The sequence below is a fragment of the Piliocolobus tephrosceles genome, chromosome 1 (genome assembly GCF_002776525.5).
Source record: "Piliocolobus tephrosceles isolate RC106 chromosome 1, ASM277652v3, whole genome shotgun sequence".
NCBI lineage: Eukaryota > Metazoa > Chordata > Mammalia > Primates > Cercopithecidae > Piliocolobus > Piliocolobus tephrosceles.
Genome location: NC_045434.1, coordinates 14,059,235 through 14,203,413, shown reverse-complemented (window position 1 = coordinate 14,203,413; position 144,179 = coordinate 14,059,235). Strand labels below are relative to the sequence as shown.

The window sequence follows — 144,179 nt, the reverse complement described above, 5'->3', positions numbered from 1 at the left end:
CCTGTAGTCCCAGCTACTCAGGAGGCTGAGGCAGGAGAATCGTTTGAACCCGGGAGGTGGAGGTTGCAGTGAGCCAAGATCACACCATTGCACTCCAGCATGGGTGACAGAGTGAGACTCTATCTCAAAAAAAAAAAAAAAAAAAAAAAAAAAAAAAAAAAAAAAAGAAAAGAAAAAAGAAAGAAAGAAAAGAATGGAAAAGAAAAGAAAGAAAAGAGATTAGATTAAGATTTAAGTACCTACTTCCTCTCCCACTTCAAGTCCTGGAAATAGAGGATCCGAAATGTTGAGGAATTCTTTAGGATAGAAAGGAGATGGGATTTTACTTATGGGAAGATAGCAAATAAAAATTGCAACTTAACACATACACAGGTGAAAGTGTTAGCAAGAGTAGGAACAATTTGCTCTATATAACTCCAGAAAAAACTCATACTAAAATGAAAACATAAAGTAGGCAGTTCTGAGCAATTCCCATCCTTTCCCTACAAAAAGAGACAGGGTACTAAATAAAACATAATTTAGCAATGACAAGCATGAACAGATAGACAACAAAATTTACCGAGCATTTAAGCAAGATCAACACTATGAACGAAGACATTAAACCAAAAAGTTAGAGGTACTACCATCTAAGGAAAAGAAATAAATTATAAATTAAAAGAACATAAGAGAACTAAAATAAGGTGTGATTAATGTTTTCAAAAGATAGCATAAAACAAGAGCAAGAACAAATTCCATTATCATATGGGATCTAGACTTCAGCCCTGATATGAGATCCTATTACTGACAAAGTCTGTCTTTCCAAAATGGGGTCTTTCCCTGTTCAGTTCAGAAGCCAATACACAAAACCAAAAGTGAGCATCAAGCAGTTCAGGCTTTGTTCGATGGCCATAGAAATGAGAAGTGGGAGCTTGGCTCACAAATCAATTTCATAGGTCTTGCAAGTGAGTACGTCACAAACACAGGGCATCTTTAATGAAGGGGTTAAGCATTAAGAGAAAGAGGAGGAATATTCATGTCTTCTCTGGGAATGGGCCAGAGAACCTCTCAAAACCAGAGTGCACCTTCCTTTTTGTCCTTTGATGGTTTCCTCTGGCTGTTGTCATGGTAATCGTCAACTGTCATGGCACTGGTGGGAGAGTCATTTAGAATGGACATTAGACTGTAATGAAGTTAGAGGTTCTTCAGAGGTCAAGTGACCGCCGTCTTGGATCTCACCAGTCTTAGTAAGGTAAGTCAAAAGGGGGAAATTCTGACCTCAGGCATCCTGTTTCCTAAAGATAAGCAGGATTAAGACAGGGTAGAAATTCACCTAGGTCACGTAGGCATTACACAATCCTAGTAACAATCCTAGTATCAGCTCTCATGACTGGTCTAGTACCTTGAAACAACAGGAACTATGTCCAAATACCATGAAAGTTTCATGTAGTATCAGTGTTAATGTCAGAATGTAGATTCTTTGGCTTGCAGGGAGGACTTGCGTGATGAAAGTGCTTTGGTAACAGAAAAGAAAATTTAACTTGTGAGCTCTTTCTTCTCAGGTAGCATGAATGTTAACAGACTCCTGTATGGCAAAATATATTTTCCCAGGAATGGCAAGCACCCATTTGGGTCCAATTCATGGTTCTTGAGGTACTGACAAATTAGTGTGATGTTCATAACAGTTGCACTCAGAAATTGCAGAACATTTTGCTTTTTTTTTTCCAGACAGGGTCTTGCTCTCTTGCCCAGGGTGGAATGCAGTGGCGTGATCTCAGCTCACTGCAACCTCTGCCTCCCAAGCTCAAGAGATTCTCCCACTTCAGCCTCCTGAGTAGCTGAGACTACAGACATGCACCACCACACGCAGCTAATTTTTGTATTTTTTGGTAGAGACAGGGCTTCATCATATTGGCCAGGCTGGTCTCGAACTCCTGACCTCAAGTGCCCCACTCACCTGGATCTCTCAAAGTGCTGGGATTAGAGGCATGAGCCACAGTGCCCAACCACATTTTTATTATTAAACAATTCATAATACTCTCAAAGATGTACGCTTAAAGGTCTAGAGTGAGACATGATACCAATTTGTTACACTGGCAGCCAAACTTTGTACAGTAAACTTGTAAATATTTTTTACAAACATATTTTAGTAAGTATGTAATTAAATGTTCAGAAAATTAAATAAAAACTCAACTCATTATAATAATAAAGATTTATCGTTTCCTAGACCTTGATTATCACTGGTTTTGCCTTATAGATTTTAATAGATAAATTTGAATATTTTAGCAAACCACATCATGAAAATATGTAAAAATAACTTTTCAAAAATTCTTTACATTTACTTTAATTTACAGTTTTTATACATATATATTTGGTGTAATTAGAATACAATTATATTTACTTCTTAATTCTTTTAGATCTGTATACAAATTATGTGAAACTCCTTCTACTTTTCATATTTTATTTTTTGCCTAAGTTATACCTCAGGATCTGGAAACTCTATCTTTTAACAACATAATTAACAATTTTCCTGAAACAAAGGCAAGAAAAATACATTGTACAGAATAGATTATTTTGTTGCTCAATCAAATATTATTGACTCATCAACAGGACTCCCAGATAAGGGTAATAATAATTAAATTCATCCATCTTTGACATTTTGGAAACTTTATAGAAATCATACGTTTATACATCTTTTTCAATGTTGCTGTTATGAAGGTACACTTGTCAAGGTAAAGGAAAAAACATTTTATTTTCAGCTTGATTCATAATTTTTAAGTACCAAGCATATGAAACATGGGTTCTCATTTATACTCTTTTCCCACCTACCAGAAACAGGCCTGGTCAGACTGGAATAATTTTGGATGCATTCATAATCCTTGTAAATGAAATAGATTACAATCATCCACTAAGAACAGAGATTCTTGACTGGGCATGGTGGCTCACGAGTGTAATCCCAGCACTTTGGGAGGCTGAGGCAGGCGGATCACTAGGTCAGGAGATCAAGACCATTTTGGCCAACATGTTAAAACCCCATCTCTACTAAAATACAAAATAAAAATTAGCCAGGCATGGTGGCGCGTGCCTGCAGGCCTAGCTACTCCGGAGGCTGAGGCTGGGGAATCACTTGAACCCCGGAGGTGGAGGTTGCAGTAAGCCAAGATTGTGCCACTGCACTCCAGCCTGGCAACAGACCAAGACTGTCTCAGAAAAAAAAAAAAAAAGAACAGAAATTCTCACCTAAGAATTTTCAATGTCACTGTATGCTCTGTACAAGAGGTGAAACTAAAACAAAATGACCCAATAAAGGATTCAAATAAAGGATTTTTAAAAGATACACTGAGGAAATGCTATAAAAATGAGAAGAAATGAGGTAATATTAATATCAGTTAATAAAATTCAAGGCCAGAAATGTTAAATGAGTAAATAAGAAATTTGTGTTGATGGTGTATATAATAGTATATACCTAACAAGATAGCTGTGAGCTGTAACTGTTAGAAATATAAACAAAGAAACAGACAAATCTATAATCTTTGTGACATATTCTAATATACTTCTTTCAGTAATTAAGAAATAATTTAATAATAGCAACAGCAATACAAATGTGTGGGTTTTGAGTGAATACCACAATACAAGCTTAGCTGTATAGATGGATGATGGATGGATGGATGAATACATACATATGGTTGGGCGTGGTGGCTCATGTCTGTAATCCTAGCACTTTGGGAGGCTGAGGCAGGTGGATCATCTGAGGTCGGGAGTTCGAGACCAGCCTGACCAATATGGTGAAACCCCATCTCTACTAAAAATACGAAAAATTAGCCAGGCGTAGTGGTGCATGTCTGTAATCCCAGCTGCCTGGGAGGCTGAGATATGAGAATTGCTTGAACCCAGGAGGCAGAGATTGCAGTGAGTCAGGATGGCGCCACTACAGTCCAGTCTGGGTGACAGAACAAGACTCTGTCTCAAAAAACAAATATATATATATATACACATACATATAGGTTAATAGCTAACTAGGTAGATACATAGATACACAGATACATATATAGTTGATAAATAGATTTACTCAGCTATAATATTATAAACCATAAATATTATAAGCTGTCATGGATGAAATTGACATCTTAAATCAATGGGGAAAGAATGGAATATTCAAAACTGGTGTTGGGATATTAGACAATGGAGGTGGGAGCAGGTTTTAATTTAAATAGGGAGAATTGCTTAGGACTCGATGAGCCAAGACTTGGAGAAGAAGTGGTTGGAGAAACCACCCCATACAGGGGAACCCCAGGGGCCAGCCAACGCAAAGGCTCTAAATTAGGAAGTGCTCAGTGAGGCTGAGAACACTAAGGCACTAAGTTCTTTTAGGTTCTCAGGCCTTTGCACTTATCTCTGCTTCAAATGCCTCCTTTTCCCTTCCTATCTGGGAAACATTCACTCTTTCTTCAATGTAGCCTCCAAGTTCACTTGCTCAGTGAAGACCCCTCTGATTCTCCCAGAAAGGATGTGCTACCCCATCCTCCATGCTCACGGTCCTTGGCCCATAGCTCGTATTAGTTTTTACTACATTGTGACTTTAGATTTTCATGTCTGACTTCCCCACTAGACTATGAACAAATCAAAGGCAAAGATTGCATTTCATTGAGCTATGCTTCCCCGAACATCAGGCATAGTGCATAAGACACTCACTCCATAAACCTTTGTGTGTCAAATGAGAGATATTATGTATTAAGCAGTCCAATTCCTCTTTTCACTGTGTATTCTTCATGCAAATGGCAGCTGTGTCTTAGGTGTTTTCCATATGTAGTGACAAGGTATTATGTACTATAAGGAATAAATGGGAAATTACCAAACCCCTTCTCTACGCAGAACTGAGGGCAGGGGTTTCACATCAAACAGACCGTGAAATAAATTGAGAGGGTTAATTTGTATTTATTTATTTATTTATTTTTATTTTTTGAAACAAAGTCTCTCTCTGTCACCCAGGCTGGAGTGCAGTGGTGCAATCTCCGCTCACTGCAACCTCCACCTCCCGGGTTCAAACGATTCTCATGCCTCAGCCTCCCGAGTAGCTGAGATTACAGGTGTGCACCACCATACCCAGTTAATTTTTTGTATTTTTTAGTAGAGACAGGGTTTCACTATGTTGGCCAGGCTAGTCTTGAACTCCTGACCTCAAATGATCCACCTGCCTCGGCCTCCCAAAGTGCTGGGATTACAGGCGTGAGCCACCATGCCTAGCTGTGGAGAGGGCTTATTACAGAACGTATTATACTGGCTAGGAGTACAAAAGCCATCAGGAAAAGGCTCTCCTGTCATTGAAGGCTTCTGGAAGGATATGGGCCAGTGCATGCGATTTAGTTGCTGAGCGGGTAGGAGAAGCGCATCAAAGGTGAGAGCAGAGGTAAGAACCAGCATAGATGTGGGAATGAGTGGGTGGCTGCACCGGCCAGGAGGGGGCCTGACTCAAGGAGCAGGGAAGAATCAGCAGGCTATGGAAGGCTGGAGTCAGAATGCAGTGACTAGGGACTCCTAATGTCAGGCTGAGGAATCAAATAGCTGTTCATCATTTTTGCCTGAGGATGGATCAGAGCAACATGATGAAAGTGGCTCTTGTATGAGACTTGCCCAGAAGAGTTGGGCAAGGATGGATGCAAGGGAAAGAATATGGAGCCTCAGGCCAAGAAGAATCAGGATCTGTTATACACGGACCCAGGTATGGGAGGCTTGAAAGCAACTTGGGGGCCAGGACTGTGTCTGCACCACCATGTGGCCCTATATTGGTGGTAGGGACTGAATAAGTGTCTGTTGAATACGTGAATGATGTGAATTAAGAAGAAAAAAGTTGAGAGCTGTTTTTAATCAAGGAACAGTAGGCTCTAAAGATAGAGAGACCTCCTCACCTCTTTCCCACAAATCCCCATGCAGCATCCTATGTTCCAGGGATAGTAAGCTGTTCACAGTTCTCAAGAGACCGGTTCTGCCCTATCTCTGGACATTCGTGTTACTACTTGCTTTGCCTGAAAGGGAAGGGAATACATTTGTGACTCAATCAAAAAGTGATTTAGAGGACTAAATATAAAGAAGTTTTAGGAATACCTTAATCAATTTCTGCTTTTATGTTCATTTTAATGTATTTAAAAGTATAATACGATGAAAATAATCCATGCCTAAATATATCTAAATAGGTTTTAATGTTTAAGATAAAAATCCTAGGTAGGACTGGGCATGGTGCCTCACGTCTGTAATCCCAGCATTTTGGGAGGCTGGGGCAGGTGGATCACTTGAGGTCAGGAGTTCAAGATCAGCCTGGCCAACATGGAGAAACCCCATCTCTACTAAAAATACAAAAATTCGCCAAGTGTGGTAAGTGGGCGCCTGTAATCCCAGCTACCTGGGAGGCTGAGGCACAAGAATAGCTTGAATCTGGGAGGTGGAGGTTGCAGTGAGCCGAGATCATGCCACCGCACTCCAGCCTGGGCAACAGAGCAAGATTCTGTCTCAAAAACAAAAAGAAAAATCCTCGGTACTAAAAAGCATTGTGTTATACTCAATTGGCAATGTTTTTTCTTTTCTTAGTGTTATATAAAATAATGGTGCAGGCCGGGCACGGTGACTCACGTCTGTAAATCCCAGCACTTTGGGAAGCCGAGGCAGGCGGATCACAAGACAAGGTCAGGAGATGGAGACCATCCTGGCTAATACGGTGAAACCCCGTCTCTACTAAAAATACAAAAAATTAGCCAGGCGTGGTGGTATGTGCCTGTAGTCCCAGCTGCTCGGGAGGCTGAGGCAGGAGAATCACTTGAACCTCCTCCCAGAGGTTGCAGTGAGCCAAGATTGGGCCACTGCACTCCAGCCTGGGGGACAGAGTGAGACTTTGTCTCAAAGAGAAAAATAATAATAATGGTGCAACTTATGATGAATGCATCTTAGATGAGATGAAACATCATTCTGTTTATAAGGTTTCTCTTCCTTTAAGTCTAAGATGAAGTGACCTCTATAATACAGTAATATTAATAATTAACATTTTCTTTTGTCTTTTTCCTATAACACTTACCTAACATACTACATATACTTTATTTTTTACGTTTATTGCTTATTGTCTCCCTGTTAAAATGCACATTCCATGAGGGTGGGAATTTTTATCTATATGTTCTCTGATGTCACCCAAGCCCCTAAAACAGCACATAGTAAGTGCTCTCCTTCCCTCTCTCTCTCTCTATATGTGTGTGTGTGTGTGTGTGTTTTCAGTTGAGGAAACCAATGTATATAAAGATTCAGTAACCTGACCAAGATTGCACAGCTTGACACTGGAGGAGATAGAATTCAAGCCTAGTCTGCCTTTGAATGCAATACTCTTGTCCACTCCACTGTGCTGTTTCTAACACGGCCTGTGTTCCCCTTTTTGAGTTCTCTGGGCAAACTCCTGTTGTAGACACCCATTGCATTGGGTGCCTGCCTCTATGATAGCTCTCACTGCCCTTTATTAGAGGATAATATGGTCCATGTCCTCCACTAGACCGAGCTTCTCGAAGGCTGAGACCTACCTTATTTGTCTTTTTTTTTTTTTTTCTCGCTCTGTCACCCAGGCTGGAGTGCAGTGGCGCAGTCTCGGCTCACTGCAAGCTCTGCCTCCCGGGTTCAAGTGATTCTCCTGCCTCAGCCTCCGGAGTAACTGGGATTATAGGCGTCCGCCTCCACGCCTGGCTAATTTTTTGTATTTTTAGTAGAGACGGGGTTTCACCATGTTAGCCAGGATGGTCTCCATCCCCTGACCTCGTGATCCGCCAGCCTCGGCCTCCCAAAGTACTGGGATTACAGGCGTGAGCCACCAGCCTCTTGTCTTTATCCCCAAGGCCTAGCATGGCGGCTGGCACCGCACAGACGGGTAATGTCTGTGAAATGAATTGGCTGTGTAAATACAGAGCAGGGAGCATAAGAGAGAATTGGAAGGCTTCTAACGGGAAGACAAAGGACTTGTGGAACTGATGAAAAGGAACAGCTTAAGAAGAGCAGCGCTTCTAGAGAGAAAATACTGAGTCCAGGTCTGAACGTCTTGGAAGGATGGAAAGATAAGTGAAGATATCCAGTAGGGTTGTGGAACAAGAAAACTGTCACAAAGGTTCTTTTAAGGACCGAAACATAGTCTTTGTGACAGAAATGCTAACCGAAACTATCAGAGTGAATCGACTCAGCAACTAAAACAATGCAGAGAGAGAGAGAGAGAGAGAGAGAGAGGAGACGAGAGAAAGAAATGAAGAGACAGCATCTTGGCGCATACCTATAGTTAAGGGGGTTGGGGAAGGCAAGGAGACAGCACAGAGAGCTAGAAGAAATGCAGAAGATCGCTGTAGCAACACTGAAGTCAAGGGAATCGTTCTCCGGTTTGTGTCCGTGAGTGGGTGTCTGTGATAACTGCTTTGTAACAGTACAGATTATAAATAAAAGTCTGTGGGCAGCAACAGAAAAACAACACATACATTTTCAGTGCGACTGGGTCTGTCTGGCCCTGCCCACCAGTGGTTTGGGGATCTACTTCGTTCCGACTAGAGAGCACCCACTCGAAATTTCCTCTGGATGGCAACCCAGCACAACACGTCTTCCACCTCTTCACACTGACTCCTCCTCGCCTCCTCTCTCCTCCAAACATAGGCTGGGTGATTACACCCTCTTTGTGTCAAAACAGCACACTTGAAATCATTTTATGGCACCCACATTCTTCCATTTTAATCTTTAAGATTTTATAAGGTGAAATGGTCTTTGCGATTGTTATCCTGTGTTAATTTTCTTTTTCTTATCAACACCTCAAAATTCCTCTCTTCTAGTTTGTTTTTGCTCTGTTAGTGAAACCAGCGTTTCCCAATTGCTGAACTACAGACTTCTTCAGAGGTAAGGTGGGGGATGTTATTGCACCTCACTGCATCTCTCTGGTAATATGTTACCTTGTCTATCCCTTAGGCTTACCACAGACCAGTAGGAATTGCTTAGGTGCACAGTGGCATTTAGCACTAGAGACCACTAACTTTTGACCTCGAAGAGCACTTAAGATACTAAATTCATTAAAAATTTAGTAACCACACTACAAGTATTCTGTATGACCACTATTTTTACCTTTCTGTAAATCAAATTTATTAAAGATGACCTTCCTCAGGTCAACTACTCATTTTATTTGTTTAGAAATTGTGAGATATACATTCCTATGGAAAAGTGAATAAAACATATATGTACAGTTTATTTCAAGAATAATTATAAAGTGAACACTCAGGTCCGTATATAAAACAGGAGCCTCCCATCCCATGTGCCCCTCCCTGATCATGTTTCCTTTCTCACCCTAGAGAGGAACATTTGTGATAACCATTTCTTAGCTTTTCTTTGTAGTTTTACTACTTATGACTGTATTTTAAACAATATAGTAGAGTTCTGCCCGTTTTTGAACTTTATGTAAGTGGAAACTGTTTGGAGGAACGGAGGCAAGATGGCGCATTTCCGGGTTCTTCATCACCTGCTTTTCCCGTGTGCGGGAAAATGCAGCTGACGCCCAGGAAGGTGCAGATTAATCAGGCATGCACCAGGTGATGTCAATCCGAAGAGACCAAGATTTACCTGGTGGCACCTGCGGAGCGCCACCCCCCCCCCCCCCCCCGCCCCCCCATGCCTGTGCCCCGCCTATTGACCTTCCACTCCTAGAAAAGCCGCTCCGGGCAGCCACGCCCTGTGGGCTTGCTCAGCCCCCATTCTTGTGGGGACTGTATCAGGAACTCCGCCTGAGAGCTCCACCAGGTGACTCTCTCAGCCTCCTTTGCGGGAGGCTGACAGACCTCACCTTCTACACCTTTTTCCCTGGAGCTAGATGATCAAAGAATAAATTTGCAGTTTTGCTTTTAGCCTTGCCTACTCGCTGGTTCTTTTGTGCTCTCTCTGGTGGTCTTAGAAAAACAAATCAGAAACATTCTGTATTCCTTGGTTGTCTCAGTATGGCAATTCACCATGTTATTGTAATCGTTTGTTTCTCTTTGTTGCTCTATTGCATTTCACAGTACGACTACCATAATTTATCCATTCTATTGTTGATACAAGTTTGGGTTTTATAATGGTTTCAGCTATTACAAAAATGCATATGTACAGGAAATTCTGTAGAGTTGCTGAGTCACAGTGAATGTGTATCTTCAGTCTTACTAGATAATGTCACACTGTTTTCCCTGATTGTATCAATTTATGCTACCATAGTGTATGAGGATATTCGTTGCTTCTTCCTTAAAACTTGTTTCTGTCAGACTTTAAAAATTTTTTTGATCTGGTGTATGTCTAATAGTACTGCATTGTTATCTTCATGTTCCTTTCTATAGTTACTAATGACAATGTTGGTCCTTTCATATATTAGTCATTTGCATTTGGCGCTGTGCCTATTTAAGCTTTTTGCCCATTTTCAAAATGGGCAAGTCTATTTCTTATTGATTTGTGTTATTTGCATATTCTGGGTACTAATTCTTTTTCACTCGCTTCATGGTATTGTTTGGTAAACAAAAGTCCATTACTTTTATGTAGCCCAATATTTTTATGTATGTAATACATCTTTTTTTTTTTTTTGAGACAGAGTCTCGCCCTGTCACCCAGGCTGGAGTGCAATGTCATGATCTCGGCTCACTGCAACCTGTGCCTCCTGAGTTCAAGCAATTCTCCTGCATCAGCCTCCTGAGTAGCTGGGATTACAGGCACACACCACCATATCCGGCTAATTTTTTATATCTTTATTAGAGATGGGGTTTCACCATGTTGGCCAGGCTGGTCTCGAACCCCTCACCTCATGATCTGCCTGTCTCAGCCTCCCATAGTGCTGGGACTACAGGCGTGAGCCACCGCGCCCAGTCACATCATTTGATAATTACTGAGCTTTTCCTTTATGGCTAAAAATTCCTCTTAACCTACGTCATAAATATTTTCTCATATAGGTCCACATAACTTACCTGAAATCCCTGGAGCCAGATGTTTGAAATATAGACTATTTTAAATATTAGAAGGCTAGTTTGAAACATACAACATATATTGTATAATATTCTCAACAAGAACTGGGACAGTACCCATAATGAAATACATTAATATTTCTACAGAAAAACATATGCAGTCACCTAAGTGATAATATTAATAACAACTATAAAGAGTCTCATGTTACTTTAAGGCATATTTTTCATCAAATGAGTTCCAAAGTGGTGTTTCAGAGGTTCGGGGATTTTACAATTAGTACAAAAGTTATGGTAGCCTTATTCAGTAAGAATGGAATTATTTCAAAGCTTTTAGGAACTTACTGGTGGAGCCATGTACCTGGAATTTGTGTGTATGAAGATTCTTCACTCTCATTCAAATTACTTAATGGTTTCTCTACTTTTGAGTCAGTTACTTGTTTTTCTTGAAATTTGTACAGTCATCTAAATCTTATTTGCACTAAATTGTTTACAAGATTATCTAACTTTTTTGATGTCTATAGTATTTCTAGTTTCCATTCTTGATAAAGATTGTTGACATCCCTCCTTTTATAGCTATTAGATGTTTGCCAATTTTAATTAGTTTTTTTCCAAAAAAATCAGCTTTTGGTTTCTTTCAACCTATTCTATGCTGTGGTGTAGGTGACTTCAAGCTACTTATTTGATGTTATTGATCATGGAGTTGGCAAGAGGTGTGCACAATTGGCTCTCCCATGCCAGTACAGGCTGGCTCTGGTACACCACTGCTTTTATTTTCCATTTCATTAATTTCTGCTCTTAACATTATTTCTGTCCTTCTATTTTCTGTCTTATTTGGCTGTCCTTTTACTAACGTCTTGAAAAGGGATTTTCAGCTCAAGACTTTTCAGACTCTTCTAATATACTTAATTATGGCTATAAATGCCTCTCTAAGTGCTGCTTTAGTTTCATCCCACAGGTGTTGCTATTGTATTTTATGGTTCAGTTCAAAGTATTTTCTCAATAGCATCAACTCTCCCTGTGTTATTCGACTTGTTTTTACAGTTCTTTATTGATTTCTATCTTAAATGCACTGTAGTAAAAAATGAAAATTATTTCTATTTTCAAAATTTGTTGAGTTGCTTTATAACTAAGTATGTGGTTGACTGTGGTGATGTGTTGTGTCTGCTTTCAAAAAACTACATTCTGATTTTGGTCGTGTTGTTCTGTATATATTAATTGCGTCGTTTGTACATCATGTTATTCACGTTTCCTATATTCTTAATTTTTCTCTTGCTAGTCTTAACAATTAGTGAGAAAGGCCTGTTAAAATTACCCAATATGACCAGGCATTTTTTTCTTTGTACTTCTGTCGCTTCACTTTGTTTCATATGTATTTTTCATTAGGTACATATAAATTTTAAATTTAAAACACATTTCCTTTTTAGACTCAGAAGTCATCTAAGACTCTTTCATTCCTTTTATATCCCATCAGTCATATTTAAAAGACATCTATATGTAAACCGACGTCAATAGACATGATGTAAAAGAAGGGGGTGGCTCTGGTAAAGCTAAAGTAACTTCGCTATTAGAGTGCATTAACTATGGGGGAAATGCTTTCTATATTGCAGAACACATATTTGGTGGTACTTAGCCTCACATCGCCACCCTGAAGTCTGCATATATTGAATTTGGAATGGCTCAAACTGCACTGAGGGCAAAATTGTAAATTGCTTATCTTATATAAATGTTTTAGAACTAAATGGTGGAATAGATGGAATCTATTAAGAGAACGGGGTGCCAAATGACTGACTATAAACACGCTTTTTAATAAAGATTCTGCTGAGATGTTAACGCATATTTTCTAAAATTTTTATTTTTTCTTGTTCATTTTGTTTCTAAGATACTAACTCACGTATTAAAAATAATATCTCAAAACATTTGAAGCAACTCTCTTCATCCCTTTTAAAAATACCTTGTTGTTTCGGGGGTTAAAAAAAAGCCACAATACAAATAGGGAGATAACAATACAAATAATTTATTTTCCCAACTCCCCTGCCATGGGTTCTGGGACGTCACCGCCTCCTTCTGGGGCCCGTTTCATCCTTTTCTTTTAATCCAAGAAGCGATGGTGTTGCGCGCCTGTAGTCCCAACTACCTGGGAGGCAGGCTGAGGTGGGAGGATTTTTTGGGTCCAGGATTTTGAGGCTGCAGTAAACCGTGTTCTCCCCACTGCACTCAAGACTGGGAGGAAGAGCGAGACCCTGTATCAGAAACAAAACAAAACGAGAACGTATCGCGGCTCTGCAACACTCCGTCCAGTTCTCGCACTCTCAGGTGCAAATTTCCACACAAACCCCTCGGCTCGCCTTGTCCCGCGGGGCTAGCCCATTAAGCTTTCCGGGACACACTGTGTGACGACATATACGTATATACCCTTCTTGCCCTTGAAGGCCGGAAGTCAGTCCTACAGGAAAAGCGAAACAGGAAGTCCCGCCCCTCTTTGGAAAGTAAATGGTAGCCCGAAAGGGTCAAAAGCGTCCGCGATTTCGCCGAGTGAATTGCTTTCTGCGGTTGGGGAGATCTACTCTTCTAGAGCTCGAGCCAGCGGGGCGACCCTGCGGTGGCAGGACTCGGCACCGCGCCCTCCACCGCCGGTTGGTGGCCTGCGTGACCCTTTCCTCTCGTCGACATCGGAAGGAAGCCAGACGTGGGCGGACAGAGAGGTCGGCTCGCTGAGGGGTCCAGGTGGGGCGCGCATGGAGTATGGGCCCGGGAGGTCCCTTACTGTCCCCGAGCCACGGGTTCCTCTTGTGCAAAACGGCGTGGCACTCCAGTCGCCTGCTTGGTGATTGTGGCCCCTGCACACCTGTTTCTACAGCGCTTAGGTTCGAACAGTAACCCTGTAAACTAGGCACTGCTGTCCCCGCTTTACTGGTGGGAAACGGCCTCGGAGAGAATAAATGAACTGCCCTAAGCGACTGGGACAGAGCCACAGTTCTCAGCCAGGCTTTCTTAGCCCACGCTGCCGCCCCAGCAGGGATCAAATCACACAGTGTGAGATAAGCCTCAAGAGCGAGTGGTCTTATGCTGCCACCGAGAACTGATTGGGTTCAGTTGCATCATCAAAATCCCGAAGCATGGTCTTTTTTTTTTTTTTTTTAGTTTTAAAGGAAGAGGAGATTGACAGTTTTCCTCTTTCCTTACCTTCTCTTCAGATTACAAAGTTCCTTGTTAATCTCAAATGTTATTTTGGCCAACAGCTTCATCCCGGTAGGAATGGCAGCCCCATCTATGAAGGAAAGACAGGTCTGCTGGGGGGCCCGGGATGAGTACTGGAAGTGTTTAGATGAGAACTTAGAGGATGCTTCTCAATGCAAGAAGTTAAGAAGCTCTTTCGAATCAAGTTGTCCCCAACAGTGGGTAAGTCACAGATGTGTTTCTCTTCCCTGTTAAGATACTTCGAGCTTATACTGTGAGTGGTAGGTTGACATGAAGCACTCTCTGAGGCATGTCAATTAACAGTTTCTTTGAGGCACAGAGAAAACCTTGCCTGGTAATCCAGCCTTTTTTGATGCACGTACATCAGGTAGATCTTTGGAGAATGTCAACTGACACATTAAAGAGCATTGAAAAACACAACAAACGTATGAACAATAACCAAAAAAAGTCCAGTTCATTTCACGGGTAGACTTTTCCAGGATCTTCTGAAGGGGTAGTATTTAATCTTGGGCAGGAGTTGGCAAAATTAATTGGCCTAGAGCTACTATCAGAAATAAAACATTCCCAGTTGCTCACCCAAAATCCTTTAAGTCATCATATACCCAAAATACAAAGAAAGGAGTTTGGTAAGTAGAAGAAAAAAAAGGTTCATGTGGTAGATTCTGTCTCCCTGACAGGCATTCAAGCGCTGTATTCCCTGACCTTAGTATGAGGGGGGATTGGAAAGGGGACTGTTACTGAGGTTAGTAAGTGGTCATGTGTGCTAAGTGCTTGACATTTTCATCTTCACCAATACCTGTTAAGATAGGTACTGTTGGCTGGGCGTGGTGGCTTACGCCTGTCATCCCAGCACTTTGGGAGGCCGAGGCGGGCAGATCACGAGGTCAGGAGTTCAAGACCAGCCTGGCCAACGTAGTGAAATCCCATCTTTACTAAAAATACAAAGACAAAAAAAATAGCCGGGCATGGTGGTATGTGCCTCTAATCCCAGCTACTCAGGAGTCTGAGGCAGGAAAATTGCTTGAACCAGGACCCGGGAGGTGGAGGTTGCAGTGAGCCAAGATCACACCACTGCATTCCAGCGTGGGCCACAGAGCAAGACGTTGTTATTCTATGTCTCCAGAGGAGGCAACTGAAGCTCAGAGCATTGAAGTCACTCGCTTGTTATTACTCAGTGAATGGTAGAACTGTAATTTTAAGGCAGTCCTAACTGGCTGATGTGGGATTTGAACTTGGATTTGTCTGTGCTTTTTCACTGTCTTATGCTGCTCCAAAATATACTGTGTAGTTGGAAAACAGATAATTTTAGAGTTGGGGTGGTTTTAGGGGTTTTACCTTCTCATACCTCAAACCTTTAAGAGACTTTGAAGGAGGCCACAAGAAGGCTGTGATGCAGGGAGGGGTCGTATTGGTGGCTGAGCTGGGGATGAACACATTGAACAGAAATTACTTTATTTTTCTTTCTTTAATTTGTAGAGACAGGTTCTCAATCTGTCACCCTGGCTTGAGTGCAGTGGCGTGATCATAGCTCACTGCAGCCTTGACCTCCTGGCCTCAAGCAGTCCTCCCGCCTAAACCTCCTGAGAAGCTGGCACTATAGGCATCTGCCACCATGCCTGGCTAATGTTTTTTTTTTTTTTGAGACGGAGTCTTTCTCTGTTGCCCAGGCTGGAGTGCAGTGGCGTAATCTCAGCTCACTGCAAGCTCCACCTCCTGGGTTCACGCCATTCTCCTGCCTCAGCCTCCTGAGTAGCTGGGACTATAGGCGCCCGCCACCACGCCCAGCTAATTTTTTGTATTTTTAGTAGAGATGGGGTTTCACTGTGGTCTCAATCTGACCTCGTGATCCGCCCGCCTCGGCCTCCCAAAGTGCTGGGATTACAGGCATGAGCCACCACGCCTGGCCACCTGGCTAATTTTTAAAAATATTTTGTGAAGACAGGATCTTAGTATGTTGCCCAGGCTGGTCTCAAACTCCTGGGCCCAAGTGATCTTCCCACCTTAACCTCCCAAAGCACGGGGATTAACAGGTGTTGAGTCACCACATCTGGCCAGACATGGCTTTAGATGAACTCTTCATCTGTAAAACCAGCCTGATACAGCCTGTCGCATGGGATTGTTATGAAGACAAAATATATAACTTGACGTGTAAACTGAAAACTGATCAATATGGGACTCTGATTGAATTAGATAATGATTCCAGCAGAAAATGTTGTACATCTGTAGTTTTCCTATTAGACAGATGCATTGAGAGGAACTCCAGGTTAAAGCTGGAGTTCCCCTTTGATCCCACTTTTATCCTCTCTCTCATGAAACCCACTGCTTTTTCTCCAACCTGATGGCTCCCACTCTCACACTTCCAGGGCAGCTTCCAGTCTGTGTGTCAGAAAGGGTTTTTACAGCCAGCCATTTGGTTCTTGATGGTACATCTCTCCCACTCAAGCAGACTGGGTGCCATCCCCTGAGGCCCCAACCTCTCTCCGGGTCACTGCGTCATAGTCACCGCTAACATAAATTGAGTACATCCTCTCTACAGTCTACACACTTGAAATGTGTCATCTATCTTCTTTATCCTTCATGGAACTCTCTTAGCGGTTTTGTAGGTAAGGGCACGTTGACATGAAGTCACTTGTAGTTACAGAGCCTGCATTTGAAGTCAGTAGTCTGATTCCAGACCCCACATACTTCTCCCTGTGCCTACTGTGCAAGAACAGGATCCGTGAAAATAGCTTGCACAAGTCTCATGTTGTTCGAGAAACTGAGTTATAATTCAAGTCTACTTAAATACAAAAGCTCTGTCTCCTTGGGTCCCTTTACAGTTCTCTCACCCAGTTTCTTCATTCATGTCTAGCAGCCACCACTCTTTGGAATGCCTTCCTGTGAGTGTGTTAAATGCCCGTGTTCAGTAGAGCTCCTTTCTCTGCTACTCACTCGTCCAAGGCAATCCTGTTTACAGCCATGGCTTGAAGTTCCAGCTTGTGTGTTGATGCCTATGTTAGCCCAGGCTGTCATAACCAAATACCTTACAGAAATTTATTTCTCACAGTTTTGGAGGCTTGAGGTCTGAGATCAAGATGCCAGCATGGTCAGTTTCTAATGAGGGCCCTCCTCCTGGCTTGTAGATAGCCACCTTCTTGCTGTGTTCTCACCCAGCAGAGAGAGAGAGAGAGAGAGAGGTCCAGTCTCTTCCTCTTTTTTTTTTTTTTTTTTTTTTTTAAGACAGAGTCTCACTCTGTCGCCCAGGCTGGAGTACAGTGGCGTGATCTTAGCTCACTGCAACCTCTGCCACCCGGGTTCAAGCAGTTCTCCTGCCTCAGCCTCCTGAGTAGCTGGGATTACAGGTGTCCGCCACCACACCCAGTTAATTTTTGTAGTTTTAGTAGAGGTGGGGTTTCACCATCTTGGCCAGGCTGGTCTTGAACTCCTGACCTCTTACCCGCCTCGGCCTCGCAAAGTGCTGGGATTACAGGCGTGAGCCACTGCACCTGTCTCTTCCTCTTCTTATAAGGACATTAATCCCATCAGATTAGCAGGGCCCACACTCATGACCTCATCTAAACCTAATCACCTCCTATAGGCCCCACCTTCAAATGCCATCACATTGGGGTTAAGGCTTCAACATGGGAATTTGGGAGGGGCATGAGCCTTCAGGTCATATAGTGCCCAAAGGTGTGTCTCCAGCCTGGCCCTTTCTCCAGCTCCAAAACTGCCTTTCCAGCTACCTGTTAGCTTCCAGTTGGAGATGCATGAGGACCAACCTTGATGTCTGCATATACAAGAGTGAGCTCTTCCCCACCTTGCACCCAGTAGGCCTCCTCCCATGCTTCCAGCTTCAGTGAAAGACACCAGCATCAACTTAGGACCCGGGCCCTGGATGTCAACCTTGACTGAATTATTGGAGTGTTCTTGGGAGGGAGACTAGATAAGTCAGGGCTGTGAGCTCAGCTGCTGTCCAGCTTCAGTCTGATCCTTCTGGAAACTCTGGAGTGTGAATTGCACCATAATTAATGACTTTTGTGCCTGCCAGTCATTGGCGTTGGCTGAGGGGCAGGTCTCTGGAGAAGGGGGCAGCCATCTGGTGTTAGCAGCCACTGCCCAGCGCAGCAGGGAGTAGGTACATGGGCATCCACTGCTCAGCGCAGACATCAGGGAGTAGGTACATGGGCAGCAGGGAGTAGGTACGTGGGCATCCACTGCTCAGCGCAGCAGGGAGTAGGTACATGGGCATCCACTGCCCAGCACAGCAGGGAGTAGGTACATGGGCATCCACTGCCCAGCGCAGCAGGGAGTAGGTACGTGGGCATCCACTGCCCAGCGCAGCAGGGAGTAGGTACATGGGCATCCACTGCTCAGCGCAGCGGGGAGTAGGTACGTGGGTCTGCAGAGGGAATCTGGACAGAGACCCAGTAGTGGCCATAATCCCACCTGTCCAGTTGCAGGCAGCGTGAAGCCCCCACAGCACCCCCACATGGGGTCTGTACCTATAAACTGACCCGTAGAACTGCAGAGCTGAGTGCAAGCTCTCCACAGCGAGTGTTGCTGCCAGCGGGTGAAGGAGAGGAATGACTGTTCATCATCAGTTCAACTACTTGTCTTGTCCAGGTAAGGAGTATTATAGTTAATGGATCTAGAGTGGAGACTCATGTTCCCCTTCTGACAAGAAAAGTAACACATTCACATGTTTTATAAAAAGAGTATTTTTTAAAGAAAAGTTCAAGAACACAGCCTGCCCATTTCAATGAAATGATATAGGAAAAAATCTCCCAAATATAGATGATGGCCCTCCTTCAGCTCTACTGTCATTTTTTTTGGTCCATATCCTGTTCATTTAGTCATTCCACAAATATATTGAGCACCTCCTATGTGCCATAGGAAAATACAGCAAGGAAAAATAGACAAAGTGCTCAGCCCTCTTGTAACATACATTCTAGTATGGGGAGAGAGACAAGTAGTAGAATTAAAAGAATGTTATATGGTGATAAGTGATAGGATGAAAAATCAAACAAGGGTACAGGTTTAAGTAGGATGGTCAGAAAAGGTTTTATTTATACAGAAACTATTTCCACAAAGTTAGGAAAAGTCAGGGAACAGATAGGCAGATACCTGATGAAGAGGATTCCAGGCAGAGAGAGTGAAACAGCCAAAAACCTGCACTGATGGGCCAGCCGCAGAGGCTCATGCCTGTAATCCCAGCACTTTGGGAGACTGAGGTGGGCAGATCACCTGAGGTCAGGATTTGAGACCAGCCTGGCTAACATGGCAAAACCCAATCTCTACTAAAAATACAAAATTTGGCTGGGTGTGATGGTGGGCGCCTGTAATCCCAGCTATTTGGGAGGCTGAGGCAGGAGAATTGCTTGAACCCGGGAGGTGGAGGTTGCAGTAAGCTGAGATCATGCCACTACACTCCAGCCTGGGCAGCACAGCAAGACTCTGGTTTTGTTGTTTTTTTGGTTTAAAAAAAAAAAAAAAATGTTTAAGGGACAGGAAGAATAGTAAAAGTTAGAGCCAAGAGATAGGAGGCCAGGAGGTACTTTTTAAAATTTTTTTTTTTTTTTTCTTTTGAGACCGGTCTCACTCTGTTGCCCAGGCTGGAGTGCAGTGGTGTGATCTTTGCCATGTTGCCCAGGCTGGTCTTGAACTCCTGGACTCAAGCGATCTGCCCATCTCAGCCTCCCAAAGTGCTGGGATTATGATGTGAGCCACTGTGCCCGGCCATGGTTGGTGCTTTTACTCTTAGTAATACAGAAAGCCATTGGAGAGCTTTGGGTTTAAGAGTAAGGAGGGAAATGAGGCCATGAGAGGGATGACAATCAGTGGAAAGGTGGTGGGACTGATGGGCTGTTGGTATTAAGTCCAAGAGAGAATGTTCGTAGGGGTTGGAGAATGGGATTCTCACAATTGGAATTATGGAAGAGTTGTATTTGTTATGAGGACAAGATATAAGCTTTGATCCTGGGAGTAAGGTAGGTTGGAGGATGAGATCATTGAAGAGGTCAAGGAACTGAGAGGCCATGGTATTGAAAAGATCAGTATGCGGACATTGAAATTACCCACGAGTTGTGACCTGAGTATTGTTGGAGAAAATAATGGTGTTTTAGTCCGTTTTTTCACTGCTATAAAGAACTGCCTGACACTGGTTAATTTATAAAGGAAAGAGGTTTAATTGACTCACAGTTCAGCATAGCTGGGGAGGCCTCAGGAAACTTAGAATCATGGTGGAAGGTGAAGGGGAAGCAAGGCACCTTCTTCACAAGGCGGCAGGAAGGAGAAGTGCCAAACAAAGGGGGAAGAGCCACTTATAAAACCACCTGATCTTATGAGAACTCACTCACTTTCACGAGAACAGCATGGGAGAAACTACCCGGTGATTCAACCTTCACCTGGTCTCTCCCTTGACACGTGGCGATTATGGGGATTAAAATTCAAGATGAGATTTGGGTGGGGACACAAAGCCTAACCATATCAGATGGTGACCTGCAAAGTTGTAGACGACTGTAACAAAGAAGGGAAGCAGATAATATAGTAAATTATTCCCATTGACTTCTGCAGCATTTGACAGTGATAGCCCGTTTCCCATTTACACCCATTTTCTTCTGCAACACTGTTCTTTCTTAGTGCATAACTGAGTTATTTCTTTGCCTCCCCTTCACTGTCGGTTCTTTGCTCGCTGTTCACCTGTACTCTCTTTTCAAGTATTACCTTGTCAAAGTCCTACCCAATTGCCATAGAATAAAAGCTGAAAAGTTTTTCCAGAGATATGTATGCATAAGTGTGGGGAGGCACACGGGAGGGCAAGAAATTGAAATATCTTTTGAGTGCATTCTGAATGAGACGCTTTGTTTTTGTTGCCTTTAATTTTCATTCAGTCTTGTGAGGTACTGTTGGATCTGTTTTATACAATAGGAACTAAGGCTCAGAAAGGTAAAATAATGTCTTAGACCAGCCAACCAGTAAAGTAGTAGAGAGAGGATTTGAATGTCTATGATTTCAAAATTTGGATCTTTTATTTAGCTGATGTTACAGCCACGAAATAAAGATAAAAATAGTACCACTAAATTGGGATTTAGAATGAATAATTCTATCCCAAAACACCAAAAATACATGCTTATTACAAAATAAATATGCCATACAACTGATATGCTAGCTGTTACAAAAACAAATTAGTTCTCTCTAGTACTCACATATCTATTTTATAGCACTCATCAGTGTGACTTGTATAATGGTCCTATTGAAAGTCTTCTGGGATTACAGGCGTGAGCCACCACTCCCAAGGCAGGTGGATCACCTGAGGTCAGGAGTTCGAGACCAGCCTGGCCAACATGGCGAAACCCTTCTCTATTAAAAATGCAAAAATTAGCCCAGCGTGGTAGTGCGTGCCTATAGTCCCAGCTACTTGGGAGGCTGAAGCAGGAGAATCACTGGAACCCGGTAGGCAGAGGTTGCAGTGAGTTGAGATCACGCCACAGCACTCCAGCTTGGGTGACAGAGTGAGACTGTGTCTCAAAAAAAAAAAAAAAGTCTCCTATTCCTAAATTAGGAGCAGGGATCAGGCCTGTCATTCTAGCATCATCTAACAAAGTTCCACAAACAGAGCAACCAAATATCCAAGATCTGTGATCTTAATATCAAATTCACAGTCTTTTTTTCTATAAAACTTTGAAATGTCTCAGAGATCCCAGTATTTTGGCATTCACACTACTGTCCTGGGTCTTATTCAGTGGTTTAGAGCCCACTCGCTTATGTGTATACAGTATTTCTCAATGAATCCTTCTTGATTCATTAGCCTTTTAGAGAAAGGACCATGTGTTGAGGGTCTTAGGCTGTTTGAAAGAGAAGGTGAGGGCTAGGGAGGAGAGCTTTCCAGGCAGAATGTGATAATATGCAAAGGCATGGAATCAAGATGCACAGGAAATGAGCATGGGGTAGTTCTGTAGGACAGACAGTTCAGTGACTGCTGGTAAATTCAGAGAGGATGGACATGCGGCCTGGGATGAAGCCATCAGTGGCCTTGTTTGTCTTACAAACCTTAAAGGCAATATGAATACCTTGAAAGATCTTCAAACAAGCAAGTGACCTGATCAAATTTGGGTTTCAGAAAGATTATACTCTGGCAGCCTGGGACAGGTTTAAGATTAGGATTAAGGATGGTTGAGCCTGGAAATAGAGAAGCCAGTGAAAGAGCTGTTACAACAACCCAAGTGAGAAATGATGAGGGTTTGCGCTGGGGCAGTGAAGAGGAGAGAAGAGATCTAAGTGTCTAGGTGGATGTGATGTGTTCATTGAAATAGGTATTAGAGGAGAAACATGTTTGGAGAGGAGCAAAGTTCTGGACAAGTTGGGACTGCAGTGTCAGTAGGACCTCTAAATGGCGTTGTCTTAGGCAGTTGGAGATGTGACAGGAGAGGCAAACATCTATTAATTTGTCACAAAAATGTTAAGGGCATTGTCCACTTCTTCCTTTGGTATCCTTTATATAACGTCCATCCTAGCCCAATCAGCCGGAGACCACCAGGGATGAATCTGTAGTCTGATTTGTGAATGCTTATAACCAGGAAGACCACACACCAGAGGAACTGTGGGCATCTCACCAACAAAGAAAAAGAGAGTTGTTGGAAGTTTAGGGGAAGAATGGAGTTTAGGTAAAATTTAAATGAAATGGTGTTTTGACAACCTCAGTACAAAGCATAGGTGTCATCATCAGCTCTGGATTGAAAAATGGACCAGGGTTTTCTTCTTTGAAGTTAAAAGATTGAGTGTCATGTTCATGTTAAGAAATGTTATTTGACATTCTGAAGTTGAGTTGGGGATCAAGGCTGCGTCTGTGTCAGGGTGCCTTAGATCTTCTAGACAAAAGTGGGATGTTTCCTTCTTACAGATAAGACTTCAAACAGCAAATTTCTAGTAGTTGATGATTTTAGAGAACAAGATTTCTCAGTGAATAAGAAAGCAGTAGTCACTCAAATAACGGATCTATTAGCACACTCCGTGGCTGTAGTACGCCCTCGGGAGACATGTTTCCTTTCAGCTAACTTTGTGTGTCTGTTATCCCAGCTTGATTGATACAGGGCAGGGCAGATTTTTACATTTGCAGTCCAAGCTAATTTTTACTTACAAGCACCACTGAAATATTTAAGAATTAAATCCTAAGAAAGGCTTTTAACAAAAGAACTAGTGTTTTGTAGTCTGACAATGAAGATGAATTTAGAGTTGGTAAGAAAAATGGTCCAGGCACGGCATGGTGGCTCACACCTGTAAATCCCAGCACTTTGGGAGGCCTAGGCAGGTGGATCACTTGAGGTCAGGAGTTCGAGACCAGCCTGGCCAACATGGCAAAACCCCATCACTACTAAAAATACAAAAAAAAGTAGCCGGGCATGGTAGCAGGTGCCTGTAATTGCAGCTACTTAGGAGGCTGAGGCCAGAGAATAGCTTGAACCTGGGAGGCGGAGGTTGCAGTGAGCTGAGATTGTGCCACTGCACTCCAGCCTGGGTGACAGAGCAAGATTCTCTGTCTCAAAAAAAAAAAAAAAAAAAAAGAAAGAAAGAAAAAATGGTCCAACGTGTTCACATCTGAAGCCTTCTGACGTACCTGAGAGCTCTCTGTGGCCTCGGAACTTGCCTGCAAGCCTGACCTGTGTGCACATGGGTCCATTTCTTGAGAAGGTTCCTGAGTTATTCAAATTCTCAACATGGTCTAAAACCCAAAAAGGATTAGAAGTCACTGGTCTACACTGTCCTCAGAGACGTATTCATCAAATGCCTCAATTGAAAATGATTCTAGAATATAAATCACTTAAATTTATGTTGAATAATGTGTTACATTCAAATCTGTGCTTTTGCTTATCTAAGCTGCATAACTTGCCCTTATTTCAAATCCTTTTTTTTTTTCAACAGATAAAATATTTTGATAAAAGAAGAGACTACTTAAAATTCAAAGAAAAATTTGAAGCAGGACAATTTGAGCCTTCAAAAACAACTGCAAAATCCTAGGCTATTCATAAAGATTGAAAGTCTTCTTTCTGGACATTAAAAAAAGCTCCACTGACTATGGGACAGTAGTAGTTTAAATGATAGTGAACCTCAATACTTGTTCCCTGTATCCGACACTTGATAATTAAGATGATCAAGAACCAGATCTGTGAAGAATTGAAATAAAATGGTATTTAGTAAGAAATCTCTTTTTAAGAAAAGAAGTAAAACCTGTTATAAACACATGTGCTTTTTTCTTTTTTTTAAATTAGAGGATGGATAGTACGCAGATGAAATTTATAATATACACAGAAGTGAAATAAATGGGAGTTAGCATTTTAATACAGGCAAGAGCTATTACAACAGCCCAAGTGAGAAACGATGAGAGTTTGTGGAAGGTTTATAAGGAAGAAGGGTGAACTTAAAATATACAAGTAAAATAATAAAAGCCATCTATAAAAAAGCCCATAGCTAATATCACACTTAATGTTGGGACAGTAACTGGATGTCTAGCTAGTCCAGTGAGACAAAAAAGAAAAAGCATACACACTGGGAAGGAAGAACTAAAACTAGCTCTACTCACATATACTACTATCTTACAGAATGTACCAATGGATGCACAAAAAGAGCTCCTAGAACTACAAGACAATCATAGAAACGTTGCAGGAAACAAGGTCAATATACACAAGGAAAACTGTATTCCTATATACCAGCAATAAACAATTGGAATTTTAAAAATACCATTTGTGAATAGCACCAAAAAAAATTTAAAGGAATACTTAGGTATAAATATAATATATGGAGGCCTGTATGCTGAGAACTAGAAAACACTTGGAAGGAGACTACATCAAATTAAATGGAGAGGTATACAGTTGGCCCTCTGCAGGTTCTGCATCCATGGATTCAACCCTGAGCAAAAAATATTCAGGAAAAGGACAAACAAGAGTAAAAATAATAAAAATTTAAAAATCGAGTATAACACCTATTTACATAGCATTTACATTGTATTAGGTATTAGAAGTAATCGAGATGATTTAAAGTACAGGCATACCTCAAAGATATTGCAGATTTGGTTACAGACCACTGCATTAAAGTATCACAATAGAGTCGGTTACACAAATGTTTTGGTTTTCCAGTACACATAAAAGTTATGTTTATACTGTTGTCTAGTAAATGTGCAATAGCATTGTCTACTTAATGTATATACCTTAATTTTAAAATACTTTATTACTAAAAAATGTTAAAGATTCTCTGAGCCGTCAGCGAGTTGTCATCCTTTTGCTGGTAGAGGGTCTTGCCTCGAGGTTAATGGCTGCGGACTGATCAGGGTAGGGGTGTGGTTGCTGAAGTTTGGGGTGGCTGTGGCAATTTCTTAACAATGAAGTTTGCTGTATTGATTGACTCTTCATTTCACAAAAGATTTCTCTGTAGCGTGCAATACTGTTTGATAGTATTTTACCTGTAGTAGAACTACTTCCAAAATTTGAGTCAATTCTCTTTTTTTTTTTTTTTTTTTTTTTTTTGAGACGGAGTCTTACTCTGTCGCCCAGGCTGGAGTGCAGTGGCCGGATCTCAGCTCACTGCAAGCTCCGCCTCCTGGGTTCCCGCCATTCTCCTGCCTCAGCCTCCCGAGTAGCTGGGACTACAGGCGCCGCCACCTCGCCCGGCTAATTTTTTGTATTTTTTAGTAGAGACGGGGTTTCACCGGTTTAGCCAGGATGGTCTCGATCTCCTGACCTTGTGATCCGCCCGTCTCGGCCTCCCAAAGTGCTGGGATTACAGGCTTGAGCCACCGCGCCCGGCCGAGTCAATTCTCTTAAACCCTGCTTCTGCTTTATCACTTTATGTCATATTCTAAATGCTTTGTTATTTCAACAGTATTCACAGCATCTTCACCAGGAATAGGTTCCATCTCAAGAAATCATTTTCTTTGCTCATATTCATAAGAAGCAACTTCTCATCCACTGAAGATAATGAGATTGCAGCAATTGTCACATCAGGCTTTTTTTTTTTTTTTTTTTTTTTGAGACAGGGTCTCACTCTGTCACTCAGGCTAGAGTGCAATGGTGCGATCTCGGCTCACTGCAACCTCTGCTTCCCGGGTTCAAGCGATTCTTCCACGACAGCCTCCCGAGTAGCTGGGACTATAGAGGCGTACCACAGCTGGCTAATTTTTGTATTTTTTGGTAGAGACGGGGTTTTACCATGTTGGTCAGGCTGGTCTCAAACTCCTCACCTCAAGTGATCTGCCCACCTTGACCTCCTAGTGCTAGGATTACAGGCGTGAGCTACCGCACCTGGCCAGACTTCACTTCTAATTCTAGTTCTTTTGTTATTTCCACCACATCTGCAGTTCCTTCCTCTGACCTGAAGTCACCTGCTGCATTATTAGCCCCTAACAAGTTGCCTGTCCTTTAAAACTTTGAAGCCAGGCATTGACTTCTCTCCAGCTCTGAGAGTCCTAGATGGCATCCTCTTCCAAAAGAAGGCTGTTTCATCTACACTGAAAATCAGTGTAGTGTAGCCGCCTTCATCAGTGATCTTGGCTAGATCTGGATGATTTGCTGCAGCTTCTGCATGAGCACTTGCTTCTTCACCTTGCACTTTTTTGGAGATAGCTTCTTTCCTCACACTTCATTAACCAGTGTCTGGTAGCTTCGCAGTTTTCTGCTGTAGCTTCCTTACCTCTCAGCCTTTATAAAAATGAAGACAATTAGGGCTTTGGTCTGGATAAGGCTTTGGCTTAAGGGAATATTGTGGCTGGTTTGATCGTCTATCCAGAAAACTCAAACTTTCCCCATATCAGCGATAAGATTTTCACTTTCTTATGTGTTCACTGGAGTAGCACTTTTAATTTCAAGAACTTTTCCTTTTGCATTCACAACTTGGCTAAGCATTGGGTGCAAGAGGCCTAGCTTTTGGCCTGTGTCAGCTTTTGACATGGCTTCCTCACTAAGCTCTTTCATTTCTAGCTTTTGATTTAAAGCCAGAGACATGCCACTCTTCCTTTCACTTGAGCACTTTAGAGGCCATCAATAGTGTTATTAATTGGCCTAATTTCAATATTGTTGTCTCAGGGAATAGGGAGACCTGAGGAGAAAGAGAGATGGCAGTCAGTGAGAGGAGTGGTCAGAACACACACTTTTTTTTTTTTTTTTTTGAGACGGAGTCTTGCTCTGTCACCAGGCCGCAGTGCAGTGGCACAATCTCAGCTCACTGCAACCTCTGCCTCCTGGGTTCAAGTGATTCTTCTGCCTCAGCCTCCTGAGTAGCTAGGACTACAGGCACGTGCCACCATGCCCAGTTAATTTTTGTATTTTTAGTAGAGAGGGGTTTCACCATGTTGGCCAGGCTGGTCACAAACTCCTGGCCCCAAGGGATCCGCCCACCTCGGCCTCCCAAAGTGCTGGGATTACAGGCGTGAGCCACGGCACCCGGCCAGAACACACATTTATCAATTAAGTTCACCGTCTTATATGGGTGCAGTTTGTGGCACCCCAAAGCAATTATAAAAGTAACATCAAAGATCACTGATCACAGATCACCATAAGAGATAAAGCAATGAAAACATTTGAAATACTGTGAGAATTAGCAAAACCTAACAGACACACGCTGCTGAGAAAATGGCACAGATAGATTTGCTTGACACAGGGTTGCCACAAGCCTTCAATTTGTAAAAAATGCATTATCTTTGAAGCACAACAAAATGAGGTATGCCTGTATAAGGGAGGATATGTATAGATTATATGCAAATACTACACCATTTTATATAAGAAACCTGAACATCTGCAGATTTTAGTATCTGCAGAGACTCTTGGAGCCAATCCATCATGGATACTGAGGGACGAATGTACTGCGTTCATGAATTGGAAGACTCCCTATTGTTAAGATATGGTTGAATTCTCTCCAATCTGATCTATAGGTTCAGTACAACCCCAATCAAAATGTGAATAAGCTTTTTTGTAGATATTGACAAGCTGATTCTAAAATTTATATGGAAAAGTGAAGGAACTAAAATAGTCAATTCTAAAAAGAAGAACAAAGTTGGAGGATTCACATTACTTGATTTCGAGACTTATTTGAAAGGTATAGTAATCAACAATATGGTATGGGCAATATGAAAGATACAGTTCAGTGGAACAGTAGAGACCCATACAAATAGTCAACTGTGTTTGGACAGAAGTACAAAGGCATTTCAACACAGAAAGGATCATCTTTTCAACAAATAGTGCTAGAAAAATTGGGTTTCCAAACCCACCAAAAAATAAACTTTAACATCCTCACGCTTTGTACAAAAATTAACTCAAAATGGATCATAGATCTAAATGTAAAAAGTAAAGCTATAAAACTTGTAGAAGAAAATATGAAGAAGTACTGCATGATCTTGTGTTTGGAAATGAATTTTCAGATAAAGCATCAAAAGCACAACCCATACAAGTAAAAGCTAAGTTGGACTTTATCAAAATTAAAAACTTTTGCTCTGCAAAAGATACTCTTAAAATAATGAAGATAAATTACAGACTGAGAGACAATATTTGCAAATCATATGTTTTATGAGGAACTTGTATCCAGAATAAATCTTGTAATTCTCAAAGTAAGAAAATCCAGTTTAAAAGATAAGATTTTGTACATCTCAGAAGGTATACTCTAAAAAATATATGAAAAGATGCTCCACGTTATTAAACATTAGAGTAATGCACATTAGTACCACAATGATATAATCACTACACACCTATTAGAGTGGCTTAAATTAAAAAGTTGACAACACCAAGTGCTGCTGAGGATGCAGAGCAACAGTCATTCTCTGCTGCTGGAAATGCAAAAAAAGCCCCTTTGGAAAATAGTTTTTTACAGTTAAACATACACATACCTTATGACCCAGTAATCACACTCCTAGGTATTTCACCGAATAAACTGAAAATAAAACCTGTATATGAATATTTATTCAAAGCAGCTTTATTCATAATCACCAAAACCTTGAAACAACCAGATGCCTAAAACAGAGGAGTGGATAAACTGTGATACATCTATGCAATGGGATACCACTCAGCAATAAGGAAAAATGAACTTCTGATTCACACATCATAGATGAGCTTTAAATGCACTTTCCTATGTGAAGAAGCCATATCCAAAAGGCTACATATTATATGCTGCCATTCATAAGATTCTGGAATAGGTGAAACTAAAGAATAGAGAACAGATCAGTGGTTACCAATGGTTGGGATGATGAAAGGTGTTGACCATGAAGGGGTTACACAAGTAAAATTTGGGTGACAAAACTGTTCTCTATGGCACTGTGGTGACAGATCCATGAGTTCACACTTGTCAAAACCTAGACTGTGCACTACAAAGAGTGACCCTGAATGCACATTAAAATAAAATCAACCAGGATATTGGGGGAATTACAATATGGAATGCAGGTTGTGATGAGTCTAGGTGTATTATAAAAATACATGACATAACCCTTTTCAAAGAGGTGGGTAAGAAAGGGACTGACCTAAGTAACTGGAAAATGGTGTTTTGACCAGATACTGTAAGGCTTTGGGCAAAAAGAACTGTACACAGTTGCTAAATTTGCAATTCTGAAACTATGTTTATATTAGGATTGAACAAACAAGTAAATATAGATAATGAGAACCAGGTATATGTCAGAAAAAGCAGTTAAAAGCAAGAGGTGAATGTTAGAATGAATCCTGTGGTGCTGGATTGGTGTCAGAGATATCAGTACAAAGTCACGTTTATGTTCACCTGTCTAGACTGATAAAGGCAGAAACATCTGTAGGTATGTACCTACATGGGTTGGTAGACATACACAGATCCCCTAGCTCCATCCACTGACAGGGCTTGTAATTTGCATAGCGTCCAAGTATTCCCCCAAATATTAATTACCGTGGTAATTTTAACAAGTGCCCCTGAATTCTTTGATACTCCTCCCCAGCACAGTTTACATTCCTTACCCTTTAGTATAGACTGGGCTTAGTGACTCACTTTTTTTTTTTCTGAGATGGGAGTCTCGCTCTGTCGCCCCGGCTGGAGTGCAGTGGCGTGGTCTTGGCTTACTGCAAGCTCTGCCTCCTGGGTTCACACCATTCTCCTGCCTCAGCCTCCTGAGTAGCTGGGACTACAGGTGCCCACCACCACATCCGGCTAATTTTTTGTAGTTTTAGTAGAGATGGAGTTTCACCGTGTTAGCCAGGATGGTCTTGATCTCCTGACCTCATGATCCGCCCGCCTTGGCCTTCCAAAGTGCTGGGATTACAGGCGTGAGCCACTGCGCCCAGCCTAGTCACTCACTTTTAACAGACTGAGGAAGGGGACAGGTATAAGCTTCACAGAGAAGAATGTGGCAAGCGCAGCCTTCCCCCGATGATGGGGGTGGTCCATCCCGCTGGTGCCATGCGCCATCTAACACGATGCGATGGGAAGGCACCTGACCACTGGCATGTTCTTCCTTAAAACCCACAACCTCAGTCTAATGAGAAAACATCAGACACCCAAATTATGGGACATTCACAGAATACTTGGCCAGTACTCTTCAAAAGTGTCCGGGTCATGAAAGACAAGGAAAGACAGAAGATCTGTCAGAGATATGAGGAGACTAAGGGGACATGCAATGTGGTATCCTGGGTTGGCTCCTGGGGTAGAAAACAGTGGAAAATGGGATACCTGAATGAAGCCTACAGACGAGTGAAGAGAACCACTATCAATGGTTAATTTCTTAGTTTTGATGAAGGTTACCATGGTTATTAAGATCACATTCGAGGCATGTGGGTAAAGGGTGTAGGAAAATTTCGTGTACTGTCTTCGCAACCCTTCTGCAAAAGTTATTTCTAAAGAAAACTACAGAAGAGAATATTTACAGGTAATGGACTCAAATTTAAATATTATTAAAAAGGACCCAGATATAATTGAAGTTCATTGCTGGGGAGTGATAAATAGTTACTCATAAATAATTAAGTAATAAATGCCAGAGAAAAAAATCAAAAGAACAGAAACAGTCAATCAACACTTACAGGTTCCATTCCGTTTCGATAATGATATACACGAGTAATTCAACTCCTTTAGGTCCATGTTCATAGTCGTCAGAACCACTATGTGATCTCCGTGTGCAAAGGTGATATGAAAAACTTCATACAAACTTTTTTTTTTTGAGATGGAGTCCCATTCTCTCACTCAGGCTGGAGTGCACTGGCACCATCTCGGCTCACTGCAGCCTCTGTCTCCCAGGTTCAAGCAATTCTCCTGCCTCAGCCCCCCAGGTAGCTGGGATTACAGGTGCACGTCACCACACCCAGCTAATTTTTGTATTTTTAATAGAGACAGGGTTTCGCCACGTTGGCCAAGCTGGTCTCGAATTCCCAAGCTCAGGTGATCCACCCGCCTTGGCCTCCCAAAGTGTGGGGATTACAGGCGTGAGCCACCGCACCCGGCCATAAACTTACTGTGAATGATTATGGCCTAGTTCATGGCTTTAAAAATAAATTAAAGCCTATTGCCTGAGCATTCTGAGCCTCACAGGGACGCTGGCTCTGCATCCTGCCAAGCGTGCTTCCCGAGGGGAGTACCGAGACGGAAAGCGGCACAGAGGCTGATGACCCCTCTTCATTCGGAACCTTTGCCTCAACCTCCCTGGTCTCCTTATGACTCAAGGGTATGAGTGTTCACAGATGATCGCTGCTTTAACTCTGTATTATCATAGACCACATTTCTGAGAATAGGCGTTTCTAGGAAATAAATTATCTCTTAAAAAACTCATTCTTTTATTTCCACAACTGCTTATTTTATTAATGGAAGAATACAATTTAACAAAAAGTGTTTATTAAAGGGGAAAATATATAGTAATATGTTTAAGGCACATGGTAAACTTTTGGCATTAAATTGCAAGAAAAAATACAAATTATCACAGTAAATTTCAGAATCTGTTTCTTTAGTCCAAATAGTTTTTTTAAAAAAAGTCTGAACAGCACCAGCACTTCACTGAGGAAGGCACATCATGGCTTGGTGTCTCCCTGTGAGAGTAGCTGCTGCCTGGTGTACTCCCAGATCAGCAGGGCGCCACTCACGTGGACATTCAGGGAGCGGATAATGCCCTGTTGAGGAATTTCCACACAAACGTCCAACTGCTGGATCAGATTTGCTGGAATTCCCTCACGTTCATTTCTGAGGAAGAAAATGGAAGAAGGGTTAGTTTTCCTGTAACAAACAGTTTTTCTCTTTGATATTCTATTTTTTATTTACGTATTTATTTTTCTCTTTGATATTCTGAATGTTACTAAAAGAGACATTAACAAATGAAGTTAAGTCTGCAGCACTGGGAAATAAGTAAGAGTGTAAGAAAAAGACTGATGGGTCAATTCCATGTTCACCTGACGATGCCAGAGAGATGAAATAAAAGCAAAGTCCGGGGGGCTTCTTAAAAATGTTACAAATCAAAGAAAAGTGCAGGTATGAGCAGGAGTCAGGGTAAACTGTAAAACAGAAAGGTAACATCTTCCTAGCTAGGCACGGTGGCTCACGCCTATAATTCCACCACAGAGGCCAAGGTGGGAGGATCACTTGAGGTCAGGAGTTCGAGACCAGCCTGGCCAACATGGTGAAACCCCGGGTCTGGTGTAGCATGCCTGTAATCCCGTGTAGCATGCCTGTAATCCCAGCTACTTTGGAGGCTGAGGCCCGAGAACTGCTTGAGCCCATGAGGCAGAGGTTGCAGTGAGCCAAGATTGTGCCACTGCACTCCAACCTGGGCTACAGAGTGAGACTGTCTCAAAAAAAACACCTGAAAACCTAACATCTTCCAGTAGTTTGGGGCTCAGAGAACATACTATGCACAAGAGAAGATTCTTACCCCAACAAGAGTAGCGATTTCTCAGGAAAGCAATATTGGGTTAGGTCTAAACTTTTGGCAGTTTGTTCCACTCCAATGATGGTATAACCTTCTGTTTTCTTCTGCTGCAGATAATCAATTAGGTGAGGTGGTTTTACCTGAATATTAGTTTAAAAAGAACAGAATATTCATTCAGTTATATAGCCCTGCTTGGAGTAAATTAGAGTTAAAAAACATATTAACCTAAACTTAAGTCTTTTTAAAAGAAAAAGAACAGAATCATACATTATAAAAAAGAACTCTCCCAACATGATATATATATATATATTTTTGAGGCAGAGTCTCGCTCTGTCCCCCAGGCTGGAGTGCAGTGGCCCAGTCTCAGCTCACTGCAAGCTCCGCCTCCCGGGTTCACGCCATTCTCCTGCCTCAGCCTCTCAAGTAGCTGGGACTACAGGCGCCCGCCACCACGCCTGGCTAATTTTTTAAAAAATTTTTTAGTAGAGACGGGGTTTCACCGTGTTAGCCAGGATGGTCTCTATCTCCTGAGCTTGTGATCCGCCCGCCTCGGCCCCCAAAGTGCTGGGATTACAGGCTTGAGCCACTGCGCCCGGCCAACATGATATAAATTTCTAAGAATTATTCCTAAATCAAGAGTGGGCTGTAACAGGGTATATTTTACTGAACAGAATTCTACATTATTGATGATTTCTAAAAATGTGACCTATAAAAAAAAGTAGAAAAACAGAAGTGAACTGTATTTTAATTTAAATATTGTTCTTAGACGATTAAAGGCTGCACTGCTATAAATATGCAAAAGAACTAATAACACAAAGAGCACTACAAAATATTTTTACAAATACAAACTTTTTAAAAAAACTGTTAGGTTCACGGGTACATGTGTGGGCTTGTAATAAGAAGTTTAATAATAAATTCCTTTCCACCCACCTCCACTAGAGGAAGCCACTGTTCCGCGGAGACACTGAGGTGCTGGAACTGTTTGTCGCTGATACATTGAAGGCTGCCAACAACGAGCGCCGAAGCCCCAAATACCTCACAGGTCCTGCACAGTCCTGCACAGAACATCTGGAATCATTCAGATTGTTCCCAACACAATGCTAAGCTCATCATGTCCCATACATTCCTTTGAAGCTCCCGTGGCAGTGGATTAATTAAAAAATGTTTAAGACCAAAAGATTTTAGGCAAGCTCCTGGAAAACTGCCACTTTACCTCCTAAATTGGTTGGTTTGTCGATGAGCGAGGCCACGACGATGAGTCTACTAATTGACTTTCCAAGTCTGGCAGCACGATCCTGAAACAGGAGCTCCAGGTCTAAGTCGGGCACACGATTGTTCCACGGGATAATCTTCTTCTGAACGTCAGTCCACTCTGCTTGGTTATCTGCTTCGACCAAATTAGTACCTGGGAAGGAAAAAGAAAACAATCCCACATATAAATAAATCTGAATCTCTATATATTTATTTATACATGTATATGTATTTTTAAGAATTTGAAATACTTTAGAATGAGATTTATTTAACTAAACAACTTCAGTTGGACTCAGACACAATTCTCATTTTTAGTAGCAATTTTAAGTTTTCAAACTCAGCTCTACTAACCAATATACTGTGATACTTCATGAAAACATGGGATACACATTTTTTCACATTTTAGCATATCTGAAATTGAGACATATCTTAGAATCAGAGTATCATAGTTTGGTAACTTTTTTTTCCTTGGAGGTACATAAAATAATGATGTATCTTACAAACAATAGCATATTAGATTAGGATTTTCTGTGGAAAGACTGTATTTCTGAAAACAATATAATAAAATATGATCATTTTATAAGTGCTTGGGGTAACTTTTCTAAAATGAAGGATGTTGTATAAAGTAGTTATCTCTTGACAGAAGTGACGAGGACACAGAACGTTACCAGCCTATCTGACTGCAGTGTTTTCATCTCTGTAGCACAGGACTGAGACTCTACCTCTCAGGCTCTTCCTCAACTCTGTCCTACTCCAAACTGCTTTTTGAGCAATCAAGGAGCACTTAGTTCACTTAGGATAGGAGAGACATGCAAATAACTGTAACATAGTACAACAGCGAAGGTAATGCTCACACAGAAAGGAGTTACTAATGTCTAGGGGAGGGAGAGGCAAAGGGTAAGACCCCGGAAGGCTCATGGGAAGGAAGGTAAAAGTTTGCAATGCAGACAATAGATAGAGCGCGTGCACATACATGGGATGTGCGAGCAACATGGTTCAGGCAGCAGCAAGTACCTTGGTTTAGTGCACAGCCTGCAATGGAGTGGAGGGAGATGGCTCAGACCAAAGGGCTTTGCATATAATGATAAAGTATTTATTCTACTGGCTGGGCACAGTGGCTCACACCTGTAATCCCAGCACTTTGGGAGGCCAAGGTGGGAGGATCACCTGAGGTCACGAGTTTGAGACCAGCCTGGCCAACATGGCAAAACACTGTCTCTACTAAAAATACAAAAAAATTAGCCGGGCGTGGGGCTGGCGCCTGTAGTCCCAGCTACTCGGGAGGCTGAGGCAGGAGAGTGGCGTGAACCCAGGAGGCGGAGCTTGCAGTGACCTGGTGTGCCACTGCACTCCAGCCTGGGCAACAGAGTGAGACTCCATCTCAAAAAACAAAACAAAGCAAAACAAAAATACAAAAATTAGCCAGGCATGGTGGTGGATGCCTATAATCCCAGCACTTTGGGAGGCCAAGGCGGGAGGATCACCTGAGGTCAGGAGTTTGAGGCCAGCCTGGCCAACATGGCAAAACCCTGTCTCTACTAAAAATACAAACATTAGCCAGACGTGGTGGTGGACGCTTGTAATCCCAGCTACACGGGAGGCTGAGGCACGAGAATCGCTTGAACCCAGGAGGCAGAGGTTGCAGTGAGCTGAGATCGTGCCACTGCACTCCAGCCTGCAGCCTGAGAGACAGAGCGACACTCCGTCTCAAAGAAAAAAAAAATTATTCCACAGATAAAAGCCATTAAAAAATGTTAAGGAGAGTAACAGTACTGCTACGCGTTTTACAAAAATCTCTTTTAATAGCTATGTGGAGGCTAGAAAACCAAAGGGACTTTTGTACTAGTCCAGGTAAAGACAATGCCAGTCTAAATTAAGACAAAGCAGGAGGGGCTAAAGAAGAGGAGGAGGATGCAACTTTGAGAAGTGAAATCGCCAAGACTGGGTAACAGATGGATGTGGCAAGAGCAAAAACAGGACAAGAATGACTTCCATGATGACTGAGTGACACCATTAATAGGGCATACAGAGCAGGCAATTTTGGGCAGAAAGGCAAACTGAATTTGGATATGGTGATATTTCAAGAGCTTAAGGAATATCCCAGTGCTAAGGTCCAGTCTGTTCAGGACAGAGGCTGGGCAGCAGATAAGGACTTGAAGGTTATAGGTGCACAAGCGGTGGGTTCAAGTTGGGGACATTAATAAATGTGTTCTGGGAGCGCATGAAGAGTGAGAAGAAGGCCGGGCCAGTGAAACCCTTCAGTGGCAGGAGGAGAGGTTGGTCAGAGGGTACAAAGTTAGTTAGTCAAGAATAAGCTCTTGTGTTCTAGTGTACAGTAAGATGACTATAGGCGACAATAATGTATTGTATCCTTCCAAATAGCTAGAAGAGAGGATTTTCCATGTTCCCACCACAAACGTGAGAGGTGACGGGTATGCTAATTACCCTGATTTGACCATTACACAATGTATATATGTATCAAACCATCACTGTACCCCATAGATATGTACAATTATTATTTGTCCATTAAAAATGAAGTAAAACTTTTATAAAAAAAAAAAAAATTAGGGGGGATGCTAACATTTAAGCCTCAGCATGGAAAGCCTATTACAACATGCCCCTCTTTACCAAAAACAGGCGGAACAAACAGACCTCGTTAGCCATTCTGCCCGTCCAGTAACGCTGTATTTCCCTGCTCCGCTTTACACAGAACTCGACAGTTGTCTCTAATGACACCCCTCTTCCCTCTCCTCCCCGGCTCCTCCCAGCCACACTGGGAAGTGCCTCCTGTCACTGTCTTTTGCTCCAGAATCTTCACAGTTGCTCTTCCTTTTCCAGTAAAGCTCTCCCCGGGACAGACCTTGCCTTGCCTGGCCCGTACTCCCTTGGGGTCTCTGCTCAATGTCAACTCCTTAGAAAGGTCTGTCCCTGTCTTTACCCCGCTTTGTTTTTTCACGGTACTTCTACTACCAGACGCTACGTTAGGTGCGTGTCCCCTGTTGTCTCCTCTGTAAGAATGTGGGCTCTGTGAGGCAGGACTGGGTCCACATCTAGCGTGTGGAAGACAATCAATCTTTGTTGAATGAATAAATTTAAGACAGTACGTCTTAAAACACATTAGTGAACCATCCAGAGGCCTGAAAAAATTTGCATTTTCCCAGAACTCTCCCCCAGAGATACTGAATTAATCTAAGGGTGGTTCCAGACCCATAATTGGCCTTTAAAAAAAAAAAAAAAGAAAAACAAAATCTAAGGATGGGACATAGAATCTGAATTTTCAACAAGTCACATGTAAGTCCTGAAGACATGAAAAGTCTGAGGAAGCACCAGTATCAGGGGAATGTGGGGGACTCAGAGCGAGAAGGGTCAGAGTGAGGAGAACAGGCAGGATGGCGGGAGACCAGCAAACACGTGGCACAGAAAGGGCAGGTGCGATCCGAGGGCAGCGTCCATCTGTCCACTCGGACTGTGTAAAGGAAACTGAAAGAAAAGGGAGGAGGAGGGGGGGGAGGAGGGGAAGGGGGAGGAGGGGGAGGAGGAGGGTTCCAGAGGAAGCTGATGGAAAGCAGTCTGTGTACAGGGAAGGGTGAGACAGAGGAGAAGGGATAACAAGAAGCAGCGCCCAACCAACCAAGAGGGAACTACGATCAAGAGCTTTGCTTTATTCCTAAGAAGGACAAAAAAAGAGATTTCATCATTTGGTCCTTTGGGAAATGTTTATTTTTATAGAAATATACAGTAGAAAAGCAATGAGTGTTAATGAACGATACTACTTAAAAGGGAGGCCACTGGCCATCAGCTTTATAGAAAGCAGATCAGGCTTTCTTTGGCTTTTTTTTTTTTTTTAAATAGCAAAGCTAAATTTCACTAAAAGTGTTAGTCAAAGTTATACCACACTTTTCACTGTCTTTTCCCTAAGTGGAAAGGCAGAGTTCACCATGTCAATGAAAGTGATATTATTAACTACCTGTCCTTAGTAACTTAAAAAAGTCTAACCAGATCAACAAGGGGAAAAAAATAAAATGAAAATGATTTTTTACCTATGTCCTGCTGAGACCAGTCACCTGGTTTTAGTTTACTAAGTTGAGTTTGAGAAAGGTACCACTGAAATCCCGCATCTAAAGGAACATCAGTGAATCTGGTAAATTTATCAATGGTGATCCACTCATCTTCAATAAGGCCTGAAAGGCGTGGAAGGATGTAAAATATGGTCTGAAAAGAGAATTATAAAATCTAAATTTCTTCCCTTAAAAATAACAAAGAAATATATAACATATTTAAAATACAACTTAATTATTAATGATATATTCTTCAAACTATTACATCTGATCAAACTATATACTTTCATTTATATCTTATAGCAACTGTCTATATATATTTCTCATCTTCTCTGAGAAATTAGGGGATTAATTTAGGGAATCCCTGAGAGGAGAAAGAACTTGTACTCCGGTACTTCTAACTGTGTGTAATAAACCAGTATGTGCCTAATAAAAACAGTGTTTCAGAAGTAATCAGTTCTAATGATGGACAGTATTTGGATAAGTGCAATTTACTGATAACTAAATACCTCCAAAGGCAATCAAGTTCAAGCTCTTTTCATGACAAGTCTTTTACTCCCGTACCCATTGATCAATTCACAATCTGAATTCTGGTTTGACTAATATAATTAGTTGTGTGACATTAGGCAAGTGATTCAGCCTTTCTTGGCTTCAACTTCCTCACTTGTAAGATGAGGATAAAATCAGATTACAACAGCATATTAAAGTGTCCGTGAAAACGGCATAGTCTGACAGCACTCTAAGCAGTCATCGCATAAGCAATCCTCCTTTACTTTTCTTACCTACTAAAAGAACTGAACCAGAAAAATAACCAACAGTGAAAAAAGTACACAGGAAGCAGGGGTCCAAGTAACAGGCAACTTAAAAATGAAACAATACTCTTAGCAGCAATGCACATGTCTTCATGAAAGGCTTTAGAATGAATATGGTTTTCTTCATGCTAGCTGTATCTGTGCAAACTTAAACTGGCACAATGATCACGACGACATGTTGATTAAGGGGGCACTAAGTACAGCTCCAAATACATGAAGTGATAACAGTTCTTGTGAACAATTAAGCCCCATTATTTTATTTACACATATAGTTTTCATTCATTTCATGACTGGAGAATACATCATAAAACATATGAGAGTGAGGTGGCCAAAGGTAAGGATGAGGGAGGGCAGGAGGGAGGCAAAGGACTTACTCCTGTTGGAGGACTGAATAGAAAAAGGTTGACTTAACACTAGAGAGTGACTAGAGGAGTCCTGCAGAAAGATGCCGGACAAAGCATTCTGGGTGCTAAAGAACACAGAGCAGAGCATATTAAAATCTTTGAAAAATCCTAAATGATATTTGCAGTGAAGCAGCAGAAAATATACATTAGTGTTCTAGGATGCATATCTCACAATATATAGATCTATACTTTTTTAAAGATCAGTTTATCAATAATCTTAGTAATCTACCAAAAAAATTGCTTATGCACAGCAGCTTAAGTTACCAATAACTTATACGTTCTTCAGAGGAAAAGCCCTAGGTCAGTGATTTAAATTCAAGGGCGGCACATCCTAATTACAGATGAAAAAGGGAGAAGGCAATGTCTAATGATTTACATATTGAATTAATTTACATGTTAATCATAAGGAGCATGTTTATGGTTCTTACAATTATATAAGCACATTTTGTTACAGTCAATGAGGGGATGTATCATTTGCTATACAATTTTCATTACCCAGAACCTAAAAACTGCCATTAACAAGAGTATATCTTTTTGTTCTTTCATTAACAATGGGCTTCAGTACAATGAAATCTCACCTGCACAAATGTTCTCACTCATTTCCTTTTAATGTCAGAACAGATTTCTGTTTAGTTAAATATTCCCTTCCATGTTTACAAGCCAGACACTGCCTGAGAAATAGAAAGTGAAAATGACTAGCCAATTTTCACTGCTTAAGAGTGAAATGAAAGCAAGTCATCTGCATAAAGTGACAAAGTTAAACTCAGAGCTTTAAAATGTTAAGGTGATGTTTGTAAGCAAGAAAAAAACTTTACCCTAATCATAACCCTTCAACAAAAGCAGAAAGGAAGCATCAGGATTAAACACACAGTAGAGAATTTACAAATGATATTCTCTACTCACCTCTAGACAATAATCCTTGAGTGGGTGAAATGTTGCAAAAAAGAAATGCTCTTGAATGCGCTGCCAATTCTTCTTGGCATTCCTAAGGATTAAAAATATGGTATGAGCCACAGACAAATCAAACAACTCTGGTGAGGGGAGAATCAATCAGATATCTTAAAAAGGGGCTGCAGAGTTGAGAAGGAACAGAAAATTTTATGAACTTTATCCTAAGATTTATACATACCTCGCCAAGATCAATACATACTTTAAAAACTGACACTTACTAAATTTCACATTTTGAAGTGGAACCTTAAACCTGTGTCTGGCAGAAAACTCTTTTTTCCAGGAGAGAAAACCATTACATAAAAGCCACTTTTTCTACTCCAAAGACTCATATCACACAGCCAAGCTGTACCCACTTTCACAAACCAAACAAATTTACTATGAGTAGGGTTTAAATTTTTAAAACATCTGTTGTCAAGTTTATGTTTTAAAAGGCAAAAAAGGTAAGGATAAAAGTTATATGACAGGCAGGTTTCAGATGAAATTCATGATCATCAACCCATAAACTAAGCAGCAATTTCAAGATATTTTTCTCGCAAGATCATGCTCCTGCTCCGGCCAATGTATCTTCTTCACTCCCTGGAGTTCCTACGGCTTCCCCGACCGTCTCACTGTCAGCAGACGGCCATGCCTCACACATCACAGGAGACAGGAGCGAGAGATCCTTCTTCCTGCCACCTCCTTACCCCCCTGTCCTCTTTTCTCCTTCACTTTCAAGAGTCTCTTTTCAAAGGGCAATCCCGCTGCCCCCCAACAGATCCCATTCCCCTGGGTGTTGCCGTATCTCCCCCAACTTCTGCATCTCCCCTGTTCTCTATTCTAGCCTTTCCTTCAGCCTTTTCAAAAGGGCTTTTATATCTAGTCTTAAAAAACAAAACCAAACCTTATCAAAGTGTCCATCAGTAGTAGACTCAAGCGATAACCTAAGGCATAGCCATACGATGGAAAATATTAGGTAGCTGTTAAAAGAAAAGCCAGTTAACTGGGGTTTCACCTTTGGTGGCAGGAGGGAGGAAGGAGACGGTCTTGTTTTTATTTGATGGCTTTCTGCAATGTTCAACTTCCTAACTATGAATATCACTTAAAAACAACTAATGTTACCAAAAATGAGACAGAAGCCCTCTTTTGACAGCACCTCCACCACTAGCTGTGGAACTTCCTAATATACTATTTTTTGAGAGAATTTTCTAAATAAGTTGACTGTGTCTCACCTTCCTCATTACCCATTTTTTGAAAAATTAAAGACATGAAATATTTTAAACATCCCAAATATTCAGGTAAACAAAATTATAGACACCAATAAACCTACCACTCTGATGTAATATATGTTAATGTATCATCCTATCCACATTTGGACTGGGTTTTTTTGTATTTGTTTTTGTTTTTTGAGACCGGGTCTCACTCGGTTGCCAGGTTAGAGTGCAGTAGTGCAATCTCAGCTCACTGCAGCCTCAACTTCTTGGGCTCAGGTGATTCTCTCACCTCAGCCTCCCGAGTTGCTGGGACTACAAAAGTGCATGCCACCATACCCGGCTTTTTTTTTTTTTTTTTTTTGTATTTTTATGGAGAACAGAGTTTTCCCATGTTGCCCAGACTGATCTTGAACTCCTGGGCTCAAGCAATTCACTCACCTCAGCCTCAAAGTGCTGGGATTACAGGTAAGAGCCACTGAACCTGGCCCCATCTTGGACCTATTTTAATTTGGTTTCAATCCCCTAACTATGCTATCGAATTGGCTCTTGATAATCCAGCAAATACTTTAGGCTCTTATTTACCTCACCTCAAAGCCTGTCCATTTCTCTGGCCCTCTACTAATCTCATACTAATCTAAACCACAATTTTCCTCCCACTCTCTCTTGCTCACCTCTGATCTGCTCTTCACACTTTAAATAATGCAAAAGAAAACCGGATGATGTCATTCTCAAGTTTAATTTTTTGCTGACTTCCCAATTCACTCAACATCAACCCAAACCCAGTCCTGGCCCCCTCCATCTTGTGGCTGCTCGGTTCCCTCCCTCAGCCAGACCGGGCTTGCTTTAGTTCAAGCTCTGGGCAAATCAAGTGGGACTGGGCATTCCCAAACACTGTCTTCTCCACAGAAATCTCTTTCCTTCACTCTTCATTGACCTAGTTCCTATTCACACTTTGGATTTTAATGTAAACATCGTGTTACTTAGAAAGGCTTTCCCTAAACCACCCAGACTGAATAGTCTGTACTTCCTCATCACCACATATACTTTTCTGTGATTTATTTTAAAACTTAAAAATTGCTCTGATTACGTGGTGTCTATTCCCATCTGACTGTGAGCCACACGAAGAAAGAGGCTTCACCTACCTGGCTAACCCCCAGCACACGGTCTTGTGCCTGTCATAAGCTGATCCCAAGGAGGTATGCTATCACAGAACAGAGGTGGCTTAATGCCTGGCGTGCCTTATTTATTTATTTATTTATTTATGAGACGGAGTCTCGCTCTGTTGCCAAGGCTGGTGTGCAGTGGCGCGATCTCGGCTCACTGCAACCTCTACCTCCTGGGTTCAAGAGATTCTCCTGCCTCAGCCTCCCTAGTAGCTGAGATTACAGGCACCTGCCACCAGGCCCAGCTAATTTTTGTATTTTTAGTAGAGACAGGGTTTCATCATGTTGGCCAGGCTGGTCTCAAACTCCTGACGTCAGGTGATCCACCTGCCTTGGCCTCCCAAAGTGCTGGGAATATAGGCATGAGCTGCTGCACCCAGCTGGATGCCTTATTTTGATTGGCTGTATCTCCTACCTGGTACTGAGATTTTTAAAGTTATGTTTAAAAATGGCATTTTATTGCTTAATAAAAAATATGAGTATAGCCAATTGCTTTTCGAAATCAAAACACAGCTATCAAGAAACTTAGAATAGGATCAGCAACCAGGATCAAAATGTCTCAATACCAAATAATCAATCACCATCTAAACATAGAGAAAACAAAAGCTGACAAATACCTACCTGCATGTTAAATTGTGGCAATTCCCTCAAACTCCCTTCCATTAAGGAAGGGCCGAAAGTCTATGGGGTAACTATACCCTCTGTCCCCTGGTTACCTATCTCTAACCATCAAACTGGTTACCTATCTCTAACCATCAAACTGGTTACCTATCTCTAACCATCAAACACAAGTAGCACGTAAGTTCATTCAATTAGGAGCAACTTTGGTAGCTTGAGTTTGGATTATTGCATGATAATGCAAATGCAATCCTGAGAAATATTAATGTGCAAATCTATACATGTAAACTCAGCCATGTATTCACTAAATAATAGGAAATACACCATACATCAAGGAGAAATAAGACATTTAAGGTTCCTTGAAAAGATCCAAGATTTCTAGTTTTCAGATGACAGTTGGGATTTTAGGGGTCCCTGGCAATGCTACAGTGAATGACTAATTTTCATGACCAGCCTTTGCTGGGCCAGGCACGGGGAGGTCATTCTCCAGTACACAGAGCTGTGCACACTGTACCAGGAGTCCATTCCCACCTCTGTGCCTCCTCTGGAACCCATCTCCCCACAGCTAACTCTCTTTTCCTCCTGCTATTCCCTTTCCCCTGTTTTATCTCAAGCTATTCACTTTTCTCTCTTCTCCATTTTAGTATTTATTTATACTTATCAAGTATCTTTCTCCCAAGCCCCCTAAAACCTCCCTTACCCACTTAATGCCCAAATGTCTCTTTTCAACAAATGCAACAAAAGTCAAGGAAGGTAGAAAGGTACGTCGTGGCCAGGGAGGTACTCTCGCCCTGCCCCCATATGAAGCTACACAATGACTCAGTCTTATTTGTACCATGTACAAATAACTTGATGGTCACGGCCCAGACCTCTACATGTTACTGGTTTTCCAAATGCTATTTCATTTGCCTATTATGCTGTTTCCAACACTTAACCATTTGTGTATATAAATTACAAATTGGGGGCCGGGCGTGGTGGCTCAAGCCTGTAATCCCAGCACTTTGGGAGGACGAGACGGGCGGATCACGAGGTCAGGAGATCGAGACCATCCTGGCTAATACGGTGAAACCCCGTCTCTAATAGAAAATACAAAAAAACTAGCCAGGCGAGGTGGCGGGCGCCTGTAGTCCCAGCTACTCGGGAGGCTGAGGCAGGAGAATGGCGTGAACCTGGGAGGCGGAGCTTGCAGTGAGCTGAGATCCGGCCACTGCACTCCAGCCTGGGCGACAGAGCAAGACTCTGTCTCAAAAAAAAAAAAAAAAAAATTACAAATTGGGTGTATAAATTATAAATTGGGTGCTTTTTCAGCTTTTAAGATGAAAAATCTTTTATGTTGGTTGATATTGCCTGTGTCTCTAAAATTAAAAAAAAAAAAAATCCAGAATTCCTGGATGGCAGTAATCTATGATAATAATAAAAAGGCAAAACAGCGTCACCTCAGAGATGAGGAAACAAGCGCAGAGACCCAGAGGTGCTTATGACACTGCAGCCTGATTCTGCGCCATGACGGGTGCGGAGAAAGAGAGGCAGACATGGGAACGACCGTGAGGGCCTCACAGACACTGGGTCCTGCATCGCTCTCTCACCCCATCCACGTCACTTGCTTGATACTGAGCTTCCATGTGTGATTTTGTTTGCGGAATAGCGGACTTCTCTTAGAAAAGAAAAAAGGCTTTAGCTATAACTAGTATAGCTGAGAGGTTAAGAGCATGTCTTTGAAGTCAGGTCGTGCCACTTCTAAGCAGTTCTCAAACGACAGAGGGTGACATTTAGCTATACTGAAGAGAAACATGTAAAAGTATGTAAAAGATTATTTATACAATAAAGGATTGAGGATAAAAGGGCGGTAAGAGGTCAAGGTGGAGCTGACAATGAACTGTCATCAACCACACCCCATAGTGAGCTGTTGACGCCTGGCCCAGTCTGAGCCCTCGATGCTCCAGCACGGCAGCATGAGGATGTGGAAGGAGAAGCTGACACGGCATGGGCACCGCCCCTCCCTGTGGGCCCTGCTGGAGGAGAGTGAGGGCAACGAGGGCGACGAGGGCTCCTTACCCTGCCCCGTGCATGCTTTCCACTTGATGGAGGCTGGATTCAATCACAGGAGCCAGGGCATCAAATTCTTCAACACTTAACACTTTACACACAGTCCAGAGTTTCTTAAGAGCGACTAAAGCATACAGTCGAACACTAAAATTGTGATTGAAGCACCACTGCAGCACAACAATAAGGGCTTGCTTCAGAATTAGTTTCTGAAAAGAAAGGCAAAAAATTCCTCAAAACACAGACACGGACCATTTTACTCTCACTTGTATGACACACAAAAAAGTATACGAATGATACAACTGCTCCTAGTAAAACTTCTTCCACTGGCTTTGCTACTAGGGCCCCTCACTCTTCCCTCCTGGACCAATTCGGTGCACTGGCATTTACAATTAACTCAAGGAAAAACACATTCTCCCAGCTCTAGTTTTCATTAATGCTGCAGTACATTCCCCCACCCCATACTTTAGTACCTGAGTTAACTTGAAAAAAGTATACTTTATGCTAACCATTATACAACCACAGTGTTTTTCAAATGGAGCCTCCATCACTTATTATCTTAATTTGTGCTGAAAAAGTCAGAAATAGTCTTCGAGTCCCACTTCTGAAGGCTTGAAAATGCTCCTAGAGCAAGATGCCACACAAAGTGCTGTCCTCCTCCTCGCCACTGATTTCTGAGCTACTCTGTCTTCCATAATGGTGATCCTGGACCCACACAGTACTGAGTAGTGGCAGAAAAATTAAGAAGTGAGGGGGAGGCTGGGCGCGGTGGCTCACTCCTGTAATCCCAGCACTTTGGGAGGCCAAGGCAGGTGGATCATGAGGTCAGGAGATCGAGACCATCCCGGCTAACTAAAATACAAAATACTCTACCAAAAATACAAAAAATAGCCGGGCGTGGTCGCGGGCACCTGTAGTCCCAGCTACTCCGGAGGCTGAGGCAGGAGAATGGCTTGAACCCGGGAGGCAGAGCTTGCAGTGAGCTGAGATCGCGCCACTGCACTCTAGCCTGGGTGACAGAAAGACTCCGTCTCAAAAAAAAAAAAAAAAAAAGGGAGGGGGAAAATAATAAAACTGTTTAAATTTCCCTGTAGTCTTTTCCTGTGAACTTTAGTCTTCACACATATACTAACGAAGGAACCAGAAGGACCCAAACGTTTAATGAAATATCAGAAGCTATTTTGATGCTCCTACCAAATGCACTTCTCCCCTAAGGCTCATGTGCTCACCGGCTGCACCTGGCAGCCCAGCTTCTACTGACCAATGAAAAACAACCATATTCACAGACTAGTTTACCAAAGGCATCAGCACGGCTGATAACACACTTCAGTTACCCAAAGTTTCTCTGAGAAGGATAAAAACAGATACAAATAATCCTCTTTCTCTCATTCCTTTACTCAACATGTCATCAACATTTATCAAAGGTCAGTGACTGTACTGCCAACATTACAAGGTATGATGTTATGATATACACTGGTTTTCGTCCACAATTGCTGGCTTCTAACTCCCACAGCCCTTGTTACTATCTTTTGTTATAACGATCCCATTTGGAAGGAAGTCACTTGTGCAGCCTACACTGAAGGAGTGAGAAGTCACACTCCCCCTCCTTCAGGGCAGAGCATCTATAAAAATTACTTACAATTTTTTTACAAGGGATTTGTCTTGTCCGTCCCGTGTTTTTTTTTTTTTCTTTTTGTCGCCCAGGCTGGAGTGCAGTCGCACGATTTCGGCTCATTACAATCTCTGCCTCATGAGATCAAGCGATTCTCTTGCCTCAGCCTCCCGAGTAGCTGGGATTATAGGCATGTGCCACCATGCCTGGCTAATTTTTGTGTTTTAGTAGAGACGGGGTTTCACTATGTTGGCCAGGCTGGTCTCGAACTCCTGACCTCAAGTGATCTGCCCACCTTGGCCTCCCAAAATGCGGGATTACAGGCGTGAGCCACCATGTCTGGATTCATTTATTGATTCAATCATTTATTTGTATCGGTGTGGGCTCGAGGATATTTATTTTATTCTTTGGGTTGTGATCCAATACTGCTTTATTTTGTCGCTCACACTGTTTCAGCTTTAGCCACTGGGAACACCTTCCCTCTGCACTCCCATCTCACATCACTGTGTGTACGTATGCCGTGCTTTCTGACTCTACAGGATGCTCCACCAGGCTCATCTTGTATACTTTCTGCCCTAGTTTTAGAATCAGCTATTTCTCCAGCGACCCCTGGTTCATTTTATTGGAGAATAGTGTTAGCAACCAAGATCTTGGAGCTAGGTATACATTACTTGTAAATGAAAAAAAAAAAAACCACTATAATTCTCAATAGGGAAAACAGTGCTTCCTATGGAGCCCACACTCAAAAATGTTGGTACTGCCAGTGATCGCTTGGCTGGGGCTTTCAGGACTTAAATGATGCTTTCATATACATCAGTATAAAAATGATGCTTTCATATACATCAGTGTAAAAGCCCTGCTCGTGAATTCTCACGTCCTGCTCATTTTATACAATGAGAAAGCTGAAGGACAATACACAACTACGAGCATAATTAAGAAAGGTTTTTTCTTTTTCTTTTTTACGCTTAGAGGAACACTTCGTGCTCTGATCTTGAAACCACCATTGCAAAATTGTAACTGAGGCGGGGAAAGAGATCTGACCTAACCAACTCCATCTTGCTTCTAACCTCCAAGCTGTCCTTGTTCATTCCTGGGTGTAGGCTGAACTAACTTCGGGAGGAACTTATAGTTTAAAACAATGATAACAGCCCTTTCCCAAAACAAACCTCCTACTTGTCTGGGGACTAGATTTTCTTTGTAGGACTAACAAATTAGCCTCAAGATTAGAAATAATGGTTTAGGAGTTATGTAGCTAGAGGCTACAAGATTCTGACCCTCCCTAAACTGCTTCTATGTCAGTGCTTGAGATATTTTGCAGACCCTGCACTTGATGGACCAGCTGACACCACCCAGATCGATAAACTGGCTCATCCGATCTTGTGGCCCCCACCCCGGAACTGACTTAGCACAAGAGGACGCCTCAATTCCCTATGATTTCATCTCCAACCCAACCAATCAACACGCTTGACTCACTGGCCTTCCCACTCCCACCAAATTATCCTTAAAAACCCTGATCCCCGAATGCTCAGGGAGACCGATCTGAGTAATAATAAGACTCCAGTCTCCTGCACAAGCAGCTCTGTGTACTCTTTCTCTGCTGCAATTCCTGTCTTGATAAATCGGCTCTGCGTAGGCGGCGGAAAAGGCGAACCTATTGAGCGGTTACAACCTCTGTCGTGTGTGACAATTGCTTTGAATCGTTAATTGCTCAGTACAGGTTAAGTAAGACGCTTTGAAGAGAATGGAAAGTCTTAAGTGATTGCTTCCAAGAAATCAATCCTACATTTATCTAGGTAACAATGGACTTTACGTATCAGACATGAAGAGACTGACAAAGTCAGTCAGTTTGGCCTTTTCTTAGGTATGTTGGGTCAGATTTTTTTTTTTCCTAAGGTGTTGAAGTGGAAATTATTCCATTCTACTAATTAGTGCTCCTTTTTGGATGTTTCGAAAATAAAAAATAGATCTAAAATATGTAATATACAGCAAGTACAAAAAGGGCTTGATGGAAAAATAGCATGCTATTTTTACCAGATCTAACATGAACATCTCCTAAGATAAATTCATTTTCAGAATTTGTCTAAACTATTCTTAGGCTATTCATCTACCCTGCAACAGGACAATGTCTGCTCTGTTTTAGCTTTCTCAATAGATTGTAAACAAATCTCTTTCCTGCACATATTTAAAACAGAAAGACAACATTTGTTGTCTTTGAATGAATATTTGTTTATCTGAAGGCCAGAGCCTTCTTGATCTTAGGAAAGGTGTGAACAAGTTTTCCTGGAACTGTAACACACTGCCATCTGGCTGATACACACTGGAAGACACCATCAATTTAAAAGTGTTACCATGATTTTAGAGGTTAAAATGTGGTGTGGAAAAAGGCCTGTCTTAGAATGGATGAAATAGGTTAATTTTATTGGAGAATAGTGTTAGCAACCAAGATCTTGGAGCTAGGTATACATTACTTGTAAATGAAAAAAAAAAAACCACTATAATTCTCAATAGGGAAAACAGTGCTTCCTATGGAGCCCACACTCAAAAATGTTGGTACTGCCAGTGATCGCCTGGCTGGGGCTTTCAGGACTTAAATGATGCTTTCATATACATCAGTATAAAAATGATGCTTTCATATACATCAGTGTAAAAGCCCTTAGGTATGCTGGGTCAGATTTAAAAACATACCACTGTTTAAAAACATACCACTGTTTAAAAACTAGAACACTGAAAAATTCTAGGAAAGCTTATTTTCCCTTATATTTTTATGGCACTTTCAACACTTAATAACACTATTTCAATTAAGTTTTCTCCTAGAGTTTATAGTGTATCATTCTTCTCTGTGGATGCAATAATACAGAATCTTATTGCAAATCTTACTGGCAGGTTCTCCTAAATTCTTCAACGGTTGCCATAGTGATTAACCAAAATTAGTTATGATTTCTGCTTATCTGTGTGAGAACTTACTGGGGAAATTGTTCTAAACCTGAGAAACATGAAGCAACTGTACTGCACACTCCAAATGATGCCAGTCATTTTATATCACCTTCAATTACCCAGCAGCTTTTAATAGTCTGGCCCTAACTTTCTTTGCATAAGCATTTGCTAAATAACTACAAAGTCAAAGAATGCAGTAAGGGAAGTCCTGTTTAAAGAATCCTAAGTAACCCTAATCCTAAGAATTATAAATAATTATTAATTTTATCCAAGTATCAACAAAAACTTACCCAGTAATTTGTCTATAAATTTGGTATGTACTCATGCACACCTCAGTGTGTATGCACGTAAATGGGTAATTCCCATTTACTGGGTATTCATGTCTAATACATGTGCACATTAGCGGGGCAGTGGAAAGGAAAGGGAGAAATTGCAAAAATCACAGGAATGCTCCACATATAAAAAACTGGTACGAATATATAAAATTCTTCTTTTATAGTCAAGTTTAAATTCTTACAAACAACTTAAACTCACCTTTTCTGGAATGTTTTGAGTAACAACGTCCAAATGTGATAAAACTGCTAGAAATGTACAAATGCTTGTTTTAAGATTTTCTTCACCCTGAAAAAATAATCAGATAAACAAATATTCATTCAAAGCTTACTGTGAGCCATGCACGTGCGAGGCGCCGTGCTGGACTCTATGAGGGCACAAGACGGGAAGCCGCCTCTTCCCTGGAACAGCCCAGGGTCTGGGTGGGAAGGGGGCTGCAGTGGCAGGCGCAGGACTGAAAGCAGAGGAATAATTTCCTAGAGCCACATGCCAGTGCACAGAAAAATCAGCAGGTCACATACAGTACTGAATAACTCTAAGAACAGCGGGGCTGGGCACAGTGGCTCATGCCTATAATCCCAACACTTTGGGAGGCTGAGGCAGGCAGATCATTTGAGGCCAGAGGTTTGAGATCAGCCTGGCCAACATGGTGAAACGCCGTTGCTACCAAAAAATACAAAAATTTGCTGGGCGTGGTAGTGCACACCTGTAGTCCCAGCTACTGGGGAGGCTGAGGTGGAAGAATTGCCTGAATCTGGGAGGCAGAGGTTGCAGTGAGCTGAGATCCGGCCACTGTACTCCAGCCTGGGCAACAGAGCGAGACTCTGTCTCAAAAAAAAAAAAAAAAAGAAGTACAGTGTGCCCTCTGTATGCGTGGGTTCTGCATCTATGAGTTCAACCACGGATGAAAAATATTCAAATAAATAAAAAATTTAAAAAACAATTAAAAAGTAATACAAATAAAATTTAAAACTGTGTAACAGCGATTTACATTGCATGTACATTGTACTAGACATTGTAAGTAATCTAAGATTATTGAAGTATATGGGAGGATACACGTCAGTTACATGCAAATACTATGCCATTCTAAATAAAGAACTTGAGCATCCTCAGGTTTTGGCATCCATGGGGGGCCTGGAACCAATCACCCAGGGATACCAAGGGTTGATTACAGGTGGCAGAGCCAAGGGCATGCTCACTTCAGGAGAGGCGAGGCCTTCAGGATGGGAAGGACTGGCCTGGAGAAGGAGCAGGAAGGTGAGAGAACAGGTAAGTGAATAAGAACAAAGACACAGAGGCAAACTTAAGGGAAAGGCAGCAAGAGGAGATAAAGCCAGTTTGGCAGGGAGTGACAGAGATAAGGCTCAAAAGCTAAATGGGATTATACTACAGAGGCTTTAAAAAGCTATAGCAAAAAACCTATATAAGACTTAATGAGCTATCTTAGGGAAAGTTTTTCAAAAAGACTGTTCAATTGGAATCTAGAAACTTCTGATTCCAGTTGAAAAAGACTGTTCAACTGGAATCTGAAACTATTATTATTTCGTAATAATAGTGGTTTGGAATAATACATTATTTTAGTGATAATAAACTGATAAATGCCAGATAGATTGGAAAGAAAAGACCATATAAACAGAAGACCAGTTTGGAAACCTCTCCAAGAGGCAAATCAGATGATTATTTAATTCCTTTATTTAATTAACAGTTACTGAATGTCTTCTACATGACAGTTACTATAGAAACAAGTTCCTGTAACTTAAAAATCTACTGGAGAAGAAAAACACCAAATCAGATTAAAATTCTAACTTTAAGCAATACTATTTATGTGCTATGAAAACCTAAAATTAGGGGATCTAAGTACTCGAGGAGGTAACTTCCCTTAAGAATGACCATATAGGCTTGGCGCTATGGCTCATGCCTATAATCCCAGCACTTTGGAAGGCTGAGGCGGGCAGATCACAAGGTCAGGAGTTCAAGACTAGCCTGGCCAATATGGTGAAACCCCGTCTTTACTGAAAATACAAAACTTAGCTGGTTGTGGTGGCGGGCACCTGTAATGCCAGCTACTCGGGAGGGTGAGGCAGGGGAATCATTTGAACCCTCAAGACGGAGGTTGCAGTGAGCCAAGATCGCACCACTGCACTCCAGCCTGGGCGACAGCAAGATTCCATCTCAAATAGTAATAGTAATAATAATAATAATAATAATAATAACGACAATATGGGCCAGGTACAGTGGCTCATGACCAGCCCAGGCAACAGAACAAGACCTCATCTCTATAAAAAATTAAAAAAAAAAAAAAAAATTGGCCACGCATGGTGGCATGTGCTTGTAGTCCCAGCTACTCAGGAGGCTGAGGCGGGAAGATTATTTGAGCCCAGTCGTTCAAGGCTGCAGTGATCTATAATCACCTGGGTGACAGAGCAAGACTCTGTCTCAAAGACAAAAAAAAAGAAGACACATGAACTGAGATGTGAAGGAAGAGAGAGTTATCTAGATAAAGAGAAGAAAGAAGACCGTTTTGTGTAAAGGGCACAACATGTGCGATAGCCTGAAACCAAAAGGACTAGTGATAAGCAGGAAATACTGAAAAGGTCAGTGTGGTACTCAGTTATCTCGGGTGACCCCCAGTCAACCAACCCTCCCTACGCATAACCGATGCAGGCCCCTTCCACCCCAGCAGGGATGGTCATGTGATTTGCTCTGGCCAATGAACATCAGCAAGCCTGATGCACCCATCAGGACATGTGCCCCCCCCAGCCCCGTCGGCGGAACGCTCATTCTTGGAGAACTGAAGATAAAGAGGTCCAGCTACCGTCCTGGAGACACGGAGCGGGAGCGATGCCCAGTCACCAGAGCTGCTCCTGCCATTGCAGCTGAGGTGACAAATATGTGAGCGAAGGAGCCATTTGTAAGTCCCAGCCCCAGCAGACATCACAAGGAGCAACACTGCCCAGCCAGGCCCAGACAACACACACATCACGAAAAAAACCAAAACACTGTTTAGGCTGGGCGCGGTGGCTCACGTCTGTAATCCCAGCACTCTGGGAGGCCAAGGCGGGCGCATCACTTGAGGTCAGGAGTTTGAGACCAGCCTGGCCAACATGATGAAACCCCATCTGTACTAAAAATATAAAAATTATTTAGCCAGGTATGGTGGCGGGCACCTGTAATCCCAGCTACTCAGGAGGCTGAAGCAGGAGAATCACTTGAACCCGGGAGGCAGAGGTTGCAGTGAGCCGAGATTGTGCCATTGTACTCCAGCCTGGGCAACAAGAACAAAATTCTGTCTCAAAACAAAACAAAACAAAAAATATTGTTTATACCGCTAAGCTTTGGAGAGTTCTAGCAATGGAAAACAGACAATCAGTGTACCTCGTGTAGTAAACTGAGAATGGACCACACAGAGACTAGAGAGGAAAGAGGCCTAAGATCATACAAGCCTTACAGGACACTCCGAGGAGCGTAGTCTTCATCCTGAGAAGACATAAGACACTGTCTTTAGCCGGCGGGGTCACCTGTTGAAATTCTCACCGTGGAAACCCTGCCGGGGCTTCAGGGTGGAGAGCAGATGGAAACAGAGCCAAGAGTGGATGTAGGCAGCCCAGTGAGGGAACCACTGCAAGGGATGACAGCAGTGTAGACTGAGATACAATGGCAGAGATAGACAAGAGAGAACTCAGAAATATTCTGGCAGAAAGATCAGGACCTGGTCATGAATCAGACACAGAGCATGGAAAGTGTCAAGGTTTCTGGTTTGTGCAACTGTATAGATAGCGGTGGTATTCACTAGAGTAGGAAGAAGCTCAGGTTTGAGGGAAACAATAAGGCACTCAGTATTAGACATCTACGTTTTAGATGATTCAGTCTAAGGGAAAATCATCTACAAGGGAAACGTCTACAGCAAGGGTCAGAAAACTTGTTCTGTAAAGTGCCAAGCAATAGATAAAAACATGGCTTTGCGGGCCACACAGTCTGTTGCAATTGTTCAACTCTGCCACGTTAGCACAAACACAGCCACAGACAATATGAAAATGCATGGGCATGGCTGTGTTCCAATATAACTCTGCCAGGCCAAATCTGGCTATAGCTTGCCAACCCTTGATCTAGAGTCGGGAAGACGTGTGGCATACAAATACAAATGAGTAAGTCATTCACATTAGGCAGTATGTGAATCCACAACATAGATAAGACTGACTATAAAAATAAGAAAATAAAAAAAAAAGCCTAGCCCCAGAGAAGCACCACCATTTAAGAGGTGGGCAGGGAAGGAAAAGCCTGGAAAGGACACAGAAGAGAGGGCAGGAGGGACCAAAAAAGTGTGTGTCACTAGAACCAAGAATAAGAAAATGGTCAGCAGCACACATGTGGCTGACAGAAGACGACGAAGGCTGACCACTGACTCGTGGAGGTCACTCTTGACCCCTGCAACAGTGTCTTCTGAGAAGTGACTGAACTGGAAGTTGGTCTACCATGGATTCAAGTGTGGGTTGGGGAGGATGTGAAAAAATAAGGCTGGGTGTAGTAGCTCACGCCTGTAATCCCAGGACTTTGGGAGGCCAAGGCGGGCAGATCACCTGAGGTCAGGAGTTCAAGACCAGCCTGGCCAACATGGTAAAACCCAGTCTCTACTAAAAATACAAAAATTAGTCGGGCGTGGTGGCACACACCTGTAGTCCCAGCTACTCAGGAGGCTGAGGCAGGAAAATTGCTTAAAGCTGGGAGGCGGAGGTTGCAGTGAGCCGAGATCGCACCAGCCTGGGTGACAGAGCGAGACTCCATCTCAAAAAAATAAATAAAATAAGTAAATTTTAAAAAGTAATAAAACTCTGGAACACAGGCACCTCTTTCAGGAAGTCTGACCATGAAATAGCAGAGAGCCAGGGTGATTAGAGGAGAGGGACGAGAAAATAGCCGGTATAAATATCCACAGAAAATGGATGCAACTCAAGCCTGTTGAAAAGCCAATGGGACCACTTGGTTAAGGCGAGACTGCGGATAGAAGACAGGCTGATAGCAACAAATGCCTAAGACGACAGGCAGGAAGAGGGCCAAAGACCCAGTGGAAGAATTACTGTGGCACTGGAGAAGATTCTACTTCTTTACGGTAAAAGGAAGGAAGAAATCTCAGATGGATACTGACGTAGGCAGATTTGTCTGATTGCTCTTGAGAAGATATAAATATTCTTACATGGCAACTGTTATTTTTCTCTAAAAAATAAAGGGTAAGGTAAATTGCTTTGAATAAGGGAAGAAAAGGGTGTAGTGGACAACGGCCCCTTTCTTTGATATCTATCCTGAATCCCCTTCCAAGTTTAGGGAATTCTTCCATCTTATGAGTGTTGGGGGACACTGAAAAAATGCCAGATATTCATCTTCCCAGCCTCCTTGCCACTAACAAGAAGGCACTTGACCTGGTTCCAAAGACCCCAATTCTGATTTCTAAACTGAGAACTTTTACAACTTAGAGGAGTAGAGCTCACAGAAAACCCTCCTCCGCTGCAGGCCGCAGAGACAGCAGGCAAGGCCCTGCTGAAGGCACCGTGTGTCCAGGGAACCAGCTCTGTCTAGCCTGCCTGTGGCTGCAGTTCTGGAGGCCACTGAGCCTCCCCTGTTCCCGCCAATTTTCCAGGTCTGATTCTGTAGCTTTCCCGGCTTTCTGTAAGCTACCTACTACCCCGCTCTTCCCCACTACCTTTTTTGAATCCCGTTTTGATTCCATCAGCAAAAGCTTCCTTTGCCTACACCAAAAACTCTGACTCATGTCCACAGGTAAAATCAGATTCGAAGAGAATATACAAGGCCTAATGACAAGTGAGAGGCTGAGCTAAGCAAATAAAAGTAACAACTGGCACTACTGTGGAGGGGAGCACCAGGAAGTTTTGGGGGAACACCAGAACCAACCTGCCCTTTGTGAGAATTCCTGGGGCGGTGCTAACCCATTTGAGAGTTGACATGAACAAACTACATTAATAAGGCTATGGATCTAAAAATCAATTCAAGGAAAAATAACAGAATCTGTTTCTTCATTATAGGAACATGAAGATGAGCCAGAGGAGCATGGGAAGAGGTGAAAATTTTGAGACAGAGTCTCACTTTGATGCCATCTGGAGTGCAGTGGAGCCATCTCGGCTCATTGCAACCTCTGCCTCGCTGGGTTCAAGCTATTCTCCTGCCTCAGCCTCCCAAGTAGCTGGGACCACAGGCGTGCACCCACCCCACCTGGCTAATTTGTGTATTTTTAGTAAAGACGGGTTTTCACCATGTTGGTCAGGCTGGTCTCAAACTCCTGACCTCAAGTAATTCTCCCGCCTCAGTCTCTAAAAGAGTTGGGATTACAGGCATGAGCCGCCACGCCTGGCCAAAGCATTGTTATTTCTTAGTGGTGTGACGACTGACTTCATCATTGTTTTCTTCATCAGGGTAAAAACCCCAACCTGTCTTTGGGGATTATTGTTAGGCTGCTGTTTCTGCTGCTTATGGTGACACCCAGGTTTTAAGCTAGGAGACCGGGAGAATGAAAGACATCAGAAAGGGGAGCCAATTTTAGAGCCGGATGCTATCACCAGTTTAGTTTAACACAGAGTGAAGTCTGGTGATTATGGAAAGGCCGTGCAGGTAGCTAGAGAAGTAGGGACCGGCAGAGATGGGCTTTAGTATGCTAAGGGAGCACAGAAAGAGAAGCGGACGGGCTAACCAGCAACTCTTCAGATAAAACCAAGCATAAGGGTTGGGAGAGAGAAGGAAACGTGAAAGAAATAGAGAAGTTATCAGCACAACAGGAAGGGAATTATGAAGTTGACCGCAGTGTGAGGATCAGCTGTGGAGAAAGCCACCACCAACGCGAAGGCGTGAAATTAAAGTGGGGAGTATGGAGGAAAAGAGAAAGGTTGTCTGCAGCTCAGATGAAATCCCTGAATGCTCACTGTTGAAAATGGAGTGGACCGCAGTGATCTGAGGAAGGCAAAGATCACACATTGAAGTTTAACAGTAAAGAAAGGAAGACACTAGATGAGAGCTGGGTGGAGGAAAAGTCAACAGAGCAAGCGTGAAGAATTTGGTGAGGTCCCAAAGGAGACACAAATAGGTCACAGGGGATAGATGTGAAAAAAGAATAAGGATATCTCTCCTGAAATAGGAAGAAATGGAGAAAGAGATATTTTGAGGAAGTCACCTCCATTTTCACACAAAGTAGAAGACAAGATCATCTATTATGAAAGGGAAAGGTGAATTTGGGAACCAAAAGAAAACATTCAAGATTTAGAACTGATACTCAGAAACAATTTGCTATTTGTCAGGAAGCCAGCAATGATAAACTCTATCACTAATTTTAGTATCGATTCCTTAAAAAGGATTTTCAATATATGAGAAATGTTGGAAAGCAATTAGGGGAGTATGTGAGGGTACAGATGAAATAAGAAAGGAAATGAACTGATATTACTTCTATTCTTTCTACTTTGATTACCTTTGAAATCTCCCAAAACCTTTTTTTTTTAATTTTAAGGAATGCAATGAATTCCTCATCATTCATATTTCTAAGATCAAAGACATTGCTTGGTAAATAAGAATACAGAAGGCACCTATTTCCCTTACTTCTTAATGACAAATGCCCTTTCCATCTTCATTTTGTTGCATATAAAGCTCTCAAATAAAAACTATGAAATACTCAAAATGAATGCCAGGGATTTCGGTCTTCTGAGTTAATTCAGATCTTGCAAAACATAACTTATGATGTCAATACATTAGGGCAACTGAGAATCAAAAACAACTATTTAAGTGAAACAAATCCCCCAGCATTGTCAAAATCATTTCTTAGTTTAAAAAAATATTTAAAATGTTCTTTACTTACATAAGAAAAACAATCCCAGAACTTTGGAAGAAATTGAGGGAATTTGTGAAGAATCAATATAATAATCCATTCTATAAAATATTTTATGGATGCTTGATTGTTGGTGAAACCAGCCTGGAAAATCCTGTCAATAATTCCATTCAAGAAATTCTGAGAAAAAAAGTTCAGAATTAAACAGTTAGAGTTATTCATTTTAATTTAAAAATAGTCTCCATTTAAAATAAAATAGCTTAAAGTTTTTATCATGTTATTTATTGAATCTACAACTCTCTGAGCAAAGACTCTAAAAACTACTGATTAAAATATAATGATGAAGTACCTTCATTCAGTACTTTATAATTTACCTGGACATCAGTTCTATCTATAAGGAAGATTATTCATACCTGTGTTTTTGCAGGGAAAGCAAAAGACTCAGAAAAGCTGAAAAACCTTCCCAAAGTCACATACCTAGTAAGTCGAAGAATTCAGGTTCAAATCAAGATCTCCCAAGATGCCGGGGCTTAAAACTTGTAATAAGGGATGGTCCAGAGACTGAAGTCAGCAGGTGGGAAACAGCATCCCAGATGGGCAGGTCTCAGGCCACTGAGCCCTCTGTTCAGGCTCCTCGTCCTCCTGCCCTCATGGTCTGTGTGGCCCCACAACTACTGCACTGTTCTCTGGCTAAGACCTTGAGCTCCAAAATCATCCCTCCCCCTTCCACCCTCTCCTCTTCAAAACTGCATTTCTATCTAGGGGACGGAACCTATCTCAGTAGCAGATGAAAAACAATACCTACTTATATAAGCGTATAAAAGTAGTATGCAGGGCTGGGCGCGGTGGCTCACATCTGTAATCCCAGCACTTTGGGAGGCCGAGGCGGACGGATCACCAGGTCAGGAGATGGATCCTGGCTAACACAGTGAAACCCCGTCTCTACTAAAAATACAAAAAATTAGCCCGGCGTGATGGTGGGCGCCTGCAGGCCCAGCTACTGGGGAGGTTGAGCCAGGAGAATGGCGTGAACCCGGGAGGCGGAGCTTGCAGTGAACTGAGATCCGGCCACTGTACTCCAGCCTGGGCGACAGAGCGAGACTCCGTCTCAAAAAAAAAAAAAAAAAGTAATAGGTATTATGTACAAAAGAAGAAAAATCTATCTTACAAGAACTTCTACTTGGTAAAAAAAAAAAGAGCAGAAGGACTCATTTGAAGCCCTGAGATAGTAAAGTAGAGCATGAATTTTGTAGTTAGGCTTGATTTTGAATTCCACCTCTATCCTTCACCACTAGCTGTGTTACCTCTCACACAGGACATCTGACCTCTCTCAACTGCAGTGCTCTTGGAGGCAAAATGAGAACATGTATGGCCTACCTTGGAAGACTATTATGAAGATTAAACAAAACCGTAAGATATAACAGTTTACAACTCTGAGCCCCATAACAGACTGCTAGGTTTCCTTTTCCTTGCAGGTGTGCATGCTCAGGCATTTCCCCACCCTCTCCAACATTACCCTTCTCTCTAGGAGGCCTTCTCCATTCTAAGAAAAACATGTTCTCAGTAATCTAGTTGAGCATTTCTAAAATGTTTCTTTTTTAATGCATCCTTATGTTTAATGACATACTTTAAATCAAATAATACAAAAAGACCTATGATGAAAAATAGCAACCTTCCCCACCCCCCACATCCATCAAAACTACTCCCCGGAAGCAATTCTTTTAGCTATTTCCTCTTAAATTATTCCAAATAGTTTTATTTGAATATACTTACATACTTACACTGTTACTAAAATGTTTCTCTCTCACAGATATAAGACTTCATAAGATTGTAAAGAAAGAGGCTAGTATATATATATATATTTTTTAATTCTCTCACACACTTAAAAGAAGGTAGGGAGGATAGTAGGAAATTTTAATGTCTGAAGGATGTTTTTTGCATAGAAAAATGTTTTTAAAAACTGCATGAGTCATATACCATCACTTTCTCATAATGATAATCTATTTTCTCAATAGGAATATTAAAAAAAGATGGTCAGAAAAATCAGATTGTCCATTCAACTGTTTCTTGCCTCCTCAGGGAAGAGAAAAGATAACTTTGGATAAAGATACTTTGTTGTAAGAGACTTGGCCTTTACCTTAGCTGGTTTATGTCATCACACTATTCATGAAGTTAAGGGCAAGGAAACCCACCATGTGAAACATTATTCCCATCCCAAACGATACAATTTGTCTGGTTTCTACAGTACAGATAATCCAAAATAGTAACACTCCAAAATAACGTACCTACAGAAAATTAGGAGTTAAGTATTTGCATTTTCTAATCAAATGGCAAATCGGACTTAGTTAAACAGTTAAAATGTCACATTAAAATACCGAAGGGAAAAAATATTAAATGGGGCCATGTAAACCAACTTCTAACTTATTTCTGCAATACCTAATTGCCTTGGTATTCTCTCTGTTAATAAAAACTTTTGAATAACTTCAATGTGAAGAACTGAAGTATAAATTTTAAACATTATCTTTTTCAATTTTAAAACGCTATATGACAGTTTCTGCAAAATAGTTCAGTCATGAAATCATATGCTTCAAAGGTACAACTATAATAAAAATCTGATACCTGATCGAGTCTAGGGAAAAGTACAAGCAGAGTCTGCCAGACGCGGTTTTTCACTCTGTGCTGCAGAGAATTCACATAGTAGCGTTTTTTGGACTTGGACACGAATTCATCCTGGAAAGGAGAAGGGAGGGAGTCAATATTAAATTATCTGTTGAACTAGTAATTAATGAAAAAAATCAATGACAACTTGAAATGTAAGAGGCTTAAATTAGGTGCAGGGGCTTTTTGTCCCCCTAAAAAGCAGTTAAGAGGATGAGAAAAAGAATTGCACCTTAAAATATTTCAAACATTGACATTTTGGGCTGAATGATTAAGAAAAATAAAAAATTTTTTAAAATAAAACACTTCAAACACTGAACTTAGTTGCTTTTGTTTAACTTATGTGTTTTTTTTTTTGGTTTTTCTCTTTTTTGAGGTGGAGTCTCACTCTGTTGCCCAGGCTGGAGTGCAATGGCGTGATCTTGGCTCACTGCAACCTCTGCCTCCCAGGTTCCAGCAATTCTCCTGCCTCAGCCTCCTGAGTAGCTGGGATTACAGGCACCCGCCACCACGCCCGGCTAACTTTCGTATTTTTAGTAGAGATGGGGTTTCACCATGTTGGCCAGGCTGGCCTGGAGCTCCTGACCTCAGGTGATTCGCCTACCCCAGCCTCCCAAAGTGCTGGGATTACAGGCATGAGCCATGGCGCCTGGCTATGTGTTTTTAAAATTAGAAGAGGGGCCAAAAAACTGGGAGCTATGGGTTCCAGGGGTGAGAAGAGATTGAGATACTGGACATACATTGCCACATACTACCATGTACCTCACAGGCACGTCTCACCTTGTGCCCCCGTGTGATATTCACATTTGGAATACTGGTATCTACAATCTGATGCAAACACCACGAAGAAAGAAGCCACCCCAGTACGAGACAGTGCGAGGCATCTCTAGGCATGATGTGTCTCTAGACACAAGAAAATGGCAGCACTGAGCCTTTCGTAGTAGCAGAGGGCTCTCCCCGGCTTTTCATGGCTTGTGCCACCTAAATTCAGCCAGCTGCAAGATTTGCTTTTATTACCGTAACTGTTAGTGCTTTGGGCCATAAAGCAAGATGGCACTGAAGAGTGTATCAACATACTCAAATGGCTTAAAGGTGAAAAGGCATTCACCACCTCCAAAACCATTTTCACATAATGTAGATGATCCTCTTCTATTTTGTAACTTCTCTGACCTTTTTCTTCCATAATCTCATTCTCTGCATTTTAGTGTATATAAAGTTTCATGTCAATAGCTAAATTAATATAGATTTTAATGATTCCCAATGATGTTTAACATCTTATAATCTCTATATAATTTCTGTTAAGAAATTTTCTTCTGATATAGGTGTGTTTAAGTTTCATATACTGCTCAAACTCAATGCAACTAAAAATGGAATCAGCAGGGTGGATCACTCATGCATTCAGGACAAGCATCTTCATGTCAAGAAAGCTGCCCTTAGGACCTCACCAAGTCACCATCCTCAATTGGAAGTTGAGAATTCTAAAATTCCCTTCAGCTCAAAATCTTCTGTCCTTCTACTTGTTCCACTCACTGTGCTCCTTTACTCAGAATATCTTTTCTCTCTTAGTCTGTTTAACTCGTGGCCGGGTACTAAAAGAAATTAAAAGTCACCAGCCACAACTGACTTCATTAAAAATATGTATTCCACACAATGGAGTACTATTCAGCCATAAAAAAGAATGAGATCCTGTCATCTGCAACAATATGGATGGAACTGAAGGTCATTATGTTCAGTGAAATGAGTCAGGCACAAAAAGACAAACTTTGCATATTTTCACTTATTTGTGGCAGCTAAAAAATAAAACAATTGAACTCATGGAGACAGAAAATAGAACGATGGTTGCCACAGAGGCTGGGGGGGTAGTGGTGGTAGGGGGAAGGTGTGGGGATGGCTAATGAGTATAAAAATATACTTAGAATGAATAAGATCTAGTATTTGATAGTACAACAGGGTGACTACAGTCTACAGTAAGTTATTGTACATTTTAAAATAACTAAGAGTATAACTGGATTGTTTGTAACATAAAGGATAAATGCTTGAGGTGACAGATATCTCATTTACCTGATGTAATTATTACATACTGTATACCTATATCAAAATATCTCATATACCTATAAATATATACACCTACCATAGACCCACAAAAATTAAAAATTTAACAATATGCATTCCAGCTATTTCTGGGCCTTCATGATTGCTAGACCAGTAGTTCTTAAACTGTATCAGCTCCAGAATCACAAGGACTCATTAAAACAGCCTGCTGGGCACCACCCCCAGAGCTTCTGATTCAGTAGACTGGGGCAGGGCCTAGGAATATGCATTTCTAACAAGTTCCCCAGGGATGCTGTCGCTGCTGATCCAGAGACCACACTTTAAGAATTACTGCGCTAGACAAGCATTTTGCTTTTTCAAGTCTGTTTTCCAAAGCAGCTGCACTGTTTTGTATTCCTATTAGCAACGCATGAGGATTCCAGTTTTGCTACATCCTCACCAATGCTCATCATTTTTAATTTGTTTTCTTAACAGCCATCCCAGTGGGTATGAGTGGCTAGTATTTTGCCTGTGTGATTATTGCTGGCCTCTCCCTAACTGTCATTTTTCTCTCTCTACTGGATGGAAATTTCCTTCAACATAGAAACATGCTCTAATTATCTCCCATCTCTAAAAAGCCCCCTCTTTAACTCCAGGTTCCGTTCCAGGAACGACTCCTTTTATTCCCTTCATACCCTTTCTAGGGTAAACTCCTAAGAGAGTCCATACTCACCGTCTCCACTCGCTCAACTCCCGTTTTCTTCTGAACTGGTTCTATTAGGTTCTCATCCCAGCAGTTCACTGAAATGCCTTTGTGGAGGTGACCGAGACAGCTGAAGCCAATGGCCAGCCTGTGGCCTCCTCGTCCTCCATGCAGCACTTCCTTTCCTCACTTGGTCTCCGGACAGTGTCCCCTCCTGGGATCCTCATTAATTCATCCAGAGCTCAGCCCAAATGTCACCTGATTAGACCTTCCTGACCTTTTTAGACCTTTTTTTTCTGAATTTTGTTTCCTTTTTTAGAGAGGTAGTCTCACTCACTGTGTTGCCCAGGCTGGTTTCAAACCACTGACCTCAAGCAATCCTCCTGCCTCGGCCTCCCAAAGTGCTAGAACTACAGGCATGAGCCACCATACGTAGCCCTGACCCGCTATCTAAATAGTTAAATACATAACATGTATTTTTGTTCTGATAGAATTCCCATACCCAGCTCCCATCACTTTAAACTCTACTCATCTTTTAGAAAACCAGTAACATACTATTTCCTCTGGGACATCTTCCTTGACTCCAATGCTACAGAGAGGGAATTGCTGCATAAAACTATCTCCAAGGTTTTATATAATAAAGCTGATGTGCTGCCTTCAGAAAAACAGAAGTACGATGAACACTCCTGTTTTAACAGAGGGACTGATATGAGTTTGGTAGTCATCCATATGTCCACACCAAGGTCAGAAAGGTAACTGTATCTGTCATTTAAACACACATGGGGAACAGAGCACCATGCTCAACTCTTCCCCTTCCTATTTAACTTGTCCCCAGATTTATTAAACCTGTTCTTCAGACACTATAATGTTCATTTAGAAATGATTTAGCAGGCTCAAAAACAACCTAGCTGGATTGTTTTTATCTGAATAAATAAGGAATTTTCATCAATCTTAGACAAACATCACACACCCAGATCTAGAAATAACAATACATTACAATGGAAGCAAATCCTGGGGTAATCTTTCACGGGTTCTCAAATCACAGCAATCAATTCCTAACATTTGAGGCTATTTTCTCAGTTTTTACTTTTTCATTCCATTTCTTACAGAAAGCAACGTATGAATATAGCACTGAAGACATAACTGGGGCCAAGCACAGTACCTCACACCTCTAATCCCAGCACCTTGGAAGGCCAAGGCAAGAGGATCACTTGAGGCCAGGAGTTCGAGACCAGCCTGGCCAATACGGTGAAACCCTGTCTCTACTAAAAATACAAAAATTAGGCCAGGTGCGTGGCTCATGCCTGTAGTCCCAGCACTTTAGGAGGCCAAGGCAGGGTGGATCACCTGAGGTCAGGAGTTGGAGACCAGCCTGACCAACATGGAGAAGCCCCATCTCTACTAAAAATACAAAATTAGCTGCGCGTGGTGGCGCATGCCTGTAATCCCAGCTACTCGGGCGGCTGAGGCAGGAGAATCGCTTGAACCCGGAAGGCAGAGGTTGCAATGAGCCGAGATCATGCCTTTGCACTCCAGCCTGGGCACTGAGCGAAACTCTGTCTCAAAAAAAAAAAAAAAAAATTAGCTGGGCATAGTGGTGGGCGCACCTATAATCCCAGCTACTCGGGTTGCTGAGGCAGGACAATCACTTGAACCTGGGAGGTGGAGGCTGCAGTGAGCCGAGATCCAAGATATGCCATTGCACTCCAGCCTGGAAGACAGAGCAAGACTCTGTCTCAAAAAAAGAAAAAACAAACAAAAAACATAACCGGGTTTGACTGGCACTGGAAAATACAGAGTAAAGTACAGATGGTACAGGAAAAACACTACCATTATTGTTCTCTAAAACCAAACTTAAGTTGGACAATTACTAACCAAGATATTTTTTTCTTTTTGTAGAGACAAGGTCTCACTATGTTGCCCCAGCTGGTGCAAACTTGTGGCCTCAAGCAATTCTGCTGCCTCGTCCTCCCAAAGTGATAGGATTACAGGCGTGAGCCACAGTGTGACCTAATCGAGACTGAATTAAAAATACAGAACATAAACTTTGTGTTTTCTCCTGACAAAAGATATTTAGAAGTAAATATTCTAGCAACATAAAGAGCAAATGTTGATCTCCGATTGTTAAAAACAAAGATAATTTAAAGTAAAATACACTTACTTTATCTAATAGCTTGATTGCAAGATCTTCCATAAACAACTTATGGGACATATTGGAGCCATCTAATAAACACAGGAATTTGATGGCACAAATTCTCACATAATGGTCTTCTCTCTTAGTACTAAAAAGAGTAAATGATAAATTATGTTAATACATTTTGAAAACAGAAAGATAACATCAAATATTAGTTTCAAATATCATTACATGATGAAAACCTCTCAAAAGTTTTCTAAAGTTAAGTAGGTCCATACTTAATGACAATACTTCTTAATTTAGAATAGATAACAGCAGATAACAAATGAATGTATTACAAGAAGGGTCTATACAGAAAGTATGAATGAGCACAAATTCATCCAGATTTCTGGAGAATCAATGCACATGCTGCTGAACATCTGTGGACAAAACAGATCACAGCTCATGAGCCTGTCCCTGAAAGAGGACCACAGATACCTCCATTCACTCAGGGGCATGAATACGCATCAAACACGTCAATGGCCTGTCTCTACCACGCACTATCAGCGCACATTCTCCAACTGAGTTGAGGGGCAAACTCGGGAAGCACTGTGTGCTCTCAACGCCCGGCATTTTCAGTAGCCAAATGTGGAAAGATAAATTAAGTGAAATTGTTAGTATGTTCACATTCCATGATAATTGTTATAATGTGAATAAATATTTTAATTTAACAACAAAGCAACTGTCTAGTAGAAATCACAATCAAATTATTTGGCAACCACCAACTAGAAAAAGTCACTTTTATTGCCACACTAAGCCAGCCAAGAAAAAATAACTAAAAACAATGAAAAAAATGTATATATTTAATGAGGAGTGACAGATGATTTAAAACGTAGTTAGGACTTTCAGAATAATAAATACTTTATGACTAAATATTATAATCATTTGATGTCCTAAACTCTAAAATTAGAGTGAATGATACAATGCTATTTTAATCTTCTTTATAAACACACATACACATTTTTGAAAGCCATGTGAAAAAAATAAAACTTGAAAAAAAGCTACTTGACAAGCTCCAAAAAAATTAATTCAGTGGTTAGACAAAAATTGTCTTTTCCCAGAAATCAAAACTTTAGGGCCTATCCCCACACTTATTGAGTTGCACACATTAACTATGTACAGCTTTTTACATGTCAATCATACCTCAATAAAGAGTTTTTAAAAAACCAAAAAATTTTAGTCTGTTCCAAGAGTAATTCTATTTTTGTGTGTAACATACCAACTTATTAAGTGGTGAATTTTAATTTCATATTAAACTTTACGCCAAAAAAAGGACTGGAGAATAAAGTGTCTATGCTAATGATCATCCCACTCCGCAGAAGAAAGACAGGGGCTTTAAGCTCTCCACAGTCATTTCCTTGTTTATGCTGGACTCTGCACTAAACATTTTTAAAGTTTTATCAAATTCTAGTGAATACTGAAAGATGTAAAGGCAATATATTAGCAAGGCACTATAATTTCTATCATACTTTTGAAGGCTCATCCCATCTTATTAATATATTAGATGTCACTAGCAACATTTATTAAATTTAGCAAATAGAGAATGTTTGTCATATGACGTGAAATTTTTAATACCTCATTTATGTGAAGACAGAGAAAATCTACCATACTTACTTTTCCATAACAATATTTGCCGCACAGTCATGTCCAAGGTTTTCTATGAAGGTCTGTACATCCTGAACAAGTCTTTCCATAAAAAACATTTGATAAAGAACAACAGGTTTTAAATAGAAAAAAAATTAAATCCCCAAGGTTAAAGTTAACTAATAATTTATATTCTTCTAATTGAAAGCCTCAAAACAAAGACATAATTCTATCCCCAAGTAGGCACTTAATACAAGTTATGACCAGCTGAAATAATAGCATCTTTTACCTTTGATCACGCCTAAACACAGTTCCAAATATACAAGCCTCAAGGATAAGTTCGCTATAATTTTTAGCACTTGATAAAGATCCTTGGGACACATTTGAAGCAGACACTATCCAAGACTGACAGCAGTAACTTATCAGTGTATTGAAGACTCCAGTCTTTATAGCAGACATTTCAATTATCTTGTACATAATCTGGAATAAAATACAATGGTCATTTTATCCTTTGATTTAGTTTAAAAAAAAAAATCAGTGCTGCTAAAAACTGTTACTTAGTGTCAACATAATCAGAATAGTCTAACAACTGTTAAATTCATTACTGTTAGAATAACTTTGCAAGATGATCAATAATCAGAGAGTGCTATTTCATCTCTTGATAATAAAAATAAATAAAACTTTACTAATAGTGATATTTAAACTCTTCAAGAGAAACAATTGCCCAAAGCAGTAGAATCAAGGGGAAAAACACCTCACCCACACACATTCAGCTTCCTTTGTTTGCATTTTGCCAGTGGCCTTCCTTGGGCTGAGGCAGCAAAGACCAGCGTCTCTAAGTATGTACTATGGGGCAGAAAAGGATCAAGAAAGGCAGCACAGGGCTACAGAGAAATAACGGAATCTGACTCTCCCTGTTTCCCTGGGGATCAGGAGCTACACTGGAATTCCACCTTGATATGTTCCTATCTCAGTGGCTGCGAATGAAAATACCTCCATAAACCAGCAAGACCTTTTGATAAGGGTTACAGTCAGAAAAATATTTCTCTACACCACACACACAAAAATAAAAAAAAAAAACCCTGTGCCAAAGTGCAATGACAAATGGCGCCTGATATTTGCCTTCAAGTATCCGGGTGAAATGAGACTGATTGTGGAAAGAGCATGCCAACTCCTACTCAACCCAGCAATCAATTACATTGTCATGGAGGAATGACCGGTGTTGCTAGATTATCTCATTTTCCAAGCAATCCAGTTTTTCATACAGATTTCCCAACTCTCTTTTTTTTTTTTTGAGACGGAGTCTTGTTCAATTGCCCAGGATGGAGTGCAGTGGCGTGATCTCACCTCACTGCAACCTCCACCTCCTGGGTTCAAGCAATTCTCCTGCCTCAACCTCCTGAGTAGCTGGGATTACAGGCATGCACCACCACACCTGGTTAATTTTTGTATTTTTCGTAGAGACAGGGTTTCGCCATGTTGGCCAGGCTGGTCTCGAACTGCTGACCTCAGGTGATCCGCCCGCCTCAGCCTCTCAAAGTGGTAGGATCGCAGGCATGAGCCACCGTGCCTGGCCAGATGTCCCAACAATTAAATGTTGCCAGGTAATCAAAATTTTAAACACTGTATGAACCAAACAAACCGTTCCTGAGGCAGATGTGGCTCCAGGCTACCGTTTTGTACCTTCTCTTCTACATCTGTCAGATATTCTCATTCTTACTCTTGATATTTAAGAAGGTTCAAAAATATTTTTGACTGAAGGAATAAAGAACCACAAATCTGAGAATATAACTCTCACGTTCCTCATGTGCTGAAGCTCACACACGTGAAAAGAAAAGCAGAAAGAAAAGAAAGGTAGTTACCTCTTTTATTTTGAAATATGCCTGGCCCTTGATTTTGGCAGCAATGGTGAGAACTTTGTTATCAAACACAAACTGAACAAAAGCTTTTAAATTAGGCCAGAATATCAGCTGAGTGTTGCTTAAAGAAGATATAATTTTCCAAGCCATGTCAAAAGCCTCTATGCAGAGTGATTCAGAGGAGGTCAGAAGCTGGTAGGAAAAAAAAACACATACTTATTTTAGAAACTTTGATCGCCACTCCTTTAGTTCCTCTTCAATTCATGTTTCACTCTATGTTACCTTGGGAACCAACACTTTCAAGCAATGGAACACTGGTAAAACTTGATCAGAAGAAAGAACGGTGAGGGCTTCTAGTGCAGACTGCAAAGTCCTGATTGGCATCTGAACGGCAGGCAGAAGCGGTTCCAGAATTTCACTCCCTGTGCTTGGTATAAGGGTGTGATATTTTTTCAACAGGAAAGAGAGGCACACCCATTGATCATGAATATATTGTGCAACTATTTTTCCCCATCCTTGGGAAGATGACAATTCTTCTAAAACACTGAAATAAAAAATAAAGTTACTAGGCCATACTTCCCCAACTTGCCTCCACGTCTTTTGCACGTAGCACACTATCCTTCTAAAGCAGGGGTATACAGATATACACGGTCATTATCAAACAGCCTACCTACCAATAACTAAGGAAACCACATAAACCTTAATTTTCTAACTCCTCTGAAAGTAGGCACTTTTGCTCATGTTAAATGATTCAGAGAAAACTAGATGCAGAAAAGTCCGCAAGTCTCCAGCAACAGAAATGAGTAACTCCAGTAACAGAGTTACACTACACTTTCATCCTGAATGGGGCTTCAGCTCCAAAATTCTGTAACTATATAAGCAATGTTGGGCAATCATGAACCCCTGATGACAACAGAAATGGATTTTTTAAGCCTTAACTCTCCCTGTACCTGGTACACTCCGAGGGGGGAGCATAACTGCTCTGCTCCTCTGCATGGGGCTTCTGCAGCGTCTGATTGAGCTGAAGAGAGGAAAGGAAGCTTTCCAGGGGCCCAGCATGGAGAGAGTCCAGCTGCAGCTCAGGCTTCTGGTCTATGGCCTCACACACCATGGCCAAGGCAGCCATGCTCACTACTCTCTGAATCTGACTTCCAAGTGTTGGCTCCTGAAAAGGAAATGTGACCATGTTTTATTTGATATACGCAAGTCTTAATCAGTAAGGACCTCAGTTGCCAGTCTATGGAAAGCTCAGGCTCCCCTTTTTCCTCTTCCTGCCTGCTCCTGAATATCAGGAGGAATAAAAGGAAATCCAACATGCATCATTCACTTCCATTACTTCTCTATAGATTGGCAGTGAACAATTTTAAAGTAGCAATAAGAACTCAGCAATTTAGATTAAGACAACAATGGGATCTTTTCATTTGGTAAACAGGTAACTGGAACTGGTACATGACAGATTTGCTGCGTACAGAACCCAAAGCTATGTGTAAGTCCTTCTCGACCTTTCTCCTACTCGCATACACATCTGCATGCAGCATTCCTACGGGTAAGCCTTATTTTAACTGTCTGCTGAAACAAGTTAAAAAAAATATAAAAGACTCCAGGTTACACATAATTCTTTCAATCAGCTGCACACTACTTTTGGAGAAGTCACGCAGCCCAGCAGTTAAGAGCTGGACTCAGGAACCACAAAGCCCAGGTCTGAATCCTAGCTCTGTGCTACTACCAGTATGAGTGTAGACATACTACACCTTAGTTTTCTCATCTGTAAAATGGGGACAGAAAAGAATCTACTTCATGGGGTTACTGTGAAGATTAAGCAAATGGGTTACTGCATGTAAAACACTTGGAACTCCACATGTAGGAAAGGAGTGTAGCCAAGACAACCTGGTCTATACTTAAAGAGAAAAATCAACAATCTCTCACCAAGCTAGGAGTGCAGGCAAGAAGTCAGACACAGAAAACAACAGCACTGAGAGACTACAGCAGTTCTCTCAAATACTGCCAACCAGTAATGTCTGTATCAGAAAGGAAATTTCTGCTTATTCCATACCCCTCCCTCACTCTCCAAAAATAAATCAACCATCTCTACAGAAAAATTGTACATATCAACACTGCCAACATATGAAATAGAATTTAGGGTTACCTTTGGGCCAACTATGGTCCCCACTAACCTTAATGTAATTCAGTGAATTACTAAAGGAAGCTGATTTTTAAGAATAAGAGTTACTGTGGCATGGTTCATGGTTTGGTTGTATATTTAGAACTCACAATGTTCTTTCATGACACTAACAGACTAATAGGTACCAGACAGGATGCTGAAATATTAATCATCTTCCTTATCATTTCCTCCTAGAATAAAATTAAATTATTAAAGCAATCGAGTACCTTCTTTGTTTTTCTTAGTAGCCTGGACTAGTTAGCCTGATTGAGTTCAACTTATTAAACACTTACCACATGTTAAGTGAAAATGGCTTTTATTGAGGCCTTTCTATCTGCCAGGTACGGTTCTAAAGATTTAACATGTATGAACCTTCTTTAATTCCCACATCAGCTCTATAATCCCCATGTTGCAGGTGCAGTAAATGAGACACAGAGGGGTTAAATAATGTAGGTCACACAGTTAGCAAAAATAAAGCCAGAATTCAAACCCAGCAACTCTAACTCCAAAGCCTGTGCTCTTCATTGCTAAGCCTTATTGTGCTATGTTCAAGAAATGCCTTGACCAGGCGCAGTGGCTCACGCCTGTAATCCCAGCACTTTGGGAGGCCGAGGCGGGTGGATCACCTAGGTCAGGAGTTTGAGACCAGCCTGGCCAACATGGTAAAACTCCATCTCTACTAAAAATAAAAAAATCAGCCAGGCGTGGTGGCAGGCACCTATAATCACAGCTACCCGGGAGGCTGAGGCAGGAGAATTGCTTGAACCCAGGGGGCCGAGGTTGCAGTGAGCCAGTGGCACCACTGCACTCCAGTCTTGGCAAAAGAACGAAACTCCATCTCCAAAAAACAAAACAAAACAAAAAAAATGCCTTGAGACCAGGCACGGTGGCTCACACCTACAATCCCAGAACTTCAGGAGGCTGAGGCGGACAGATCGCTTGAGGTCAGAAGTTCGAGACCACCCTGGCCAACATGGCAAAACCCCATCTCCATTAAAAATACAAAAATTAGCCAGGCATGGTGGCACACGCCTATAGGCCCAGCTACTCGGGAGGTTGAGATAGAATTGCTTGAACCCAGGAGGCTGAGATTGCAGTGAGCCAAGATCACACCACTGCACTCAGTCTGGGTGACAGACTGTCTCAAAAAAAAAAAAAAAAAAAAAAAGGAAAAGATATATATGCATACATTACTCCAAAAACAAGAAAGATGGAAATACACACTATAAATGAGGCATAAAGAGCAACAGGAAGATGAAGGAGAGTGAGATACTGATCGATGAAGACCGCAAAGAGAAAAGAGATTCCAGCTGGTCCATAAAAGGGGGGACCAGATGCTGACAAGCGTATGCTGGAGGAGAGGGCACCCATTCTCCATGGAGGGACCAGACTGAATGACAGCCTCTAGGAGGAAGACAGGACACATGCTTGTGATTTGTAAAACTCTAAGTAGCCTAGAGTGGCTGCAAAGTCATGGCACTGTGGGAAGGAGGGGGAAAGGCAGTGGACAGTGGACAGCCAGGCTGCAAAATGAGGTAGGAAACCAAGCATGGAGGGCAATAATGTCAGACTATAAAATGTCCTTTACCGGACACATTTGGGCAAAAGACCTAGTACAGGTGAAATGTCTGTATCTAAATGATTTTAAGATCGATGCCTCTTATATGTTTAGTATTATATTAACAGCATCACCTGTAATCCCAGTACTTTGGGAGGCTAAGGTGGGTGGATCACGAGGTCAGGAGTTCGAGACCAGCCTGGTTAACATGGTAAAACCCGTCTCTACTAAAAAATACAAAAATTAGCCAGCTGTGGTGGCACGCACCTGTAATCCCAGCTACTCAAGAGGCTGAGGCAGGAGAATCACTTGAACCCAGGAGGTAGAGGTTGCAGTAAGCCAAGATTGTGCCATGGCACCCCAGCCTGGCTGACAGAGTGAGACTACGTCTCAACAACAACAAAAAAAGAGTATCAATCTTAACCACATCTTATCACCAGAGGGTACTATTTTAAAACTGAATTTTAGCTAATGCTTTGTATGGTATCAAAATAGTATATAAGAACTGAATATGTATTCGCTGTATGCCTTATTCAAGATAACTGCAAACCTGGAATCAAAGAGGCTTACCTGTCCACTGTCCATCTCTTGAAGATGCTGAATGGACGCATTTTTCAAAAGAGAAATAACTCTCCAAATAGGGTTACCTCTTTTCCACCCAACCTTCAAATGCAGATTTATAAGCTCGGTTAACACCATCAGGTATAAATGGCAACGGTCCAGATCTGAAACCTAAGACAAGGATGAAAACACTTCTGGGTACAAGCAAGATTCACGATTTTCACAAAACCACAAGCCTTCAGGCAGGAAAAGTTTACTTAAAAGACCACAACAACTACACTGATGAGAAAATAAGTTCTTTTCTCCAAGCAGCCTTCCATAACCTCCCATGCAGAGCTAAGGGCTGCCTTCTCTGTGCTTACACAGTGACTGTGCATTCAGCACAATTACGGTGCATTTCACAATTGAGTCATCTGTCTCCCCACCTATGAAGGAGACCTTAGATAGCAGAAACTACCATCTACCAATTCTTACGTCCCAGGGCTAGTACATCATAAATAGTAATGATAACGGTTATAGCAATGACTACTTCCATTGTTTACAAAAATCACTTCTCACAAAAAAGATCACTGTCCCACTTTCATAAGACAACTAAGTTTCAGGGAAGTTAAACAACTCGCCCAATAGCTCAGAGCCAGTAAGAGGGACAGCATTAAATGCAAATTTTTTGACTCATAAACCCAGAAAAAAATGGGTTCAGCTCTACTATGCACTAGCCCTGTGACATAGGACAAGTCATTTAACTCTTCATTACTAAGCCTTATTGTGTTAAGGTCTCATAATCCAGGTGGGGAGATGGATGACTCAATTGTGAAATGTGCCGTAATTGTGCTGAATGCACAGTCATTGCCTAACCTTGTCCTTGTCCATAATATAGAGAGAGTAATATTTATCCATCACAGAGTTTCTGAAAGTATCAATGGGAGAAACTATTACTATATTAATATATTATTACTATACCAGAAGAGGCCTCCTATGGCACATAGAAAGCACACAGGAAGTAATTTGATCAGTTTTTACTGAGCAACCACTGGATGCCTAGCACTTTGCCAGGTGCTAGGATACAGTGCAGGCAGAAGGTAACAATTACAAGACTGAACAAAAGGGCAAGAGTGAGGGATGAAGGTACCAGGGAGGGTTCCTAAGTTTTTGGCTTAAGAAACTGGCGGGATGGTGGGACATTCACTGCGACAGTGACCTGGAGAACCTCCTGTAGGAATGATGACGAGGGGGTCAGTTTTGAACAGTGTGAGAAATTCGACTGACACCATCAGAGAGTAAGCGACTGAGAGTGTTAAGCTCAGAAGGGTGGTCTGAGGTGGAGACAGAGATTTGAGGGTCCCTGGCAGAATTGAAGCTGGGGATGTAGATGAGATCATCAAGTGACAGGGGAGAGAAAGAGAAAAGAAGGGGACAGGGCCAAGCTTTAAAGAGCTCTGGCTTCAAAGGTTAGGAAGCAGAGAATGGACTTTCAAAGAAGAAATGGAAATAATGGCCAGAAAGATGAGGGGCTGGGGTAAGGAGAAGCATGAGAGAATGACATCATAGAAGTTAAACAGCGTTTCAAGCGGGAGGTGGTCAGCAGTGTCCGCTGGAACAAAAGAATCAAGAAAAATACAGTTTGGAAAGTATCCATTAAGTTTATGACAAAGAGTCGCTGACAACTTTGGCGAGAGTCATTTCTGTGTTGTAACAAAGATAAAAGCCAAATTAGAATTAAATTGGGTCTGCTTAAAGAGAAGGACATAGGGTGCTAGAAGGGAACATGAAATTGAGAGAGGGTTCTTTTAAAATGAGGGACCCTTGGCTGGGCACGGTGGCTCACGCCTGTAATCCCAGCACTTTGGGAGGTCAAGGTAGGCAGATCACCTGAGGTCAGGGGTTCAAGACCAGCCTGACCAACATAGTGAAACTCCATCTCTACTAAAAATACAAAAATCAGCCACGCATGTTGGTGTATGCCCGTGATCCCAGCTACTCGGGAGGCTGAGACAGGAGATCGCTTGAACCCGGGAGGTGGAGGGTGCACTGAGCCGAGATCAGGCCACTGCACCACAGCCTGGGCGACAGAGCAAGACTCCATCTCAGAAAAATTTAAAAAAAATAAATAAATAAAATGAGGGACCCTCAAATCTGTTAAAATGCTCATGAAAAGAATTCAGGGGAAAAGCAGTCGTTGAAAACACAAGAAAGAAAGAAAATAATCAATAGTGTAAAATGCTTAAGAAAATGGAAACGGATGAAATCCCAATTTCCTTACTCTCTTGTAACAAAGGGAAAACAGGGAGGATGGATTCAGGTGTGGGTGAGCATATAGCCTAAGTCCATACATCTGGCAACTGGAAATTGAGAGCATTCCAGCCGGACAGCCACTATTTCCTCTGTGAACTAAGACAGGCAGTGGCGTAGCAGCTGTAGTGCAAAGACTGAAGGTCATCTCTCTTTCCAACTCAATGGCTTCACAATGGTAGGTTGAAATCAGCAGTGGAAATTGGTAAATACTGCAGAGGCAGGCTCTTTTTTCCCCTCGAGTCAGTCATTAAACACTGACCAGCACACTGCTGACAGGGGAAAGTGTGGGAAGAGAACACTATTAAACTCTAAGCTACTAAACAAACGTACTTAACTGGAAATTCTAATTAATTAATTAAAGAATGGCTTTTTCAAAACAATTTAAAACTATCATATATGGAATTACTTGTTAAAATATTTGCATCTAAAAGATAAAATAACATCAAGCTTTCCCTTTAAGTTATATTTAGCTTCAAAATCCAAACAAACCAAAACATGTTCTATAACGGGGCATCATATAAGCATAAGGGAGGGTCATTAAACTTCTTTTATATATGTTTGGAAATTTCCCATATAAAAAGGCAAAAATAATAAATACTGAAGATAAAAAGTGGTATTGGAGCAAAACTTAAATTTTAAAGTTACTTAGATATTTAAATGACTTCTTGTTAAATACATACACCGACTATGTACCCCACAAAAATTGAAAATAAATAAATGACTTCTTAAAAATTTAGGTGTACTAGAATTCATATTAATGATTGCTTGACAAACATTAAGGAAGACAGAGACAAATTTCCCCACTCCAAAGAGATTTTCATAATAGTTTCCTTGCCTTTCTATAATAAAATTTCAAGTCTTTCAGTCGAATACTTGTATTTTTATATTTTCATGCCTGTATAAGCTGTCAAATAAATGTATTAATATTTAATTGGGTATTTAAAAGCATTCAAATTATTTCAACATTTGTCCCCAGAGATTTTAAACAAACAAACAAAAATGAACAGACATATAAGAACTGGTATTTTCAAGGTATTCTTTAAGGGGAAAAGCTTGTTTAGATGTCCTAAAAGAACAATTATGTACAGTCTAGAGATAGAGAAGACAGCTACAGTCACAGAGCATCCTCTATACCTAAAAACTAATTGCATTTAAGAATCACTGATGGATTCTTAACACACACACCCCCACTCAGGGTCCGGTCTCAAACCTGCCACATCAGAATCTCGGGATATGGGCCCCAAAATGCACTGAATGTGTGTAGTACTTCAAATATGTTACATCATTTGAAACTCTCCAAACCCTTGGATGTAAACGGGGTGAGGCTCAGAAGATCTATGTAACTTGCCCAAGGTCATAGCTAACAATACAGATGGAATTGGAACTAGGAGACTCCAAAGTCTAAGTTTTTTTCTGCTGCTTCCTAAGACCGTTTCTTGAGAAAATTAATTTTTCTTTTCAATTTAATACAGTGTCAGTGATCACTGAAATATTGGTGAAAAGAATGAAAGAAATGAAAGTTACTCCAATGAATACTTACACTATTTAGCTCATTCATAGTAAGTCGTCTGAGAATAAATTCAGAAATGCTCTCTGTAGTAGACATGACAAAGTTCTGCAGAACAGTAAACACCTCATCTGTATGGGGTAAAAATGCATGCAACTAAAATGATAGCAGTTCTTTGGTACAAAACACACCAAATATTCTAGTAAATGTACAACTGGGCTAAGCACATGAATCACTTGCCAAAAATAAACTGCAATAATATAATCATTATTCGCCCCATGGGGAAAGCTATACGTAACCTTAAGTCACTTAGGAGTCCCAGTTGTAGTTAGAATGGATCGGGACACTCTTCCCTCCACCACTGAACACAGCTATAAACCCTGGACAGCATGCATGAAGCACAAGGAAAAAATAGCAGGTGGATTCAGAGAAGTAACACTGAACAGTGGTGAGTTTACTAATGTTTCTCCCTCTGATCCTCCTCCCAGTTGTAACCAGATGCAGAAGCAGTCAACAAGGTGGGCAGCAGAAATGGGCACCAGCTTTCTGGTCAGGGAATGACCAAGGAACCTTCAAACAAACTCCTAGAATTAATAAGTCCTTCAGCAAGGTCACAGGATACAAGGTCAACAAACCAAAATCAATCATATTTCTATATATTAGTAACATATAGGTAAAAATTGAAAATTTTAAAACTATCAATTACAACAGCTTCCCCTCAAAAGAAATAGTGATAAATCTTACAAAACCTGTGTAAGATCTATACGCTGAAAACTATAAAACTCTGGTAAAAAAACTCAAAGACAACCTAAGTAAATGTAGAGACAGGCCAGGCGCGGTGGCTCATACCTGTAATCCCAGCACTCTGGGAGGCTGAGGTGGGCAGATCACCTGAGGTCAGGGGTTTGAGACCAACCTGGACAACATGGCGAAACCCCATTTCTACTCAAAATACAAAAATTAACCAGGCATGGTAGTGAGCACCTGCAGTCCCAGTTACTTGGGGGGCTGAGGCAGCAGGATTGCTTGAACATGGGAGGTGGAGGCTGCAGTGAGCTGAGATTGCACCACTGTACTCCAGCCTGGGTGACAAACTGAGACCCTGTCTCTAAATAAATAAATGTACGGAAATACCATATTCATGCATTAAAAGTTTCAGCATAAGAGAGCAATTCCCCGCAAACTGATCTATGTATTTAATGTAATTCCAGTTAAGATCCCAGCGGACTTTTTTTTTTTTTTGGAGGTACATGTAAGTTGATGATATAATTTATATGGAAAGGTAAAGGAACTAGAATAACTAAAAATATTTTTGGACAAAAAAGAATTCGAAGGAACCACACTACCTATTTTAAGACTTATTATAAATCTACAGTAACCAAAACTTTGTGGTATTGGCAAAGGAATAAACACTTAGATCAAAAGAATAGAATAGAGTCCAGAATTACACCAATACAAATACAGCCAAATTAATTATCTGTAAACAATTTTTTGAGATAGAATTCACAGAGTACTCAATTCTCCCATTAAAGGTATCTAATTCAATGGTTTCTTGTATAGTCACAGACATATGCAACCATCACCACAGTCAATATTAGCACATTTCACCACCACAAAGAGAAACTTCATACCCTTTAAATCATCAGGCCCTTAACCCCTGTTTCTTCCCAGCCCTAAGCGACCCCGGTCTACTTTCTGTCTCTACAGATTTGCCTATTCTGGACACTTCATTTAAATGAGATCATATAATATGTGATCTTTAGTGATCACCTTATGATAACGTTTTCAAGGTTTATTCATGCTGTAGCATGTATTACTACTTCATTCCTTTTTATGGCTGAATATGTATAAACCACATATTATCCATTCCTCTACCCATCTACTTTGGACTGTTTCCATCACGGCCAATTAATTTTTGACAAAAGTACAAAACAATTCAACAGAGAAAGGATACTCAGGCTCTCCAACAAATGGTGCTGGTGCAACCACACACCTAAAGGCAAAAAAACTAATCTTGACCTAAACCTTACACCTTAAAAATTAATCCTAAATATATCATAAATCTAAAAGTAAAATAATAAACTAAGGAGAAATCCTGTATGACCTGGGGCTAAGGCAGAGTTCTCAGTCATAATACCTACTGCATGATCCATAAAACAAAACAAAAATAAACTGGATTTCATCAGAATAAAAACTCGGTTCTGCAAAAGACACTATTAAGAAACTGAAAAGATAAGCTGCAGAGAAGAAGAAAATATGTGCAAACCATGTATCTGACAAAGGACTAACGAGGCAGAAGATTTAATAGACACCTCACAAAATGCTGCATCTATCACTCCGAGAAGTGTTTATTAAGAGATTACACATATTAAAAATTAATTTTAAATTTTCATGTTACCCAGGGGCTATATTATATGGCCTCTGGAGTATCTCATGAGTCACTTGCCAGGTCAAGAAGCCATCAGCCAATGATTGGAAAGTAAAAGGCTTTATTAAAAAATTTAAAACTATAACCAATGAATAAGGGAAAAACAGAATACTCTTATTTTCCATATTCCATACTATTCTTTCTGCCTTTTCGTTCTCCTATATATACAGTCAACTCTTTAAATATCAAACTCACATTAATAGCATAAAATAGTTTTATTTTCCTTGTATACAACCAAACTCATTCAATTAAAATAAATTTGAGATTTCAAGGGAAAGCTTAGGCCTTGGAGAAGAGAGAACAAAATGATACGAAGAAAAGTAGCTGCCTTCAAGGCAACCAATATTATCATCCCTACCCCAGGGGTTCCTCTTAATTACCACAATACAAAACAGCCTCTGTCTCACCCTCAAGGCACATCCCTTGGTCACTGCCACATCTCTGAATTTAACACCCTGTCACAATATACAAACTGTGGACAAAAGTTCAAGCCAGAATAAAAATGATGGTTTGGGGCCAGGCACAGTGACTCATGCCTATAATCCTCATGCCTGTAATCCTAGCACTTTGAGAGGCCGAGGCAGGCAGATCACCTGAGGTTGGGAGTTCGAGACCAGCCTGACCAACATGGAGAAACTAAAAATACAAAATTAGCCAGACATGGTGGCACATGCCTGTAATCCCAGCTACTCGGGAGGCTGAGGCAGGAGAATCACTTGAACCTGGGAGGCGGAGGTTGCAGTGAGCCAAGATCGTACCATTGCACTCCAGCCTGGGCAACAAGAGAGAAAACTCCATCTCGAAAAAAAAAAAAAAAAAAAAAAAAAATTATGGTTTGGTTTCCTTCCCTATGCCTCATATAATTTGTAGTAGTAAACTGAATCCCAAAAGAACAGGTACCAGAATTGGTCAAAAAGCGATCACAGTCAAAATCATGATGAAGCAGCACTTTATACCCATTAGGATGGCTATTATTTTTTAAAGCCCATTAACAAGTGTTGGAGAGGATGTGGAAAAACTGGAACCCTTGTGCACTACTGGTGCAAACGTAAAATGGTTCAGCCACTGTAGAAAAGTGTATGGCAGTTCCTCAAAAAATGAAACAGAATTACCATATGATACAGAAATCCCACTTCCAAAAGAATTGAAAGCAGGGACTCAGACAGACATTTGTACACCCATGTTCACAGCAGCATTATTCACAAAAGAGAAGGTGAAAAAAATCCCATTGTTCATCAACAGAAGAATGGATAACTAAATATAATATAGCCAAAAAACAGATTACTATTCAGCTTTTTAAAGAAATCAAAGTATGATACATGCTACAATACGGATGAACCTAGAAGAAACGATGTTCAGTTAAATAAGTCAGACACAAAAGGACAAATGCTGTATGATTCCACTTCTAGGACGTACCCAGAGGAGTCAACCTCACAGAGACAGAAAGTAGAATGGTGACTGCCGGGGCCTGGGGAAAGAGGAAAATGGGGAATTAGTGTTTGACAAGTACAGAATTCCAGTTCAGGAAGAGGAAAATTGGAGATGGATGATGGTGATGGCTGTACAACAGCGTGGATGTACTCTATGTCACAGAACTGTACGCTTACATATAGTGAAAATGTAAACTTTATGTATAAAACTATCTATGTGTAAAACTATGTATAAAAAGCTATGTCAGGAAGAAAAGTTCCAATAGACAAGAGATTACTCCCACAAAAAAAGCGAGACTCAGCAAAGAAGACCAGCCCACCACAGTGACCAATTCAGCCATCAATGAGGACAGAAGCAGTAATAATTACTGAAAGCTCATATAATCCAGTGTAATGAAAGGGAAGCTGTATTGTAACTAAAAGTATGTTTCCTCAAATTTAAAAATAAACATTATACAGTTATTGCAGATTAAACATATAATCATGGAAACATCATTTTACAAAAACTGTATCTGCAGAATGGCAATCCCTGAATCTCATCTGATTAGGCACAGTAAAGTGGTATTGCACATCACAGGCTGGAGGAACACACAGCCGTCTGGACTGCCGTCACTGTGGATTCGCGATTGCAACCTCAAGGGCGCGCTCAGCAAGCCCAGCAATCCTACAGCACTGCCTTAGAGCACTCACAAAGCCTCTTTCCCAGACAGATGCTTATACCTTGTCCTCACACTGCCAACACTTCCAGCCCCACCCTCACTCTATCTCCTCTTTCCTTAAAAAACCAGAATAAATTAGAAAAGAACTTCTATGACCTCCTATATCCACCCACCTGCACCTATCAGTGCTCCTTCTAGAACCTTCTAGAACCACTTGTGTCCTGGATTCCATACACTCTCACCTATGCTTGGATGCCAGTCAGCAAATACCACCCCTTTATGTCTTCCAAACCTCCCTCAGTCAAATCATTTCCAACAGCACATACACATGGTTATATTCACCTCTTAAGGAAACAAACAAACTTCTCGTTCCTCACCACCAATGGCTCCATTCCTCTGCCCCTCCACACAAAAAACTCACTATTTTACTCACTATTTTCATTTCTCTCCCTGAGTGGCCCCCACCACTGCCCCAGATTGCTTCCATCGAGGTCGCCACTGATTTCCATGTTGCTAAACTGGACGGTCAATTCCCAGTCCTTCTGTCAGGGCATCAGCAGCCTCTGGTGTGGGATCCCGCCCTCCTTCAGGAAACACATTCTTCACTGGCTTCCTGGTTTTCCTCCTCTCTGGCTATGAATTCCCCTAAGTATCCTCTGCTGTTCCTCTTCACCTCCCTAACCTCTAGCATTGGTGTCCCCAAGGTACTTGGACCCCTTCTCCATCTACACTTGCTCCCCAACACTCTCATCCAGTCTCACTTCAAATACTACCTGTATGTTAATGACTCCCAAGTTTCTATCTCTAACTCACAAATTCGAGAAGAGGGAAGATCTTAGGTTAAGTCTTATTACAAAGAGTAATAATAATAGGAGCAGGAAGAAACTTTGGGAGGTGAAGGATACGTCCATGACCTTGATGGTGGTGATGGTTTCACAGGTACCTATCCCCAAATTCATCAAGTTGCACACATTAAATATGTAAAGCCTTTTAACATATTATACCTCAATAAAGTAGTTTAAAAAATAGTATCTTGTTGAGAAATATCTATATATGTGCTAAAAATCCTTTTCTAAAATGCATGGAGGTAATAAAAGTCAAAACAGGAAGACAAAGAGTAACAGGAGGGCACTAAACAGGTAAATTCGTTCTTAGGTTGCATGTGAGTACACAGGTGTTTAATTACTTTGCATCCTAACTTATATACAACTTACATATCACACATTATTTTGTTTGTATCCAAAATTATGGCCATTTTTCAAGGGCACATGTGAGCCAGTTCTACACTGAAAGCACTGAGCATAGGAGTAAATAATCAGGACAGCTCCAATGAATTCAAATGTATGCCCTTAAGGAGTTGAAAGTCTTCTAAAAATTTACTGTATTTTCATAGCATTTGGTTCTGCTACTATCATTATAAAAAACAGGGTATTTCATAAGCATATATTAAAATATAATCGTATCAATTTTATTCTCAGGTTTAACCTAATACTAATGCTCCTCTAGAATTTTTAAATAGGAAATTTCTAAAACTGCAAATGACACTGGTCAGGAAGGACTGGGAGGTTCACCTGTCACTACTCTCATCTCTGATGTCTATGGGTTTTCAACTGCTGTTTTACATACCTTAGTTTAAGGAGAGAAGAAAGAGCTCAATGCTTCTACCTATTATCACTAACTTTCTCTGTGAAGTATTTTCTACTTAAAAGGTACTCAAAGATGAACATATTTAAAAACAAGTAATTATAAAATCACTGCCAAGAGTGGCAATCTGAAATGGATCCTGCTTAAACATATACAAAATAGTGACCATTTAAAATGGTCTGGAAATCAATAAGCACACATAAATTTTTCTAAAAAGCAAATGAAATTACATTATAGTAACCAACACATGTAAACCACTAGAGTGTCAACTCACGAGAACAGATGGTTGCTCCTTTACCACTGTATCCCCAGCGCCACTGGGAGATTCTCAATATTTAGAGTTAAGTTTTCTATTTTAAAAAGTCAGAAATTTCTGGCCGGGCGCGGTGGCTCAAGCCTGTAATCCCAGCACTTTCGGAGGCCGAGACGGGTGGATCACGAGGTCAGGAGATCGAGACCATCCTGGTCTACACGGTGAAACCACGTCTCTACTAAAAAATACAAAAAACTAGCCAGGCGAGATGGCGGGCGCCTGTAGTCCCAGCTACTCGGGAGGCTGAGGCAGGAGAATGGTGTAAACCCGGGAGGCGGAGCTTGCAGTGAGCCGAGATCGCGCCACTGCATCCCAGCCTGGGCGACAGAGCTAGACTCCGTCTCAAAAAAAAAAAAAAAAAGTCAGAAATTTCTTCTCACTCTAAATACCAATGCTGTATCAAGCAAGACACCAAGAGAAACAACTTATCCTCACCATCTTGGGCACTGGAACCTTTCAACCTGCATGTGTTCAACAGCTTCAACAGCAACTGGAGGCATCTGTCAGTCTTCAGCAAGGGCATGTAGGCATTGGTACCAAACTTCATAAGCACATCCAGAAGAGGATCTAAGAATATCCGCAATACATTCTCTGTTTTCTGCTTTCCACTAGACATTAAAAGACGTGCCAAAATCAACCATTTCAAAAGCATAAGCAAATTGCTTCCCGCCTATAATTGGGTGAAAACTGGTTAGCTAATGGATCCAATTAGACAAAGTTACTCTCATGAAAGACCCAGACAACCAGCAGCTATGAGGACTCATCTTCTGGTCCGTGCTTTCCCGAGTGTAGCGACTCACTAAAGAAAGCACAGGGAAGAACCACCGTCCTCAATGCCAGGCACCAGCAGGAAGGAAATCCTATACCCAATTTATGTGTAAATTAAATTGATGGGACCCGGCTTCCATAATACAAAAATATAAAACCAAAACAAACATAAGTTAGTCAAGGAAAAAGAACATGTTTTTAAAAATCCAAAACAAACAAACAAACAAAAACAACTAAGGATTTATTAAAAACTGTTATAACCAACTTTTTTTTTTTTTAAGATGGGGTCTCACTCTGTCGCCCAGGCTGGAGTGCTATGGTGTGATCACAGCTCACTGTGGCCTCAACCTCCCAGGCTCAAGCAATCTTCCCACATCAGCCTCCTAAGTGGCTGAGACCACAGGTGTGAGCCACCATGCCCAGCTAATTTTTTAATTTTTGCAGAGACGGGGTCTCACTTATTTTCCCAGGCTAGATAACCAACTTCAATCTTTGCCTAGAAAAGAGATTTGGTGTAAATCAAATTTACTGTATACCATGCAAATATCCTACCTGTTCTACCTAAGGATGCTGCTTATTGCAAAACTATAATCTGGTGAAAACTGATCTGCTTCCATTCTCACAAAATAGAAATCAGATTGTTAGAAGACTGTTTTATCTTTATTACTATTTTTTTAGATTATGTATTGTACAAAGGATCAAATCCAGTAAATCTCTTTACCTAAACTTACACTGGAATCTTGTAATCCACTTCTAATATTCTGATATAAAACCAGTGATTATTGTATATAATTTTTTAATCTTCTCTAATTTAACATTAAATTTTTTTCAGACAGAGTCTCACTCTGTGGTCCAGGCTGGAGTGCCATGGCGCAATCTTAGCTCACTACAACCTCTGCCACCCAGTTCAAGTGAGTTTCCCATCTTGGCTTCTCTAGTAGCTGGGACTGCAGGCATGTGCCAACACGTCTGGCTGATTTTTGTATTTTTAGTAGAGACAGGGTTTCACCATGTTGGCCAGTCTGGCCTCAAACTCCTGATGTCAGGTGACCTGCCCGCCTTGGCCTCTCAAAGTGCTGGGATTACAGGCGTGAGCCACCACGCCCAGCCATCTAATTAACATTAAATTGTTAAGTTTAATATTTAATTTATCAATTTAAAAGCACTAATATGCCCTATTCCTATTTATTATTAACTTTAAACATTTCTTCGGTATACTGTGAATGTTCTAGTACCCTCCCTTAATACCTTGTGATCAACTCACTTCAATCATTCAAAAATCTGAATACACATCATAATTCTGATCAGGATTTTTTTAAATAGGCTTTCTTTTCAATTATAGAAACAATTACCTATATTGAGTCTTCATTCCTTCCACATCCACAGCCAGCAAGATCATCAGAGAAACAAGCTTGGCTTCAAACCAATCAGGCATAAAGCAGTTTTCTCCTGCTTAAATAACAATAGTTAAGGTTTGCAAAGCATTAACAAAATCCTTCAAGGATGATGCTTAAAAAAAAAAAAAAAAACCCACTAAATGATTATGCCTTATTAAATTATGAGAGAAATACAATTGAGATGAAATACAGTAGAACACCCTAGAGCATGGCTCATTATTATACGTATCTATTTCAACACGAACAAAAAACAAATTTGTGTACCTGCTACATGCCATGCAATTTACCTGGGTGCTGCAGACACTGTGGTTCCTGTGCTCATGGAATTTAGTATACAGGAGAAAAGCATTAATCAAAGAATACATACATAGAAAATTGCAATTATAGCGAGGGCTATAAAGGAGAAGTAAATGGTGCTAATGGAGTCTACACTAGGAAGATGTGCCCTTATCTGGAGAGTAAGAGGAAGTTTTCCTGAAGAAATGACAATTAAGCTGAATGTGACAACTCAAGAGGAAAGATGAAGGGACATAAGAACTTTCTAGACAGAAAGAAGAGCATATCAAAGGTCTTCTGGCAGAAGAAGGCATGCCATATTCCAGAAAATAGAAGTATGCTCAGGTGTGCACTACGTGACAGGGAGTAGCAAAAACTGAAGTGGCATAAACAGGCAGAAGAGAGACCAGGAAACTTTGCAGGCCATGCAGAGGACCTTTGTCTCTGCCCTAAAGGCAACAGGAAGCCACCGAAGGTTAAAAGGAATATATACAAAGAAGTGGAGGAAAAATGTCTAAGATCAAAATTTGTATTTTGAAAAGATTTATCTAGGTATCATGTGGAAAAGATATTGCAGAGGAAGCAACAGTAGATGCAAGGTAACTCGGTAAGAGGCAATTCTAGTATTTCAGCTGAAACGAGTCTTCCCTAAAAAGTGACCAGCAATGAGATTAAATGAAGACACAAAAGCCATGGCCTCTCAGGCCCCTATCTGACCCCCCAGCGGATGTCCACTTTAGTAGGGACTAACATATTTACTTCAAATAATCTTCCAATGTAACAGCATAGGACATTTACTAGACACAGACAGACCAAAAAAGACTAAAAACACAAAAGACAAATATTCCAAGAAGCATAAACTCATGCATTTTGGAAGGATAATTATCTCATCATTTAAGACCTAGTACATGGTCAGCTTAGAGAAACCAGGAGATGAAAATGACTTTGTGTGAGACACAGCTAGGAAATTTAAGACATGTTAAATTCGAAGATGCAATTTTCCTAAATTATCACCAATGACTTTAATGAAAAGGAAGCATTAGGAATGTAAAAAGAATCCTAATTAATGAATCTGTTAAGAGTGCTTCTCTAATATCTTACATATTTCCTCAAAGAAAGGATCTTTGTAAAATTGATGTTGCAAAGTATCTGCTGAAAAAGAAACTAACAAAACTATCCTTTTAAACACAGCTTTTGTTTAAAATTGTTTTTCATAATCAGTTCATACTAAACGTAGTGCTTTAAAAACGAAAAAGATAAACACATATTTCCAATGTACATATTTCCACTACAGAGGCTCCAAAGCTGTATCTGCAGTATCTAGTTCACAGGGACCCAGTAACTGTAGAATAAATAAATTACTTTGTGTCCACTTCTTAACTCTGGCAACTTATTAGCTTCCTTAAACATAAAGTAATTTAAAATCTCAAGTCTCAGAAGAGATAAAGTATTAATACAAGTTAGGAGACAGTATCTTTCCTTTTTTTTCCACATTATTTTACTGAAATACAAGTTTGGCATCAATAAATCATCACATATTTCATAAAGCCTAACTCTTGGTCTAAAAAACTAGTTAAAAGTTCTTTAAAATATTTTGGTTATATCAATCCATAAAAATGATTGCAGACTTACTTTCCCAAGCAGATGACTTAACATACTCTTGAATAAGGCTCTTCACATAAGCATTTAAAGACGTCTTGTGAAGTCCAATGGAGCTACACATTGGGGATGGCTTAAAATAGCTTTCATTAACACGTAGCCAGTCACACAGCTGGAAAAGAAAACAGTTATTACTTTATTTTAAAAACCTAACCGAACACAAGGTTTCTAATCTCCTTAAACCAATTTTCTTTATTTCACAATAAACTGAATTTAAATAATTGAATACAAAGTAATAAACCATTTGCTAGCATATTTGAGTTCCACAGACAGTAAAAACAAAAAAAACTATGTGTATATATGTATGTATGTGTATATGTATGTGTGTTATATGTGATATATATGTGTGATATATTTGTACTATATATGTGATATATACGTGTATGTGGTGTATATATACATATATGTGATATATATACACACACATATATATATGTGTGTGTATGTGTTTTCTAATCTCCTTCAAAGAATGTATAAACTACATTAACAGGCAAGAATTTCTAATGTAGCTTATATAAAATGTACATTTTAAAGAGGTAAAGATCTCTATAAAAAATGCATTACATAAAACAAATTACAACCTTCAACTAAAACTTCTTCCAGCTTCACATGCTAAAACAAGAAATTTTATCGTTGAGAGAAGGTAGAATTTGAAAATTAAGTTATAATCAAAATTCCTACCCTCCTCACAAGTTTATTTTCTATCATACATACATATTAAAATACTGTATATTAATTTAAAAGAGAAACACTGTCCAAGGCCTTCTCCATTACATCTCTTAGAAGGTTTGCAAATAAAAGTCACATAATTTCACAACTCATCTTTGGTCACATGTAATGGTCAAACTTTTGTTTTAAAATCTAAATACGTTCTCAATTTCCTTTTTATAATATCTGTCTTAATAAGCAAATTCAATAACTGAGTTTAAATATGAAGAAAATAATTATGAAATAAGTCTTTCTAAAAAGTAAGCATTTTTGAAAAATTATTTTTTGTGTCCATTAGGGTTACCCAAAGTTTACTACAAGAAGGCAAAGGAAGAATACATCATTCGACCAAAGATGAAACTGATGAATGACTCTGGATGAATGAAGTGGTCAGGACTAAAAGACACCACACAGGTACAATGAGTGAGCAGGTCAATAACACTAGAGGAGGTTGTTCTGTGTAGGTCTTTATCAAGTCGGATAATCTGAAGATATTATCTGTCTAACAGTGAGGTCAGCCAGTATTTATCTTCTAACAGTATACACTTTTCTTTGTATTCCTCTAAAACTGGCCAGACTACATTTCCTAATTATTGCCGTAAAACACGTGAGGCTTTTCAAAGCTTCTATTTCCACAGGCATGATTCTGCTGTACCAAAATTATTTTTGACAACTAAACTCTAATTCATATTTGATATTTTTCTTTCCCTCTATCAAATCTGTCACAAAATTCAGAATATTTTCCCTTAAAAGAGTTTTCATGTCAGACTTATGGTTTAAAACGACATTTAAATGGCAGTCTCTGGGTAGGCAGGCTCCCTTGATTCCCCATTAAAATACAAATCTCAAAAATCTATGTGGACATGTAAAGAGAATGAAAGGACAAACCACAGACTGGGAGAAAATATTTGCAAAACACATATCTGATAAAGGACTGGTATCCAAAGTATTCAAAGAACTTTTAAAGCCTCACCATAAGAAAACAAACAACCTAATTTAAAAATTTGCAAAAGAACTGGACACCTCCCCCAAAGAAGGCATACAGATGGTAAATAGCATATACAAAATGCTCAGTATCATCTATGTTCAGGGAATTGGGAATTAAAACAGTAAGACACCACTATACAGCTATTGGAGTGCCTAAAATCCAGAACACTGACAAACCAAATGCTAAGAGGATGTGGGGCAGTAAGAACTCTCATTCTTTGCTGGTGGGAATGCAAACTAGTAGAATTCGAAAGACAGCTTGGCAATTTCTCATAACACTAAACAGAATCTTACCACTCAATCTGGCAACTGTGCTCCTTGGTATTTACCCAAATAAGATGAAAAGTTATGTCCACACAAAAACCTGCACAAAGATGTTTACAGTAGTTTTATTCACAACTGCCAAAACCTGGAAGCAACCAAGGTGTCCCTTAGTAGGTGAATGGATAAATAAACGGTAGTCCATCTAGATAATGAAGTCTTAGTCAGCACTAAAAAAAATGAGCTATCAAGCCATGAAAACACAGGAAGGAACCTTAAATGCATATTACTAAGTAGAAGAGCCAATCTGAAAAGGCTATGTCCTGTATGAGTCCAACTATGTGGCATTACGGAAAAGACAAAACTAGAGACAGTAAAAAGATCAGCTGCCAATGTTTGCGGGAAAGGGGGGAGGAACAGGCAGAGCACAGAGAATTTTTGGGGGCAGTGAGTCTACTGTGTATGATATGTCTGTCAAAGCCCATGGAATGTACAATGTGAAGAGTGAACCCCAATGTGAACTACGACCTTTAGGTAATAATAGTAATCAATATGGGGGTCATCAATTGTAACAAATGACCCACATTGATACAAAATGTTAACAACAGGGGAAACCGTATGTAAGGATGGGAAGAGTGGTGTGGGAGTATGTGGAAACTCTCCGTACTTTTTTTTTTTTTTTACATTATTACTTTATTTTTAAAATATATTGAGACAGGGTCTCGCTATGTTACCGAGGCTGGTCTCAAATTCCTGAACTCAAGCGATCTGGCCTACTGGGCCTCCCAAAGTGCTGGGATTATAGGCATGAGCCACCATGCCTGGTCAGAACTCTGCACTTTCTGTTTAATTTTTCTGGAAACCAAACCCTGTTTCAAAAAATAAAGTCTATTAATTAAAAAACTATTTAGAGTGAGCTACATAAAAAAAGCCATTTCTACAGGTTTAAAATGACTGAATATCAATGACTTTACATGACTTAACATAATAACTAGATATTTAGATAATGAGAACACTACGTACAAAAGTTATAGGGTACAGTCGAATCTACACTAAAATATATATACATATACGTAAGTGCTTTCCAACAAAAAAAGAACTGAAATCTGGATTCTGCTATAAACAACCAACTAGAAGCTTCCTGAGGGTAGTCAACACGTTTCTCTCACTCACTACCGTATTCCCAACACTCAGCACAGTGCGTGGCCTGTGGGAGATGTGCAATACATAGTTCTCAACAAATGACTCCAAGACATCAGGAGACAGGCAAAACAAACCAAAGGAGAGTCAAAGATGAAAACACACCAAAGCATCACAAAACCGAAAAATCAAGGGGAACAGACAAAGAAATCTAACAGCTGGTTCCTTAAAAACAAATAAACAACAGGCAAACGCCTCACTCCTTAAACCAGGGCGAAAAGACATTATTAGTAACAGTAGATATTTACATTTAATACTGGCTAAAGGCAGCCTAAAGCATTTTTACACGAATTTTCTCTTTTAAACCTCACAACTCATACCATACAACAAAATAAATTCCAGCCGGATTATAGTCCACAATTTTAAAGCTATGCCTATTAGCTGCAGTGAATAGGCTTTATTTGAATACCCGAACAAACAAAATTGGATATCTGACCAAACAAAAATAAAATAAATTTTAAAAATACTGTTAGTTTTTTTAGGTGTGATAAGGGCTTATTTTTAAGCCCTTTAAACTCCTTATCTTTTAGCAGTACATACTCAAATACTTATAGATGAAAAATAAGATTTGATAGGATTTGATTCAAAATAATTGGGAGAGGAAGGGAGAGTAGGAGGTCCAGGTCAAAGAAGACGGGTCAGTCGGATGCGGTGGCTCACGCCTGTAATCCCAACACTTTGGGAGGCCAAGGCAGGCAGATCACAAGGTCAGGAGTTTGAGACCAGCCTGGCCAACATGGTGAAACCCCATCTCTACTAAAAATACAAAAATTAGCTGGACATGGTGGCAGGTGCCTGTAATCCCAGCTACTTGGGAGGCTGAGGCAAGAGAATCATTTGAACCTGGGAGGCGGAGGTTGCAGTGAGCCGAGATCACGCCATTGCACTCCAGCCTGGGCAACAGGGCGAGACTCTGTCTCAGAAAAAAAAAAAAAAAAAAAAAAGACCGTAGATGGTGGGTGATGGGTACATGAGAGTTCATTATATTCTTCTAAGAATTTTTAAAATTTTTCAGAGTAAAAAGCTACCAGGAAAAAACTAAACAAAATCAAAAATCAAAATGAAACTGAAAAGATGCCCGAACTTACAAATTATAAGAGAATTATAAATTATAACTACCTTGAAATGCCCTTTCCCGTCCTTTTTTTTATAGTTACACTGAAATGCCCTTTCCCATCCTTTTTTACCAATCTGGGAAAATGCCTTTTCCCAGATTGGTGAAAAATCCTGCTTCACAACAGGCACTATCATACCCTGTGAAATTCCTGCAACCCTATGGTAGGCCCCAAAGATACCGAGGTCCTAACCCTGGAACCTGTGAATATTACCTTATGCAGCAAAAGGAGCTTTGCAGATTAAGTATTCTGAGATGGGGACATTATGCTGGATTATTTGAGGGGGTCCAATGTAATCCTAAGTGTCCTTATAAAAGGAAGGCAGAGGCAGATTTGGCCACAGAAACAGAAGAGAAGAATGTGATATGAAGATGAAGCAGAGATCTCGAGATGCCAGGCTGCTGGTTCTGAAGATGGAGAAAGGACCATGAGCCGGGAAATGCAAGCAATACAGCTCCAGAAGATGAGGAAACGGACTCGCCCCTACAAGGAAGCACAGGCCAGCCAGAATCTTAATTGCAGACCAGTGAAACGGATTCCAGACTTCTGGCCTCCAGAACTATAAGGCAATAAATGTATGTTATTTTAAGCCACCAAGCTGGTGGTAATTTATTATAGCAGCCATAGGAAACTATGGACGGAAATTGGGCAATACCCCGAAAGATTACACAGTCACCCAACCTCTGACCACTGATCCCAGTTCTAGGACTCCATTCTGCAGATGTACCTGCCAACTATTCATTTATTGTGGCATTGTCTGTAAAAGCCACAAGACTGGACAACTCAACAGTTTGGCAATGGGAGAAGTTGAATAAACAATGGTACAACCACCAGATGGAATACTATGCAAGCTTTACTTTACAAAATACTATGCAAGCTTTACTTTACAAAAAAGACTAAGAAGGGTCTTTGCCTATGGAGATAAAGAAATCACTATAAATACATATTTTAATGAAAACTTGCCAGGTAGTAAGCAGAGTCTATATCAAAAACACCTTTGTTTAGGGATGGGGTGGAGTAGGATAAGGATCAAGGCAGGATAGAAGAGCAAAACAATAATAGTTTTAATCTTCAAATCACGTAAATTAATTACCCATTCAGTGAGCAAAGCTAAATTTTTTAAAAAGGAACTAAAAAAAAAAAATTATTTGCAATGGGTATAACAACTTGTCAATACCCTTTTATGTGTTTTTTTGTTTGTTTTTTGAGACAGTCAAAATCCCAAAACAAAATGGGGAAAGGACAATAATAGACAATTCACAAAAGAAATACTACAAAGACATGAAAAAATGTTTTAAAAAACTGTCATCAGAATAATGCAAATAAAGTCACCAAATGCTGTGTTTCATCTACCAAAGTGGCAAAGAATTTAACGTGCTGATGATACATTTGGTATTGTATCACTGTAGATAAAGTGGATGTCCACTGTCATACTTTGAAACCTCTCTCAATCTGTATCTCTGTCGCCCAGGCTGGAGTGCAGTGGCACAATCTCAGCTCACTGCAACCTCCGCCTCCCGGGTTCAAGCAATTCTCCTGTCTCAGCCTCCCAGGCAGCTGGGACTACAGGCACGCAGCACCATGCCCGGATAATTTTTGTATTTTTACTAGAGACGGGGTTTTGCCATGCTGGCCAGGATGGTCTCTAACTCCTGGCCTCAAGTGATCTGCCCACCTCAGCCTCCCAAAGTGCTAGGATCACAGACATGAGCCTCTGCATCCAGCCCAATGTTATTTATAAAAGCAAAAACTTTGAAACAAAGTTCAAGAAAAGGAACTAATTCAATAAATTTTACAAGATATAATCAACTGAATTTGTACTACATCTTGAAAAATTACTTAGCAACATGTTAAAATGCTCCTATGTGAATACAAAAAAATAAAATTTAAAACACTTCAATCTGTATTAAGACAGATTGTATGTATCATTGTAAATACACATATACGTATCTATAATGAGAAAGCAAGAGAATACATATATTCATAGAGAAAAAGAATTAAAAACTAAACAAAAAAATATGAATTTAGTTTGATGGTAGGCATTACAGATCATTTCTATTTTCTTTATATGGTTCTACATTTTTCAAATTCCATATAATTAGATGCATCAAGAAAATAAAACTCCATTTTTTAAAGGCCACAATTTGCCCTTTCTTCATTTCTCAAAAACGATATAACCCAGAGGGGACAAAGATCAGAACTCAACCACATACATACCAAATAAGCACTGAATTCAGTCATATAAACTAAATCCCGTGGTTTACAAAAAAAGGGAGGAGGCTGGCCCTGAAAGTCCTGAGGAAAAGGGTGGCACAGTAAGAGGCCTGGAGGCCAGGGACGCAACATCAACAAGACATCATCACAAGGGGCTTCACAGAGGCGGGTCTGAGCTAGAGCCACAGCAGGGCACGGAGAAGAGGAAAGATGTTTATGAGACACGAGGGTTTCATGATTAATTGGATGCAAAAAGTCAGAACAAACTCAGAATTACCAAAACGTTAAGGACTGGACAACGGAGGGGAGGAAGGAGCCATTCAATGACAGAAAAAAGAGAAAGAGGAGTTTGTGTCACTTACTGTGTTTGAGTCTAACATCGTCATTATTCCTAATGCATCTCATCCAGAGCTGAGATCTGCCCACTAGCAAGTAAAGATTTTCTTCTAAATAGGTCTATCTCTACTGCAAACATTTTCCTCTTTCCCACCTCTCCATAAGCATCTTAGCAGAATTAGTTAAGTCCACTCAAAGCAAATATACAATATTTCAAAGTCTCTGTTGACAGATAACAAAGCAATCATTATATTTTATATAAATGGTTACTCAGAAATTCATTAAGAAAATCATTGTTTATAGTTTTCAAAGACTTTATTAAATTATCTTCAATCTCACCTCTGTCCACAATGAAGTTCCTCGTCCTAAGGACTCCTCTTGTCTCAGAGACATGAGAAAAGTTGAGACATCAGAAAGTGACACTTTCTCCTAGGCAGGGCAGGAAAGGTTTTAAAAATTACTCATATTAAAACGTTTAACTGAAGAAACTAAAACCACTGTGGAAGCAACCAATTAATACTATTTAAAGTAGGTTATCATTAGCTAAATCAAAAGAAAGCAAATAAGAAAATATTATTCCACTTTTAACATAAAGATACCATGTTAACTTAAAATTGATGTTACTATCTTAAAGATGGTCACAATCTTAAAAAAAAAAAAAAAAAAAAAAAAAACACCATTCTATAAGAAGAAATTACTTTCAGTCAAAATGTGAGGCCAGGCACAGCGGCTGACACCTGTAATCCCAGCACACTGGGAGCTCAAGGTGGGTGGATCACCTGAGGTCAGGAGTTCGAGACCAGCCGGGCCAACATGGCAAAACCCCATCTCTACAAAAAATGCAAGGATTAGCCGGGTATGGTGGCAGGTGCCCTGTAATCCCGGCTACTTGGGAGGCTGAGGCAGGAGAATCACTTGAACCTGGGAGGCGGAGGTTGCAGTGAGCCAAGAATGCACCACTGCACTCTAGTCTAAGAGACAAGAGCAAAACTCTGCCTCAGACAAAAAAAAAAAAAGTGATTATTTTCAATGCCATAAAAATGACCCCGACTAAGAAAACCACCTAGGTCTTTCATTCCCTTAAGGTTGTGCATCTTGAATGAAGATACCTTGCTCTATCTAGGCCAGGCATTGGCAAAAACTACTCACGGCCTGTTTTGTAAATAGTTTTGTTGGAACATAGCCAACGCCTGTTTATTTAGTTCAGAAGTTTCAACACAGATCATAAAGCCAGCTGCAAAGCTTAAAAAATGTTTGCTACCTGGCACTGCACAGAAAGAGTTTGCTGACCCCTGTAGTAAGCAATGTTTATTGATGCTTTGTAAAAAGCACAGAATATTCACCATATATATTCCTTGAATGTCGATACAGGAAGATGAGGGAAAAAGTATAAAGGGAACGAGGTATAAGCTCCAAGAATCCTCTCCCAGTGGGCCACCCAGGACACGCTTAGCTCCCCCAGCAACAAGCTGTGACAACACAGTGAAAGTCTGTCTACCAGGGAAGCTCAATAGAGACTCAGTGCCTCGGGCTTTTACTGGGACGTGGTCATGCAGGTACCTTTTGCCTCATACATACTGAAATTCCAGACTCCCAGAAAGAAAGCAGGTTTTCAGCATAAACCACAATGAACAAACACTTTAGATACAATAAGCCACTCTTAGCAGTTAGGATAGTGTAAATCCTCCCAAAATGCAAGGTCCCATTGCCAGCCAAGGGCCAACCTCACAAGCAGGCCTTTCTAATGGTAGTATCATAGGTCTGCTATGTTAACTCATTTCTGCACAACCACTCACTAAGAAAGACTTGTAAATGGAAGTAACAAAAGAGAAACTTACCACATCTAGCAAATTCATAGCTGTTTGAAGAAGGTAGCATTGGGCTGCCCCTCTCAGGAGAATCTGATGTGTGATCATAGTGCAATGAATAACATCCCTGACATCGAAACACAAAAAATGCAGTTCCGTATTCCCAAGGACAATTCTGATAATTTGTGATTATCAACAAGTTGATTTATAACATCTACAATTTCTAATGCAGAAAGCAGAATTTCAAAGCTGTTATTTCCCATTATGGCCTCTTAATTAGAGCTCAATTTTACCATGAAACAAGTCTCTTTTAAAAATAAGACTACAAGGCCGGGCGTGGTGGCTCAAGCCTGTAATCCCAGCACTTTGGGAGGCCCAGACGGGTGGATCGCGAGGTCAGGAGATCGAGACCATCCTGGCTAACACGGTGAAACCCCGTCTCTACTAAAAAATACAAAAAACTAGCCAGGAGAGGTGGCGGGCGCCTGTGGTCCCAGCTGCTCAGGAGGCTGAGGCAGGAGAATGGTGTAAACCCGGGAGGTGGAGCTTGCAGTGAGCTGAAATCCGGCCACTACACTCCAGCCTGGGCGACAGAGTGGGACTCCGTCTCAAAAAAATAAAATAAAATAAAATAAGACTACAGGCCAGGCGCAGTGGCTCACACCTGTAATCCCAGCACTTTGAGAGGCTGAGACAGGCAGGTCACCTGAGGCCAGGAGTTTGAGACCAGCCTGGTCAACATGGTGAAACTACAAAAATTAGTTGGGAGTAATGGCGCACACCTGTAATCCCAGCTACTTAGGAGGCGAAGGCATGAGAATCGCTTGAATCCAGAAGGCAGAGATTGCAGTGAGCCGAGATCGCGCCACTGCACTCCAACCTGGGTGACAGAGCGAGACTCCAGCTCAAAAAAACAAAAAAAACTAGAAATGAAGATGCTTTTAAAGAAGTTTATATTTACTGAAATACTTTTTCTTTTTTTCATCTCCTCAAATTTCTTTTTACCAACATTTTTGAAATACTTTCTATTAAATATTATTGTTTGATATTTTATCTTTAGTTTTCTACCTACAAATTAAAAAAAAAAAAAACTTACTGGCCTTATTTAAAGAGGTCAAAATTCAACAGCATATATCATCAGTACACATTTAAACTAGTAATTTGTAAAACAAAGTAAGTTCAACTATATAATATATTTTTTAAATTTTTTTCTTATGTAAAATTAAGAGCTCAAACATCCCAATGCCAATATTAACTATTTCCATTTACTGTAGATTAAAGCAAAGGGAAAAATATATACATTGATGGAAAGTCATGGCAAATAACCATACAAGTACATATCCAGAGTAAATTACCTGAGAGCAAGAAGCCCATCTATACCCAGGGCCTTATATTTTGGGACATTTGCCAAAGCCTTAGATAGAAATAAAATGGGAACAGCACACCAATGCCTACTTGTCATCTTCCGAATAAACTTCAATAGGAAGTTACCTGAAAGAAAAAGTTTTAAATTATCATTGTTGCCAATAAGCACACGAAAATAAGCTCAATATCATTAGGTATTAGGGAAATACAAGTGAAAACCACAGTGACGCTCCACTTCCCACACACTAGGATGGTTATAATTTAAAGGACAGACAATAATCAGAGTTGGGAGGATGTGGAGAACCCAGAACCCCACACAATGCTGGAGGGAATGTAAAACGGTGCAGCCACTGTGGAAAACAGTATGGCAGTTCCTCCAAAACTTAAACAGACTGACCACATGATCCGGCAATTCTACTTCTAGGTATATATCCAAGAGAACTGAAAATTCTACTTCTAGGTATATATCCAAGAGAACTTGTACATGAACATTCATAACAGCATTACTCAGATAGTCAAAAGTGAAAATCCAAATGTCTACCAATGAAATGAATGAACAAAATGTGAAATATCTATACAGTGAAATATTATTCAGCTACAAAAAGGAATGCAATGCTGATACATGCCACAACATGGATAAACCTTGAAAACACTATGCTAAGTGAAAGAAGCCAGACATAAAAAGCCACGTATTGTATGATTCCGCTGATATGAAATGTTGAGAATATGCAAATCTATAAAGACAAAGAGGATTCGTGGCTGCCAGGAGCTACGGGTAGAGGAGAACGAGAAGTGACTATTTCTATGCCTGGGGTTTCTTTTTGAGGGTGATCAAAATATTCAGGAATTAGACAGTGGTAATGGCTGTACAACTTTGTGAATACACTAAACACCACTGAATCAAATGGTTTAAAAGGGTGAATTCTATCTTAATAAAGCCGTTGTAAAAGAAAGTTAATTTAATTTCATTTCTATTTTAGTAAGATAAGTATTCTACTATACTATAGGGATTCTGATACCCATGGAGCTATATATTTTTTTAAAGGTAATTTTTTCTTTTCTTTTCTTTTTTGAGACAGAATATCACTCTGCTGCCCAGGCTGGAGTGCAGTCGCTCGATCTTGGCTCACTGTAAACCCCGCCTCCCGGGATCAAGCAATTCTCCTGCCTCAGCCTCCCGAGTAGCTGGGATTACAGGCATGTGCTACCACGCCCAGCTAATTTTTTGTATTTTTAGTGGAGATGGGGTTTGGCCATGTTGGCCAGCTGGTCTCAAACTCCTGATCTCAGGTGATCTGTCCACCTCAGCCTCCCAAAGTACTGAGATTACAGGCGTGAGCCACCACATTTGGCCGGTAAAAGATAAATTGTTTATGATTAGAAGCCATTCTTCTATTTGAGATGTTAAGGAAAAACAGGATAGGAAGTATTGATGGTTAGTGGCCTCTAGTATCTGCAAACAGTAACCTCTTTCTCATAGGCTGTTTCTTGACTACCTTGGATTTAATTACTATCATTTATATTTCCATTTTGAGATACAAAGGGATAGTGCTTCATTCTGTCCTCTCTGCTAATGTGTGATTTGTTAAGGACCCTCAGCTCATGGAGTTAGTGAAAATGTCTATTTTCTCACATAGTTGTATAATGACTTTTAAGAAATCCTCAGAAGCTCCTAAAAGGACATTATGTGTACTTTCTATCTTTTGAAATACCTAGTATGAAAGACATTCCGAATGTACAGAGATATTCACTGGAAACATGACTGAAAAATGACTAAGTAACTGTGAATGAAAGCCTCAATTTTTCTTTCTTCCATTTGCACTAATTAAATCCAGGAAATCTCATCTTTTGCCTAACACTTCACTCATGACACTGGGAAGATGGCAATGGCCAAGTTTCCATTTCGCATTGACTCAACACATTTACCAAGCATCTGTGATATACCTCGTCCTGGACCACAAACACCCGGCTCTCAAATTCTGGCAAGCCCTGACCGACATCATTTCACTCACATGTGCTACTGACATGCGAGGCAGCAACGTGGCTGACAAATTCATCCCCATGTGGCTGCAGCCCAGATGCTTAATTAAACTCCTGAAATCTACCAAACTAACGAATGACTCTAGGCTGGGTGTGGTGGCTCATGTCTGTAATCCCAGCACTTTGGGAGGCCGAGGCGGGCGGATCATGAGGTCAAAAGATTGAGACCATATTGGCCAATATGGTGAAACCCTGTCTCTACTAAGAATACAAAAATTAGCTGGGTGTGGTGGCGCACGCCTGTAGTTCCAGCTACTCGGGAGGCTGAGGCAGGAGAATCGCTCGAACCCAGGAGACAGAGGTTGCAATGAGCTGAGATCACGCCACCGCACTCCAGCCTAACAACAGAGCAAGACTCCATATCAAAAAAAAAAAGAGAATGACTCTAATAGTTATCTTCCCCATCTTCCCCATTAACTCATTTTTTTAAAGAAAAAGTAATCAAAACAATCAATTTTCTATAAATTTAAAGTCATGATATACAGACCATATTTTCCCTTTTTTCTGACATTTGAATAGACATTACTATTGGCCATCTTGTCATCCTATTTGCCAGATTAAATACAAAAGAAAAAAATACATATTTCATACCTAGGCTCACTTTATAAATCACAAAGGTGGGAGTAACACAAGGAGTCATAAAGCAGAGTAGGTCCTGCTGCTGCTCAGCAAACAAAAATCACACTGCTTTTGTGCTCTGCTTTCCCACCTACCTCATTAGAATGAACCTGAAGAATGGGGATGGCTCTAGGACAAGGTCTTACATAAAACAAGTGTTTTTTGTTTTGTTTTGTTTTTGAGACAGTCTTGCTCTGTCACCTAGGCTAGAGTACAGTGGCACAATCTCGACTCACTGCAACCACCGCCTCCTGAGTTCAAGTGATTCTCCTGCCTCAGCCTCCCAAGTAGCTGGGACTACAGGTACACACCATCATGCCCGGATAATTTTTGTATTTTTAGAAGAGACGGAGTTTCGCTGTGTTGGCCAGGTTGGTGTCAAACTCCTGATCTCAGGTGATCTGCCTGCCTCGGCCTCCCAAAGTGCTGGGATTCCAGGCGGGAGCCATTGCACCTGGCTTATTTTTTCTTTCTTATCTTCCTAAGTTAGTATCTATAAAGGGACAACTTGCCACAATGAGTATTCTGTTTACTACTTTTTCCTAAAACCAGGTTCCCTATTTCTTGAATATATTTTACTAATTCTTGAAACTGAATAGTAGACAATTAGAAAAGATGGCTAAATTGCAGCACACCTTCTAAAATTACCTCCATGCTACTCATGCCAATACTGGTAATATGTCATACACAATGACTAAAGTGTGAACTCAAAAAAGATACTGTATAATTCTGAGAAAATATGCATATCCTGGAAAAGGAAATCATTTTGAAAATATTTATTATAATAGTTGATGGTGCTTATAACCAATTTCCTAAAAAAAAATTGTAAGCTAATGCATTATAAAAAAAACCCTTTACTGACACATACTCTTTATGTCTCCTGGAAGAAGAGAAATATACGTGACTAAAAACTTCTGTAATTTCAGTCCCAATGGAGAACAGCTTCCTATCGGCTGGCCTGGGGACCTACAAACAGAGACGGGGGAAAACAAATATTTAACATTTATTTACAAGTGATTACACTGAAACTAGCCTAAATGGACCATGGCCCAAAAGTCTTTCAACAATAAAATAATCAGACAGTCTTATTTTTCTGAACCTGCATTTCAATTTTCAGTAAAATTCTGAGAATCCTTCTGATTATAGAAACATCAGGACCTTGTAGGAAAATGGATGTGAGATAATAACCTACTATACTGAGGATTTCCTTTTTGTGACACTTTCCCTTCCACATATATAAATCTTGCTAAATAGTATCATAAAAAATAAGAGCCTGAAATGATAATTTTAAATTATATTTTATTGTTCCCAACATGTAATCCAATGACTTTAAATCTTTACGTCTAAAATAAAAGAAGTAACATTCATAACAAAGACATATATTAGTAATAAATTACTTTTGCAAGAGCATCTAATTGTTAACATCTACTAAAGTCACATTTTTTCTGTTATATGTTTCTTCCAGGAACATTATCTGCTAATTGAACACATTAGAGTGCTAGAAAACTGAAGGCATTTCATAATAAATGTATTTGTCAACTCTTAGAAAACACCAAGATCTTTTCATTGGTTTTACTGCTCTCCAGCTGTCTAATTGCTACAGAAAACTATTCAATAGTAATGAGTTATTTGAAAACTAAAAATAATTGGCAAATCAAGTGTTGCTATGCTCTTTCAATATTATTAAACAGGCCTAAATATTAATATAATGTGGCACAGACTAATTAAAAATGTTTCAAGAAATTGGCTGGTGGGGGGATGTAGCTCTGTTTCAAGACGCAACTATAAATTTAGTTAATATTAGAAAGATAACAATTTCAAGAGCAGAGGAGATTTTTGAAGATGAGAATTCAAGAGTCATAAATGATGCTCAAAAAAATGAGGCTAAGGTACAATCCTGACAAACTTCTCACTGTCAACCTTTTCAAAACATAACTGTGGCCTATAAGTAGAGACAGGATGAATAACAGCAGCCACTGCTAGATATGGAAAGGAAAAGGTTAGAATGAACCCTGTAGTACTGAACTGAAATTGGACGTCCTGGTGTGAATTCATGATTCTTAATATGGATGGATGGATGGACGCACAGACAGGCATTGGAAAAGATACAAATAAGTAAGTCTGGTCAGCAGACAAAGCTAAGAAAGATGCACACACAGGGAGATACAACAATCAAGCAAATGCAGTAAAACATTAACATTTGAGGAATATGGATGAAAGAGACATGAGAATTCTTTGGATTATTCTCAAGACTGTTCTGTAAGTGTGAAACTAAGTTAAAAGAAAAAGGAAAATAAGTTTAAAGCATTGGTTAGCCAAAGTCATTACAACTTCCAAGAGGGCAGAAAGCAGCAGTAGGGAGAAGACAGTGAGCTACAGAAGACAGTTTCCAACAGCCCAAGAATAGAGGAGCTCAAGGCAGAAAAAGGAAACTAGAAAAAAGGAGAAACACTTGGTGCAAATCAGAATGCAAGAATAACAAATAGGAAAAGGACCACACGATAAGAAAAACTTGACTGTCTATTCAGCAACATACCGTATGTGCCAAATGCATTAAACAATCTGGTCAGGTCTCCTAACATGAAAATGTATCAAATACATCATAACATAATGTCTCTTTACCTGCTATACAAAGAGCTCTCTGAAAGTGCATCCATTAATGGTCCAATAATAAACTAAAAAAAAAGATACATAATTGAAACTTAGTTGTAAATGCAATTTTGAAGTCAGCTTCCCTGACTGAACATCCTACATAGGCTTACAGAAGACCTGCTATAAGCAAAGCTGATCTCTTATGCTGCAGGCTAAATTTACTGATGGTCCTGGAGGGGAAGCTTAATTCTACCAGAAAAACAAAGTAAGTACAGAATTCTCCCACCTGATTAAAATGTATGCCATACTAAGAAGAGAGTTCATGTGTTGGGTCAAGAGAAAAGGAAGGAATCCAAAGAAGAAACATATGCTAGAAAATAAAGGTAATGACAGAAAAACCAAAAAGATACTCAAGAGAAAACTTAAGCCCCTATGCCTAGAGGATAAAGAGGAAAAAATTATACTCAAAAATTACTATTAGATACTGGTCAGAAAAGCAAGCTTACATGAAGTACACAAATAATAGAATGTAGAAACATGATGCATATCAATACACCATAGCACATATTAAAACAATTAGAAAAAACTGACTTAGGCTGGGTGTGGCGGCTCACACCTGTAATCCTAGCACCTTGGGAGGCTGAGGCAGGTGGATCCCTTGAGGCCAGGAGTTTGAGACCAGTCTGGCCAACATGGCAAAACCCTGTCTCTACTAAAATTACAGAACCGAGCCGGGCATGGTGGCGTGCACCTGTAGTCCCAGCTACTTGGGAGGCTGAGGTGTAAGAATCCCTTAAATCCCAGAGGCAGAGGTTGCAGTGAGTCAAGATCACATCACTGCACTCCAGCCTGGGCAACAGAGTGAGACGCTGTCTCAAAAAAAAAAAAAAAAAAAATTGTATCACTATCTGAGAAATAAATTCAATCATTCTTCAAAAAAAAAAGCAGCAGCAGCAGCCAGGCACAATGGTTCACGCCTGTAATCCCAGCATTTTGGGAGGCCAAGGCAGGTGGATCACTTGAGGTCAGGAGTTCGATACCAGCCTAGCCAACATGGCAGAACCCTGTCTCTACTAAAAATACAAAAATTAGCCAGGTGTGGTGGTGCCCACCTGTAATCCCAGCTACTCGGGAGGCTGAGGCAGGAGGATCACTTGAACCTGGGAAGCAGAGGCTGCAGTGAGCCGAGATGACACCACTGCACTCCAGCCTGGGCGACAGGCGTGAGACTCCATCTCAAAAAAAAAAAAAGAAAAGAAAAAAACCTATTGAAAGAAAAAGAAGAAAAAAATTGACTTCTGTCACCTCTAAATGAGAGGTAGATTACCTAAGGAAGTCATCATGGGACTCATATGGCACCGTAATATAAAACTTAAAATCACAGCTCTAACTCCCACTGTCTCTGCCTTGTGTAGTTCCTGACCAATGGAAGTATAGATTCTAATAAATATTGCTCAGAAGGCAATCTCTATTTCATATAGTAGACAACAGCAATTCATTGAGTCAGAACTGGAGAAGTAGCATCGCTAAACGAGTAACAGTCATCAGTGGCTCAGAACCGTGAGAACAGCATCACCTGAGAGCTTCTATACCAGTTTTCATATGGTGAAAACTTGACTTATGCTTACAAGTCTTGACTTACGCTGTTCTGAATATTGATAATATAGAACTACTTTTTCACAATGGTAATAATGCAGGCAGTTCTACCTTTTGGCTTGTTGAGAAACAACGTAAGCTTTTTTCCAAATAGGAAAGCTGGGTTTAGAGAAATATGATTTGTTGGATGCAAATCAACAAAACGTTACTTGCTAATATAGAACCCTAGTGTATTTTTACCTCTCACCTTTCAACAATGGGAGGAAGGAAGTGGATAGGCTGTCATTACCTCAGAAAATTCTGGTGAAAATGGAAGAATCTTTGTTTCATACAGCTCCAAAAAATGGATAACACCTTCTTTAGTCAGGATTTTGTTTTCACTTTCAAACATTCTTTTATAAATACACATATGCCAGGATGGGTGAAAGAGCCAGCATCCTGTGGAAATAAACATCTAATGTTGACATCTGCTTCTGTCTTTGTTTCACCATCAAGACTACATACTCGTAAATAAATACATGTACAGACAAACACAATAACTTCATTATAACACTACAAAAAAGTTTTTGTTACTGTTTTTTGAGAGGCAGGTTCTCACTATGTCACCCAGACTGCAGTTCAGTTGCAAAATTCTAGCTCACTGCAACCTCAAACTCCTAGTAGGAGCAGTTTCCTAGTAGGACTACAGGTACGCAACACCATGCCCAAACAATTTTTAAAATATTTTTTAGAAACATGGTCTCAGAATGTTCCCCAGGCTGGTCTTGAACTCCTGAGTTCAAGTGATCCTCCATCCTCGGCCTGCCAAAGCACTGGGATTACAGGTAGGAGCCACTGCACCCAGCCTGTTTTTAGTCACATATGAGTATGTTAACCAAAATAATTTTGGTATTCAGTATTCCGTATTCAGGCAGCTTCATTTTGAAAAACTGTAAATGGGCCAGGCACAGTGGCTCGTGCCTGTAATCTCAGCACTTTGGGAGGTCAAGGCAGGTGGATCACATGAGGCCAGGAGTTCGAGACCAGCTTGGCCAACATGGCAAAACTCCATCTCTACTAAAAACACAGAAATCAGCCGGGCATGGTGGTACATGCCTGTAATCCCAGCTACTGGGGCGGGGGGGGTGGTTAGGGGCTGAGACACGAGACTCGCTTGAACCCTTGAACTTGGGAGGCAGAGGTTTGAAAAAATAAGACTGTAAATAAATGCTATAACTGCTACAGTGTACAAAGATTAAATATTACCCCATGCATGCAGGTTGGAACTTCAGATTTGGAATAGTTTCAACTAATTCTTCTCTTATCCCACTTCAATCCATTTTTCACACAGAAATATGAAATTGTCACGCCTCTGTTTAAAATCCTTCAACATCTCCTCATTGTTCTTAGAATAAAGTCCAAACAAGGCATGAACTGACCCTGACTGCCACTCCAACCTCATCCCCCGCTCCACACACCAACTCTGCTACAGCCTCACTGGTCCTTCTGTTTTGCCTCCTACAGCTGCTCCCATCTCAGGGTTTGTGCCCCAGGTGATGCCTCCTCAGCCTGGACTCTTAGCTTAGATGTCATCATAAGACAGGCCTTCCCTGACTACCCCACTCACCCATTAGTCCATTTCATCAGCTCCTTGTCTGTTCCCCTCATATACCTTACAATCAAACTATTTTTTCATGGAAACCACAAAAGTCAGGTGAAAAATACCACATGGCTCTCACCATTTTACCCCTAGTAATTACTAGGTTGGTGCAAAAGTCGTTGCGGTTTTTGCCATTTAAAAAAAAAAAAAAAAAATGACAAAAACTGCAATGATTTTTGCACCAACCTAATAGCATGTACTGGACACTAAGTAATTATTTATTCAGTAAATATATAAATGAGTGAGCAAATAAAAAACATGGAATAAATATCTTAGAGATATTTTTCTAACTCTTTTGAAATATCTTTTAATTATATTAGAGAAAAATACTCAGCATTTTTAACTCATGACATTCTATAAATAAATTAATCCATTATTTGTAATTTACACCAAGATGCCTGTTCAACTCTTTGGCAAAGGTAATTTTTCAAAATCAGTCACTGCTATTTGATTTGGTTTGCCAAGAGCTGTGGGCAAAATGTGGTAATAAGAGCATTATTTTAATGGTAAATGCCTAAGTGAAGTCACAAGATTCAATTAAATTCTAGCCCCAGGTGCAACTATAGATGCTTATGGTCTGTGAAAAAATCCCAGTGTATCAGAAAACAACTACAGCAATCAGCTGAATAAAGCTCAATTCCTAAGGGGTCAAACTATTAAAGTTGTAATTATCTAGAGTAGGCACTAAAAACCATTTACTCAGGTTAATTCTCATGTGTAAACACAATAATGTCGCATTTTATCATTCATATGAACACAGGCCAAAACACTATTGGGCTGCATTTAGCTATTTCATTAATCTAAACTTAATTTTATTAAGATACATTTAGGAAGCTCCAGCTTCACTGTGTAGCTCCTAAAAAGCTCTCATAATATAGTGATCAAGGGCTTATAAACAATATTTGAAATTATATCCCGGAATTTTCTCTTCCTAAGAAGTACAAGATACAGAACAATAACTGAAAACTTAAGAAAAGTAACTCTAACAAACACTGGAAAAGATATACTAAGTGAATAAGAATGGGAAGCAGTTAAAAAGATATATTCATACCAAAGAGTGATTATTGGCCGGGCGCCGTGGCTCACGCCTGTAATCCCAGCACTTTGCGAGGCCGAGGCAGGTGGATCACCTGAGCTCGGGAGTTTGAGACCAGCCTGGCCGCCATCGCAAAACCCCATCTCTACTAAAAATACAAAAATTAGCCATGTGTGGTGGCGCATGCCTGTAATCTCAGCTGCTTGGGAGGCTGAGGCAAAAAAATTGCTTGAACCTGGGAGGCAGAGGTTGCAGTGAGCCGAGATCATCCCACTGCACTCCAGCCTGGGCAACAGAGCAAGACTCCACATCTCAAAAAAAAAAGAGCAATTATTAAAACCACAGACTATGTCATCACTGAAACCCTATCAACAAGTCCTTATCTCTTAAAGAAATGTGCTAAAATATTCAGATAAAATGATAGGACATCTAGGGATTTGCTTCAAAACCATTTAGTGAGAAGGGCGCAGGAAAGGCTACATAGGATAGACTAAGCAAGGCTGGCCATGAAAGGATCATTATTAAAGAGAGTGGTAGGTGTGTCACACACGCTCTTCTCCTTCTATAAATGTTTAAAATTTTCCATCGTCAACAGTTTAAAAAATTAACCATATCTCTAAATTATAGAAAATTCTGTGGCTATTTTAAATTGTGTGTTTTTTTTTCTTTTTTTTTTTTGCGACAGAGTCTTGCTCTGTTGCCAGGCTGGAGTGCAGTGGCATGATCTCTGCTCACTGCAACCTCCGCCTCCTGGATTCAAGTGATTCTCCTGCCTCAGCCTCTCGAGTAGCTGGGACTACAGGCACACACCACCATGCCCGGCTAATTTTTGTATTTTTAGTAGAGACGGAGTTTCACTACATTGGCCAGGCTGGTCTTGAACTCCTGACCTCAGGTGATCCTCCCACCTCTGCCTCCCAAAGTGCTGGGATTACAGGCATGAGCCACCATGCCTGGCCCAAAATTGTGTTCTTAAAGACGATTTAAGGATATGAGTAGATGGATATAGTTATTATGCTAAGTGAGATAAACATGAACAACATGATCCAGGTATGTATCTGGAATGGTAATAGCTGTTACCTCTTGGTGGCAGCATTACAAGATATACACTTTTATAGTTTTTCAAAATTCTCTACAATGAACAGGAGTTAGTTATAAAATCAGGGGAAAACCATAAATGTTATTAAAAAAATAAAAGTAATCGTTACCATTTTCCTCTGACACCGCATATTCAAACAGATTGTTTAGCTTTGGTAAAACTGGCTTTATAACATGTATCTAAAAATAAGAGCAAAAAAATCATATGAAATGAAAATGCATCTTGAAAAATATCAGGCAATTTTCATCTCTTTATTTAACAGCAGCTCTTCTTATAAAACATATGTAGAAAGAGCCTGATTTATCCAGTTTTTCAAACAATAGTATGATTCAGGTATGTAAGACTGAGTATGGCAAAGCTAATGAATATAACCACATTATAGCTACGTTAAAGTCTGCCATTTATATAGTGATCATCATAAATCATGTCATAGAATTCTCAACTGTCCTGGGAGACAGGTCGGACTGTCAATACTAAGATACTGCAAAGAGAAAAAAAAAAAAACTGAAATGTCTTCTCCGTTACTCAAGTTGTTCATGGCAGCACACACTTAGAAGGGCCAATTCGGAGTTCCATGTTCTTAATACCATGTAGCCAAAGTTGCTGACACGTTTGTTCGAGAATTTACATATCCTTCAAAGTACGGATAAATTTGGGTTTCTAAATAATGGGGGTTTTATGGATCTACTGATTAAAGAAAACCATAAAAGTTAATTTGAATTTAGAAATGCTTTTTCTTTATTCCTCCTCCTTGCATCTATATACATTTAGCACATATAAGTAATTATTTACTTAAAGTCCACAAACAAGATTTGGTGCACATTTGGACTGACACCTCGCAATGACTCCACAGATGGCCGGCACCTCTGAGGTCCCTAACTTGCAGAATGGAAACCATGGTTCTCAAACCCATGAGTTCCCAGAACAGCAGCATACGTATCACCTGGGAACTTGTAAAAAACTCAAAGTCCTGGCCAGGCACGGTGGCTCACACCTGTAATCCCAGAACTTTGGGAGGCCAAGGTGGGTGGATTACTTGAGGTCAGGAGTTCGAGACCAGCCTGGCCAACACGGTGAAATCCCGTCTCTACTAAAAATACAAAAATTACCCAGTGTCGTGGCTGTAGTCCCAGCTACTTGGGAGGCCGAGGCAGGAGAATCACTTGAACCCAGGAGGCGGATGTTGCAGTGAGCTGAGATCATGCGACTGCACCCCAGCCTGGGTGAGAGAGCAAAACTCTGTCTCAAAAAAAAAAAAAACTCAAAGTCCCAGGCCCCACCCCGACCTACTGAACCAGAAAGTCTGAGGATAGGGCATGGCAATTTATACTTTGTAACAAGCCATTTGGGTGATACTGACAGTGATAAATGTTAAAGTTTTAGAATGGCAAGGGAAGATCAAATTTTTGAATAATTTAGGTCAACTGAAAGTATTCTTTAACTTACTGAAACAAGTTACACTCTAAGTTGCATTTATGCCAGAAAACAAAGTATACTTGGATTCTATCATCACCAGCTATATCTGAGTTGGTCTTTTTGTATTGCTTTTAATGAATGTTTTTAAAAAAGAAAAATTGTTATCTACTATAGGATTTGCTAAAATAGAAAAACACTTACCTGATTTCCTTCTAAAGTCTCCATAATTAAAATATAATTTTCCCAAAACTTTAGAAGTTCATCTTTTTTCTTCTCAGACCACCAAAACAGACTTGGGCCTGATATGATTTAAAAAAGAAAATTAGTTCTTCCTTTTGCAAATTTCATAAGTTTCTCAACGACAGCAGTTCTTAAGATAATACTACTATTACCAAATATATTCTCTAATAATGGAGGTGCCCCTGTATCAGAGCCTGGATAGGGAGGGGGCTTGGGAATCTGAGGGAGATTTTTTTTTTTTTTAACACTAGGATTACTGTTTTGGAGTTCTGGGTAAAAATGGCAGATCTGCACATATAAACTCTACTTTCTCTCCCTAAGAATCTCACTATAACAGTAAAGGATTTTTCAAGGGCAAAACCCCAAAAGAATGGAGGACACAGGTGGCAGACAACAGCAGTAAAATACAGAATGTGAAAATCAGATGAAAACCAAGTTGACTCAAGTCATGAGAATTTTAAGTTGAGGGAAAGCCAGGAAACAATTTGATTTACACTGCAAAATCCCCCTGAACCAAAGGAAGTGACTGCAAAAGTTACTTCTGGTAAGTGGAGTGAAAAGTGAGGCTAAACTAAAGAGCATGTGTTCAGTGTTTAAGAAACAGTCACATCCCCAGGCCCCTTTCCTATGCCCTAAACAGCAGAAAGACTAGAACTGCTTTTCTGGAGAAGGTAAAATAGTGGGTCTCCAAATTGGGAGGCGCAGGACACAGCAGACATTAGTCTTACTGACAAAGGGGATTCAGCGAACATGTGTGCACCCTGGGTGCTGAGACTCCTTTCTACCTGTCCCCTCAGGTCCCAGAATACAGGCCAGGCCCTCACTATGCATCAGACAACCGAAGATGTTCTCTGCAGAAACTGGCCAGCCCAGGAGGAAAGACTTGAAAATACATCCGAGATTCCCTAGTGAAATGGCTTGGCCAAATCACCTTATGGTGAAGTTCAGTCAACAGCACCACTCATGGGCTTAGAGCTTTAAACCCAATTTTGATTTCTTTTTTTTTGAGACGGAGTCTCGCTCTGTCGCCCAAACTAGAGTGCAGTGGCCGGATCTTAGCTCACTGCAAGCTCTGCCTTTCGGGTTCACGCCATTCTCCTGCCTCAGCCTCCGGAGTAGCTGGGACTATAGGCGCCCGCCACCTCGCCCGGCTAGTTTTTTGTATGTTTTTAGTAGAGACGGGGTTTCACCGTGTTAGCCAGGATGGTCTCGATCTCCTGACCTTGTGATCCGCCTGTCTCGGCCTCCCAAAGTGCTGGGATTACAGGCTTGAGCCACCGCGCCCGGCCCCAATTTTGATTTCTTATCCTTAAACATAAACAGGGATCTAAAATCATCAGACAGTTGGGGAAACCTCTACACTAAAGATCAAGACCAAAACAAATGGAGGAGGAGGAGGAAACTGGAGAAAAAAAAAAAAAAGAAAACTTTTAAAAAAGCTTTCAGTAATATCTTAAGAAGACAGTACTGTTATAAGAACAGAATATTATTAAAAAGCGGACATTCTGACCAGGCATGGTGGCTCATGCCTGTAATCCCAACACTTTGGGAGGCTGAGGCAGGAGGATTGCTTGAGACCAGGAGCTTGAGAACAGCCTGGTACAACATAGCAAGACCCTGTTTCTATAAGGAAATTTAAAAAATTATCAGGGCATGGTGGTACACACCTATCATCTCCACTTCTCCGGAGGCTGAGATGAAAGGATCACTTAAGCCCAGGATTTTGAAGTTATAGTGAGCTATAATCACGCCACCGCACCCTAGCCTGGGCAAGAGCGAGGATTTGTCTCAAAAAAAAAAACTCAATCCAAAATCACAGAAAATCCTTAGGAGAGAAAAGATGCTTTCAAGAGAGTCCAGTAAGTTCAGTATCTAAAACAAAGAATAGAAAACAGAAAGGGATGAAATTATCCACAAAATATTCTAGAAAATTTCCCAGAACTGAAGAACATGATTTCCAGATTGCATAGGAAGTCCAGCAAGTGCCCAGCACAAGGATGAAAATAGACACCTATCAAAACTGTGAAATTTCAGAATGCTAGAGCCACTGATCCTACACACTTCCATAGAGAAAAACAGTTCCTGTATAAACAAACAGGATTCAGAATGGCTTCAGATTTCTCAACAGAGGAAGCTCTAGCTTCTGGGACAATAGATACCTTTAAAATTTTGCATGGAAATATCTTCCAGGCTCGAATTCTACCCTCAGTCAAAAAATCAATGAAATGTGAGGACAAAATAAAGGCATTTAGACATGTATGGTTTCAGCTGCTGATCAGGATATAGAAAACCATAGGAGATAGTTATTGTCATACAAAGAGGAAAGGCTAAAAAGTCTACAAAATCCTAAACTGTTGTGCGGTCAGTGGGGGGAGCATCAGAGCTGAGGTCACAATGCAACCAGGTGGTCTGAATTCCAAAAGGAAGGAAGCCGCTCCAAGAATGGAAAGGCCACACAAACTGTTCTACCTCTGGCACAGGAGGAAGACATGGTCACCCAAAAAGCAGTTTTAAAAATGGCATTTTGACAAGTTTTGAAAGACCAAGGTGGGCTAGCCTGACAGCTTGCTGAAGGAGTCCACATCCATTTACCAGCAATTTTCTTCAAGCCTGCCCTGGTGCTCTCAAGAGAGACTGTGGCCGGGGCAGGAGATCCCCAGAGTAGGCACCTAGGGCAGCAGGACTAACTACAGAGGCCCAGCCATGCCCTGCAGGAGTACAAGATGGTGATCAACTGCCAAAACGTGCCTGCCCCTCTGGATCCTTCTCCGACAGGAGGTCAAAGCTGTCTGCCCCGTGTGGAGGGGAAATCCTCCCACACTTTCACCCTTGTCCCTGACTTCATACCAGGCAAAAGTTGGCTGCCTCTAGGGCAGGAACAGAAAACCTGCTCCCTTCACCCTGCACTGACATTAGGCAAATGCATCTTATGCTGTGGAAGGGGAAGAAAATCCCCTACTGCCAGATATCCTGCACTGATAAAAAGCTGGTCTGCAGCTGCTGCAGGAGGGCAGGACACTACACCCAAGACCTACCACAGACATGTATGTGCAGGATGCAGCTGCCACAGGTGAGGGCCAGGAAACTAAACCCACCCCTAAGTAGGTGGCAATGATTATTGCCACTGGAGAGGGAGCAGAGACAGCGAAAGAGCAGGAATGCTGATGCTCAGATACATGGGGCCTAATACAAGGCTGCAGTGGAAGAAATGAAAAGCCCCTGTCTCATCTCTTGCACCAAGGAACAAGCATCAGCAGTCTACCCGAGGGATGGACAAAGCCTTGGCTGCAGACCTCCAACTGTGGCACAGGCCTCCCAGGCTGGAGAAAAATCCGTTGGGATTCCAGGCTTCAGCTAAGCAAGTAGCCACAAAATCCACCTGGGAAAAGTTTGTAAAGTGCACTGAAAACAAATATAGCAACCAATGCCAAACCCAGTTCAACTACAAACTAGACTAACACAAAGCCATAAAGTAAGGGTGCCTATCCCTAGGCAGAAATATTTACTTCCATCTCTACTGCTATTACAGTAAGACATAAAAAAAGCGACTCCATAGCCAAACAGTACAACAGAAAACAAAGCCAAACTTGGATGGTCCGGGTATCAAACTTGCAGGTAACTATAATTAATATGCTAAAAGATCTCATGGAAAAGGTAAAAAATATGCATAAACAGATGAGCAGATGGGGATTTTCAGGAGAGAAACTCCAAAAGTGTCAAATGGAAATGAGAGAAAAACATGATAGCAGATATAAAGGAGCATTTGATGGAATTATCAGACAAACAAGACCTTAAAAAAATTCTATTTCAGGAAATCGCTAGAGAATGCACTGCGCTGACACAAGTGAATAAAGCAAAAAAAGAGGAAGATAGGAACTACAGGAAATGAGAGCCAACAGCGCACCCAGGTGAAGGGAATCCCAGGGTAAGCGTGAGGTCTGTGCACCAGGCACAGGGAGAAACCTGCCACATGTGGGCATGTAAGGGGACTCTCAGAGAAGCTTCTTTAGGAAAACGTATAAAACCTCTGATGATCTGATTTTGTAGAGGAAAGATTTAGTCAACTGGTTAAGAATTTAAGAAGGAATCCGTGGTAAGTATAGAAAGAACCAAACACATTTTAAAATGTCAAAATTATATGAAAAACTTGCAGGAAGAGAAAAATGATCAGTTTCCTACACAGATCACCTGTGAGCAGCATTTACAGTCATAACCGTATAAATGCTGAACATGCATTTAACCAAAATTTAAACTGTGACAATATATTTTATTATATAACTAAGATATATTATGTCAAGACATAGGGGTAAATCCCAAAATATTTCGTTAGAAGAGGCCACAGGATTTGCTTTCTGTAACAGAGGAAATGGGAGTTGCAGGAAGCATGGAAACACCATTGCTCATCCTTAAAACTGCAAAATAACTGGCCGGACGCAGCGGCTCACGCCTGTAATCCCAGCACTTTGGGAGGCCGACGTGGGCAGATCTCGAGGTCAGGAGATCTAGACCATCCTGGCTAAAACGGTGAAACCCCGTCCCTACTAAAAGTACAAAAAAAAAAAAACATTAGCCAGGCGTGGTTGCGAGCGCCTGTAGTCCCAGCTACTCGGGAGGCTGAGGCAGGAGAACGGCGTGAACCCAGGAGGCGGAGGTTGCAGTGAGCCCAGATCGTGCCACTGCACTCTAGCCCGGGCGACAGTGTGAGACTCCGTCTAAAAAAAACAAAAATAATAAAAAAATAAATTATTAATAAATAACAAAATTAGTCGGGCATGGTGGCGCATGCCTGTAATCCCAGCTACGCGGGAGGCTGAGGCAGGAGAATCACTTGAATCCAGGAGGCAGAGGTTGCAGAGAGCCGAGATTGTGCCATTGCATTCCAGCGTGGGTGACAAGAGTGAAACTCCATCAAAAAAAAAAACAAAAACAAAATGCAAAATAACTGACTCATACAAATAAATGAATGTTTAACTTTTGATGATTTTTAAAATGTTTTCCAGTGAAAACTCTCAGGGATGATCATACCCATCTAATGTTTTAAAATTACTTGAAAATATAACCTCACAACTTCAGCCAAACAAAAATCCTTTACCTGTAATAAATGGTCAGCTACCGTTGAAAAAGTAGAAATATTCTAGAGACAATTTTGTAGTTTGATAGTTTAAACGCAAATTTAACATGACTGAAGTCAAACCAATCAACAGTAACATACCAACTTGAAGGGAGGCCTTGCTGTTTCATTACTCTTGCACATAGCAGGGCGCACAGCTCAGAAAGTTAAAAAATAAAATCTGATTCATTCTATTAAATGAATGGCAAAAAAATGCACTCAAAAGGTCGACTTAAGAAATATGTTTAACAAATATTAGTAATCCTGTTCCTAATTACCAGGGGAAATTTCAAGAGTGTGATGGCCTCTAGGACGCTTAATTCTAACACTCAAGACTCAATCCACTGGTCAGTACAGATAAATAATAAATAATTTTCTTCCAACTTGATAGATATCAACCGTTCCTATTGGGATGAATCTACCACGATATAGTGCAGATTTGGGTCTGTAAAATCTTGCACGGGCTTCATCATCTTCCTAAACTATTCCACTGGTGCTGTATTCCACCTGCTCTGGGTCAGAACGTTCCCAACTGCAGTGATTTGTGACTTCAGAGAACACCCTCCAGAGGGGATTCCAAAGGTTTTCAGGCTTTAGGGGAACAACCCGGAATAACCAAATTCTGCATGGATCGGAGTGACGACCTCGATAAGCTAGTTTTCAGAAGCATGAAGGCTCCCCTCCGGGGCAGCCAAGTAGGTAGCACTGGGCTGGGGGTCAAACAGGCAGGTACCGTTTCCTTCCTGGGGCCCGCAAGTGCAGTCGGTCCCCAGCTCCGCCGACACCTCTACCGCCCTCTGCAGTAGGTAGCGCGCTCGCTTGCGCGTCAGGGCGTCCGCCTGGCCCAGGCCCGCCTGCACGGTCCTCCAGAAGCGCCAGCAGCGCCGGGCGTCCGGGCCCGCCTCGCGCGCGCTGCGGGGGCGATCGCCGCCGGGTTCGGGTAGCAGCTTCTCCGCCAGGGCGCTCAGGACCAACAGTTTCTCCTCTACGCGGCCCGACCCCGGGGACGTCCCGGGAGCCGCCAGCCCGCCCCACACGGCCCGCAGCGCCGCCCCGCCGCATTGGACCAGCACTGGCAGCAGTCGCCCGGCCACCAGCGCCGCTGCGTCCTCGGCGGGCCCGGCCTCATCCCCGTCCCCGCCCCCGCCTAGCGCCAGGGCGACGGCGGCCCCTGCCACGCGCTCCAGCAGCGGCCCGTCCTCGCGTGGCCGCAAACAGGGCCCGACCGCCGCCAGCACCTCCACCGCAGCCTCGGCGCCAGACGCGCGCCACCCGGCGAGCAGATCGCGCAGCGCTTCCTCTGCCAGGGCGGCCGCCAGCTGCGGACCCCCAGCCAGGCGGGCGCACGAGCGGAGGGCCGCGCCCGCCGCCCTCAGCACGCGCCGGCGGTGGCGAGGCTGCAGACCGGGGTCCGGGCCGTCCGCTGGGCGCCCGCGCAGGCTCCGCAGCAGTGGCACGAGGTACCCTGCGGCCACCTCGCGCGCCGCCTCCGGGAGCGCGCCTGCGCCCCCGCCGCCGCGCGCCTCCTCGTCCTCGAGCCGCTGCAGAAGGAAGCGCAGCGTCTCCACGCGCTCCGCGGATGCCTCCCCTTGGCACAGCGCCCCAAGCAGGGCCCGGGGGTCCCGGCTCTGCGAGAGCAGCGCTTCCGCGAGCACCCACTCCATTTGCCGAGCGCCCGCGCCACCGGCCCGGGCTCCCAAAGGAAGGCGCCGGCGTGCGCGATGCGTGCGCACAGGACCGGCCGGCCCCTGCGTGCGCGTGCGTCGACGGAGCCGGGCGCGCGGCCGCAGAGAGGGCCTCCTAGCCCGGCTTGGTCCAGCTCAGCATCCGTTGGGTTCCTGCCACCAACCCTGCCTAGAACCCCACCTGGTCTCTTATTTTTAGGAGAAACGAGGCCCTCGTTAAAAGTTAATGTAGTATCTACACCACCTCCATCGATTCCTGATTGGAGGTTGGTCTGCCTAGGACCCTAAATCAGGCGTGCCTGTGAGCATAAACCAGTTCACAGAAGGTGCATATCACAATCACTTTAGATTATTTTCCAAACGTTACATGCTGGGCACCATCCACAAAGAGACTGACACAGTAGGTCTGAAATTGGTTCTGGGCATCTGCATTAAAAATAAGTCAAGAAAACACAAGAATGATTTAGACGTAAGGCCAGGAGTGAGAAGTGTTACGGATGGAGGGTTTCCAGGTTCAGGAATTGGACGAAACGCACAAACAGAGCAAAGAAAGATGAAGCAACAAAAGCAGAGATTAATTGAAAAAGTACACTCCACAGGGTAGGGGCAGACCCGAGCAAGCCGCTCAAGGGGGCCTGGTTACAGAATTTTCTGGGGTTTAAATACCTATACAGGTTTCAATTGGTTACTTGGTGTACACACTATGTCAATGAAGAGGATAAAATAAAGTTACAAAGTTATTTACTTGGTGTATTCCCTGTGTAAATGAAGAGGGTATTTCCTGTCATAGCTGAAGTGTTCCCATCTGATTTGGTTCTAGGAAGTTTTTAGGTTCCCTGCCTCCAGGCCCTATTCTCCTGCCTCAGAGGTACCTATGGCAATGTGCTAGGATTCAGCTAAAACCAAGAAGCCCACGCCAGCCCTCACAACCAAATGCCCAAGATGACTCCAGGATGCAGAACCTCCCACACAATGCATGTGCTCCCATGTGCAAAGTCAAAAATAGTCCCTGTGTCTGTCTTTTCTGTATTTCTGACAGCATCCATTGCTAAATACAGAAACAGAAAACCTCACCTCAGCCTGCATGGTGCGGATTTGGTTCCTGGCTCAATTTGAGACAAACTGGATCAGTGACACGGGTTTTCTTTGCTACTAAACACAAAGGTCTGCCCCTGAGTCAATAAAGAAAACAGGGTCCCAACTTCAAAGAGCTTGACATATAATAACATAATGGATAAGACAAAAATTAAAGTTATTTAAATTTAGTTATTTTTATATAATGTAAAGTTATCTGACTTAAATTTAAGGTTATCTGACATTAGACAGGCAAGACTTTTTTCATATTTCAGAGGCATTCAGTTTTTAACAAAATGCATAAATGGTTCTATTTTAAGCCCTTTTAAAATGTGTCAGTAAGTATCAATTACCTTCAACATAGAATGTGCAGACAACTATCATTTCTCTCAACATATATCTAACAAATATAAATGGGCAAATGTCTTGAGCACTTAACAAATGAAGATACACAAATGATAAGCACTTGGAAAAGTGTTCAACATCATTAGTCATCAGAGAAATGCAAATTAAACCCACAATGAGATACCACTTCATACTGATAAGAATGGCTAACATTTAAAAGCTCGAAAACACTAAACGGCAAATACCAAGGGTGTGGAGCAACTGGAATCCTCATACATTACTGGTGGGCATGAAAATGGTACAGTCACTTTAGAAACTGTTTCTTGTAAAGTTATAATATAGCTACTTTATGATTCAGCAATTTCACCCCTAGGCAATGACCTAAAATAAATGAAAACATGTTTCAAAAAAAAAAAGGCTTGCAGAAGAATATTTTTGACAACATTATTCATTATAGCCAAAAGCTTTTAACAACCTAGTAGGTGTTAGGTAACAACCTACCTACATGTGAATCAAATAGAAGAATGAATAAAAAATTGTGATCTATCTATATAATAATGCTCCCAGCAATAAGACAATGAATTGCTAATCCACTCAACATAGATAAGTCTCAGAAACAATATGTTAAACAAAGGAAGCCAGTCACAAAGTTTACATCCTCGTGATTTCATTTATATGAAATCCAAGAATAGAAAAAAGTAATCTGAAGGATAGAAATGAGAACAATAGTTGCATGTAGGGAGTAGAGATTTGACTAGAATTGAGCACAAGGCAACTTTCTGGGGTGATGAAAATATTTTATGTTGATCAGCGTGTTGGTTACACATTTGTCAAGACTCTTTGAACTGAACCCTTAAGATCTATGCAAGATCTTTGCTCTGCAGAAAGTTTTCCTCAATCAGCCGGGCACAGTGGCTCACACCTGTAATCTCAGCACTTTGGGAGGCCAAGGCAGGCGGATCACGAGGTCAGGAGATTGAGACCATCTTGGCCAACACGGTGAAACCCCGTCTCTACTAAAATACAAAATATTAGCTGGGCATAGTGGCACATGCCTGTAGTCCCAGCTATCTGGGAGGCTGAGGCAGGAGAATCGCTTGAACCCAGGAGGCAGAGGTTGCAGAGAGCCAAGATCACACCACTGCACTCCAGCCTAGCCTGGCAACAAAGTGAGACTCAGTCTCAAAAAAAAAAAAAAAAAAGAAAAAAGAAAGTTTACCTCAATCTTGAAAAATGACTAAATGACTTATACCAAAAAAAAAAAAAAAAAAAAAAGTTGGCCTATGTGTTTTGTTCTCTGTTGCCTACAGAATAAAGCCCAACTGCAGAGCATGGCATTGAAGGCTTATTGGGATTGGGGAAAAGGCAGTTGGCCTCATAACCTGATTCCCTGTCCCAGGCATATGGAACCTGATTCCCTGTCCCAGGCATATGGAACTCCCCTCCTTACCCACAACATGTTTGCACTGTCTTCTCTCCTGGAATATTTCCCACAACAGCACTTTTCTGATTCACCAATGTGGGCCGCGATCTCCTAATTGCCAAAGCTGCCCTTTTTCGTTCTTACCTGAATGGACTCTGTGGAGTATTTCCTATTTCTTGAAACACTGTCTCACTCTGGTTTTCATCAATGACTTCCTCCTGTTCTTTCTTTTCTCTGCTTCCTCAGCTGTTTCTTTTCCATCTCTTTCAGCATCTTATTTTTCCTCCTGACCTTTCCTTAGTGATATTTCCAGGGTTTTATCTTCAGGTCTCTCTTCTCCTCACTCTGTAAATTTTCTCTGAATAACTTCATTAACACTATAGATCTGATTACCATTTACATGCTAATGATGAAAAAAATCTATATCTCCAGCCAAGGTCTCTCTCCTGAGACTTATCCTTAGGAGATAGCTCCAAACCTATTTCTTCAACTGCCTACCGCACATCTTCATTTGAATATTACTCAGGACATCATTCTCAGTCTCCGCTTTTACAAATCTAACCTCATTCCCTTCATCCCTCCCCCCAGCATCATTCCTCCCCACCGATGTACTTCTTCCCAGGAATTCCTTATTTAGGGGAATGGCCATCATTGCCAAATTGCCCAAGTCAACAATCTGAGAACCAATAGACTTCCTACTCCTACTTGATTCTCACATGCAATCACTCCTCAAAGTTATCCATGTGACTTTCTAACTCTCTCGGTGGTCCCTCCTCTCTGTGCCTCACTAAGACCTTAGTTTTAGACCCTCCTCATTTCTTGCCAAGATAATAGCAATCACCTCCTACCCCACTCCCAGCTCTATGACACTTAAGCAACGCTTATTGAGTGAATAGTCAGTCATCTCCTACTCCTTTATAAAGACCCAAATTTCAAGGCACCTCTCTAAGAAGCCATTCCTAATGCCCCGGTCACATAATACATACTCCATATTGATACTAGGATGATCTTCCTAAAATTAGATCACTGGCTACCCAGAGCCCTCAGAATCATGGTTGAGTTTCTTAGCATGTCATCCAAGATGCCTCAAGATAGAATGCCTGCCTAATTCTCCATCTTCACACTCCTGACATATACACCTTAATGTTGAAGTCCCTAAAACATGTGTGCTCTCAATTTTCTTTTTTTTTTTGGTATTTTTTTTCAAAAGCCCTTCTCTCTTTTGGAAAGCGCTTACCCCTTCTCTACCTGACTTTTACTTTTTTCTTTCAAGATAAAGTTCAAATATTATCTCTCCAGAAAGTCATTTCTTAGTACCTTTCTCCTGTCTCCAACACCCCAGCTAAATTAGGTGACCCTCTTTCAAATTCCCCAAACATCCTGGCATGTCACTAACACAGCAATGGTCACACTGCGTTGTAATTGCAAGCTATTTCTCTTCCCCCCACTCCTCCCCTCTAAGCAATATGAGGGCTAGGCGTGGGGTATGAGGTTTTGTCTGTTATTATACTCATGCCAGTACCTCATCCCAGACATATCACACTTCAGTAACGCTTTATTTTTTATTTTTTTAGACTGAGTCTCACTCTGTCACCCAGGCTGGAGTGCAATGGCACAGTCTCGGTTCACTGCAACCTCCGCCTCCAGGGTTCAAGTGATTCTCCTGCCTCATCCTCCCGAGTAGCTGGGATTACAGGCGCCCACCACCACACCCAGCTAATTTTTGTATTTTTAATAGAGACTGAGTTTCATCACGTTTGCCAGGCTGGTCTTGGACTCCTGACCTCAGGTGATCCACCCGCCTCAGCCTCCCAAGGTGCTGGGATTATAGGCGTAAGCCACCGTGCCCGGCCCAGTAACACTTATTGAGTGAATAGCCATCTCCCACTCTTCTATGAAGACCCAAATTTTAAGGCATCTCTCTGTCGTCCAGGCTAGAGGGCAGTAGCGCCATCTTGGCTCATTGCAACCTCCGTTTCCCGGGTTCAAGCGATTCTCCTGCCTCAGCCTCCTGAGTAGCTGGGATTACAGGTGTGCACTACCACACCCAGCTAATTTTTGTATTTTTAGTAGACACGGGGTTTCACCATGTTAGCCAGGGTAGTCTTGAACTCCTGACTTCAAGTGATCTGCCCACCTCAGCCACCCAAAGTGTTATAGGCGTGAGCCACCGTGCCCGGCCTTCCTCAAACTCTTAATTGTAGTAATAATAACGGCTATAGTTACCACACTTATTAAAGACCAGACATGGTCATATCTATCTGTATATATTATTGCACTTCACCCACAAAACAACTCATAAATGAAGTGTTTTTACTTTTTTTATTTTACAGATGAGGAAACTGAAGCTAGGAGAGGTTGAGTTACTTGCCCTGATATCACAGGATGAAAGAAGCAGCAGAGCTGTCTGACTCAAAGGCTGTGCACTTTTCTGCAATATCTCCAAAACATCAAGGAAGAAAAATATACAATTGCCACGTCCAGTGTACTGCCTGTAGAATTTCTGTACTCCCGAAGTCTAGCACATAGTAGGTATTCAGTAAATTATGGTTGTATGAATGGATGGAGGTGTAGTTTCTGCAACTACTTATGTGCCCCTTAAGAATTGGGATTTTGGCCGGGCGCAGTGGCTCACGCCTGTAATCCCAGCACTTTGGGAAGCCGAGGTGGGTGGATCATTTGAGGTCAGGAGTTCGAGACTAGCCTGCCCAACATGGTGAAACCCTGTCTCTACTAAAAATACAAAAACTTAGCCGGACATGGTGGCATGTGCCTGTAGTCCCAGCTACTTGGGAGGCTGAGGCAGGAGAATCCCTTGGACCTGGAGGCAGAGGTTGCAGTGAGCTGAGATTGCACCACTGCCCTCCAGCCTCGGCGACAGAGTGAGACTCCATCTCAAAAAAAAAAAAAAAACCACACCCCCCCCCAAAAAATTGGGATTTTGCTTTAATTCATTTGTATCCTAAATATCAAACATATTACCAGAAGCATGTTAGTTACTCAATAAGTACTTGAAACTGGATGAATGAAAATTCAGTATTTTATAGTGATAGAATTCTAAGTTAATCAGCTGGAAAATTTCTAGTGACATAATTACCCTTGAAACATGAACATTTGCAAGCTGAAATCGTTGTGGCCTGGTTCAACATGAAACAATACGCAGCTTTGATACACAGAGGAGATCCAGCGTGTGAACAGCCAGCTACCCCTCCGCATCCTCATGGAGATGCATTGGAAGCCATATGTGAATAGGATTTAGAATAGTTTTCTTTCCTCATTCCTTGCAATTTTCCTCCTTCATCCATAGACAAAGTAGGGTTGTAACTGTTATTTTAACATCAAAAGCAGATGTACTATGGATGAGTGTCTGAGTTTTCCTCCCTTTAAAGTAGCAAAGTTTAGTTACTTCAGTCTATCTCACGTATTATCCCTTACACCAGGGGTCCCTAACCCCTGGGCCATTAACCAGTGACCCCTCCGTGACCTGTTAGGAACCAGGCTGCACAGGAGAAGGTGAGTTGCAGGCGGGTGGGCATTACCACCTGAGCTCCGCCTCCTATCAAATCAGCAGCAGCCTTAGTGTCTCATGGGAGCGTGAACCCTAATTGTGAACTGCGCATGCGCAGGATCTAGGCCGTGCACTCCTTATGAGGATCTAATTCCTGACCACCTGAGGTGGAACAGTTTCATCCCCACCCTCCCACCGCCACCTTCCTCGCTCCATGGAAAAATTGTGTTCCACGAAACCTGGTTCCTGGTGCCAGAAAGGTTGAGGACTGCTGCCTTACACCCAAAGTCAGCCGCATCCTCTGTTTCCTGGGGCAACAAATACTTACAGTTTTTAAAAAGAGGCCTGTGCTCCGGGAGCGGTGGCTCATGCCTGTAATCCCGGCACTTTGGGAGGCTGAGGCATGCGGATCACCTGAGGTCAGGAGTTCGAGACCAGCCTGACCAATATGATGAAACCCCGTCTCTACTAAAAACACGAAAATTAGCCAGGCATGGTGGCACATGCCTATAATCCCAGCTACTCGGGAGGCTGAGACAGGAGAATCGCTTGAACCCTGGAGGTGGAGGTTGCAGTGAGCCTAGATCACACCACTGCACTCCAGCCTAGGCAACAAGAGCAAAACTCTGTCTCAAAAAAAAAAAAAAAAAAAAGCCTGTGCTTTTGTCATCCTGGACGGGAATATCCAGCAGAGGCCTCAGAGGAGTCATTTTCTGCCCTGAGATCCCTCCTCCACCTCTGGATCCCACAGCTCTGACTACACTGGTTCCAACAAACTTCGAATGTAGGGATGCTATTGTCTACACCTTATGTTTTAAAACTCACCGTGAGGCATCTAAAAATGGCAATTTTTAAAAATGTCCTTCTGATCTGAAATGGTGCACCTATAGATGGAATTGCTCTGCTGCATCTCTGACTTTAATTCTGCCTCTTCTCACTTTCCCAACTTGAAATGGACACTGCTTCCTTCTTAGTAAGGGTAATGGATAACGGAGCAAGAATAAAAGGGAAACAGAAAGCATAAGTCAGGGAAACTGATCCAGACAAATGTTCTTTCAAATGTCTCCTTCCTTCACGAGTGTTTGCATGGGGCCAGCCATGATGGCTCTTACCTGTAATCCCAGCACTGTGAGGCAGAAGCAGGAAAATAATTTGAGGCCAGGAATTCGAGACCAGCCTGGGCAACATAGGGAAACCCTGTCTTTACAAAAAAAAAAAAAAAAAAAAAAAAAAGGCTGGGTGTGGTGGTATGTGCCTGTAGTCCCAGCTACTTGGGAGCCTGAGGCAAAAGGATCACTTGAGCCCGGGAGATTGAGGCTGCAGTGAGCTGTGATTACACCACTGCATTCCAGCCTGGGTAACAGAGTGAGACCCTGTCTCTACAAAAAAGAAGAAAAGTGTTTGCACAGACTCACTGTTTGGGATTTTCAAGGCACACGCTGCAGGTGCTTGACAGTCTTTTGTATTACCATGAGGGAAGCACTGGGCAAGGGCGCTATGGCACTGTGAGGGCTATAGGACTACATAATGAATGATGACAATGTTGACATGAGAGAGGTACACAGAGCTCCAACCCCACTGAAAAGATGCTTCTTAAATGCACAAATCTTGCATGCATTCATGGTCCAGAATGCACAGGCAGTTGCATAACCAAAAACTATCATCCGTTCAGAAGCTGACATTTCTCTGGACAGAAGATGGTGCTGTTGTCAGTGCAGTGTGCTTTTTCCATCCTTTCAAGTAAATGTTCATAGTTGCAAAGTGGAAAACAAGTATAAAAATAAAGAAAATAGCAATTACATAGCAAGACTTCAGCTATAGCTTTCAGCTGTTTACCTCTAAGGCTCTAAGAAAGGGAAGGAGATTCTTGACAGGCTCTGTCTAAAATTTTTGCCTTGTTCCCCCTGAAAACCCTCAGAGAACCTCCATGGAAAAATGCAGCCGCAGAATCATTAACACGTTTATGGTAAGCGCGATATCTAGAAAACTCAAATTCCCAGTGGAGATCTGTGGCAGACACCATTCATTATTAACCCCACAACCATCCTCCCTTCTCCCTCGCTGTCAAACTCTCATTTTGCTCAGGATGGCAACATACTGACCCTTGGCCAATGGCTCATGTTTAGGCAGCAAACAGGACAGGCCTGTTCCCTGCTTGTCCAACCATCATGACAAGTCAGGCAATGGATGCTGCTGGCTGTGTCCTAGTCTTGGACAATGAGACATAAGCAGTAGTCTGCTAGGGATGTGTCTGGGAAAGCTTTTGCTTCTGATAAAAGGAAAGAAACCATCGCTACCACAATTCTCCTCTGTTCCTTGCTGCCTGATCATAGAGTGCTCTCTGGACCTATAGCAGCCAGCTTGAACCCATGAGAGAACAAGCACAAGATGACAAATGCCACACACAAAGTGGCACGGGAGAAAACGCAGAAGGAACCAGGGTTCCTTGAAGCCATTCAACCAATGCTAGCAAATACCTATTTCTTGACAGTTTGTAATATGAGAAAAATAAGTCCCTGTTTGTTCAAGCTTCTCTTGAGTTTTCTATATTTCTATCTGGTACAGGACGCCCACCCAGTTGCTTATCGTTTAGTACTGCTAACTCCATTAGTTTTGACCACCTCACTCTTTCCAGGGTTAGAGGCCTCCTCCTGAATGATCACCACCATCATTTCTGCCTTCACTGTTGTGAACTGACATTCACTGTTGCCCAGACTTGATCATCCTGGTTAGACCTATAAAGAAACAGAAAGCAACAAGTAGCATCACCAGAAATCTTTAATCACTGGAAGACACATGTTCATACTGAATGCCTGGGCCTCACCCCAGGCCAGTTCATCTAGAAACTCTGAATACAGGGCACAATCATCTGTATTTTTTTTTAAGGTTCCACAAGTGGATTGAGAACTGCTGGTCTTACTCATATGTTCCTCACTCACATGGCAGATATGCATAGCAAACTTCCAAGGAAAGGAAGGAAAATAGTTAAGTATTGAGATAAGCCATCCTTTCAACGTTCAGCGATTCATTCCATTATACATAGATACTGTCTCACCTTGGCTTGGTCAGCCTTGCTCTTTGACTGATGGGCATAAAGAGAAGCACGAACTACTTAGAGGTTCACTGGACTAACCAAAGGGAGGAAAGGGTGGCTTGCCCACTCTCACGGTGTCTCCAAGACCATGCTCATATCATACTGACTGCTTCTGCGTGCGTCGCCTGAGACTCCAGTAAAACTGCTACAAACAACTGGAGTCACCAAATTTTCCAGCAGTTTATCTTTTAAACACAATCTAAAAGCATTTTTAAAAGAAAAAAAAAGTTCTTACTCTTGCTACTAACTGCTTATTTCCTTTTTGTTTGTTTGTTGTTGTTGCTGTTGTTCTTTTCTGCAAACAAACAAGCAAAAAAGCCTCTGCTTAAGTGGGCGGCACTGTTTCAATACCTGTAAGGTAATCCACGGAGGCTCCTTCCAGTCCTGGGTCTGGCTTCTTTAGTCTTTAGTCAAATCCATAAGGGTTTGGCAGGCAGAGAGTGCAGGATTCAGCCTGCCTGTCCAGCCTGCTTCTGAGGCAACATCAGAATTCTCAGGCTCTCTGCCACTGTCAGAATCGCTCCCTCTGCTGCTTCTGACACAGGAAAGAGATGGCAATAGATTCAGTCACACAAGGATTCCTATTAAATGATGAATTGTGATGCCATAGAAGGCAGCACCTCACTGCAGGGAGAAGTCAAAACCCAGGGAGTTCTTGCCAGTGTGAGCATGCCAGAGGGGCCTTTAATAGCTGCATTTGCAATAAAGAAGGAGGTGAAATCCATTACCGGCTGTCTTTATTTTGCTAGCCCACTGATAAGCGATTGAAGTCTAGAGAAAGCTCTTCCAAACACGTTTTACCTGCTCCATTTAGCCGGAGACTTGGACATACCAGGCCAATCAAATCATCACCAATAACAGGAGCTACGGAGGTACTAATAGCTTTTCCTGGAATACTGGGAATTCCCTTTCCCTACTTTGTAAGTAGGTATCCTTAGAGAGGGTCTGGCAGAGAGATTTAAATTTTCGTACCAGGTCTCAGAGCCAGAGGACATTGACTGCCTATTAAGCAGATGTTGCTGATTCCTCAGGAGGGTGTGACAGGTTCTTTAGGTGAGCTATTGAAACAGTTTTCAGGTTTCATGCTTGAGGTAGCGTATGGGTTTTGGGGTTATTTTTCTACTTACGGCAAAAGTGGCTTACACCTCACAAAACAGATGCTGTTGGCATCAGACACCTCTGCAAGGCAGTTTGCAGGCTTTGTCCTAGTTCTCCTGCAGTGTGGCATCTATGTTTTCTTCCCACTTAAACGTGTTGTCTGCTGGGTTCTTTCTTTGTAAATGAGGATGTTTTAGGATGACAGTAACACTATGCTGGTGAACTCTAAGTAAGACAGATTGCCCTCTGTAGCGTGGGTGGGCCTCATGCAATCAGTTGAAAATGTGAATAGAACAGAAAGATCAGCCTCCCGAGCAAAGGGTAATTCCACCAACAGACGGCCTTTGAACTTCATCTGCACCATCAGCTCTCCTGGGTCTCCAGGCTGCCAGCCAATAGTGCACATTTGGACTTGCCAGCCTCCATAATCACATGAGCCAATTCCTTATAATAAATCTCTTTCTATGTATGTATACATCCCATTGGTTCTGTTTCTCTGAAGAATTCTACTACACAAGAGTTCCCAAACTCTTAAGTTCTTCTGAAAACATTGTTTATCAAATGCCATAAAGTGAAAAGGAAAAGACATCTTTGCTGAAAGTGTTGAGATGTTCAGTTTAAAGATTGATGTGTTTTTACTTTTTTATTTATGTATATACTTATTATTGTTGTTGTTGTTATTATTTTGAGACAGAGTTTCACTCTTGTTGCCCAGGGTAGAGTGCAATGGCACAGTCTTGGCTCACTGCAACCTCCACCTCCCGGGTTTCAAGCAAATCTCCTGCCTCAACCTCCTAAGTAGCTGGGATTACAGGCATGCGCCACCACACCCAGCTAATTTGTTTTGTATTTTTAGTAGAGATGGGGTTCCTCCATGTTGGTCAGGCTGGTCTCGAACTCCCAACCTCAGGTGATCTGCCCACCTCGGCCACCCAAAGTGCTGGGATTACAGGCATGAGCCATCTCGCCTGGCCAGATTGATGTGTTTTTAAGCTGGCTTTGAGATGGAGTCTTGCTCTGTTGACCAGGCTGGAGTGCAGTGGCGCAATCTCAGCTCACTGCAACCTCTGGCTCCTGGGTTCAAGCAGGTAATCTCATATCTTTCTAATGATGAGTGGTTTTATTTTTTAAGTTCTGTGTTGCTCCCATCAGCTAATAAATACTTCAATGTTTCTGAGTCTGTAGGAAATAGGTGCTATTTAACTAACTTTTCTCAATCTAGCAGTCAATTAGTCAAGGTGGATTTCTGCCTCTGTCTGCTGTATACTCCCTGTGCATTTCACAAAAGCCCCTGTGACAGGGCAGGTTTATCTTCCTCCCCCTTTCCCTGTGCCAGCACCTACCCAGGCTAAGGGAAAAGAAGGGAGCTTGTCATGTGAGCCAGGCATGGGAAGGAGACAGCCAGCTGTGTAGCATAAGGCCATAAAGGAGATATACCAGCAGGAGGTAGGTTTTTTCAGTGTGAAAGGATGAATTGTTTTTCCTTTACTTTACCCAGAGACTAAACCTTGGAAGAATCCTCTTCCTGTTTCCCTCCTCCATCTTCAAAGTTGAAGACCTCCTCCCCACTCCTTTACACACACACACACACACACACACACACACACACAGAGAGAGAGAGAGAGAGAGGGAGCATCCCACTCCTTATCTGGCAGCAGATAAGAACACAAAAAGCCTGAGCATCTTAGCAGCAGGAGACCTGAAACTAGACCAAGAAGACTTTGGGGGTAGGTGGAGTGAGGGAGGGGGTCTGTGTAAGCAAAAGTGTTAAAGGACAAAGAAACAATGAGAGAATGATAATAGTCAGTTATTGCAAAATGTACTGCCCCACCGTCCCCACCCAATTCCTTTTGCTAGGAGGAGCAAAGTGCTAGGTTTGGCTGCAAAGGAAGTAGAAGAAGTAGTCCTTGATCTTATTTGCATTCAGTTTGGAAGTCTGGGTATCAGTACACTAGCACCAAATCTAATATTCTTTGGGCAATTTCTTTTCATAGCTAGAGATGACATTACGAAAAATATTCATGTCTGTATGAATGAGCAGGGCTGTGCAGTTTAGCACTCGTCCACAGTTCTCTGTAAATACTGATGCCCACCGTTGGGAACTATAGTGGTGGGTTTGTTTGCTTGTTTGTTTTGAGATGGAGTTTTGCTCTTATTGCCTAGGCTGGAGTACAATGGTACAATCTCGGCTCACCACAACCTCCGCCTCCCAGGTTCAAGTGATTCTCCTGCCTCACCCTCCTGAGTAGCTGGAATTACAGGCATGCCCCACCATGCCCGACTAATTTTGTATTTTTAATAGAGATGGGGTTTCTCTGTGTCGGTCAGGCTGGTCTCAAACTCCTGATCTCAGGCAATCCACCTGCCTCAGCTTCCCAAAGTGCTGGGATTACAGGCGTGAGCCACCGCGCCCGGCCAGTGGTGGTTTTTGAAGAGCATGTTGTGGCTAATAACTTTGCCCCTTTTTTGTGTGTGTCAGGGACCATCCAATGGCTATACTCAAATGAATTTACTTTGCCTAGGTTCTTAGTACTTGCCATGCCCCTGAAGATGGAAAACAGTGTCAAGATCAGTAAGAACAATGTGAGATCCAGCAGATATTGGTATGCCTGTGGTGCCCCAGGCACTGTATTAGGGCAGTCACTATCCCAGACCTCCCCAGGGAGCTTACAGTCTAGTTTATCTTTGTTTGTTTGGCTGCTAGAAGACACTATCATAGACTGGGTCACTTATCAACAACAGAAATTTATTTTCCACAGTTCTGGAGGCTGGGAAATCCTAGATCAGAGCAGTGACACATTTGGTGTCTGGTGAGGGCCCTCTTCTAGGTTACAGAGGACTAACTTTTCAGTGTATTCTCACATAGCAGAAGGAGCAAGGCAGCTCTCTGGGTTTTTTTAAGTAAGGGCACTAGTCCCACTTATGAGGGCTCTGCTGTCATGACCTGATTACCTCCCGAAGGCCCTACTTTCTGATACCATCACCTTGAGGGTTAAGATTTTGACATGTGAATGCGAGGGGACACAACATTCAGGCTGTAGAATAGTACAAATAATTCTATGGAAAATTAATAATTTTATTTATCTATTTATTTATTTATTTGAGATACAGCAAGACTCTGTCGCCCAGGCTGGAGGGCAGTGGAGCAATCTCGGCTCACTGCAACCTCCACCTCCGGGGTTCAAGCAATTCTCCTGCATCAGCCTCCCAAATAACTGGGATTACAGGCACCTGTCACTACGCCTGGTTAATTTTTGTATTTTTAGTAGAAACGGGGTTTTGCCGTATTGGCCAGGCTGGTCTCGAACTCCTGACTTCAGGTGATCTGCCCACCTCAGCCTCCCAAAGTCCTGGGATTATAGGCATGAGCCACCATGCCAGCCAAATTAATGATTTTATAACAACCACTATGCAAAAGAAGCAAAGAACATGCTGAGAGCCTATGATCAGATGTTTCACCCCAGTCTGTGCAGTAGGACTGGCTTCTCTGATCAATGATAGTGTCAGAGGTGTTTGAACCAGAGCAACTCCATCTTGAGTAGGGGCTGGGTAAAATGAGGCTGAGACCTACTGGACTGCATTTCCAGATGGTTAAGGCACTCTAAGTCACAGGGTGAGATAGGAGGTCAGCACAAGATACAGGCAATGAAGACCTTGCTGATAAAACAGGTTGCAGTAAAGAAGCTGGCCCAAACCAAGAGGGCGACGAGAGTGACCTCTGGTCGTCCTCACTAATACACTCCCACCAATGCCATGACAGTTTACAAATGCCATGGCAATGTCAGGAAGTTACCCCGTGTGGTCTAAAAAGGGGAGGCATGAATAATCCATCCCTTGTCTAGCATATGATCAAGAAATAGCCATAAAAATGGGCAACCAGCAACCCTCAAGGCTGCTCTGTCTACAGAGTAGCCGTTTTTTATTCCTTCCCTTTTCTAATAAACGTGCTTTCACTTTATGGACGTGCCCTGAATTCTTTCTTGTGCGAAATCCAAGAACCCTCTCTTGGGGTCTGGATCGGGAACTCTTTCTTATAATAGTATGTCAGCTGATACCTATGGAAAGAGGGAGTCAACTAGACTAGAATTGGGTAAACAGCCTCCCCCATCCCCAGGGGAAACTATGTGGAAACCCCAAGGCAGCGGGGAGCAGGGAAGAAGGTGAGTGGGGAAGGCCAAACGAATGGAGTTGACAGAGGAGGCAGGACAGGTGGGCACCCCAGGCCAGGTAGGACAATCAGCCATGAATATCAGACTCATTCTAGGTGGGAAGTGACTGTAGGGTTGTTTGAGGGGAAGAGACAGTGGTGACTGATTTGATTTGCATGTTTGAAAGTATAACCATTAGGTTGAAAGAGCAGGATCCCAAATGTATGGCAGAAATCATTCCCCAACTCCTTGATTCAACATTCCCAGGTTTTTCCTTCTTTTCTTCTTAAAAAAAATTGGTAAAATATACATAACTTAAAATTTACCATCTTAACCATGTTTAAGGGAACAGGTCAGTGGCATTAAGCACATTCGTATTGTTGTGCAACCATCTTGCAAAATTGAAACTCTCTGCCTATTAAAAACTAACTCCTGATTCCCCACTTCCCCAGCCCCTGGTGACCACTTTCTCTCTCCTCTATGAGTATGACTCCCCTAGGTACCTCATTTTAGTAGAATCACAGAGTAGTTGCCCTTTGTGACTGGCTTATTTCACTTAATATAATGTCCTCAAAGTTCATCCATGTTGTAGCATGCGTCTGAGCTCCCTTTCTTCCTAAGGCTGAATGATATTTCCTGGATGTGTGCCGTGTTTTGTGTCTCCATTCATCCATCAGTGAACTCTTGAATTGCTTTCACCTTTTGACTGTTATGAATAAGGCTGCTATGGACATGGGTGTACAGATGGTCAAGGCCCTGCTTGCAATTATTTTGTAAATATACCCTCAAAGCCTTTTTCTTGAATCCTGATTCTGGAAATGACACTATACTAAACACTGTGGGGGTTTAGAAACCTAAATATGACAGTCTCTGACACCCCAAAGAGACAGGAAAATGCCCCCACCCTCTCTCTGCAGCTTTCGGTGGAGTAAATAAATAAGTGGTGACTGATGAGATGAAAAAGACAGAACTAGTTAACAGGACTGGGTAAGATGTTTCGGTCAAGTCAATACAAGATGAAGAACTACTGGAGGGCTTTTGTTTCCTTGCTTGCTTGGTAAATTGGTTGGTCAGTTGGTTGTCTGATTGTCAAAAAATCAAATTAAGTTAAACATAGACAGAAGCACCTGAACAAAATTAGGCTACAGAAAAATCCCACCAGAGTCCATATGTAGGATGAATTAGAGAAACGGGGGGGAAACTGGAGACAGAGGACCTAGAGAGGGGGCTGTGGCAATAGCCCAGACAAGAAATCAGGGTCTTAAATGACCCCGTATCAGTGGCCATGGAAAGAAAGGACTCTTTCTTTGAGGTTAGTGCCCGTTTGCGATTGGTTGACCCTGATTTCAGGAAGATCTGGTCTCTGAGCCCACAATGTGCCTCTACCTTCTGGACTGTCAGTCTCTGTCAGGGGTAGAACATTTCTTCCCCTAGGGAGTCCTTCCATTAAGAAACATCTCCATCTGCTTCAGCTCCTGCTTCCTTGTGACCAAATGCAACCTGCCCAGGAGAGCTCTGCATCACACACCAGCGGTCTCAGGGCTGTTTGCAGCAGCAGCTTTGAAGGACAGCTTCTCCGAGCAGGAACTCCCACTGGGCAACCCAAGAAGCCTCTAGGCGACTCAGTCCCTTTAGCTATTTTTAGTGTGCCTTTTACGTTCAGAAACAGGAAGCATTCTGTACAAACTCATTTTTTTCTGCTTCCCTCAGGCAGAAAATTTCAATCTTAAACCTTTATGCTAAATGACATAATGTTTGAGAATTTAGCTTACTTTCTTTCCTCATTGTTACCGCACTATTCATACCTCTGAGTACGCAAAGAGCTCTGAATCTTACAGTTCTAGCTGAAGCAGCAGTCAAATTGCAATGAACGAGGTCTCTGACTGTATTAAGACCATGATGTCAAGCTGGGGTGGGGTGGGGACAGTGTGCAAAGCTGTGCAGTCATTGAGGGACACAAACTTTAACCTCAACCCCCACTACACACTACAAAAAGTAATGCCTTAAGCTTGAATATGAACACAGTGCAAGAGGTCCTCAGATGCAGGGTTTGTCCTGAAAGACCCTTCCTTCCTTCCTTCCTTCCTTCCTTCCTTCCTTCCTTCCTTCCTTCCTTCCTTCCTTCCTTCCTTCTCTCTCTCTCTTTTTTCTTTTCTTTTTTTTTTTTTTGAGATGGAGTCTCAGTCTCTCACCCAGGCTGGAGTGCAGTGGCGTGATCTCAGCTCACTGAAACCTCCGCCTCCCGGGTTCCAGCGAGTCTTCTGCCTCAGCCTCCTGAGTAGCTGGGACTACAGGCACCCACTACCACGCCTGGCTAATTTTTGTATTTTTTAAGTAGAGACGAGGTTTCGCCATATTGGCCAGGCTGGTCTTGAACTCCTGGCCTCAGGTGATCCACCAGCCTAGGCCTCCCAAAGTGCTGGGATTACAGGTGTGAGCCACCACACCCGCCCAAAAGATTTTATTTTTTTAAGAGCATTCTTTCTGAATAGGATATAACTAGCTTTAAAAAAATTCTACTTTAACATCTAATTTGCTTGGTACTATTAAGAATTCTAAAAGAAATTGAGCCATGTGACAGTAGAAACATTAATGTTTCATGTTTCATTTACTTTATTTTTTTGAGACATGCTGGAGTGCAGTGGCATGATCATAGCTCACTGCAGCCTCGATCTCCTGGGCTCAAGCCATCCACCCACCTCAGCCTCCCTATTAGCTGGGACTACAAGCATAAGCCATCATGTCCAGCTAATTTTGTTTTTATTTTTTATAGACCTGAGGTTTCTCCATGTTGCCCAGGCTGTTCTCAAACTCCTGGACTCAAGCAATTGACTGGCCTCGGCCTCCCAATCATTTACTTTTTCTTATTTGCAGTACCCACTGCAAAAAGTCAGACTACTAACAAGCATCTATAATTGGCTCATCTCTGAAGTACTGGAAAAACATCCAGAAGAATAGGACATGAAGCTGACAACACGCTTAATGAGGAATATGACATAAACTTATACCCCCTTGCCCAGTTTTTTACTTTGAAATTTGTCAAACATATGGAAGAGTTCAATGAATGGTACACCATTCAAGGACACCGTACTTCACCTAGATTCACTAGTTGTTTATAGTGTACCAATTTTCCTTCTCTTTCTCCCTCTTTCCTCCTATATATGTGATGTATGTGTGAGTATGTACGGATACACACACATTTGTATTCATATATGCCTAACCATTTGAAAGCAAATTGTAAGCATGACACTTCACCTTGTCACACAAACAGCCTTGTTGCTAACACAAAGCCTGTTGGTGGATTCTCTTCACACGGACGTGTGTGACATACCTTAAGTGCTTTAGCATGTACTCCTAAGAGCAAAAACATTGTCTTTTATAATCCCAATGCCATTATCACACTCAGGAAGCCTCACATTGGTATTTTAAAGGATACTTTTTCGAAAAAAGGTAAAATTATGACTTGTACAGATACTAAAAAAAAGTTAAAGATTTATTCAATTCATTATTAATGAGGAAACTTCAAGAGGCTACAGCCAGTTCAAAAGAGAATCCAAAAAAGACACGCATTTATCGATAAGGATACTGAAAGGAATAAGCAAACTGAGGCAAAACTGGCTGCTTCTCTTCTGTAGGCAAGGATTGTTTTGTATTGTTATCCATTATGTCCAACTTATTGAGTTGTAAAATAGCTCAAAGGCCACGAAAGGTGCAGAGCCCCTATAGGATCAAAATTAGATAACCCTGAAGAGTGGGTGGGCTCTAGACCTTTTCTTATAAAGGGCTAGATAGTAAATGTTTTCGGTTTTGCAAGCCATATGGTTTTTGTACAGATATTCAACTGCCATTGAACATGCAAGTAATCTTAGACAAAATGTGAAGGGTGAATGTAGCTGTGTGCCAATAAACTTTATTTACAAACACAGGTGGCTAACTGGATCTGGCTCACTGGCTGTAGTTTGCCAGCCCTGCTCTAAACAATGCATAATTTTCCACTGAAGCATACATTTTACCCTACAGATACAACAATAAGATGTTGTTACGGGCTGAACTGTGGCTTCCCAAAATTCCTTTGTTAAAGTCCTAACCCCTACTACCTCTGAATGTAACTGTAGTTGGACATGGGGACATTAAAAGGGTGAATAAGGTAAAATGAGGCCGTGTTGGTGGGTCCTAACCCAATATGACTGATGTCCTTATAAGAAGAGAAAATTAGGACTGGGCACAGTGGCTCATTCCTGTAATCTCAGCACTTTGGGAGGCTGAGGCTAAGCTCTTGAGCTTAGGAGTTCAAGACCAGCCTGGGCAACATAGTGAGACCTCCATCTTAAAAAGAAGAAGAAGAGGAAGAAGAGGAAGAATAGGAAGGAGGAGGAGGAGGAGTAGAAGAAATGAAAAAAAAGAGAAGGCAACTAGGACACAGATTGGCACAGAGGGAAGACCATGTGGTGACACAGAGAGAAGATGACCATCTATAAGCCAAGGAGAGGGGCCTCGGAAGAAACACACCCTGCCAACACATTGGTCTTGGACCTTCAGCCTCCACAACTGTGAGGCAATATAATAGCCCTAGCAAACGAATACAGATGTCTTCCAGTTTTAAAAAGATAGCTACATAATCATGGGTCAAGTGAGCAGGACACTACTTTTCCTTAAAATTGTTTTATTAAATGCAATATTTGCAACATACACTTCAAAAGTGGAGATAGGAGGAAGATTTCGATGTCCGACAAGTTTAGACACTATAGCAAACTGTAGTTCCTTCTTAGAAATCCACTACATTCTCAGTATGCGTAATGCTCCTGAGATATCCTGCAATCATGTTTGTTCAACCTTTGTGTAACCCTGACTTTCCCAAACTTTGAATGCCTTTTCAAAAAGAGATACAATTCTGATTAATAAAACCATCATTCTTGGAACACACTTTGGAAACACTAGCATGAACAAATTATGAGGCAAATATTCTAAGGATATAAAGATGTCTGTGGACTGAGCCTTGAGAACTGTGGGATTCAGAAGGCTGGAAGGGAATACACAAGTTCCAGGTAGAGGCAAAGGGAAGACTCCTGTGGCCCATCATGTGGGGTCATGATGTGGAAAGCAAGGCACAGAGGGGCCAGGCTGCCCAGAGCTGAGTGCTCACATTGCTGTGTGATAGGAAGGCTGGTCCTGAAGGAAGGATCAGTGCCCCCCTGTCAAAGAGAACCTGAGGCTTTCAGTGTCCAGTTGTAGGATAAGGACTGGAATTTGGAACATCTGGCCCTTGGTGTCCTCCTGGTGATCACTTCCAACAGAACTTAAACGCCCACAATGGGTTCCTTCTATGAAGTCTCTGTCAATGGGGTGAAAGCCCGGATGGTGCGCCCAATGTCAGCCCGAAGCCACCAGATGGCGCGCGGAACCCGCAATGCACGTACGCCAGCCCTGCGTTTGTCCCCGCACTGGCCCCAGGCCTTGGGAAATGTGTCTTTCCCCTGCCTTTTTACACTTTAGGAAGCTCATCTTTAGAGATGCATGTGAAACACCCACCCCCCCCCACCCCCACCCCCCGCACAGCTGTGCTCCTCCTGCCCTTCCCCTCCTGGGACACATGGGCAGCCTTTCCCCGGTCTGAAGAGTTTCCAAGCCGAGGAGTCTCTGGCACGTTTGTTCTACTGGAACTCGAAGACGGAAGCACTGAGCTTCCATTTTGTAACCCACAATCCCGGTGAAGTACAATCGTTAGGGAAAAAACATCTCAAGGATTGTGTGTTAGAGCAACCTCGTTTCTGGCGTGAAAACAAGCCCTGCAAACACTCTGTTAACTCTGGTGTTCTGACTGCAAACACAGGGGGATGTAAGATTTTTACGTAATCCCAAACCTCAGCCCTGAAGAGTTAATGATGTTCCGCCACTGGGGCACGAAAGAAAGACTTGCATGTTCGGGTGGTTATGGCTTGCCCAGAGCGGTGGAACGAGCCATAAGGCTGAAGGCCAAGGGATTCGGGCCACCCATGCAGTGAAATAATCCCCCAGAAATGCGGAGCCGGGAGTGGAAATGAAAGTAAAGAGAAGAGTCATTCCAGGGCATTGGCTAAACCTGACTAAACCTGACTGATCATCAAGCCTAAAGTTTGCTCGACTCCCGAAACTGCAAATCTCAGATTTGGGATGTACTGCGTAGATACCAGGAAATGACAGAAGTCGAGCAGTTGGAACACTGTTCTTGTCTAACTCTGGGTCTTAAGCTCTCTTCTCATTTTCAGTTCCAAAAGCAATGAATAATTAATAAGGTAGTTTTTGAATGGAAAGCACATTTCAATGGATGGGTGATGCTTTCCGAAAGGCCTCTGACAGTTACTGTTTATTTCCTTCTTTCTTTCTCTTTTTGAAATAAAACGGTGGAAGTGAAGACTGAAGCAATATTCAAATATACGACACTCCACATGTTTGACCCACCAGAAACTTGCACCAGTTATGAAAAGCAGGATCTAATATCTATCTTGTCACCTACTGTATGCCTCACACTCTGTCCCATGTTTTTATGGAAGTAATGTCTCATGTCATCCTCACAGTCATGGCTCTGTAGTTGGCACTGGCCCAGGTTTTTAGATGAGGACCCTAGGCTCCTATAAGGTTAAGCAGCTCACCCAAAGTCACACAACTAGTAAATTTGAGAATAAGGAATTGGAACTCGGTATATCTGACTTCAAAGCCTCAGTTCGTCTTCCTTTGCCCATGCATTTCATAGACTCATGGGACCTCATGGAGTTAGAAGGGATCTGGGAGGGCATTTGGATGAATGCTCTAAATAATACATGAATCTCTTTTCCAGCATTCTCTGTAAGTTGAAAGCTAAACAAGTGTGAATGTGCCTGAAATCAAAAGCTGAAGCTGAAAAAGAAGTCAGAGCAAGACTTCAGAATTCAGATAGAAGGCCTAAAATACATGTAATAGATTTTGGTCCTATTTTCTCTAAAAGTGGGACAGATGTATATATTTAAGTCTGTGAGAGGACCAACAGTGCACCTAAGGAATGAATCCAGACTGTTGTTCTCTTAGCCCAGCTCAAAGGGGAATAGTTGAAGAAAAATGACTAGGAAAAGGCGACACGTGTTGGTATGGATGGGATGTCTGTGATATCCTGAAGATATGTGCACTGTAATTCAAAGAGACTCAGAGGAATGCTACTGTTTCAGCATACACACCCTCAGGTCCTGGAACAATATGGTAAAAAGCTCCCCTCTCCCCCAATACTAGGGAAAGGTAACTAAGTGAGAGCAGGTGACCAGCCTCAGGCCACATAGCAAGGACGTGGCAGAGCTAGAAATAGAACCAAGTGCTGAGTGTTTCAGTTGTGCCGTGGTGCTACTCGCCTTTGCTGCCTCACACATCTTCCGTCATGACTGGCTCTGTGTGAATTTGGAAACTCAAAGCCAGGTTTCAGTTTTCATGACATACTGGAAACTTGGCCTTGGATCACTAAGAAGTTCACTATGGGGGCTGAGCGCGGTGGCTCATGCATGTAAACACAGCACTTTGGGAGGCCAGGGTGGGCATGAGGTCGAGATGGAGACCATCCTGGCCAAAATGGTGAAAACCCGTCTCTACTAAAAATACAAAAATTAGCTGGGCGTGGTGGCACATGTGCACCTGTAGTCCCAGCTACTTGGAAGGCTGAGGTAAGAGAATCGCTTGAACCCAGGAGGCGGAGTTTGCAGTGAGCCGAGATCGCGCCACTGTACTCCAGGCTGGCCACAGAGCCAAACAAAACAAAACCAAACAAAAAAGAAGTTCACTGTGGCTTGTGAACCTTTCAAGCAAATGGAACCAGGTTTCTGTCATGTGTCGACCCCCACCAATGCCAGGAGGGATGGATGGGTTTGAGTGGGAATCAGGTACAATTCCATCGATGTGGTATTGACATGTCCCAGAGTGCACGCTGGCCTGGAAGGACACCTGGAAATGGGGGGCCTCTACAAATCCCAGCTGCAGTGGAGTCTCTCAGAGTCAGTCAGGGAATAACTTGGGGAGAGGGAGAGAGAAAAGGAGGGAATGATTTAGGAGGTGTGCATATTCATTTGCAAATGAAGTTATGGAAGTTGCTAGTGAGATTTTTATTGGTAATTAAGTGATAATGCCTGTGTAAAGCTGCTAGAGTTGGAATTCCTGTAATATACTGAAGGGACTGAGGCACTTTTGAGAAATGTCTTATTGTTTAGCGTTTTCAGAAACAATTTAGGTTTCCGTAGTATCTCGTATTCTCTAACTAGTAACTCCTCAAAGCATTCTTGCAAGGCAGGTCACTGGGCTAACCTATTTGTGCACCTCCAAAGATTGTTTATTTACATGTAGAGGATGTTAGATGACACATCTCGCTCTCTCTCTCTCTCTGACACACACACACACACACACACACACACACACACACGCCAGGATAGAGGATCAAATGTCCTTCAGATGGCATGGCCAGGTAGAGAGTGTTTTGTTTTGTTTTAAATCATTAAGGTCCTGTATATGATTAGCTTGAGATAATCCAGTTTAATTAATGGAATTAGAGGAATTAGGAAGGATACAGGTATAGTGACTATTGAAAGACCTTGCAAGAATTTATGCTTGGGCCTGGCGTGATGGCTCATGCCTGTAATCCCAGCACTTTGGGAGGCTAAGGCACGTGGATCATTTGAGGTCAGGAGTTCGAGACCAGCCTGGGCAACATGGTGAAACCCCATCTCTACCAAAAACACAACAAAAAAAATTAGCCAGGTGTCGTGGCATACGCCTGTAATCCCAGCCAGTCAGGAGACGGAGGCAGGAGAATTGCTTGAACCCAGGAAGCACAGGTTGCTGTGAGTCAATATTGCACCACTACACTCCAGCCTGAGTGACAGAATGAGACTCTGTCTCAAAAAAAAAAAAAAGGAAAAAGGAAAAGGAAAAAAAGAATTTGTGTTTGAACTGCTATGACTGCTATGTAAAAAAGTAATTACTTTCTTCCCTTGCTGGCTGGCAATGGTGGCCTCAACATCCACAAGGCTGGAAGAAAGGAATAAAGGAGAAAATCAAGAACCTGGCCCCAGTTCTAACTGGATAATAAGCCCTTGATTAATTAATAACTGCCTCTTCTCTAAATATATTATTTGATATTGAGAGAGAGACAGAGAGAGACTCACTTATCTACACACGTGCCCTGTCTGTAGTGAGAGGTCAGCCAGGGCAGGTAGGTCAGAGGGTGAAGTCCAAGCCAAGGAATTCCAATGTATTAATTTTTTCAAGAGGATACTTTATTGTCTTTAACATATAAAAAGAAAATGTGTTAAATTAATAAATGTCTAATCAAAAGTCTAAAAGAGTACTGTGCTAACATACCAGCAGGTAACAGCTCTTAATAGTTACCTGTTCATGTGGGAGGTGGGTACATGTGAACACGCCTGATATAATGTCGGGGGTGAACATACCTCCAAAAGTTAGAGGGTCTGAGCTCCAGGAAGTGGGTAATGCAGCCCTGGGCACTGGGGGAGGAGATTGAAAAAAATGAGGCCATTAGGGTCAGAAAGGAAAAGGGAGAGAAAATTTGGGAATAGGAAAGATGTTTCATTTTAAGCACCTGGTGCTTAATCCAGGATTTTGTAGCACATCCTCACTTTTTCTGGAGGTTCCTAGATTATATCCTCTAAAAATAATGTAAGCTTCCTAAGCCCAGATGATGTAATAATCCATGTTCTCATGGACTTCCCTCTGCCATTGGCTGGTTGTTCTGTTGTTTTCTGGAGAATAAAGTGACCATGGAGATCTTGAAGGTGATAGACACTCAACCAAGGCTAGTTAATGAAAATATGAAGGGTATTTTGGAGATGACTACTTGCTAGGAGTTTCCAGAGATGAACTGAATTGTCATATTATCTGGTAGTCACAGACTTTATCCATTTTTTCCTTCCCTTGTTTAGCTAATTCTAGTACTTCCTGAGGGATGTTAGTTTTAAATTTACTACTGATGGCCAAGACTAAGTTTCAGGCCAAAAATCTTAGTTCTTGCAAGACTACAAGGCCAAGTCATCTTGTGGAATTATCCGAAGACGTATAATAGAGAACAGGAGAAAACAAATGTCTACCACACATTTAAACACACAAATGCACATTTAAAATGGCCACCACCTGTTGAAAATTTACTAGATGAGTGACAGACACTCCACTGTGCCCATTAAATAATGGAATGCATGAACAACTGAATAAACCGATTGCTATGTTTTGATTGCTAGTTCCTCTTTTTTCCTCACTCCTTACTCCCGTTGACCTTTTAGCTTCTTTTGCTCTGTTTTAGCGAGCAAAATCAAAGATTTAAATATCTGGGCTGGGCGCGGTGGCTCAAGCCTGTAATCCCAGCACTTTGGGAGGCCGAGACAGGCGGATCACGAGGTCAGGAGATCGAGACCATCCTGGCTAACATGGTGAAACCCCGTCTCTACTAAAAAACACAAAAAACTAGCCGGGCGAGGTGGTGGATGACTGTAGTCCCACTACTCGGGAGGCTGAGGCAGGAGAATGGCATAAACCCAGGAGGCGGAGCTTGCAGTGAGCTGAGATCTGGCCACTGCACTCCAGCCTGGGCAGCAGAGCGAGACTCCGTCTCAAAAAAAAAAAAAGATTTAAATATCTGCTTTTTGTCAAAACATCTCAAATTTATATTATTTTCTGTGACCTCTCCCCTATGCCTATAAGATATCTTTACCTATCTGATATGGGTTGACTGTGTCCCCACCCAAATCTCATCTTGAATTGTAGCTCCCATAATTCCCATGTGTTGTAGGAGGGACCCAGTGGGAGGTAATTGAATCATGGGGACAGGTCTTTCCTGTGCTGTTCTTGTGATTGTGAATAAGTCTCATGAGATCTTATTATGGTTTTATAAACGGGAGTTCCCTTACACAGGCTCTCTCTTGCCTGCTGCCATGTAAGATGTGACTGTTCCTCCTTCGCCTTCTGCCATGATTGTGAGGCCTCCTCAGCCGGGTGGAACTGTGAGTCCATTAACCCTTTTTCCTTTATAAGGAAACCCAGTCTCGGATATGTCTTTATTAGCAGCATGAGAACAGACTAATACACTGTGAACCCCCAAAATTTGAGATAGGTCTTAGTTAATTTGGAAAGTTTATTTTGCCAAGGTTGAGGACGTGCCCGTGACATGGCCTCAGGAGGTCCTGACGAATATGCCCAAGGTGGTCGGGGCACAGCTTGGTTTTATACATTTAGGGAGACATGAGATATCAATCAATATATGTAAGAAGAACATTGGTTCGGTCTGGAAAGGTGGGACAACTTGAAGCAAAGGCAGAAAGACTAAAAGCGTGAGGGAGCTCCCAGGTCACAGACAGGTGACACATTCTTTTGAGTTTCTGATTAGCCTTTCCAAAGGAGGGACATCAGATACACATCTATCTCAGTGAGCAGAGGAGTGACTGTGAATAGAATGGGAGGCAGGTTTGACCTAAGCAGTTCTGGGCTTGAGTTTTCCTTAGTGATTTTGGGGGCCCAAGATGTTTTCCTTTCACCACACTATCCCAGCCATAACATGAAAGAGGACAGAGAAGGGAAAGAGAGCTAGCTCTGAGCCCTGGCCGGCCACTTACTGGCTCAGCTACCTGGGTAATTCGCTGCGTCTTTTGGCCTCAGTTCTTTTTTGAGTTAAATTTCATTCTCTGGAACCACAGGATGGGTTGCCTTGTGTTTCCCAAGAAGAAATGCTGAAGTCCTAACCTCAGTACTGTCAACATGACCTAATTTGGACATAGGGTCTTTGCAGATGTAGCCAAGTTAAGATGAGGTATGCTGGAGTAGAGAGGGTCCTTAATTCAATATGACTGGTGCACTTACTAAAGGAGGAGAGTTGCCGAGAAACAGACACAGAAGGGGGCAGGCCATGGGAAGACAGAGACTGAAGTGCTGCAGCTACAAGCCAAGGAGCACCAAGGGTTATTGGCATCACCAAAAGCTAAAAGATGCAAGGAAGGAGTCTTCCCTGCAGGCTTCAAAGGGAGTGTGGGCCTGCTGACACCTCAATCTCGGATTTCTAGTCTCTAGATCTGTAGGACAATAAACTCGTGTTGTTTCAAGCCACCCAGTTTGTAGTGTTTTGTTCCTGGCACGCCTAGGAAATGAAGACAGTGCTATGGGGGAGCAGTCGAAGACCCTGGGCTTTGAAATCAGATCAGGATTTGAATCAAGCTTCAATCACATACCAGTTGATGATGATTTGGGCACATTTCTCACTGAGTCTCATTTCTTTCTTGAAATCTAAGTGGCCCATAAAAGGGAAATGATGAAACTAATCTTGTCAGAAGGACTATTGCATAATGAAATGAGACAAGGTGTGTGTATTAGTTAGGAATGTTTTTACTGAAAGGAGAAACTCAACATGACTCAGTAAAAATGGGACTTTGGTGTAAGAATTGTGGGATGTCTCAATCCAACTTGGCCCTAGATTCTAACATTGGCAGCTCTTCTTCATTTTTCTTTCCTGCCCTCCTCTGAATATCTGAACACAGGCTTCTTCCTCCATTCCCCTCTCTCTCCCTTCCATTAGACCAGGTGCCTCTACTTTTCCATTATTCCAAACTTTGCCTCCTTTAGCCACCTGGAAGAAA

At 41.6% G+C, this 144,179-nt stretch overlaps 2 protein-coding genes and 1 long non-coding RNA gene across 7 annotated transcripts; 1 reads left to right on the top strand and 2 right to left on the bottom strand.

The window, feature by feature from the left end:
- Nucleotides 1–12,776: 12,776 nt before the first annotated feature.
- Nucleotides 12,777–13,560, bottom strand: LOC111545257. Its single transcript, XR_002732386.2, has 2 exons — nt 13,391–13,560; nt 12,777–13,183 (listed from the first exon to the last, which is right to left on the bottom strand). It is a non-coding gene; the product is annotated as an uncharacterized LOC111545257 (long non-coding RNA).
- On the top strand, nt 13,404–24,360 carry LOC111545256 (cytochrome c oxidase assembly factor 6 homolog). 2 transcript variants are annotated; one of them, XM_023216234.1, is made up of 3 exons: nt 13,404–13,645; nt 14,183–14,342; nt 24,039–24,360. In XM_023216234.1, exons 1-3 carry the CDS (start codon nt 13,434–13,436, stop codon nt 24,132–24,134), a joined length of 468 nt encoding a protein of 155 aa, XP_023072002.1. In that variant the 5' UTR covers nt 13,404–13,433; the 3' UTR covers nt 24,135–24,360. The 2 variants fall into 2 exon arrangements, with proteins under 2 accessions (XP_023072002.1, XP_023072003.1); XM_023216235.1 differs by lacking the exon at nt 13,404–13,645 and adding an exon at nt 13,686–13,807.
- A 7,511-nt stretch (nt 24,361–31,871) lies between these two features.
- TARBP1 (TAR (HIV-1) RNA binding protein 1) lies at nt 31,872–116,918 on the bottom strand. Of its 4 annotated transcripts, XR_003309614.1 has the most exons (31): nt 115,918–116,885; nt 110,036–110,133; nt 108,528–108,597; nt 104,934–105,082; nt 103,079–103,131; nt 101,325–101,422; nt 97,789–97,924; nt 96,464–96,560; nt 94,965–95,054; nt 87,778–87,916; nt 85,825–85,924; nt 84,140–84,312; nt 77,264–77,361; nt 73,441–73,602; nt 70,102–70,316; nt 69,434–69,695; nt 69,155–69,343; nt 67,582–67,772; nt 67,323–67,394; nt 65,697–65,817; nt 60,763–60,873; nt 58,174–58,323; nt 50,526–50,612; nt 45,458–45,654; nt 40,384–40,465; nt 40,059–40,151; nt 38,247–38,418; nt 34,169–34,360; nt 33,886–34,010; nt 32,959–33,095; nt 31,877–32,273 (listed from the first exon to the last, which is right to left on the bottom strand). XR_003309614.1 is itself a non-coding variant. In XM_026455100.2 (30 exons), the coding sequence occupies exons 1-30, from the start codon at nt 116,846–116,848 to the stop codon at nt 32,105–32,107; spliced, it is 4,866 nt and encodes a 1,621-aa protein (XP_026310885.1). In that variant the 5' UTR covers nt 116,849–116,918; the 3' UTR covers nt 31,872–32,104. The 4 variants fall into 4 exon arrangements, 3 of the variants coding, with proteins under 3 accessions (XP_026310885.1, XP_026310886.1, XP_026310887.1); XM_026455100.2 differs by lacking the exon at nt 40,059–40,151 and having other exon boundaries at nt 31,872–32,273; nt 115,918–116,918; XM_026455101.1 differs by lacking the exon at nt 40,059–40,151 and having other exon boundaries at nt 31,872–32,273; nt 85,825–85,921.
- Nucleotides 116,919–144,179: the final 27,261 nt, after the last annotated feature.

What these genes read in the sequence shown, in the direction of transcription:
- LOC111545256 (XM_023216234.1), top strand. Translation starts at nt 13,434, where the DNA reads ATGGTAGCCCGAAAGGGTCAAAAGCGTCCGCGATTTCGCCGAGTGAAT. An exon ending in AGACGTGGGCGGACAGAGAG is followed by an intron (nt 13,646 to 14,182) that starts GTCGGCTCGCTG and finishes TTTGGCCAACAG; the next exon opens with CTTCATCCCGGTAGGAATGG. An exon ending in CAAGTTGTCCCCAACAGTGG is followed by an intron (nt 14,343 to 24,038) that starts GTAAGTCACAGA and finishes TTTTTTCAACAG; the next exon opens with ATAAAATATTTTGATAAAAG.
- TARBP1 (XM_026455100.2), bottom strand. Translation starts at nt 116,848, where the DNA reads ATGGAGTGGGTGCTCGCGGAAGCGCTGCTCTCGCAGAGCCGGGACCCC. An exon ending in TCTTCCAGGAGACATAAAGA is followed by an intron (nt 97,925 to 101,324) that starts GTATGTGTCAGT and finishes TTTTTCTTTCAG; the next exon opens with GTAACTTCCTATTGAAGTTT. An exon ending in CCCCCCTCGGAGTGTACCAG is followed by an intron (nt 69,696 to 70,101) that starts GTACAGGGAGAG and finishes TTTTTATTTCAG; the next exon opens with TGTTTTAGAAGAATTGTCAT.